Source organism: Ursus maritimus, unplaced genomic scaffold (assembly GCF_017311325.1).
Source record: "Ursus maritimus isolate PB19 unplaced genomic scaffold, ASM1731132v1 scaffold_24, whole genome shotgun sequence".
Taxonomy (NCBI): Eukaryota; Metazoa; Chordata; class Mammalia; order Carnivora; family Ursidae; genus Ursus; species Ursus maritimus.
The window spans coordinates 6,015,862-6,146,512 of NW_024424897.1; the positions used below are offsets into that span (position 1 = coordinate 6,015,862).

A 130,651-nucleotide genomic window follows, 5' to 3' on the forward strand; every position below is an offset into this window, starting at 1 on the left:
ACTGGGACACGCGGCTCCAGTCCTGCTCTGGGTGACTTGGGAGCCTAGCTGGCAGCGCACTAGACACATGGGCATCGTGGCTCCCATTCTCAGCCTCCTTCTTCGGTCCTAGCCACCTCATAATCCGAGCTGCCTCCGGTTCAGCGCCCATCTTCAAGACCGTGGCAACTGCTAAGCCAAAGCCTTGCCCACAAAGCAGAGAACGAGGCGTTCGTAACAGAAATAAAACCAAGTTAGCATACTCACTTTGATGCATTTGCCCTGATGGGGCATCCATAGCTCTGTCTGCTTAAAGAGCATGGGGTAGAGCCCGAGCCACAAGGGGTCAACTACAGAACTTCCAACAGCACCCTCAAGGCGAGAGGAGAAGAGGCAGGAAAAGAGAGAGAGAGAGAAGAGAGAAAAAGAGGGGAGTGGGCCGGGGAGCGTGGGAGCCGGAGCCGGAGCCTGCCGCAGAGGATCCGTGCGGAGCGGAGCTTCAGTCTGCTGATTAATTCAGCCTATTTCCAGTCACGCTGCAGACTGAGGGAGGGAGGAGGAGCAGTGCAGCACCAGCGCTGTGGGAGGGAGGGAGAGGCAGGCAAGAGGAGGGAGGAGCCGGCTTGGGAGGAGAAAGTTTGTAGATGCTCTGCCAGATGCCCAGGAGCTTGGCCCATTCATCAGAGGCCACCGAGGGGTGAGCGGAGGGGTGCCTGCAGCCAACCGGGTGTGCACACGCGGTGGGGTGGGGGGGAGGAGGGGGGAGGCTGTGCGGGATGGAAATGGCTGCGGGAGCCCAAGGGCAACCGTGGCACCCAGGGCTACCTGGACTCTCTCTCCAGACCACCCCTCCTCGGCCCCAAGTCACTGGGCAAGGTAGGCGCCCGCCATCCATGAGAGCTCCCCCAAATCACTCAGAGACTCCCAGCATGGAGCCACGCCAGCAACAGCTCTTCCCACACTTGTAGCTGCAGGAAGGGGGGGGGGCTTGCCCGTTATTAATAGCAGCACATCCAGCGTGGAGGGGGAAGGACTGGCAATTGAGAAGCCTGGAGCAGTGACTTCTAGGAGGCGGGGGAGGGGGGGGCAGAAGCCCTCGGAAGAATCCAGTGGAAGACTCCAGCCGAAGGGGGAAGAGCCCACAGACAGGAAGGGCTTCTGAGGATTCCAATACCTAAGACCAAACACCTACCCACCAGGTTGCTGGGAGGGGGGGACCCCCAACAGCAGAGCTCAGCCAGCAGCTGATAAATACGCAGTTGCATTGAGACACACCTGCCAAAGAGCTTCTGGGACAGGAGACCCTGCAGACACGGGGCCTCAACTCCCACCCAGTGACCTGTGGCTCAGTAAGCAGGGCCTGCACATCACTCCGGGACTCCAAATGTGACACACAGGCGGCCCTGGAAGGAGACTGGAAACTTCTCAGCTTACGTCCAGCCCCTTAGGAAGGGGCTGCAAAACCCCAAGGGAGAGGAAGCAGCCCAACAGATCCAAGAACTAGAGAGTGCAGCCTGGAGCCTAAACACTTTTCTCCAGGGCCCTGTTTCCCAGACAACACCAACAACACCATCGCCACCATAGCCAGCTGTGGGAAGGTGAAGGGAGAGCCTCTGCTGAGTTCAAGCCAGCCTCTCCTCTCCCGCTTCTCTAGCACAGATCCCTGCCGCCTCCCCCCCCCCCAACTCTGCCAAATCCAGATCTGAATGTGAGCAGGAAAGGAGGGGTCAGGCAGTCCAGAGGTTAAGGGGCAGGAGGTCTCCCTGAGGTGCAGACCACGGAGAGGTGGGGTCAGCTTGCAGTGGGAGGCAGACTTTGCAAACCGCCAAGGAGAGACTCGTGGACCCCTGGCCCCTGCTCCCAGGACACACTTCCCCTTAGCTTTCCACCAAGGCCCTGGCACGACAACTAAGCAAACTGTCCCTCCTGCACAACAGACCCTGGAAAGAACAGCTCATAGGATCTAATGCGGGGGCTCTGCAGGACTCCCGTTCTGCCCCCGTCCTACACTGCCCACTTCCGCACGCGAAAAGGGGAGCGCTGCATCCGAGAAACAGAAGCCCAGACGCTCGCTGCTACATCACGTCTACCACAGGGGACCAGGGACAGAGGAGAGGACACAGAGGACTGGTAGGTCACGAAAGGAAGGAGCAGAAAAGCAACCAGCAACAGCCAAGCTGATCCTGGGCTACAGCCAGGGGATGACAGGCCCCTTTCAATCAACTTCCGCCATCCAGCGCTCTTCATTCCCATGCCTCCAAGAAGCCCCGGCTGTGGAGGCCACCGGGGTAATCTTTAGAAGCCCATGTGTACAACTCACAAGCCACTTCCAGAAAACCCTGTCCGGTTCTATTTCTTAGTTGCTTGTACTGTTACTTCCTCAGCTGGACCATAAGCCTCTCCAAGCTGGGGGCGGCCTCCCCAGGGTGCAGAGCTCCAGCAACCCCCAGGAAGTATTCCATGAATACGGCGGATGATATTTCTAGTTCAGGACTCATTCCTCCAGAAAGACAAAGAGGATAAAGAAAAATCCTGGAGGGAAAATGGTCCCTCAGAGCTATCCATCCCAGGCTCTCAAGCATTCTTCCTTAGGCTTGAGAGAGAAGCTGGCCCACTGGCTCACAGGACTTCGTTTCTAACTCGTGAGGAAGTGATGTTTCAGCAACAGGCTGGAACCAGAGGACAATACTGCCCTGTTTTTGAGACATTCAGCCTCACCAGGCAGGCCACCACATCACACAATAGCAAAGCTCCTAGGGGGTACCCCCTGCAAGTGAACAGCTCTTGCAATTGGACACGGCAGCCTTGAGACCCAGGCTAGGGGAGAGGTCAATGTAGCTGCTTCCCTCTGTGCCAATCACTCGTAGGCTGGACACCTGCAGAGCAGCCGGGGCACCTGCTTCAGGCTCAGGCCTCCAAGCCCACTCCACAGCTGGGCCAGAGGCACGGGGAGCCTGGTGCTGAACGAGTTAGCAGGCAGCCAGGCACCCCCAGGGACCCAGCGCGTGGACCCACAGCTCCCTCTCCACACCTTCCAAGATCTCTTTGGCAGGAAGATCACTGTCCATAAGTCCAAACTGATAAATATTTACTGAGCCCTTGCTGCATGCCAGGCTGTATGCTAGGAGCCAGGGACCCAGGGATGAGGTGCGACAGACAGATTATTTCAATACAGAGTGACAGGCAAGGTGGTGGAGATACTATGAATGCTGGAAGGACGGCCATCTGGAGGGGGGAGGAGGGCTTATCAGGAGAAGGTGATGGGTCTTCAAGAAAGAATAGGAGGAGTTTGTCAGGAAAAAAAAATAGGAGCCTACACGTGGACAATGTGCCCAAACTCTGAAGCGTTCAGAATGCCTGGTGCTAAAGGCCAAGGTGGGGAAGGCTAGGGACGCGGGGCTAACGGGCAGCAGCGGGATGACGGCGAGCTTCGCCCGGCACCCTCAACGTTTCAGCAGGTGGCGCGAAGCCACTGGTGACTTTTAAGCAGAGGTGACAAAAGGTCAGCTCTGCATTTTGGATACCTTTCTCTGACAGCAAGTGGAGGAAGGAGATCAGAGACAGAGGGACCTGTAGGAAGCTGTGGCAGAAGTCCAGGCAAGAGACGGAAGGACCTCCTCTGGGGCAGTCTTCGTCATGGGAGGAGGACACTCTGATTGCCAGCAAATCCACTGCCAGGCGAGGGCAGTGTACCTGCAGGCTGGGAGGAGGGGGCCGACCTTGCGGGTGCCTGGGCCTCCTGGCTCCGCACCTCCAGCTGGTCATGCAGCTGTGTTTGGAGTCTGACTGGGGAGCTCTTCCCTAACCACAGAGAGGGTGTCCAGGTGTACTCAACATGGCTCAGCAGGTTGGGGCAGAGCCCTAGCAAAGAGCAAACAAACGAAATTACACACCCCTGGGCAAGAAGTGGAAGACTGGCTTGGAGCCAACCCAAATCAGGAATCCGCTCCCATGCTGCTGTGCTCACCGGTCCCCACCCTTTGTCCTGTGCTCCCAGCTCCCTGAGAGCTTCCCAGCCCAGCAACAGCACCCTCTCAGGGGGGATTGCCATCCTGTACCCCCATTCTCAGAGCCACACCCCCTCTCTCACTTTTGGTTTAAAGCCCCCAAAAGAGGACCTCCCAGGCCAACACAAGTAGACAGAGTCCAACAGAGACACACAGACAATACCGAGCAGGGCAGCGAATGTGGCCTACCGTGTGCTTCTCCTTCAGATCCATGGGCCCAGAGTACTGCAGGCATGCCCCGATGAATGTGGTCACCCCCAAAGGGAAGGCTCCTCCCCAGCATGGACAAGGCCCAGTGACTCTGTCACAGTCGCAGCATCTGGAGAGAAAGAAGGGAGAGACCCCATAAGTCCAGGTTGTAGAGAAACATGACGGTGTTGTCTACACAGTAGAGTGGCACGTGGAAAAGACTGGAGCCCCGGGCACCACAGCCCGGTTGGCCCTGTCCCAGCAGCCCAGCTTCCCTAGGCGCTCAGCCTTGGGCAGATTCCATGCTGAGGCTGGGAGGGAGAGGGCTTCCCGGGGCGCACTGGAGGGCTGAAGCTTCCCTCCTTCAAACCCTCATTTCAGAGGCAAATGGTGTTTTGCTCCGTGTGTACCCTTACTCACTGACTTGCAGCAAGCAGGAAAACCCTTGGTTTCTTTCCCAGCTTTTTTAAAAAATAAAGATTAGGGGACACCTGAGTGGCTTAGTCAGTTAAGCATCTGCCTTCAGCTCAGGTCATGATCCTGAGGTCCTGGGATCGAGCCCTGTGTCAGGCTCCCTGCTCACCCAGGAGTCTGCTTCTCCCTCTCCTTCTGCCCCTCTCCCCTGCCTGTGTGCACTCTCTCTCTCTCTCAAATTAATCAATCAATAAATAAAAAGAACCCCAGCCTTTCAAGTTCCCACTTGAGCTTTAAAAAAAAAAATACTAAAAGAAATAAAATAAAGATGAGGAGTGCCCAGCTGGCTCAGTGTTAAGTTCGAGCCCACTCTGGGTGTAGAAATTACTTAAATAAATAAAAACTTGAAAAAAAAAGAGTAAAGATTAGGAAAACAATTATTTAATTAATTTTAAAAATAACTAAAGGTTAGCATTAAGGTAAACTGGAACCCACACACATGTGCCCACACACGCACACCCAGATACATGCCCACCCCCCACATGCCCACACGCCATAGAGCTGGGCCTCCCGCATGCTTTGCTGACAGGGCAGTGCTCAGCAGGCCCCTGGGCAGATAGCTACCAGGAGAGGTGAGCCAATCTGACAGCAATCTGGAAAAGGAAGACTAGCTCTACCTCCCCACACAACCCCGGACCCTCACCCATCCATCCTGGCAACCAACACACTTTACTAATTTCAGACCAGGGAGTGTTTGGGTAGAGTGCCACTGAGTAATCTGGTTTGGTGCCCGGTGACGACTCGTGGAGAAGGCACTAGCCTGCTGACTAGGGCAGTTCTTTCTGGGGCCTGTAGCAAAGCCTCGTGAAGTGAAGCTGATCAGAAGCCCAGGAGAACTGATCCATAAAAGAGCTGTCTAGAAACAATGAAAAAGCTGTGTCCAGAGACCCCAGCCAGGAGGCCTGGGCTCTGCAGCCACCAACCCCACTCCAAAAGCCCACGTGATGCCCCGCAAGGCGGCACGAGCGCTGCCCTCATGGGCCTGCGCTTCCCCGTCTCTCCCTACCCCTGCCCTGTGCAGCCAAGGCTTTCGGAGCTGCGTGAGCCAGCCCCGGAGGGTCAGACACAGACGGTGGCGCTGGAAGCAGCCTCGCAACGCAGTGACATTTCGTCTTTGGCAGCCAACTGAAATGGGATCCTGAGAGGACGAATCCACATCTCCCCAAGGCCGCCCTGACTCACGCAGCCCAGGCCCTGTTTACGAGTGCAGCTCAAGGTCCCCGTGCACCCCATCCCAGCAGAGGCTGGATGAGGTAGTCGCCACACAGGGCAAGGCACCAGAAGCCAGATGGGGATTGTGCTTGGCTCCTTCTGCCAACACAACAGGAGTGAAATAACTCTGCGGCCAGCTGGAACCACAGTGTTCAGAGAGGGCAGCCAGGAGCAGGACATTTTTCTAAGAGTCTCTGTTTTCCCATCACTCCATACGTGGGATTCTGGGAAAGAGCGGTCCTCGACTGTCTGATCTGAAACCAGCAGCTAGATCCTTAAAGGGCCAGTTCTACCCCTGGTCCGTTGTGAAAGAAAGCATGGGCTTCAAAGCCAAATACCCCTGGTCAAATCCTGGCTCCAACAGGTATCAAATGCCAAGTGACCTTGGCAAATTACTTGTCTCTCTGAGCCTCAGTGTCCTCGTTCACAGAATGATGCCTATTTCACAAAGAAGCAACAAGAATGACAAGAAATATTACATGCAGAGGGTCTAGTACGGTATTTAGCATACAGTAAACCTTAATAAACACTTGCCATTACTATTACCAGGAAACAAGAAATATGAACAAAGAGCCACCTAGGTGAAGAATAAAGACTCAAAAGTAAGGAGAAGAGGGGTGCCTGGCTGGTTCAGTAGGTAGAATATGTGACTCTTGATCTTGGGGTCATGAGTTCAAGCCCACACTGGGCCTAGAGCTTACTTAACAACAACAACAACCACAAAAGTGAGAAGAAGAAAAAAGAAAAGAAAGGCATAAAGATTGCAAAGAAATATGTAAAACTGTCTTGATTTGCAGAACACTAGATCAAGTAGGAAAAATTCTAAGGGGTAGAATAAATAAGTATGCAAGGTTACAAGATACAAGGTTAAAATACAAAATACAAATATAGATTTAATTCCTATATGCTATAGTGAAATATAGCAAATACTTAGGAATAACTTTTATTTTCTTTTAATTTTTTTTTAAAGATTTTATTTATTTATTTGACAGAGAGACAGCCAGCGAGAGAGGGAACACAAGCAGGGGGAGAGGGAGAGGAAGAAGCAGGCTCCCAGCACAGCAGGGAGCCTGATGCAGGACTCGATCCCAGGACCCTGGGATCACACCGAGCCAAAGGCTGACACTTAACGACTGAGCCACCCAGGTGCCCCGGGAATGACTTTTAAAAACATATAGGTAAGGCCTGTAAGCTGTTGAGAGAAATTCAACACCTAAATAAATGGATAGGTCATGTTCATGGGTTGGAAGACTCAATATTAATATTAACATTTAATGTTTAAAAATTAAATGCTAACATTTATATTAATGTATTCATCCCATAACCCTGAGACCATGACCTGAGCCAAAACCAAGAGTTGGATGCTTAACTTACTGAGCCACCCAGTACCCCCAACAGCCATACACACCCATTAGAATGACTACAATGAAAAAGACCGACGATACTTAGTGTGGGTGAGGATACGCACCCCTAAATTGCTGGTGGGAACTTCACGTGGTACACCTGCTCTAGAAGGCATTTTGGCAGTGTCTGATAAAGTCGAGGATCCACTCGCTAGACGTCCCAGTCATGAAAACATACTTCCTCAGGAAGAACGGTATAGCGTTCCTAGCATCTTTATTCAAAATAGCCCAAAGCTGGAAACAATCCAGATGTCCATTCACACGTGAACGAACTGTGGTATATCCATACAGTGGAATTCTGCCCCGCAAGCAAACAGAACGAGGTACTGATGCACCCAACGGAACAATGTGGTGGAATCTCAGAAACATTTGCTGGGTGAAAGGAGCACAAAAGTGCACATAGCATATGATCCCATTTCCATGAAACTTACAACAGGCAAAATTAATCTACAGTGACAACAAGCAGATGAGGGGCTCCCTGGCGTCACAGGGAGGAAAAGACTGCAAAGGGCACAGGGGTCTTTTGTGCAGTATCTTGACTATGGGTGGTGGTTACAAGGGTGTATACATTTGTCAAAACTCTCTGAACTATAGACTTAAGTAGGTGCATTTTATCACGTGGAAATAATGCCTCAGTAGGTAGAGCTGATTTCTAAAAAGTAAGGTGGGATCCAAGATCCAAATAAGTCAGCTCTACCAACCTCTAAAACGCCTAGCACATGTAAGGTTTGGTGGATAGAAAAGAGAAGGGTTGATGAAGGAAACAGACATTTATCCAGTGCCTACTGTGTGTAATAACTGTATGTATTCACTGAGGGTAAGGAAAGGTCCTGTTTTCACAAAAGTATTAAGACATGGTCCCTTCACAACAGGGATTTATAATACAGCCAGGTTTTCAATATTTGGAGAAAATATAACTAGTGTTCAAGTTGGCACTGAAATACTAAATGAGAATTACAAACGGGGGTGGGGGGCGGCCAGGAATCCCTTCCTAGAAGAAACCAAGGCCCAGGGAACCTGGGTGGTGCAGTTGGTTGAGCAGCTGACTCTTGATTTCCGCTCAGGTCACGATCTCAGGGTGGTGGGATGGAGCCATGCTTCAGGCTCCACTCTCAGCATGGAGTCTGCTTGCAATTTCTCTCTTCTTCTGCCCCTCCCCCAGCTCGCGCTAAATAAATAAATAAATAAATAAATAAATAAATAAATTTTTAAAGAAGATTTTATTTATTCATTTGAGAGAGACAGAGAGAAAGAGAGAGTGTGAGCAGGGGGGAGAAATAGAGAGGGAAGCAGACTCCCCACTGAGCTGGAAGCTCAATCCCAGGACCCAGAGATCATGACCTGAGCCAAAGGCAGATGCTTAACCATTTGAGCCACCCAGGTGTCCCTAAACAAATAAAATCTTAGAAAGAAGCAGCAATAGCCACCACAAGGCCCAAGCAGTACACTTAGGAAAGCTTCAGAGAGAGAAGAGGGAGGACAACCCAAGCAAGAACTAGAGAAGTCTCAACAAAGGCACCAACGAAGAAAAGCATGGAGCCTTTTTGAAAGATGGTTTTCTGAGGCGCCTACGTGGCTCGCTTGGTTAAGCGTCCGACTCTTGATCTCAGCTCAGGTCTTGACCTCAGGGTCGTGAGTTCAAGCCCCCATTGGGCTCCACGTTGGGCGTGAAACCTGCTAAAAAAAGAAAAAAAAAAAAAAAAGAAAGATGGTGATCTGATCTGTTCAATCAGAGCAGAAGGCCTGAGGGAGAGAGAAGAAATGAAGGAAAACCTCAAGCAGGGAATAGGGGGCCAAAATGCACAGGTGTATGAAGGCCAAAACAAAGTGACCCCAGGGAGTCACTAAGTTTCCTGAGTGGGTCCCAGTATTTTAAGAGGGTAGAGAATGGATCAGAGGGGGAAGGGAAAGAAATTACAGGCAGAAGAAGTAGAAGAAAATTATAGTAATCTTGGTTTGCCATGACGAGTCTCTAGACAAGGGCAGCATAGTAGCCATGAAAACAAAGGGATGGATGCTTCCTGCTGCCAAGACCAGAACCAGCATCAGAAAGAGCTCAGGGGGTGCCCAAGGTTTGGGTTGAGGGAGAGCTGAGGAGTTGGCTGTCCTTGTAATTCCTTCCAACACAACCGTCACTAGCTGTGCTTTCCACCGAAAACGCAATGGGATGGGCTGGTATTCATATGAGTTGCTGTGCCCAAACGGACTGACGGATTGATGTTCAGCTGGAGGGAGGTTTTTAATAACAAGCCTCAGGGTTCTTTTTTTTTTTTTTTTTTAGATTTTTATTTATTTATTTGACAGAGATAGAGACAGCCAGCGAGAGAGGGAACACAAGCAGGGGGAGCGGGAGACGAAGAAGCAGGCTCATAGCTGAAGAGCCTGATGTGGGGCTCGATCCCATAATGCCGGGATCACGCCCTGAGCTGAAGGCAGACGCTTAATCGCTGTGCCACCCAGGCGCCCAAGCCTCAGGGTTCTATCCTTGGTAGCATCCTAATCAATATTTTTATCAATGACTTACTCCGGGGGGCAGACCAGGACTCAACATGAGCGATACCTTTTACGTAATTAGAGCTGTATAGAGGAAATAGGAGAGGCTGCCCTGAGTGGCAATGAGCTCCCCAGTACTACAGGGATCCAAGCAGAGGCTGGGAAATTATGGAGATAATAAATACATCAGGTAGCAAATACGAGATAACCTTTTGTGACGTCTTCTGACCCTGAGAGACAAGGAGATCAAGAAATCCAGCAGCTTCTACACATGAAAAGATGCTCAGCCCCACTTGTAACAAGCGACATTCACATTAGACTCCCCCAAGAGAACAAAGTTTGGAAGGCCTTCGCCACCCGACTTCAAGGTTTATAAAGCCACGTCATTAAGGCAATGCGGTATTGACCTGGTAACAGGAAATCCAAAAATAGATCCAGATATATATGGTCAATTGATTTTTGAGAAGGCTGCAAAGGGAGCTCGGTGGAGAGAAGGTAGTCTTTTCAACAGACTGCACTGGAAAAATTGAACATTCGGATTAAAAAAAAAAAAGAACTTGGAAATAAAGCTCTCACTCTGTACAAAAATTAACTAAAAATGGGTCCTACACCTAATGTAAAACTGTAAGAAAATATAGGAGAAAACCTTGGTGACTTTGGTTTAGATTTCTTCAATACCAAAAGAACAACTCACGAAAGAAAAAATTAAGTTGGAACTGAGTGGCTGGGGACAAGAGTGGGAGGGGAGAAAGTTGACTGTATGTATTTTTGTACCTTTTGATTTTCAAACCATGTGAATGTATCAAATATATCTTTAGAAAGTTAGCAACCTCTCACTTCTGGATACGTGCCCAAATGAAGTGAAAACAGGGACTCCAACAACTCTTTGTACACTCACGTTCACAGCCGCATTAGTCACAGTAGCCAAAAGCTTGGCAGCAACCCAAGTGCCCACCAGCAGATGAATGGACAAATAAAGTGTGGTCGACCATACAAAGGAATATTACTCAGCCTTAAAAAAGGAAGAATATTCTGCTACATGCTATGACACGGATAAACCTTAATGACCTTACACTAAGGACAAATGTTGTATGATTCCTGTTACTTGAGGTTCCTGGACTAAGCAAGTTCATACAGACAGCAAGTAGAACGGTGGTTGCCAGGGACTGGGGACAGGAGGGGAAATGAGGATGTAGCGCTAATGGGGCAGAGTCCCAGTCTGGGCAGATGAAAAAGTTCTGGAGATGGAAGGGGGGAAGGTTGCACAATGTTATGTACTTCATGCCACTGAACTGGTTAAAATGGTCGGTTTTATGTTATGCGTATTTTACCACAATAACAAAAAAATCACTAACTTCTGATTCTGGTTTTGCAGTTAGCTCTGGCTTACGTTACTAAGCAATATTCTCCCCTTTAAGGATATAGATGCTTTTTCAAACACACCTTTGATTTTTTCTCCAGTATATATCTTTTCCAAGTATCTCCCAATAGTTTTCTGTTCACCTCACTACTAAGTGATATTGCTATCACGAATCTCTTTCTCAAAAGGATCCCGAAATTAAGAAAACTGGGTTCATATAATTACACTGAGATTTCTGGCTGCTGTAAGCCCTAACAGGGTCTCCTTCCCTTGGGCACCCCCGACTCCCCTCCCACTTGGGTCTCTGGGGCTAAGGAAACCCAAAGCAATCAGTGTAAGACGGGCCCAGCTTGAGGCAGGCATCCTGCCGGGGTCTAAATGTGGCTCTTACCCTACTTGCCATGCCACGTGACCAATACTGTTTACTACTGTCTCAGCAGCCACAGGCAAACCTTATTATTACACAAACCCCTGATCACCAAACCACATATTCTGGCTGGCGGGTCAGTTCCGGAAGAAAAACATTCCTGCTACAGCTTTGGCCTACCCTTTAGGTTCACCTGTGCTACTAGAAACAAATCCAGGCTTGGAAATCAGGGTTCAAACAATATTTTTAAAGGAACCTAGCTTTTAGGTAAAGAAAGACACTCTCAAGGAAACACTGACACAATAACAATATAAAAAATATTGACACACATTTACCAGTGGAGAAGTGCCAACCATGACCTAGAACCTTCTCACTTAAACGCCGGGAATGGATTTAGAGGCTTTGTGTCTTTCCAACTTGGACTGCTTTAAGAGTTCATCCTCCACTCACCAGGTAAGGCTCAAGCCTCCAGTATAGGTAATATTTACATTAGCGCTCCTCCCCCTCCAGATAGAAATTGTTTCCCAAGCCCAACATTAGGGAAAGAGCAGTAGGAAAGAACCAAAGGATGGTGACCTTCACTTCTCATTAGTTCGGGGGAGTTAAGCTTTCCAAAAGGCTGATTCTCAACACTTGGAGCTGGCACTCCCTAGCAACTCCTCAAAATAGAAATGTGAAGGGCTTTCTGTTTTCCTCCATCTCACCGCCCAGCCCTGGCTCTCCCAGTCTAATCTTCTGATGTTGGGTCACCACAAAAACAAGGGGCAGGGTAGGGGTGGGGGGAAGTTCAAGGGCAGTTAACTCTCAATTATTTGGCCGCTGATTATCAAGGGGATGGTGTGTACTTCACCTCCCTGGTCAAGGAACTGCTCTGTGGTATCCACCAGTTTCTCCGTTTGAAATTCTAACAAAAAGAACCAATGAACAAGGAAGTGAAAGCTAACACAGCAGCTAAAATAAGACTTCAGAGAATTTGTGGATTTTATTTGAACACGCTGCCCCTGTTCCAGGGTTAATAATAGGCTACATTCTGATGTGTTCTGATCTGCAGAGTGATTTGCAAACTTTTTTATTCCATGGACCATTTTTATTTGACTCTAGATGATGAACCTTACCTGTGCCATTGCATTAAAAAAAAAAATTAAAACTACCTGTTAGAATACTAAGATCAGCCCTTCTTTTGCCAAGATTACCATAAAGACATACCAAAGTGGTATTTCTTCTTCCTTCCATGGTTCTCAAGCTTTTTCTGCCTCCACACTGTTCTTATACAAGACCCATCCCCATTAATAACACTACGACAATACTACAATTGTTCCCGAAAAAACGGAGGAAGAGGCTACCTTGCTCTGACTCCCTGCCTTCCTGCCCTCTCAACTGAGAATCACTGAAATCATTTCACCCCAAAACATATAGAAAGGCCACAATAAATACTAATACAAGAAATCAGCCAGGGAACTCCCTGCTGGTTCCTTACAAATAATGAATGCACAAATGTATTAAGAACCTAGTAAGCGCTAGCCCCCCTGCCATATATACCTAGAGACAGAGATCCTCCCCATACCACCTCCAACGCAAGCACTCACTCCACATGGAGCTCAGAGAAGTTAAGGAACTTGATTTTGCAATCACACCTAGAAAACAACTGATCTGGTGGACCAAGAACTAGACTTCAGAGTTCCAGTCCTGGCTCCAGGTGACCCTGGCCCTGCCCCTCTGCCTCTCCCAAAAGTTACTCTCCACCCTTGTAAAATAAAAACGTGAAAACTCCTCCCTCCCCACTTCCACCGTCTAAGAGGCCCCATGGAAAGACTGAAGTATGTCGCTAAAGCTGAGTGTGTTGGACGAAGCATGAGAAAACTCTCATCTCCTCTGATGCAAAAATCACAGGCTTGAAGGAAAACAGATTCAGTACAAAGCTCCCTCCTTTTTTCCCCTAGAGCCACACAAAAACTCGGAAGTGAGGGTGGGATGTAGCAGCACGTGACCAAATCAACCAACACGCCAAAGTGCAGCCTGTGGTTCCACACCAATGAAAGAAGGGCAGGGTTTTTCCCTGGCATCTGGCGCCGGGCACCCGGCAGCCTCACACTGTGGCATGCGAGGGACTGCGAGACTGCACTTCTGGGGTGTGCGGCAGGGGACGGAGGGCACAGCGCACAGCGCGGCACTCGGTGTGCAGGATGGCAAGTACGTTCCTATAGTTGCTTCTAAGGAGTCTTTAAACGTTTCTGGAAAGACGGAAAGAAAAGAAAAGGGGGGGGGGAGGCAGGGCACGTTCCAACTGCACCGTCGCCGCTCAGGGTTAAGGCCCTTTGGCTCCATCCACCTGGACACGGGACGTGGTCAGCACGAGGGCCCAGGCAGCAGCTGAGCGCGCGCAAGGGGGACAACGGTCTGAACTGGGGCCGGGGGTGCGGGCCCCCAGAGGCCGGTAAATACGCCGGGCGTCGGCGGAGGAAGCCCCCTGAGCCGGGGCCCAAACACCACAACCTTGGGACGGGGATTCATTGTTGGCAGGAGGCTTCGATGTGACGCGGGACCCCCAAGGGGTCAAGCCAGGACCGAGGGCAAGTGTGAGCACCTGAGGAAAGGAAACGGCCACGAGCTGGAGGCAAAGCCCGTCCCTTGACTCCCCCTTCGAAGAGATCCCCCGAGGCCATTTCTTGGGTGCAGACCCCAGACTCCTCTCTCCTTGGCCAAGAATCCAGAGAGCGTGGAAGGCCGAGCCCCACGCCCCCTTGCTTCCCTGCTCCCCTTGCTTCGGGCCACGGGCCTTCTCGTACTTACCAGGGCCCGGGGGACTGTCTTCCTCGCCCGCGTCCTCTTCCCTCCCTGCCCCCTCCTCACTTCGCGTCCCCTCCTTCAGGGGCCGCGGCCATGTCCGTTGCTGGCAACTCTAAGGGGGCTTGCCTCCCTTCTCGGACAACCGAGACGCCGCTAGCAGGCTAAGGTTCTGGACACCGATTGGTGGAAATCCGAGAGGGGTGGAGATTCCTGGCTTCTTACTGGCTGCGGGGCGCACTAGACTGTAGCTGAAGCAGTCCCTCTGGGAGCCTGGCGGAATTAAAGGCCGAGTGATGCCGGCGGGAGAGTAGGGACCCACTGTCCGTCCATGGGTGTGTTGCTCCGGCGCTTTCAGGTGCAGAGGTCCTGATTAGAGGCGAGGGCAACGGTTTCCACCTCAATTACTTTTCCTACGTATATCCTAAAAAGATAGAGCCCCGCCCAAGCCGCCTTTTTTCTTCTTAAAATCAGCCCTTTTGTAGAACGCCAGTATCTCTTCTTCTGAGCTCCCTTCTTGTTGCTGTGAACAAATGCCTAGAGACACGTCGCTCAGAGACCTCGGAGAGAGTCCCTCAGAGACTAGTACTGCAACCAAACCAAAGCTGGAGAACCTAAGGCAAAGCTTCAGTTTTCCCTTCAGCTCAGCTGTACTCTAAAGGGAAAAACAAGTTTAAAAAAAAAATTTTTTTTTTCTAGATAATTAGAGAAATCGCTTGGGAGAGCTCTCTTGGGAAAACAAAGCAAGCCTGTGTCAGTATTTACTTCAGTTTTCCCAGAGATGGAAATCTGGAGACTTGGGTTTTTGTGCTTTGTTTTTCAATCTGTTTATAAAATCTNGGAAGAGGGTCATGGCTGGCCCTGGGAAGTAAGAGCCCCTTTCCCCTATTAATTAATTTAATTATGTAATTAAAATCTCTCTTCTCAGCTGAACAGGAAGATATTTTGGTACCTAATCTTGTATGTTTTAACTGTTCTAGCAGTTGCTGAAAACAGTGATAGAATGATGTTACCTTTCTGCACACAAAAATTTGCAGTTTATCTTTGCAAATAGGTATCTATCTATACAGAGAGATCTCTGGGTCTCTCTGCCTGACATTCAAACATCCTCATAAATCAACTCAGACATATGTTTCCAGGCTCATTCCCCACGGGCCAAACTATTCCTGCAGCCATGTAGCTTGACCATCTCCTAAATGCATCTGGGACCCTCCCACCTCTGCTCTTTGGCCCAAGAGGTTCCTACCCTTTAAAGTTTCTTTCCTCCCAAAGAAGCCAACCTTCAAATACACGCCCATCCTGAAAATTCACCTCCAGGGCTCCCTGCCCCAAAGCCTTGCCTGACTTTTAGTCATTGAAATTCTCTCTCCAGTGCTGTGCCTCTTTGTGTCTCCATCACCACCTTTACAAAAGTAATGCTTTGTACGGTATTGTTTTTGTAAGACCTGAAGCACCCTAAAGGCGGCTGGCTGGCTTATCCTGGCAGTCCCCACAGCACCTTACTCAGGGCCTGTACCTGGTAAACGTTTGCTGAATTGAACTAGCCAATTGCCGGTGCCTCATCTTTCCACTTCATCCCAGAAGGTTCACATGGCTGCATTTGGAAGGTGAACAAATGTAACATAGTCATCCTGCCGTGCTCCACCTTGGACCCCAGTGGCCTCTGGCCACACTTGTTTCTCTGCTCCACTGGGTTTTTTGACTATCACTCAACAACCTCAAACTGTGTGCCTCCCAGTTTCAGGGGCTGTGCTACAATCCTTCACCTCTGACCATCCCCTCTGTCAGCACCCCCAGGCATAAAACTCTGCCGAAGAAGTAAATCAAGCCCAAACAGGCCAGTGCACCCAGTCTAAGTTCACCCTGACAAGACTTTTTTTGCAGCTCTGAGGTCCCCGTGGCCATGTCTTGATGGCTGTCTAGCAATACCAGGCAGCCGTACCAATCCTTCATTTTTCTGGAGCCTCTTCTGTCTCCATACCAAAATAACCTTGAGGTGAGGGGCGCCTGGGTGGCTCAGTCGGTTAAGTAGCCAACTCTTGATTTCGACGCAGATCATGATCTCAGGGTCATGAGATCGATCCTCGCTTTGGGCTCTGCGCTCAAGCGTGGAGTCCGCTTGAGATTCTCTCTCTCCATCTGCCCTTCCCCCTGCGCATGCGCGCGCGCGCTCTCTCTCTCAAATAAATAAATCTTAAAAAAATAATAAACTCAACGGGGAAACCAAGGCCTTCCAGTGGAGATTCCTCATCTACTTCTATTTCTTCCTCAACATTCCCCCCCAAAACACAGATCCCCTCTTCCTTTCCCCATCTGCATCCTCAGTCCCTTCCCCTACCTCAGCCTCACATGCTCTCTCCCATCCCCAGGCCTCAGCTTATTCTGTTCACTGGGCCTGAAATGCCTCTCACCTCCTTTCCTCCTAGCTAACACCCTGTCACCCTTGATGATGATGACCCTCTCTCTTTGCTCCTCATTCCCTCAAATAACTGTATCCCTTCACTTATCACATTATTTTCTGTCTTTGACAGGAAGGTAATATTAATAATGAATTAGTGTCAACTATATATACTTCAGTTGGAGGGGCGCCTGGGAGGTGCAGTTGGTTGAGTGTCTCCCTTCCGTTCAGGTCATGATCTCAGGGTCCTGGGATCGAGCCCTGCATTGGGCTCCCCGCTCAGCAGGGAGTCTGCTTCTCCCTCTCCCCCCGCTCCTCTCCCCACTCATGCTCGTGCTCTCAAATAAATAAATAAATAAATAAATAAATAAGTGCAGGAGCAAGTGAAAAGAGAAGAGCCAGGATGGTATGAATTTGAGAAGAGGTGGAGAAGTTTGGAGCGACAGGAGAGAGAAGCTTTAGGGCAGAGTGAGAAATACCTTGGGTGAATAGGTGAAATACCTTTCCCCTATTATTCTGATGCTGTATGATGATCAGCGATCAGGGAAACCTAATAGGTAAAGACAGAATTCTCCTCAACAGACAGGAGAAGGGAAAGNGAGAAATGAACGATAGGATTTTAAGAAGGTTTCTTATAAATCATTTATGTAATTCCCCCGGTGGCATTTTTCTCGAGAGACTGCAATGAGATTTGAAGTTGCTTTTGCGATTATTTTTGGATGCCAACTAACATTTCTTTGCTATGATTCTGTACAGAGACTGGACATATCCATCGCAAGGCTTCATATAGTTAATAGTAGTATCTATTTCTGTGCCATTTCTCTTCCTGTGAGTCCCTCGAGTCCAAGGACTGTGTCTTATGCATCTTTGTGTCACAGTTGATTAACGAAGTGCCTGGCACACCGCAGATGTCTGACAAATGTTTTTTTGAGTAAATGAACTGATGTCCAATTATCCTCTTTCTCTAGCCTCTTCATTTGCTTCCTTCTATCGGCTCTTTTCCCCCAGTTGTTCTCTCCTTAAAACAAAAGGTGAGGGGCAGGAGAGGGAAAAGGGAAGGAGAAGGGGAGCCCTTCCACACTAAATGGTCTGGTCTGTGTGACACCCCTCTGCCATATAGCTAATGAGTCCGCAGCAAGAAGCTCCCGCTCCTGCAGTGTAATGTCTCTGTTATATTAGCCGGTGTAGTAACACCTAGTGAGTCCACCTTAGCCATTACAGCGGACAGACAAGCACTGCTTCCTTTGTTTTGTGACCCTGTGGAGTATTTAAGAGATACAGCTGAAAATTTCAATGCCATTTGACTTTAAGAGACATGTTGCAGATGTTGTTAAATCAGCCTTTGAAACTGACCAACAGCATCATACTCTTAAGTCGCTGATATTCTAATGAAGGAGACAAGGTGTTAAACAAAGAATTACATCATCAGAAGTGTACAAAGTGCAGCAAACAAGCATCTCTAGTGGGATCCTGGCATCTCGGGTGGCTGGGGCAGGCTTTCCTCAAGAAATAATATTTAAGCTGAAATCTGAAGGACGACTACAAGTTAGTCAGACAAAGGGAATGAAGACGAGCACCACAGAGGGGAGGAGGCACGTGTAAAGGCCCCAAGGAAGGAAGACATGAGACCAAGGAACTGAAGGGGAATTCCTGCATGAGTGGATCAGAGAAGGGGGAGAGCAGAGCCGTGGAGACAAAGCCAGAGGCATCAGGGGTGGGGCGGCAGCTCTTGTGGGGTCTTCTGCAGCACTGCAGATGCTGAGGCTGTATTCTGAGGGCTCTGAAAAGCTCTTGGAAGGTTTTTGTTGTTTTTGTCAGTAATCTCTACACTGGACAAGGGGCTCAAACTCACGACCCCGAAGTCAAGAGTCGCCTACTCTACCCGCGGAGGCACCCAGGCGCTCCTCTCTTAGAGGGTTTTAAACAACAGAGTACCATGGTCTGATTGGCTGCCGAGTGGGGAATGGATTGTAGCGAAGCAAGAGCAGCTTGCAGAAGCCCAGGGAGAAGACTTGGCTGCGATCTGCTCAACGTAGCCCCTGTGCTAAGGTGGTAGCAGCCTGGGTGGCAAGGAGGAGAAGTCTTCAAGGGATATTTAGCAGGTAGACTAGGCAAAAGGTAGCGACTGATGGGACGGAAGGTCTGGGGAGAAAGAGGGAGGGATGACTCCCAGGTTTCTACACGCTGGACCTCATATGGTGTCAGTTCTAATGGCACGGTGCTTCTGTTCAGCTCCAGAAGCCTCAACACGGCCAATTCAGAGCAAAGCACTGAACAAAGCACCATCCAGAAGACATTCTTGACTGTTTATGAGACTTCACTTCTAGACGCAGATCTGAGACGTGAGTCTGAGAACCTAAGTAACTCCGCAGGACCCATGCAGGTTTTGAACACGCTCCTCCCCCTGCACTAGAGTATCCTCCCTCCCAGCGCTAGCCTTCACACCTAATCATTCTTTAAAGGCAGCAGGGGTGCCTGGTGGCTCAGTCGGTGGAGCGGTTGAGTATCTGACTCTTGATTTCGGGACCCCGAGATCAAGACCTGAGCCGAAATCAAGAGAGGCTCAGTCGGTTAAGCGTCTGCCTTCCGCTCAGGTCATGATCCCAGAGTTCTCAGCAGGGAGCCTGCTTCTCCCTCTCCCTCTGCTGTTCCCCCTGCTTGTGCTCTCTCACTCTCTCTCTCAAAAAAATAAAAATTTTAAAAAACTTACACAATGTTATATGCCAATCATATCTCAATATTTTTAAGGAAAAAAATAGAATAGGCTAAATCATGAAATGGGTTATCTATCAGGGTCATGGTAGAACTTCAAGTAGACTCTAAGATGTGAGGTCACAGATTATTGCCAGATGGCTTGAGCCACAAAAAGGAATTTTCATGAGGAAAAAGGGGGAATGGTCTGGAAACAGGCACAAAAGGAAAACTGTGCTCTGCTTCTGAACCCCAACGTACTTGGATTTGGGAAAAGTGCTCCCTCGGCTCAGAGGCTACAGGAGAAGTGGACTTTTCATGGGAAAGCCACTCCTCAAGGCAAGGAAGGAGATAGCGAGAGAGTTCTTTGAAGATCCCGAGGCTGTTGGAGATTTTCCTCCAAAGAAACCAGGGCTTGCAACAGCACAGGAGGAAGCGATGGAGGGTGACAGCAGGGGAAGGAAGAAGCCATGAGCAAAAGGCCCAGAAGAGGGGGATAGGTGACAGGGTCAGACATTTGGGGTGCTGAGAACTGGAAATTGAAGCTCAGGGAAATCACCTGAGCTGCCAATTCTTTGGGGGGTTTTATATTTTTTCAATTATTATTATTATTATTTTTAAGTAGGCTCCAGGGTGCCTGGGTGGCTCAGTCGATTAAGCGTCTGCCTCTGGCTCAGGTCATGATCCCAGGGTCCTGTGATGGAGCCCTGTGTCTGGCTCCCTGCTCAGCAGGGAGCCTGCTTCTGAACCCTCTCCTCCCAGCTCCTGCTCTCTCTCATAAATAAATAAAATCTTTTTTAAAATAAATAAATAAAGTAGGCTCCATGCCCAACATGAGGCTTGAACTCATGACCTTGAGATCAAGAGTCACATGCTCTACTGACTGAGCCAGCCAGGTGCCTCTAAAGTTTTTTTTTGTTTTTTTTTTTTAAGTAATCTCTATGCTCAATGTGGGCCTTGACCCCACAACCCTGAGATCAAGAGTCATGGGCTCCCCTGAGCCAGAGCCAGCCAGGCACCCAGAGCTGTCAGTTCTTTAGCGGGTAGTTCCTACTACCCTCAGCCTCCTCGGCTGGCAAAAGCCTTTTGCCTCTAAGTTGTGAGTGATATTTTTAGGAGAAGCTGCTCCTGTAATGTCTGCAACAAGTCAGAGTGATGTCTCACTGATGAGGGCCTTTTCTCTCTCTTTTTTTTTAAGATTTTATTTATTTATGTGACAGAGAGACAGCCAGCCAGGAAAGAGGGAACACAGCAGGGGAGAGGGAGAGGAAGAAGCAGGCTCCCAGCAGAGGAGCCTGATGTGGGACTCGATCCCGGAACACCGGGATGACGCCCTGAGCCAAAGGCAGATGCTTAACAACTGCGCTACCCAGGCGCCCCAATGTTGAGGGCCTTTTCTTAAGCCCTTTGAGTCACTCCAATGGTCCCAGGGAGAACTGTTATAAATACGGAGAACAAAGCAATTCTGACGTCTGCTTGTCCGGCTAAAGGGTGGTCCTGAAATAGAGCACACAACTTTACGACACAGCAGGAGCCTCTGCTGCATTCCCTTTGAAACACACAAATCTCTGGATGACAAGGAATGTGCACACAAAGACTTTGTTCACAATAGCCCAAACGGGGAAGTAACCATCAGCAGGAGAATGGGTGGACAAATGGTGGTATATCCATACAAGGGAACACCACACGACAACAACCACAAATAAATGAACCACTGAATACCCATCACAATATGAATGAATTCCAGAGATGGGATGTTGAAGGGAGGAAGCCAGACATAAGAGATCACACACAGTGTGACCCCATTTACATGAACTTCTAGGACAGAGATGGGAGGGTGGGTGAGAACTGACTTCAAAGGGGCGTGAAGGATACTTGTAGGGATGAAGGAAATGTTCTATATCTTTTTTTTTTAAGATTTTATTTATTTATTTGACAGAGCACACAAGCAGGGGGAGCCGCAGGCAGAGGGAGAAGCAGGCTCCCCACAGAATAGGGATCCTGATGCAGGGCTCCATCCTAGGACCCTGAGATCATGACCTGGGCTGAAGGCAGACGCTTAACTGACTGAGTCACCCAGGCGCCCCGGAAATGTTCTATATCTTGATCAGAGTAAGTGTTACATAGGTTTATATATTTATCAAAACTCATCAAACTATAGGGTGCCTGGCTGGCTCAGTCAGTAGAGCATGCAACTCTTGATCTCGGGGTTATGAGTTCAAGCCCCATGTTGGGTGTGAGGTTACTAAATAAATAAATAAGTAAACTTTATAAAAACCTCATCAAACTATACACTTAAAATCTGTATGGTTTTATGGTGACTTTAAAGGTAATACAATGGCACTAAATTCATGTCTTTCATTAGTTACTCTAAGTGTAAATGGACTAAATGCCCCAATCAAAAGACACAGGGTATCATTTGAATAAAAAAAAAAAAACAAGACCCAGGGGCTCCTGGGTGACTCAGATAGTTAAGCATCTGCCTTCAGCTCAGGTCATGATCTCTGGGTTTGGGATCGAGCCTCACGTCAGGCTCCTGGCTTAGTGGGGAGTCTGCTTCTCCCTCTCCCCCTCTGCCTGCTGCTCCCCCTGCTCATTCTCTCTCTCTCAAATGAATAAATAAAATCTTTAAAAAAAAAAGGAAGACCTATTGATGTACTGTGTCCAAAAGACTCATTTTAGACCCAAAGACACCTCCAGATTGAAAGTGAGGGGGTGGAAAATCATTTATCATGCTAATGGACATCAAAAGAAAGTTGGGGTAGCAATCCTTATATCAGACTTACTAGATTTTAAACCAAAGACTGTAATAAGAGATGAGGAAGGACACTATATCATAATTAAAGGGTCTATCAAACAAGAAGATCTAACAATTGTAAATATTTATGCCCCTAACATGGGAGCAGCCAATTATACAAACCAATCAATAACACGATTAAAGAAACACACTGATAATAATACAATAATAGTAGGGGACTTTAACACCCTACTCACTGCAATGGACAGATCATCTAGGCAGAAGATCAACAAGGAAACAAGGGCTTTGAATGACACACTGAACCAGATGGACTTCACAGATATATTCAGAGCATTCCATCCTAAAGCAACAGAATACACATTCTTCTCGAGTGCACGTGGAACATTCTCCAGAATAAATCACAAACTGGGTCACTACCCATACCAAAAGATTGGGATCATTCCCTGCATATTTTCAGACCACAATGCTTTGAAATTTGAACTCAATCACAAGAGGAAATTTGGAAAGAACTCAAATAAATGGAGGTTAAAGAACATCCTACTAAAGAATGAATGGGTCAACCAGGAAATTAAAGAAGAATTTTAAAAATTCGTGGAAACGAATGAAAATGAAAACACAACTGTTCAAAACCTTTGGGATGCAGCAAAGGCAGTCCTAAGAGGGAAGTATATAGCAATACAAGCATTTCTCAAGAACAGACAAAAAAAGAAATAAAACATATTGAATCAGCAGAGAAGTCAAACTCTCACTCTTCACAGATGACATGATACTCTATGTGGAAAACCCAAAAGACTCCACCTCGAAATTGCTAGAACTCATACAGGAATTCAGCGCAGAGGCAGGAGGTAAAATCAATGCACAGAAATCAGTTGCATTTCTATACACTAATAATGAGACAGAAGAAAGAGAAATTAAGGAGTCGATCCCATTTACAATTGCACCAAAAACCGTAAGATACCTAGGAATAAACCTAACCAAAGAGGTAAAGGATCTGAAAACTATAGAACACTCATGAAAGATATTGAAGAAGACACAAGGAAATGTAAAACGTTCCATGCTCATGGAGTGGAAGAACAAATACTGTTAAAACGTCTATTCTACCTAGAGCAATCAATACAGTCAATGCAATCCCTATCAAAATACCATCAACTTTTTTCACGGAGCTGGAACAAATAATCCTAAAATTTGTATGGGACCAGAAAAGACCCCAAATAGCCACAGGAATGTTGAAAAAGAAAACCAAATCTGGTGGCCTCACAATTCTGAACTTCAAGCTCTATTACATAGCTGTAATCATCAAGACAGCCTGGTATTGGCACAGAAACAGACACATAGATCAGTGGAACAGAATAGAGAACCCAGAAATGGACCCTCAGGTCTATGGTCAACTAATCTTCGACAAAGCAAGAAAGAATACCCAGTGGAAAAAAGACAGTCTCTTCAACAAATGGTGTTGGGAAAATTGGACAGCCACATGCAGAAGAATGAAACTGGACCATTTTCTTACACCAAACACAAAAATAGACTCAAAATGGATGAAAGACCTAAATGTGAGACAGGAATCCACCCTAGAGGAGAACACAGGCAGGAACCTCTCTGACCTCAGCCACAGCAACTTCTGGCTAGACACATCTCCAAAGGCAAGGGAAACGAAAGCAAAAATGAACTAATGGGACTTCATCAAGATAAAAAGCTTTTGCACAGCAAAGGAAACAGTCAACAAAATCAAAAGACAACCGACAGAACGGGAGAAGGTCTTTGCAAATGTCTTATCAGATAAAGGGCTAGTATCCAAAATCTCTTAAGAACGTATCAAACTCAACACCCAAAGAACAAATAATCCAGTCAAGAAATGGGCAGAAGACATGAACAGACCTTTCTCCAAGGAAGACTTCCAAATGGCCACAGACACATGAGAAAATGTTCCATATCTCTCGGCATCAGGGAAATACAGATCCAAACCACACTGAGATACCGCCTCACACCAATTAGAATGGCTAAAATTAACAAGTTAGGAAACGACGGATGTTGGTGAGGATGAGGAGAAAGGAGAACCCTCGTACACTGTTGTGGGAATGCGAGCTGGTACAGCCACTCTGGAAAACAGTATGGAGGTTCCTCAAAAAGTTGAGAATAGGAGCGCCTGGGTGGCTCAGTCAGTGAAGTGTCTGCCTTTGGCTCATGTCATGATCCCAGGGTCCCTGATCATGACCTACGTCAGGCTCACTGCTCAGTGGAGACTCTCCCTCTCCCTCTGCTGCTCCCCCTGTTTGTGCTGCTATCTCTCTGTCAAATAAATAAAATAAAATAAAATAAAATAAAATAAAATAAAATAAAATAAAATAAAATAAAAATTGAAAAAAAGAAAGCTATATTAATGGAAAATGAACTAGAAAGAGGAGCCCATGGAGATAGAAAGCCAGCGGCGAGGGTCCAGGTGCCAGCTGGTGAGGCAGCCAGCCATTCTCACCTCCCACTCCAACCCCAGGAACCTTCTCTAGCACTTCATTCCCCAAACACTAACTCCAGACTTCTCTGTCTGGCATTCTGGACTCATTTTTTTTAAGTATTTTTTAAAAGATTTTATTTATTTATGTGACAGAGAGCGAGAGCACAAGCAGGGGGAGCAGCAGGCAGAGGGAAAAGCAGACTCCCCACTGAGCAGGGAGCCTGATGTGGGACTCGATCCCAGGACCCTGGCATCATGACCTGAGCCAAAGGCAGGTGCTTCACCTAGGGAGCCACCCAGGCACTCCATTCCAGATTCGTTTTTGCCCTGCTTCTTAGCACTTTGGGTGTAAATACCATTTCACTAACTACATTTACGCTTTCTGGGAGCACAGACAATGCCCTCCTGCTTTTGAGTTCCTCTGAGATGATCAGACTGGTTGTTTATGCATTTGTGTCCTAACAGTGGCATAAAAAATGATAGGGAGGACACTGTCTTTGTTTAGGAAAAGACTTGATAAGTGTTTTAGAGAAAGACAAGGGGCGCCTGGGTGGGTCCATAGGGGAAGCGTCTGCCTTCGCTCAGGTCATGATCCCAGGGTCCTGGGATCAAGTCCCACATGAGGCTCCCTGCTCAGTGGGGAGCCTGCTTCTCCCTCTGCCTGGCACTTCCCCTGTTTGTGCTCTATTTCTCTCTCTCTCTCTCTCTGACAAATAAAAAAAATTAAACAAAGACGAGACCCCCAAATGCCTAGGCCTGCGAGTGCCAAAGTGGTGAGAGAACGCACTCGAAAGCTCTACACTGAAAATTGAACCAAAAATTTGGAGCTGGGGGGGCGCCTGGGTGGCTCAGTCGGCTAAGTGTCTGACTCTTGGTTTTGGCTTAGGTCATGGTCTCTGGGTCCTGGGATTGAGGCCCGTGTCAGCCTCCACGCTTGGTGTGTGGGGTGGTGTCTGCTTGAGGATTCTCTCCCTCTCCCACTCCCCCTGCTTGTGCTCCCTCGCTCGCTGTCTCTCTCTCTGTCAAATAAATAAATAAAATCTTAAAAAAAAATAAAAATGAAAATGAAAAATTTTGGAGCTTGATAAGAAAGAGCAGAGAGGAAGGCTGAGCAACGTGAGGAGCCTCAGAGCATCTGGAAACAGCAGGGGACCTTCAGGAAAAAAATGTCCCTGATAGGACTTAAAGTTGTTCTGTTCTACAGTGTAAATCCCTGCCCCTCCCCAACCCTTCAGGCACAACTACACACATAGATTCCTGCAGGAGTGGTTGGTTTAGTGAGAATTCAGGGGCGAGGGATGGTTCACATCTCTGTCAGTGCTGTCGGAAGAGGCCCTACTCCAGTGGGGCTGTGGGAGAATCCCCGACTCGAACCAGTCCAGCCGGGGACCAGAAGCGACCATGCGGGGGCTACATCGGGTGGACAGGACGGGGAGCATTAAAGAAATAGTCAAACCTCCTGCAGAGGCGTGCTCTTTTCAGTGAGCAGTCAGGGCCCAGCGTGCGGGGTGACAGACACGCTTCCTGAAACATAAACAAGGCCCACTCCTCACCGTCTTAGAAAGACTTTCCTTCTGTGGGCTTCTGGGTCACCACTCTGTTCTGGTTCCTCTCCCACTCACTGCTTACCCCTTCCCAGTCACCCCCTCCTCCCATACTGGCTCCTCTCCTGATCAGCCCCTGGATATTGGAGGAGGGAGCGCCTCCTCTCTTCTCTGCTACAGACTTTCTCTAGGCCCCTGGTCCTAAATACCAGATACATTCTGACGACTCCCACCTTCGTATCCGTCTAAGTCTCTCCCCTGACCTCCAGATGCACTTAGCCAATTGCTTTCTCGACACCTCCCCTTGGATGTCTGCTAAGCATCCTGAACTTAAAACACCCAAAACGGGCTCACGGCCTCTCCCCTGCAACGACTTCCTTCTCTTCGTCCTCCCCTTTGCGGTAAAGGTCGCAAGCACTCAGCCGCTCCAGCCACAGCTTGTCAGGTGTAATTCCTTCCTGTTCCTCACTTTCCAAATTCAACTCTCAGCAAGTCCCGTGGGCTCTAACTCCAGATCGCAGCCCTGATCTGTCCCCTTCTCTCACTTCCAGCTCTACCACCCCAGTGCAGGCCTCTACCGAACACCTGCTGTCCCCCCGCCATGACTTAGCGCCAAACTAGGCCCCTGCTTCTTCTCCAGCTCCCAGTCTCTGCCCAGCAGCCACTGGGACCTTCTCACGACCTAAGTGAGATCGAGTCACTCCCCTGCTGGAACTCCTTGAAACGGCCTTGTAAACCGGAAATCGTATCTATTTTGATCATTGCTCTCTTCTCAGCACTTAACACAGCACCTGGCCCACATTCATAGGACGTTGACAAAGGAGTGCATGAGGGCTTTCCAAAGTCTGGTGAAGTACTCCACAAGAATAGCCACCTGCTTCTGACTTCATGCTTTCCAAGCATCCTTCTGATTCGGCCTCCTGAGTACCTCACAACCAGCTAGGGGACGTCCTGGGAGACACCTGTGACTGATAATAATGCCAGTCAACGTTAACCTCTATGCGGGGTTTCCTGCGTACTCTGCACTGTTCTAAATGCATAACTCATAATAACCCTCTGAGGAGAGAAATACTATCACTCCCACTTCAGAGGCGAGAAAAACAAGGCCCAGAGGGTCCGACTAACTTGCCACAAGGCACATGGCTAATAATGGGTAAAGCAGGATTCAAGTCAGGCAGTCTGGCTCCAGAGGCTAGGTTCGTTCGTTTTCTTTCTTTCGTGCTTTCTTTTTTTTTTTTTTAAGGTCTTTCCTTTTTTTTTTTTTTTTAAGATTTATTTATTTATTTATTTGACAGAGAGAGAGAGAGAGAGAGAGAGACAGAAAAAAAGGGGGGGGGGGGGGAGAGGAAGAAGCAGGCTCCCAGCGTAGAAGCCCAACGTGGGGCTCGATCCCAGAACGCGGGGATCACACCCTGAGCCGAAGGCAGACGCTTAACGACTGAGCCACCCAGGCGCCCCACGTTCGTCCGTTTTCTTCCTTTCTTTCTTTCTTTCTTTCTTTCTTTCTTTCTTTCTTTCTTTCTTTCTTTCTTTCTTTTTCTTTCACAGCTTTATTGAGATATAATTCACATGCCAAACATTCACCCATTTAAAGTATATCTCAATGGCTTTTAGTATATTCACAGAGTTTTGCAACCCTCATAACAACCAATTATAGAATATTTCTGGGACCTGAAAAAGATACCTTATCCTCCCTAACAGTCATGTGCATTTTTCCCCCATCTCCACCCCTGGCCTCAGGCAACCACTAAACTACTTTCTTTCTTTATCGACTATCTATTCTGGACATTTCATATAAGTGGAATCGTACAATATGGGATCTTTTGTGACTGGCTTAGTTCACTTAGGAGAATATTTTCAAGATCTTCCACGTCGTAACATGTATCAGTACGTCATTCCTTTTATTTTTATTTTATTTTATTTTATTTAAGTAAGCTCCACACCCAGTGTGGAGCCCAATGCAGGGCCTGAACTCACAACCCCGAGATCAAGATCTGAGCTGAGATCACGAGTCAGACGCTCAACCAACTGAGCCCCCCGGCACCCTTTCATTCCTCTTAATTACTAGTAATAGTCTATTATTTGAATAGACTGCATTTTATTTATCCATTCATTTACTGATGGACATTAGAGTTGTTTCCACTTTCTTTGGCTATTACGAATAATGCTGCTATGATCATTTGTGCATAAGTTTTTGCGTGGACGTGTGTTTTCATTTCTCGTGGGTATTACCTAGGAGTGAAACCGCTGAGTCACATGAGAGATACAGAGACAAGTTTCTTTCTTTCTTCCTTTTTTTTTTTTCACATGCAGGGTTTTGTGTGTTTTTTTTTTTAAGATTTTATTTATTTATTTGAGAGAGAGAGAAAGAAATGTAGAGTGCACAAGCAGGGGGAGGGGCAGAGGGGGGAGGGAGAATGGACCCCCCGCTGAGCCTGGAGCTTGATCCCAGGACCCTGAGATCCTGACCTGAGCAGAAATCAAGAGTTGGACGCTTAACCAACTGAGCCACCCAGGCGCACCAGATTCTTTTTTAAATTTTTTATTTAAATTCAATTTAGTTAACAGAGACAAGTTTCTTAAATGCCTCCGTATGTAGCCTCCTGTAGTAAAGAATACCATGAACCAAATGACGGGTTTGGTGTTTACATCAGTCTTGGGATTCTTAGTATAGTTGACATCTGCCTGGCCTTCTGGGTGACCTAAAACCCAAGAAGTGAGGGGTTCCCTCTGAGGATGACAGAGAATGTCCCCAGAGGAGAAACTTGCCAGTTGCGGATTCCTCATGTCAGGTCACCCCCCGACAAGGTTGGTGCCCCTTCCTTTTCTAGAGGGAGAAATGGGTTTGTATCCGTTTACCTGTACCTTTTCACTCACGGTCCTTTCTGATCAAGGGCAGAAACTCGCAAGGGGACAGGTCAGTGACTGTATGTGCTGTCCATACGGAGGAATTAACTATTCCTATTTTTAAAAATCGGTCCTTTTAGGGATCAAGTGTAACAGAAATCCCATCAGTACCTTTCCCAGCCCTTCAGCGCGTGCTCAGCGCTTACCAGCCCTTCAGGAGCGAGGCTGCCTCCACTCAGGGTGATGGGTCTTTCTCCCCCAGGAGCTTGTCTCAGCTTCCAGGATCAGGATGTGCAGATGAATGGAAGTTAGCTGTGGAATCTGCTTGACCAGCAAGCCTCAAACGAGGAGCCAAGGAGCCTAAATGTTTGAGAGGGGATTGCTTTGAGACTTGCCCCCGGGGCAGCACCTGAGACTTCCCCTTCACATTTCTCTGCTCAGCTCCTGACAGTCCCTTCCTGGGTTGGTGATGTCACATGCCTCCGCTGTCACCTCTCCTTCTTCATTGCCATCTTCCCTACCTCGGGGGGCCAGCCTCAGGGGCCCGTTGGTGCCATAATGGCTGGTGTGATCAATGTCACCTAATAAACACGGGAGCCTCCCTGGGAAAACATTCTGCCGGGGCTCAGAAGACAGCCCTGCGGCTGAGCAGCTCGTCTTGGGTGTAAAGGCCAACCAACACAGGTTGTTGCCTTGGTTTTGTTTTGATTTTATCATGGGTGTGGCTAGTGTGTTGTTCAGTGTGCCAAACGAACTTTAGTAGTCCCTGAACGTCTTTACTGGACTGAAGTTCAGAGCTGTTTGCATGTCGCGTAATAAAGCCTTGAATTAACTCACTGCCTTTCCTCTGGGTCCTCGCAGAGCTTCTTCCTGACGACCTCCCTTCTGCCTAGGACATCTCCGTGAGATGGGCTGCCGTCAGTAAGATCAGAGGCATATTCTCGAAGGCAGAAAAGTAGGGCAACCAGGCTAAGTGGTTTTGCTCAGGATCACACAATAAGTGGGCTGTGGGTTGAAGCTGAAAATAAGCCCTAAGCTTGTCAGTCATCACACCCTTCCCTCAGCGGGAAACCTTAAGCTCCCTCTCCACTGAAGGCTGAATTTTCCAGGGAGGGGGGCATGTCATGTAGGGAGCGGGTGCCTGCCACACACACCCCCGGGGACCCCAGCCGACTGGAACGTGCCCTTCCAGCTTCTAGACCAGAGGGGAAATCTGAGCTTAACCTGAAGGTAGAGTATACAGCTTTATTTTCTTTATGCTTGATAAAGGGCCTGGCTATTCCCGGCTATTCCAGGCTATTCCAAGGGCGGAGAGTTGCAATTTGGCCAAAGTTGTCCATCTGTAGGCTGCAGATTAGAGAACTGAAAAAGTGATTAAGATCAAATTTACCTGATGGGGAAAAGAAAGAGAAGGGGGGAAGGAAGGAAGGAAGGAAGGAAGGAAGGAAGGAAGGAAGGAAGGAAGGAGGGAAGTTAATTAGTTCAAACAAAAAATACACAACGGAATTTATTTTCTATTCGGGATTGTAATACTAGTTGCTTGAAATAGCTCATGATCTTCTAGATACGAGTAATGCATAAGTGGCCATCTAGGAAGAAAAATATGTTCCTAAAAGATAAACATTTGAATTTCCCCTTTGCAATGCACTCTCGATGGGGGTAATATTACCCCTAAAGGGGAAAAGAGGAAATTGGTTCTTGGAAGATGAAAAAATCTCAGATATTATAACTGTTTGTGGGCCTCTAAAGCTCAGCTCTGCCCAACAAAATCTTATTTCTTGATTTTTAATTTTCATCATCAAGAAGAATTTGAATTCAATTTACCTTTTCTCTTTTGGGGAAAATAATGAAATTTTGAAAACATTTAAAAGGCCATTTTATGGAGAGGTTTGCTTTCTCCTACAAAGTCTCCGTCCACCACCGCCTACCGTTAGCTCTTATCTTTTCTAGAAGCCTTAACCATTAATTGCGAGTCGGACTCCCAGGGTCATGTCATTGGAATCACGGCAGTCCGTCTTGCATAATCTGGAGGTCGGCATCCTGCTGGGATTTGTCCAGCAGAGATACGTGAGCCCTGGGGAAAAACATGTCTCGTGGCTCAGGCTGTGTCTATCCCCAGTGCTTCTCAGCCACGTGGCTCTCTCAGGTGATGGTTTATGCTTGCAAGTGGTTTAATCTCAAGAATGTCATAAATGCAAACTTTGAAAAGGGAGGTGGGAGAAATCTCTTAAAGTTTTTTTTTTTTTTAAGATTTTATTTATTCATTTGAGAGAGAGAGACTGAAAGAGAGAGAACATGAGCTGGGGGGGGCAGAGGGAGAGGGAGAAGGAGGCTCCCCACTGAGCAGGGAGCCGGCCATGAGGCTCAATCCCAGGACCCTCAGATCATGACCTGAGCTCAAAGCAGATGCTTAACCAACTGAGCCACCCAGGGGCCCCCTCTCTAAAATTTTGTTCCAGTGCCAACACTGAATCATGAGCCTCACTGTTTAAAAGCAAGTGTATGTCCCCAAATACTGGACCTTAGAATCTGCAGACCTAGAACCTTGCTTGCTGCAGCTCCCCGGGGTCTACTAGGCAAAGGCAGCATGCCCGGGTCCCTCGGGTGGTGGCTTGTTGGGGGTAGGTATGGAGACAGAGGTTGGTGGACTCCAAGACTGGAGGAGGATGAGGACCCTTGCCTGATCACGTGAGATAATGTATGTAAAGACGCTTTTGAACTGCAAAGTGTATCACCACGTAAACCCTCCTTCTAACTGTGTGAGTAAGTTACAGGAGGGAAGGCAGGCTTATTTAAGGACGATGACCAGATCCCTGCCTTGATTTTTACCACAAAAAGTTGAAATAATTGATGGCTGTTTGTAAAACCCTTTTTCTATCTTTGGGCGACAGAGCCTTCTTGAGAGCGTGTGATCTGTTATCAGCTGTCGTCCCACCTGGCCTTCCGCAGCCTGGTCTCGCATTGCTGGCTGCTTACTTATTTTTCATTGCCATCCTGTCCTTTCTTCTTGTGTCCATAGAAACTGCGAGTAATGCAGGGGCTTGTCCTTTCATGGGGCCTCTAAGATTCTCACAGCTTTGCTCTGAGCCCCAGAGCTTTCCCCCTTAAGCCAGAAATAGAGCTGGCCTATCTACTGGCCGTGTCTGCTAACTCAAACCCAAAGTGTCCCCTCTTCCATCTGAATGCCGCTTACAGCACGTCCCGCAGAGAGGGCCCTCGCTCAGGGTTTGGCTGTGGGCAACCAGAGGCCTGACGCTTTGATAAGCCAGCTACTACGGTCATTGTGCAGAAAGCTCTGTGCCCCAGGTGAAAAGGCACACGTACTGAAAAACCCAGCCTTGCTCTCAGGCCAAGGAGGTGCATTAAATGTTTTTCTTCACGTTTGTGCCTTTTACGGGTTTGGCTGACAGAGGAATTTGTGAGAAGGTTCTTAATACGTTGGGTGCAGTCAGCAGTTCAGTGTTCTGCTCCTGAGGGAGAAGGTTTGGGGGTTTTGTGGGGCAGAGTGAGATACACCCAAGTTTGAATTACAGATCTGACACGTACTGATTATGGGACTCATCTAAGCCCCGGTTTCCTCAACCGAAAAAGTTGGAAAACCGTGGAACCTTCTCATTGGCTTGCTAATTGAGACCATGAGGTAGTGGGTGGGAGATACTAGGCACAGCACCCAGCATATAGTAAGTGCTCAGTACCCAGTACGTGTGGCTGTTGTGAGTCTCGGTGAAATGGGGAGCTGAATAAGAAAGGGGAAAAGCCTGCTTTGGAAGAGAAGGAGCTAAATTAAATGCCACACAGAATTTTACAAACCTAACTTTAAAAAAAAAAGATACAGGGGCACCTGGGTGGCACAGCGGTTGAGCGTCCGCCTTCGGCTCAGGGCGTGATCCCAGCGTTATGGGATCGAGCCCCACATCAGGCTCCTCCGCTATGAGCCTGCTTCTTCCTCTCCCACTGCCCCTGCTTATGTTCCCTGTCTCGCTGGCTGTCTCTCTCTGTCAAATAAATTTAAGAAAAAAAAGATGTATGGTATATGGTGAGAAATAGGTCGCTTCCCAGCCCCATCCCCTTCCTCCCAGGCGCCCTCCCCAGGGGCAACTAATACCCAATTTTCCTGAGTATCCTCCCAGAAATTTTCATTATTGAAAAAAGCTACTTGTGAGGGAAATTCAGGGCTTTTTTGTTTGCTTTTAAGATTTTTTTTTTAAGGTAGGCATGCTCCAGGCTGTGGAGCCCAGCGTGGGGCTCGAACTCACAACCCCGAGATCAAGAGTTGCAGGCTCCACCAAGTGAGCCAGCCAGGCAGGCGCCCCAGGTGAGGGAAATTCGTTTGGATGAGCCCGGTGATGGGATGACTTGCTTAACATCAGGCCGAACAGCTTGCTAATAAAGACAGCTGTCTGTATGGTCTTGTTGGATCCCGAGTTTAGGGACTATTTTGACAGCATAGCTAGTTCTCAGCAGCCTGGGCTAGACAGGATAAAGTCTTTCCAGCTATAATAAGACGCATGGGCTCAGAAAAGCGATATGATTCAGAAGCAGGACTCACAGCTCCCAGAGCAGAGAGCCCCTCATCTGTGATGGAGGATGTCAGGGTAGGGCAAAGCCACGCCGTGAGATCTGAACTCTGGACTGCGGACTCATTCCCGACATTCCCCATTTGCCAAGCCCACATTGCCGACATTCCCGCGGGGCTTAGCTTCTCTGCTTTCCTCCTGGGCAGAGATACTTGAGGTCGCATAGCTTCGCCCTCAGCTGCTGGAGGGTCCGAAGGACAGGTCCGAGACGACAGTGAGCAGAGGCCATGTGAGAGAAGCAGGGATCCGCATTCTGTCCCTGGGCTGCTGGAGTCCAGCGTCTATTCCGTAAAATCCACAGATCTTATATTTATCCACGATCCACTTGGTAAATTTAAACCTGCCGGAGGCCTAAGATGCACCTGTTTATTGGATAAACAGGGCTATTTGCTGCCACACTGTTAGCAGGGTAACCGTGTGTATATATATAGAGCTAAGAGAGCTCGCTCACTTGCATTCAATCTTCTGTCAAGCAAATGGGTATTTAATCACCCCAATTGAAAGAGGTTCTGTGACCTCGGTAACACATTCCAGTACTTAACCCTATGTCAGAAAGTTCCTCCTTCGGGGTGCCTGGGTAGCGCAGTCATTAAGCGTCTTCGGATCCTGGCGTTCCGGAATCGAGTCCCACATCCAGCTCCTCCGCTGGGAGCCTGCTTCTTCCTCTCCCACTCCCCTGCTGTGTTCCCTCTCTCGCTGTGTCTCTCTCTGTCAAATAAATAAATAAAATCTTTGAAAGAAAGAAAGAAAGAAAGAAAGAAAGAAAGAAAGAAAGAAAGAAAGAAAGAAAGAAAGTTCCTCCTTGGATCTAACCCGAATTCACTGAGCTGGAATTTGTCTGTTGTCCAGTAATTAAGGAAAATGGTGGTGATCATCTTCCACGTGCTTGAAGACACTTAAGAGCTTTTGTCCCTTTAACACTAAATGAAAGCCCATCGGAGTTCTTTCATCTTCCACTTACACTCCGTTTCTAACCCCGCAAGTACTCCTGTGGTTCAGGTCTGCTTGGTCTCCTTTTCATGACCTCGGAGCCAGGCCAGAGGCTCGTGAAGAGCTTTCCCTGCACACCATCAGGAAGGACCCCTGATATGGCATCTTTTACTCTTCTTTTTCACTTCTCACATGCATCCTACAAGCCTTGGGAGCCAGGCGCCTGCCTGCTTCATCTCCGGCCTGTGTGTATATCTAAGCACACTTTAATAAAAGCAAAAAGATTTTCCCCGTCTGACATCCCTAAATATCAGAGTGAGTGAATAAAAACGCTCCCTTCTGGTCTCCAGGCAATTCTGGTATTTATTGATCTGAGCTCATGATGATACTTTTAGAGATTTCATTTTCCTAAAGCTCAAACGCTCTTGTTAACTTGGGAGTGGATTCTTGAGCAGAGCCCAAGACTCAGGAGCTCGGGAGTTGATTCCTAGCCCCAGAAAGTCTGCCAGCAAGACTTTGAAGCAAGTCGCTTTATTTCTTTGGCGCTCAGAGCAGGAGAACAGAGATGGCATCAGTAAACCTCCCTGCGTTTTATGACAGGTTAAAGTCTCATAAAACACTCAGCTACACAAAGGAGGAGGAGGAGGAGGAGGAGGAGGGAGGTGGGGGGAGGAGGAGAAACTGGAAAAACAAAAAGCATTCGAATTAATTTACCAGCAATCCTATCTTATTTTTCAGAGAAAACGAGCCTAAAGAAAGCAAGAAAATGTACATTGCTAACGAGTCCTCACAACCCCCTACCGTCATCATGACTGGGGGCTCTGAAGCCTAGTTGGATGAGATCGTTGGGCCAAGTGCCTAGCACAGGGTTGGTACTCAATTCAACATAGTTGGTACTAAAACATAGTTGGTACTCAATTCAAGCTGGTTCTTTTCCTGATTATATTGCTCATAACAAGAAGCGTGGAAGGAGCAATGGAGTCGACATTATTCTGGTTGCCAATTAAAACCCTTAGTTGTATCGTCATAGAAAACACAGCCAGTAAAGGGCATCTGTGGTCACACTGCTCAGGGAAAGTTGTTCCCGGTGACAGTCTGGTTTAGGTTGTCTGGCCACCTTGGGAGAGGCTTTGGGGGTGACCATGAATTCCCACAACCAGTCTGGTTCCTCTCGGTCCTGACCGACAATCATCTTAATACCATGGTCCAGATGCCATAATAACAGTAATAATAATAACGCTGGACATTTCTTAAGAGTTTTACTGAGGGCCAGGCTCTGACTTAAACACACTGAGTGCATTATTACGTTTAGGCCCCTAAGACAAAATGTTCAGACGCTGACGATCCCCGCCAGAGGGAGGACACCACAACGCTTGCCGCTGAACCACCTAAATCTGAAAAAGTTTGAGAAGAGAGAATAAATTCCATAGCGTTCTACCCTTAGGCCATAAAACCAGAAGAATAGTCTAGCAGAGACGGAAGACGTGTTTCACACAAGAAGGCGGGGAAAGTGCGACTCTGGGGTTTATTAAATGGAAAAATATTACTTCTGGTCTTCGGTAACCACGAGGAATTGAAACTTGTGGTTAAAGATTTGGGGGTTTGGGGCCCCTGGCTGGCTCCGTTGGTTAAGTGTCGGCCTTGAGCTCAGGTGATGATCCCAGGGTCCTGGGATTGAGCCCCACACTGAGCCCCACATCAGGCTCCCTGCTCAGCGGGAAACCTGCTGCTCCCTCTGCCTGCTGCTCCCCCTACTTGTTCTCTCTCTCTCTCTGTGTCAAATAATACATAAAATCTTAAAAAAAAGAAAAAAAAGATTTGTGGATTAGGAAGAGTGAGAGGGGAGTCTTGTTCATTCCTGATTTCTGTTTTGGTTCCAGGGAAATAGGGCTTCCATTGCACCCGGTGCAACTGGATATTTCCTCCACGCTCCATCGCTGGGACCTGGCAAGCGACATTTCCTGGCACTCAAGAGCAGCCAGTCCCGGCAGCCGTGAGGTCAAATCCATTTTTGGAGCCAAACACCAGCATTCCTTCACAGTTAGCGTTACAACCTCACGGGAAACTCTTGCCTGTTTAGATGGACCTCTACTGGCAGCCAAAGGGAGTTGCCCAATATTCTCGCCTATGTAAGATAGCACCCCAACATGTTGGACTCCTTGTCACCATAGAAGCCTCTCGCTTCTTTTGCTAATTGCCTTGTGGTTGATGATGACAGGCAGGGTTGACAGCACGAGCAAGTCGAAGTTATTCCACTTGCTAATTAAAGCTGCGAAGTACACTTTTATGTAAAACACGAAGCCGCCGGATGTTTGGATGAGCCCAACCTCCTGGCCTTGGCAGCGACGGCCTTGAATTGGAAATGAGACACTTGCCTATCAAGGGTATAACCTGCCCAGCTACAGGGTGCCAGTGGGATGTTTCCTCTCTCGAGGAGCCTTGAGGCTTTGTGGGAGAAGCTGCACACTGGTGCTCACTTTTAAGAGGATGTCCTGTCAAACGGTGTAGTGCTTGACGCCATGATGTCGCATTGTACTAATAAAACTGTTTTTTTTTTTTTAGAAAAAAAGAAAAGATGACTTTATAGGAGAAATAATGGTGATAATCTAGGAACCATTTCGAGATCATTGGAAAATTGAGAACATAGGTGCATCTGTTCAAGAGGCAAGCACTGAAAGACACAGCCTGATGATTTTTTAGTAAGTATGGAAATGGATCCATATGGGGTTAGATGAAGAAAGGGAACGCTGAGATGTGAATGTTAAAAAGTTTATGACTAAGAAACATCTTGCAGGGGCGCCTGGGGGCTCAGTCGGTGAAGCGTCTGCCTTCGGCTCAGGTCATGATCTCGGGGTCCTGGGATCGAGCCCCTTGTTGGGCACCCTGCTCAGTGGGGAGTCTGTTTCTCCTTCTCCCTCTGCCCCTACTCGTGTGCCCACTCTCTCTCTTTCTCTCAAAAAAATACAAAATCTTAAAAAAAAAAAAAAAAAGAAATATTTTGCAGCACTTTTATGCTGCATTACCTAATTTTGCTTCATTTTCATGTCAGCTCTGTTTTGGGTTGTATCATTATCCTCATTTTTCCAGACGGGAAAACTAAGTCACAAACAAGTCATATCTCCTGTCAGGGATCACACAGTCACTTAGCAGAAAGGCTACCACTAGAATCACTCTTTTTTTTTTTTTTTTAGATTTTATTTATTTATTAGAGAGAGCGGAAGAAAGCACTAGGAGGGGGAGGGGCAGAGAGAGAAGGAGAGGCAGGCTCCCCTCTGTGCAGGGAGCCCAACACAGGGCTCAATCCCAGGACCCCAAGATCATGACCCAAGTCGGAGGCAGACGCCCAACCGACTGAGCCACCCAGGTGCCCCTAGAACCGCTTCTCCTGCCCAGAAATCCTGCTTTTGCTTCCCTGTGTCTCCTAGGTCGGTCCTCCTGTCCTCAAGCTGGAAGCCCGGGAGTCATCTTTTCCTTCTTGCTGTCACTCACCTCTCCCTTCTGAGGCAGCAACATGCAACCACACGTCTCCACGCTCCCTCGCTGCAACCTGCGGTTTCTCCCGGCAGTAAAGATCTCAAGCCCGCCCGTCCCACAGCCCCTCCGGCCATCTCTGACTCACCAGCCTAGTCCAGACTCACTTAAATGGTTGCAACAAGCTTCTGAAATTGTGGTTAAATATTTATTTGTTTACTGATTTGTCCTCCACACCCCCGCCCCTTGCAGGATTGTAGGCTGCTAGGCCAGAGCAGGAACCTGGTCCTTTTAAATTCACCAGTGCCTAGCTCATAATGCACCTTCAATACGTGTTTGTGGAGCGAATGAGGAAAAACATGCTAATTTAGCAAGTCCACGGTCTAGTAAAAGCGTGTCTGGGCCCCAACTGCAGGGATTCTACTTTATCTGGGACAGCGCCAGGAATCAATATGTTCTTTAATATTCAACGTATCTTAAAAACTTCCTATTGTGGTAGCATATACGTAATCCTTACCATTTTAACCATTAAAAGTGCACAGTTCAGCCACATTAAGTACAGTCACGCGGTTGTGCAACCATCGCTACCACCCATCTGCCGAGCTTCTTCATCTTTCCAAACAGAAACTCTGTCCCTGGCACACACTGCCCCCTCCCCCCTCCACTGCCTCTCTCTTCCTCCTGGCTTAGATCCCATGCTCCAAAGGGACACCTGTCCTACGCGCACGCTCTACACCCCAGCCCTTCTCCTTTGGCAGTATCAGCCTGGCAAAATCCCATCCTGGCTAAACCAGGCCCTTCACCTGCACTGTGCCTGCAACTAGGCAACTGGATTTAACTGGTTAAAACCAGGCAGCCAGGCTGAGTGGCCTCTTTTGAATTTACAATCACAAAACCCAGTGGGGGTGCCTGGTGGCTCAGTTGGTTAAGCTTTTTGCCTTCAGCTCCAGTCATGGTCTTGGATCCTGGGATGGAGCCCCACATCAGGCTCCTTGCTTGGGAGGGGGGAGTCTGCTTCTGCCCCTCCCCACCATTCATGCTCTCTCTCACTCTCTCGCTCAAATAAATCAATAAAATGTTTTTTAAAAAATCTTAAAAAAAACAACAACACAAAAACCAGTGGGACCTCAGCAGCACCTGCAATGTTTCCTGAATCGATTTCATCCCCCATAGTCCAAAAGTTCAGTTTCATGCCTTCTGACCAAAACAAACTTTCTGCACTCTTCTCCCCTCCCCCACCTCAGGGGTCCACCGCACTCCTTTAACTGAGAGGCCAGAAGTCGCCAGTGCAGAGAGGTTGCAATTTCCCACAACCACTGCCACACACTCACCTGTACCCGTTCTCACCTGTGCTGCTCATTGTCTGAAAATGCCTGAGCTGCCGGGACTTTGCTCCCCAATTCCCTCTTCTCTCCTGCATCCCAGAGTTTCCCTCTCTACTTGATAATTCCCTTGAACATACAAAGCAAGCCCTAACAGGTCCTATATTTAGAATCCCTTCCTTGGGGCCCCCCGGGTGGCTCAAATGGTTAAGTGTCTGTCTGCCTTCTGCTCAGGTCATGATCCCGGAGTCCTGGGATCAGGCCCTGCATTGGGCTCCTGGCTTGGCGGGGAGTCTGCTTCTCCCTCTCCCTCTGCCTGTCCACCTGCTCATGCTTTCTCTCTCTGTATCTCTCTGTCTCAAATAAATAAATAAAGCCCTTAAAAAAAAAAAAGACAACTTTCCTTTAAAAAATAAAATAAAATCCCTTCCTTGGGGGCACATGGGTGGCTTAGTTGGTCAAGTATCTGCCTTCAGCTCAGGTCATGATCTCCAGGTCCTGGGATCCCGACTCAGCGGGAAGTCTGCTTGTCCCTCTCCCAGTGCCCCTTCCTTCCTTTCCCCACTCACGCTCTCTGTCTCAAATGAACAAATAAAATCTTTTTAAAAATAAATAAAATAAAATCCCTTCCTTGGCCTTTAAATCCCATTCTTTGCTTGGCTTTATAGAAAAGCTTTTTTTTTTTTTTTTAAAGATTTAATTTTTTTTTTCTAAAGATTTTATTTATTTATTTAACAGAGAGAGACAGCCAGCGAGAGAGGGAACACAAGCAGGGGGAGTGGGTCATAACGGAGGAGCCTGAGGTGGGACTCGATCCCAGAACGCCGGGATCACGCCCCGAGCCAAAGGCAGACGCTTAACGACTGAGCCACCCAGGCGCCCCTAAAGATTTAATTTTTTTAAGTAATCTCTACACCCAATGTGGGGCTCGAACCCACAACCCTGAGATCAAGAGCCACACGCTCCACCAACTGAGCCGGCCAGAGGCCCCTATAGCAAAACTCTTCTATAAGAGCTGCCCTTCCTTGCTGCCTGCACTTCCTTACTTACATTGTCTCTCCCCCCAGTTCTTTATCTCCCCCCAATAAGACTCTCACCCCACCGTGCTACCTAGACTCTTCTTGTCCATTTCACCAACAATCTCCAAATTCTTTGGTTGCCTCTGTCTTCATCTTACCCGTCCTCCCTGGTGACATTGGACATGGCTGACTACCCCCTCCTTACGGAAACACTTAATTTCCCCCATCGATAAAAGAGGCATAGTCACAATATCTATTCCGTGTGATTATTGTGGGAACTACATGAGATAAAGTGCATAAAACCCTTAGACTTTCCCTGGTGCTCAATACCTCCAGCTCGTCTTTAATATTTTCATCATTCATGAGATAAGGGGTTCATGTAATATTTGTCCAACGAAAACTCAGTTTGTAAAAAAAAATAAAAATAAAAAGCTAAAGGACATCAGAGGCTCAAATAAATTTTTAAAAATGAAAAATGTTAAGGGAGAAGAAAAGGGAGAGTCTCATACGTAGAATGCTTTAAAGGAATATAAAAACCAATATTGGAGAAACTTCCTTGTATTAAAATTGCTAATGCTTCTTTCTCGGAGGCTTAGGAACAGTGGGGAAATTTCCACCCTTTGGATGCATCAATTCCATTGGAGCTCACAGCCAAAATTGAACTGACTTCATCTCCTTAATGAACAGGATGTGTTCTAATGAAAGAGTGATGTGAAAACTGAAACAGAAGGCATAGAGGAGCGCCAGCCTCCTCTGAACTTGACTCTGGTGTCCCTACAGAGAGCAGTCAAGACCAGAGTCCATTTGCTTATCTGCACTTTTATTTTTTTATTTATTTGTACTGTGGCGCTAAGTGCCACCCACCCAGATAATGGCCACACCAATGGCCTTTACTGGTATTTCTCAGCCGCAGGCAGCTGAGGATCCCAAGGGAGTACACAGGGGCGTGAGTCCCCAATTTCTCTGGGCCCATAGCAATTCACATTCTGATTCCTGTAATCTAGGACATATTGGGAAGGTCCCAGAATCCCCATGACTCAGGTATTCAGTAAACGTTGTCTCTCAGAGTCTGGTCCAAAGAAGAACAGCCTAAGAATTATTGCAGCTGCTTCCTGAAAATGCACATTTCTGGGGTGTCCAGCTGTTCAGTTGGTAGAGCATGAGACCCCTTAAAGAAATATTCCTGGGCCCTTCCCAGACCTAATGAGCTGAATATTTCTGGGATACTGGAATTTGCATTTTAAACAGATCCCCGGGTGATTCTCTTGTGTAATAAAATGTGAGAACATTAGAAAAGAACTTTTGGCCCTTTTCACCATCTTAAAAACTTGCTCTTTTGTCTAGAGGGGCCTTCATTGGTTCTACTTAATGGAATGGGGGCTATACTTCAAGACAACTCAGTTACCACCTCCTCCATGAAGGCTTCTGGACTCTCTATCCCCACTTTCTCTCTCTCTCGCCTGGACTCCCTTAACAGAGAGTCCCGTGTGGACACTTGTCATGCTGGATCATATTATTTAGAGTCAGGCTTTATTTGGGGAGTCAAGAAAAACAAGACATGGCACCTGTTCTTGAGGAACTCATAGTCTAAAGGGGAGAAGGACAAGTAAGTTGATGGCCAACATAAGGTCTTAAGCATATGGTGATGATGCAGCATGCTGAGGATGCTCTGAGTGGGACCAGAACATCATGGGAGGCTTCCTGGTGGAGGTGGCACCTGAGCTGAGTATTAAAGGACAGACAGGAGCCAGGTGATGATGGGGAAGGCAGAGAGAGGGGGCTGTGGAGGTAAGAGAACTATAGAGTTATTCAGGACACTGCATGTCATTCAGAAGCATGGGGACAAAAGGCCAGCCACAGAGGGCCATATGGGGCATGCTAAGGACTTTGGACCTTCTCCATGATCCTGATTCAATTTGTAGTTTAGAAAGCCCACTCTGGCTGCAGTGTAGATAATGGTTTCGAAGGTGGGCAGGATCATCCATGAGCAGGCCGGGGCAGCCTCCCAGAGACTGGTGATGTGGATAAAATGAAGTCAGGATGTAGAGGAAGGGAAGTCACAGGACTAAGTGTCCCCCTGGTCGGCTCAGCATCAGGAGGCCACCTTCGAAGCTTGAGAAGCAGACGAAGCCTCGGCTCACAACTTAACCAAAGGAAATTCTAAGATGAGAACTTCCAAGATCAATTGAGCAGGTGGGAGTAGAATTTCAATGACCAAGTTTAGGTTGTCACTGGTTGTCTGACTCTTTCCAACTACAGAGAAGCTCAGAAATGTGGGCTCAGAGAACGAGCCTGAGACGGGCTGCAGGCAGCTCCCAAGGGGGGGTGGTCAACTGCTTGGGCCAGTGTCCTATGGGCTCTGAAGGCTCACTAAATGCCAGGGTAATGTCCAGTTCTTACCGGCAGGCGGCAGCACCGCAATTCACAGAAAGCAAAGCGAGAAACCCTTTCCGACGACTAAAAAATAACCGCAAACCCCAACCGAAATGAGAGGCTTCGGGGTGATTAATTTGTGCATTCTGAAGTGACTGATGTGGCCAGTTTGTTATCAGTAAGTTTTGCTACTGGTACAACAGGTTTTCATGCCAGGATGTGACTTTGACTTTGCAAATTGCCTCTTACTCCAGTACCTTTTTGTGACTTAGCCACACACGTTCAAAATATTGCCTCTAGTGTGGTTTTTTTTTGCTGTTGTTTTTCGCTACATGGAATGATCTTGGGCAACGTTCTCTCAAGTTTCTGAATCTGTCTGCAGAAAAGAATTTTTTGTAGAAAAGACAATGTAACAAATGTTGAAGGTTTGGGCGTTTTGTTGGCTTTTTTTTTTTTTTTTTTTTAATACATCACCCACCATTGCTTCATTTCAAGACAATTGTTTTTACTTTTAAATGTTCCCTTCCAAATCTGGTCCATATGCATATATTTTTGCATAGACATACTCAGAGTCTGTTTTATCAATGCTGCATTTTAAAAGGAAGTGCTTTTTTTCCCCTGTTCTCTTGGGCATCTATACTCTTCTGAGATCTCACCCACTTCCTCAGCTTCAAATATCACATGGCACAGAAAAGCAACCACATCTTTATCTCGAGTCAACTTCTGTTATTTATTCTCGAGGCATCCATTTATCCGCTCTATGCACTGTGCTGGGGGCTGGGAATATAAATGTGTAAAGGTATGGTCCTGTTTCTCTGAGAGCTTGTAGAGCATTAGAAGGAAGGTTGAACAAATAAGGCTGCAACGAGATTGAGGTATAGTGGGAATTTTGAGGAAGAAACCCTAAAACTGGCTTGGGTGCCTAAAGAGGGGGGGCAGGAGGCCAACTGAGCAGAGGAAACTGCATATACCAAGATATGTTTGCTCAAAAGATTACAGCACCTTCTGGAAACCACAGCGGTTTAGTTTTGGTGGAGCGTGTGTTGGCTAGAGACAGAGAGTGGGGCTGGCAGGCAGGGGCCAGATCCATAAAGGTCTTGCAAAGGACTTGAGGTAGTGTCTCGTGGATGCTAAATATCTTAGTTCCCATTGATTTCTCTCTGCAGCCAGAGTGATAAAGTGCTTTGAAGATAAAAATCTGACTGTGCCCCGCCCCCCTCCCCCAGCCCTGGTATCCTATAGTATCAACTGCCTAGTTTTTAGCAGCTCTGAAAAGGCTCTGCATGAGCCTCTCCAAATGTTTTATCTACGCACTGCATTCTTCATCCCAGGTATAAACGGCCTCCTTGAGTCCTTTCTTACTCTCTGGCCTTGTACATGCTGTGCCCTCTCCTAGAACACTCTTTTCCTCTTGGGCTAACTAGAGTCTCAAACCTTCCTCCTCAGCCTTCCCTGATCCTGGGCTACGTCAGGTCCCCTGCCGTATGCTCCCAAAGCTGCCAATACCTCAGATGTCATACTCTCAGTGGTATGTTCCCTTTTAGGCTGCAAGCTCTATGACAGGTCATCCTATTATCTACAAAGTAGATGTTCAGTTGATGTTGTGGGGAGAATGAATGAATGCATTGAGCTTTTCTACAGCATACTGATATTTCCACCTGCATGTCTCCTAGAATGATGAACTCTACATGGCCAAAACTGGACATCATCATCTCCTTCCCTGCCTCCTTCCTGCATCACCCCACCCCTGCCCAGTTAGCTACTCCTCTTGGCTGGCAAACTTCTCTGTTGTTCTCCCCACTCAGAACAAAGAAATGCAACTCTTCCCTCACTTCCTCCTCCTCTTTGCTCAGGAGCTAAGTCCTTCCTTTCCCTTTCTATTTTTTTCTGGCCACCATCCTAGAATTACAAAGTAATTATAAAGTATCATAGTGGGAAAAATATGGATTTTAGAACAAGCTAGACCTGGGTTCAAGTCTTGGGTCTAGTATAGTTGGGTTTCCTTGGGTCAGGTCAGTAAGCTCTCTAAGCCTCAGTTTCTGAGTCTGTAAATGGGGATATTTATTATCCACCCTCTAGAAATACTATGCACTTCAGGTGGTAAATGGATAGCCTCATATTATTTTCACTACATATCAGACATGTCCTGCTCAAAAACCTTCAGAAGTTGCTAATCACTTGACCATGAACCCTAAGCCATACATCTTGGCCTTGTCTATCATTACTTCGCCCCAACCCCAAATCCTAAAATCTGGGCAATCTAAAGTATTGGCTAATTCCATCACTCTTTCCTCCCTGCTTCCAGGTTGCAGTTCAAACACCAAGTCCTGGGGTGCCTGGGTGGCTCAGTAGTTAAGCGTCTGCCTTCAGCTCAGGGCCTGATTCCAGCGTCCTGGGACTGAGACCCGCATCGAGCTCCCTGCTCTGCTGGAGCCTGCTCCTTCCTCTCCCTCTCCCCCTGCTTGTGTTCCCTCTCTCACTGGCTGTCTCTCTCTCTGTCAAATAAATAAAATCTTAAAAAAACAAAACAAAACAAAACACCAAGTCCTCCCTGATTACCAGAGCACCAGGTAACTGGCTCCCTCCGCTGCAGTCCTGTATGTGGTTCAGTGGGACTTATGTCCAGCTCTTTTGCCTTGCAGAATAGGCGACTCTCCTCTGGATTACAAACTGCTGAAAGCAGAGGCTTTGGTGGGTTCATCTATTACCTTGCATAGTGCCTTGAATGCAGTTGGTGCTCAATAAATGCTTGGTGAAAGAACTCATTTTCCTTATATCAACGGCTGCTTTTCTCTATAGTATCAGATGTTCGGTTATTCTCATCTCAGCACTATTTTGTTGGCTTCCAGGGAGCGCATTACCATTAGATACGTTCTGTTCTCTTTAATTGGAAAGAGCTTTTGGAACTGAAAAATAGGAGTTACTTCTTCAAGCCTCATCTGCCGCTCCCCGGTACTCACCCGCCTCGTACAGGAATTGAACTACTTAGCATTGCACAGAACACGACTCTCTCTCACGCCTCCGTTCCTTTGTACATGCGTGCGGTTCCCTTCGCCTGGAGCGCCCTTATCCCGGCTTCTCTGTCTAGTGAACTCCTACTCGTCCTCCAAGACTCAGCTCAGACGTCATCATCACCTTCTCTAGGAAGGCTATTCAGAGATGGGCAGAGTAGCGGTCCTTCCTCCCATCTTTTTAGCTTCCTCAGCGTTCCCCCAAATAATTCTTAACATTGCATATAGCGGTTTTTGTTTGTTTGTTTACTTTTCTTCCGCTCCTCTAGACCGTAAATTCCCCGAAGGCCAGGATATCTGTTCATCATTGTACCTTCTATACCCAACACCTATACCTATACCTACGATTAGCACATATTAGGCACTTGATTAGATCAATAAGTGAATGTGTTAATTCCTCTAACAGGGCAGTTTGGACCGTACTCTCAAGTTTTTCAAAAGCTGGTCCTCTATTTGGAGTGTTCCAGGATGGAGGGAGATTCCCGCACCCCCACCCCCAACCCCCCGCAACTGCCTCGGTTTGGAGAAAGGAAGTGATTACGGTGTGGTGAAGAGTTACTCCTTCAGGGTTAAACTGTCATTTACCCGCCTTGGCACAGAGAGGGTTACAGGGACCCGGGGGCGGAGCCATGTCGGTGCCACCTGCTCCGGGGCGGTCTGGCGCACGCGCCTTGGCATCTAGATGGTGGCTACCTGCGGGGCCCGGGCGGAGGAGGAGCGCTTGCGCTCTGGGCCTTTTCCGCCGGGGGAAGTCTCGCGGGGGCGGGGCGGGGCGGGGCGGGGCCGCGCGGGGAAGTTCTCGCGGGACCCCGACGAGGAGCGGAAGCCAGGCGGCTGTGCTGCTTCGGCGAGCGGGCGGCGGCGGCAGCGGCGACGAAGACTGAGACGGTGACGGCGGCGGGAAAAGGCGCTGCCCTCGGGGAGCAGCAGCGCGGTCGGCGGCCGCTCGCACCGCTGCAGAGGGGCCGGCCGGGCGCGGAGCGGAGCAGCTGCGCCACGGTGAGTGCGGCCGGCGGCGGCGGCGCTGCTCTGGTGCCTCTTCCCACTCGCTCGGCAGCGGGAGTCGGCAGTCAGGGACCGGGCCCAGCCTGCCGAGGGCTGCCGGGGTTCGGGTTCGGGGCGGCGAGGCCTGGGGCGGGGGACGGAGTCCCCGAGGCTCCCGGGCTCCGCGTTTCCCGTTTTGGGGCGCTTCCTTCCTGGGGACCGTCCTCTCCAGGCCCTTAGCTCGGTGCAGAGCCCCGGACCCCTGGGCAGGAGTCCGGGTGCTCCTTAAGTTTCACGCTTTTCCCGGAGGGTTTGCGCAGAGGGGTCGGGAGAAGCCCGGGAGCCCTTGGTACTCGTTCTGTGAGTCAGTCTGACTTGGCCCGGGAGGCGGGGGATTTGCCGCGGCTGCAAATGTGGTGATTGATGTTCTTGCGACCTGCACGGCCACCACGTCACCATCTCCTGGTGTCATTGGGCCGAATTTGGGGAGGAAACCCACCGACCCTATGAATATCATGAGGTAGAACCTTTGCTGCCGGAGCCAGTCGAGATGTCTTTTTTTTTTTTTTTTTTTGAAGCTACTCTGAAAAATACTTGTAAAGAAAATAAGCAGCAGTTGGTTGGAATGCTCCGAGGAAAGATTTCAGTGCGAGAGGATAGAAAAGCAGTGGAATTTTTCGTTTGCAACACTGTACATATAAGCCACATGAGTTATAGCTTGTTTAGGGAGTCATTACAAAAGTAAGATTTGCAGAGGAGCCGAAGTGCACTCGACGTCTATCTTTTGGTGCTGTTAACTCAGAAAAGAGTCTAAAAGACATATGAAAGAAGTTAGCATATCTCTTTGGCTTTGCTGTCTCTCTTTGACTTTATATTTCTCCAGTAGTTGCCTTCCTTTTCTATCTACTTCTATTTTCACTGCGGACACTAAATGCTTACTTGTGTAATGCAAGTCATTTGCACATCCCCCCCCCCTTTTTTCTAATCTACTTCCCCTTCCTCCTTTTTGTCCCCTCTTTGGCATAATTTTTCTGCCCTTTGGTGCAATTCGTCTTCTCCCTCATTTAAAGATTCCGTTTTCTCTCCGGGGAAGATACCCTCTTTCCTGCTTTATCCTTCACTTTGAAGCGTCCACTGTGTTCCTTCAGTCAGCCAGAAGAGTTGCCAGAGAGCCATGCGAGACTTTAAGTTCTCCCCCTGGGAACTGGGAGGCTCAAAGGATTGAATTCATCCGTAAGTAATCAGTACTGCCACTGGGTCACAAGTGTAGCTTGCTTGTGTTATTTGTGTTTTAGTTGTTTTCTTCATTGTTGTGCTTTTGTGCCTGCTTACGCTTTTCTTCCTGTGTCTCTCTTACATTGGTTAAGGAAGATTGGGTCGATTTGAGGCTTGTATGACTTATTTTTTGGCTTTTAGTGGGAGTGGTTCATGTTAAAAAAACAAAAACCAACCATACACCTATATTACAATAGAATTGAGGTAACATGAAATATTTGAGGGAATAGAATTTATTTAAACCACTGATGAATTTAAACTTGCCCATTGTGACAGTACGGATTTATTCTTTACCACGGTTCTTTTAATCAGGCATCTTTGTTGTTGGGGTTTTTTCGATAGAAATAACTTTCTGTGTTCCATTGCTCCTTCCCTTGTTCAAAATTTTCTGAATTCCCAAAATAAAAAACGAAGTTAATTCTTATAATCGGCTTTCTTTGATACTAAAAGCAAGCATTTAAATGCTTGAGGCAGTTTACTTCCTTAGCAAGTGTATTCAGATTTGAGGGATTGCTAGGTTTTAAATACTACTAGTTGAAGGTACTTAGCAGTTTTTCTGAGAAAAATCCTGTTATGTTGCCTGTTGTGCAGCAGCAGTTCTGATTGTTACCTAGAACAGAAGAGTAATAGAGTTTGGAGAAATTAAGTAATACAGAATAGAGACCCAGCATGCTCTCCTGAGAGAAATTAATAGTTACTTGCTTAATTCAAAAGAACTTTCTGGCACTACTGAAAGACTAATGAGAGCCTTTGGTTTTGTCAAAGTTGGCTTTTTCCTAGTTGAGCCATGTGAATATGCATTATTTTCATTTTATGCAAAGCCGTGCATTATCTGGAATGCAAAATTTAAAACCTGGTTAAGGCATCCTTCTAGTACAGCAGTGATTCTTAAAAGTTCAGCATGCATAAGAATTACCTGTGATTCTTATTTTAAATTAGGCTCTGGGCCTAAGGCCACTACATTGCAGAACTCCAGAAGGCACCCCACAGTGAATCAGTCTGAATGGGACGATTTTGATGCAGCTGGTCCAAGTACCAAAACTGTTGTTACAGAATGCAGCTGTAAAATAATGAGGCTGGAATGTGGCTTTTAATTAGTCAACCTAAGTTACACTTTCTGTATGTACAGAGTAAATATTTAAAAGCCTAATAGAATAAGTGACGATAGATGTGATTAGTCTTTATATGTGTAAATATTTGAGTATTGTTAGGACTCTGATGTGGAGCAATTTAATTTTAAAGTTTGTATTTAATAGGGCTGTTAATTTGCCTACCAGAAAGTTCTTCTGAGTTTGTATGTAGATGGAAGAAGATGGACGATGTAGGAATGTATGGACTGGTACTTGAAAAGGTACTGGTGATGCCGGCCAGTTAACACGTCTTAGCACTTTGTGCCAGAGACTCCACGAAGGCCTTTACATGTGCTATCTCTTTTAATCATCAAAATGTCCTATCAGGTAGATGCGTTATTATCCCCATTTTCCAGCTGAAGGAAACTAGGATTTAGGGAATACAGGTTATTTCTCCAGTGTCACCCATCTAGTGGTAATGGGACAATTGAATTCAGGTCTAACTCCAGAGCTCCAGTAAGATTTTTTAGTGTTTGTTTTTTCTAACTACAGAAGTAGTAATGAAAATACAATTGAGGTGTGTAGTGCAGAAAGTAAAGATATTGGGGTGCCTGGGTGGCTCGGTCGGTTAAGCATCTGCCTTTGGCTCAGGTCATGATCCCAGGGTGCTGGGACCAGGTCCTGGCATTGGGCTCCCTGCTCAGTGGGGCGTCTGCTTCTCCCCCCCCCCGCCCCCCCCCAGCCGGCTTGTGTGAGAGCGCGCGTGCACGCTCTCTCTCTCTCAGATAAATTAAATCGTAAAAAAAAAGTAAGAATATTTTGTGATCTTGCTCCCGGAGATAACCATTGCTAACCTTTTGATTGTTGTTGTTGTTTTTTTTTTTTCTTTAGCCCACACTAATAAATATTTTGCTTTATGGAAAAGGGATAAACTAATTTTTCTGTATTTTTGTTTTTAACTTGATAGTATCTCTTGGTATTTACATAGAAAGATATTTCATAGATATTCTCATGGTTATTGACCAGATATATATATATTTGGCACATGGTATTTGTCATTATTTCAGTGAGATAAAGCTAGGAATTGGGATTGCTTGTTCAAGGATATGTATTTTAAAATTGTCAACATAAAATTACTGTATTATAGTATACTACTGTAAAACTACTTTCCAGAAAAATTGAACTGATTAATTCCCTGCTTCAGTGTGGGCTCTGTGATGGTTTTATTATTATAATACAGTACCAAGCACATTGTCAGGCATATAGTAGCTGCTCAAAATGTTAAATGGACGAACATTGGCTAAAGAATCAGTGTGTTCACCCAGAGTCTTGCAGAGACTAAGTATTATAAACCTTTAAAAATTTTGCCAATTAGTAGGTGAAGGAAATCTCATTGCTTTAATTTGCAGTTTTTAACAGTGAAATTGAACATCCTATGTTTTAAGTAGAATCACATTTTAACTTATTTTGAGTAACTTAATGTCGGGCCCTGTTCAAAGCACTTCACGTATATTATCTGTATTACCTAGTAATGAGTGAATATTATAAAGTAGGTGATACTATCCCCATTTTACAGATGAGAAATGGGGCTTGTTTAAAAGGCTTGCCCAAGGGACAAAAAGGGTGGCTCAGTTGGTTAAGCATCTGCCTTCAGCTCAGGTCATGATCCCAGGGGCCTGGGATCAGTCCCACATCAAGGCTCCTTGCTCAGCGGGGAGTTTGCTTCTCCCTCTGCCTGTGCTCTCTCTCTCTCTCCCCCTTTCTCTGACAATAAAGAAATAAAATGTTTAAAAAAAAAAAAAAGTCTTGCCTGAAATTATAGCTGGTAAGCATCCAGGTCAATACTTGAACCCTGGTCAGCCTGCTTTTAGAGACCATGCAGACACTAAGCTATATTGCCCAGTGAGTGTTGTGTATTTTATTTTCTGTGAATTTTGGGAAGAAAAGAGTTAAATGGAAGAAAGAAAATGAAGTCCTACAAATACCTTTAGGGGACTGCATTTTAGGATTCAGCGCACATTGCTTGAAATGAACAATTCAGGCTGCGCTTGTGTTCGTTTTGTGTGTGTGTGTGTGTGTGTGTGTGTGTGTGTTTTAAGATTTTATTTATTCACTTGGACAGAGAGAGCACAAGCAGGGGGAGCAGCAGGGAGAGGGAGAAGCAGGCCCCCTGAGGAGCAGGGAGCCTGATGTGGGGCTTGATCCCAGGACCTGGAGATCAGGACCTGAGCCGAAGGCAGATGCTCAACCCACTGAGCCACCCAGGTGCCCCTGCACTTGTGTTCTTAAAATTTGCTACTTGTGATAGACTGCAGGGTGTACGCTGGAACAGCTTAACCGTTCTCATTAGAGTTCAGTGTTAAACGTACTCTCATTCCATTTTCTCTGTTAAAATCATTATACATTACGTCCAGTTTCAGTTTTCTTCTTTTAGTAATTAGTGTTGTGTATAAGGTAGGTTTTTTTTGTAGGTTTGTTGTTGATTGTTTTTGTTTTTGTTTTTGGGTTTTTTGCCTTTAATGAAACATACCCTTTTGAATTCCTTTAGCCTGTGTGCTCTTTTCTGTGGCTAGCCTGATAAGCTGAGCCCTTCAGGTTTTCTCCATGAGCTGCTCGTTTTTATTTGGCACAGCCACGGAAGTATTGATTGTGCCTGGTTTTCATTTCTCTCGTGTATCTCACAAAGCAGTAGTTACTTGAAACATGATTTTCAAGAGTGTGAGTCTTATGCTTTCTCTAGGAATCCTGTGGTAGATGAGTTGGGTCACAGGAAAACCCAGTGTTGAAAACTGTCTTGGTTTTTATGCTATGGCCGTTCAGTTACACTGCAGTTGTCTGAAATCCCGAATGACATAGATGTTTATGCCCTGTTACAACATACTACCTTGACGGTGACCATGCTCTGAGTTTCTGATTTTCTGATTTCTGTTTTTCAAAAATGAAACTCCGTATCTTTGTTAGATCTGCTCAATTCTTCGGCTTCCCATCATTGATATATAGTCCCAACCGTCAGCCCTGGAGACCAATTAAAATGAATGACCTGGTCAGGTAGGAAATATTGAAAGTATTGACAGGCATGTAGCAGAGATCTTGGAGCATTTATAACAAAATAAAAATAGGTACGCACATTGGAAAATAGGCAAAAAAGGAAAGGGAGTTATTAATGCCAGGAAAAAGTAAAGGATTGTACTAGAAAGGAAGGTTGCTTGTAATATATTTAAATCAGCGGTGAAGAATATGTTGTAATGTGAAACTGCTTAAACCGGAATACATGGTTTTACTGGATGGGGGCAAGGGGAAGCTGTCAGGGTAAACGTCTTCCAAGTGATAGGTCATGGCTGGAATAAACTAAGAAACAGCAGTAAAAGTATATTATTTAGAAATACTGTAAGTAAATACAAAGAGAAAGTTAGAAACAAAATTGACGGTGATTGCTGGTAGGTGTTGGGGTGGGGAACTGCCCTTTTTTATAAGCCTTTTAAAAGCGGTGACATTCAAAATTATATACTTGGATTAGTTTGATTAAAAAAAAAACAACAACTACAGAGAGAATAAGTAAAGGGTGTTTAAGGACACACAACAATAAGTACTCTGAAGGCTGCCTGGCTGGCTCAGTTGGTAGAGCATGCGACTTGATCTTGGGGTTGTGAGTTTGAGCCCCATATTGGGTGTAGAGATCACTTAAAATTTTAAATGAATACTCTGAGACTAATCTTCATATGTATTTTTAAATATTTGCTAGAGCTCTGTCTTCCCTCTTTAGAGCCAGCCGCACATGGGATATCATAGGTATGACCTGATAGAATAAACATTGGTTTGGTTGATTAGTTTACCTGCAGTAGAATGTTTGGCTTTCAGAATTTGACTGAAGGACTTTTTATTACCAGGTTATTTCTTCCCTCCTTGGTAACACTCATTTCCTTCTAATCTTAATATTCCCAGCTGGTTTACTGCTTAGTCCATTTGCAGCTATGCTTGATTAATGCCCCAATTGTTAACTTTAGAACAAAAGAGTAATAATCACCGTGCCCCTCAGATGAGCTTTCTGCTAGGTGGTAATTATCCAAGAAGGGTGTCACTATAAAAATCTGTCCCCATTCTGCCACTGTCAGTCTTGTTTTCTGCTTTTATTTAGCCTGTATGAAAAACACTAACTGAAAACAAGAATGGGGCTTTATTTTCCTTTCGGCAGGCAAAGGTCTAGATTATGTCCATGGCTGGAGACTATATGCCCACAGTTCACCTAGTACACTGCCTAAGGGTTATTACAGTTTTTACCTGCAAAATGCAGTTTGGTTCATTTTAGAACCCCTTTGGCTCTGAGAAAGGCAGCTGTTGTCAGGGTAACTGTGAGAGGCTTCTGTTTGATTCACTGGCACCATCTCCCTGCACTTTCTTTCCCCAGATAAGGCATCTGGCAGCTCAGATTCTGAAAAAGGGATTCCTTTCAAGTGTAGTGAGGACTTCAGCTTTGCTCCCTAGGGTAGCTGGAAATAATGTAGAGGCTACTTCTGATAATGCTGAACCTTGGACATCTATTTCAAGGGCTTTTGGGACTCCAGAGCCTTGGGTGTCTTCAGGGAAGAGGGTGCCGTAGGCAAGAGCAGGTCTTCACCAACAAAAGGCTCTGACACTGGATCTCCTTTTTCTGGTTACCTGAGCTTGCGGGTCACAGTTTGGAAGTGATAGAGGGAGAGCTGCCTTGCTCAGAATAGCAAATTGAAATTTAAAAAGGAGTTCCGGGGTTCACTTTCTCCTGGTTTCCTAGGAGCAGACCAAGGGTTGGTGGCTGAGAACAGTTCAAGCAGCTCAGGACCAAAGCCGGAATTGCTTGCTTTTGACTGGAGAGGAGACCCAGCGTTTTCAAAAGACTAGAAAGCTTGGCAGGGAGAAAGGAAGGAGTTGGGCCCGTGGCACTGAGAAAAGCGGGGTGCCATCCCCAGGGCGAGGCCGTTCTTTTAGTGGACTGCATTTCGGGCCGGAGGAGCGAGCGTAAGGGACGAGGGAGGAAAGGCGGAGACGGAGCGGGTCTCCAGCCGGTTCCTGCACACCGCGCACACCCAGCGGGAAGGAAGAGGAAGTGTGTTCTGGACTAGCTCGAACGGCGGCTGCCATTGGCCGGCGGGCCTGTCAGTCGCCTGGGGGCTGAGGCTGCGAGGAGGAAGGAGGCGATCCGGGCTCCTGCCTGCGAGCCAGGGAGGCGGGCCGAGCCAGGCCGAGCCAGGGGGCGTGGGGGCTGGGGCGGCAGGCCGATCGGCAGGGCGGGGCTGCCTTCGGTGCTGGCCACTTCTCTCACCCATCCCTCTTGTGATTCAGGGTGGCATTGTGTGTCCCGGAGTGCACGAGCGAGTCCCGGGAGAGCGGCGAGGCCGAGCCCAGAGCGCTGGGTGGCTTCGGCAGGGAAGACTCCCTTCCCCCGGCTTCAGGCTGCTGAGCCCTGAGCAGCGCTCAGGATGGAAGCCATCGCCAAATATGACTTCAAAGCTACTGCTGACGACGAGCTGAGCTTCAAAAGGGGGGACATCCTCAAGGTAAGTGTGGTGCCACGCAAATGCTGAGATGGCCTCCTCTTGTACTCACCTACCTTCGTTTGCCCTGATAACACAAAGAAGCCGAGCTCGTCCTTTCTCATTGCCCACTTTTCCCATTTACTGTGGGGCGGGCTCTGGGTAGCTGACATAGATGCCGAGTGGAATATTAAATGTGACTTAAGAGGGTTAGTGTGATGTATGGTCTTTAACTGCCTTTGTGTGACTGCCTCGAGTATTTCTATTTGCTTGTTGGTTGGAAATTCAAGGAAAGTCAAAGCAGCATGATTGTAACTAGGAGAAGTGTATGTATGAGTAGACTGATTAATCTCGTAGGGTCTTATTAAGCTTTGGGGGATTTTTTTTTTAAAGACTTAAACTTGAATTATTTATGTAAAAGCACTGAATTAGTTTTATTTTACCAACTCAAACGATATTTGCAATCCAGAACCTGATGCAAGTTGGTTAAAAATGAATTTCCTCTAGTTTAGAGAGGTGGTGGTTAGAAGGACATGCCAAAATTCATTAAAGAACCTCAGTGTCTTTTAATACTTCGTGAAAAAACTAGTGGAGTTCTAAATCTGAAGGTTCATCTTGCTGTTGTACGAGTCAGATGGCGATTTTCTTAAAAGAAACTTGAGCAATTACCCCGTATTACACTCTAATTGCACAAAAGAAACCTGCTGACAGTTTAAAAATAAGCTGCTTTCCAGTTTGCAGCTCATTCTGAGCCCAAACTATTTACATGAGGATTCGCTTTCCACCTGGCACATGGTAATTATGTTGTTTACCCAATTGATGGCAGCAGCTTGCCCTTTTGGATATGTAATTTATCTTTACAGGGGTGGGTGTTATCGAATAATGTGTCAGCTCTACAGGAGGAGAACCTGAAGTTTAGCGTTCGCATATTCCATGTTCACTGCCTCTCAGGTTCTGACATTTTTTCCCCAGAGCCATAGTCTGGTGGTTGGGAGTTTGCCACCCATTTGTTTACTACCCCTGAGTGAAATTATTGAAATTTTACAAAGAGGAAGAAAGTGGAAATGTACAAGTGTGGTCCCCTATAAAAAGACTGCTGATTTTTTTTTTCCTTTTTGAGTCCTGCCGACCTGTGGGTAGTTACTATTTTGCTCTCCTTGCTCGAGGCGTAGAGTTCCACTCTGAAGTGTCTTGATGTTAGAAATGTAGGTTGTGCTTCATAGAAGGCAGTATTGAAGAGCCCTTTAAGGAGAAGGGAAGTGTTTTTTTCAGAGCTGTTTTTGTGAAGCCAAGCTTCCCGAGGATATTCTCAAAGTCAGCACTGAAGTGTCAGAAAGCAGACAGAACCAGCTGTAGGTTTTAGAATAACATACGTTTTCTGTTTCTATTTTCTTAGCTAGAAGTCAGAGCAAAGGAGCAAACTTAGACTGTTAAATTACTCTGTGTCATTGGTGTACAGGGAGTAATTTGATGTTTCCATAGGTGATTACTGTTTTCAGCAGATAACCAGTCATGGTGTAAGATTGGCTACTCAAATATTGTACACCTGAAACTAATACAACACTGTATATTAACTGTAATGAAATTTTAAAAAAGATTGGCTGCTCAGGTACTCACATCTGTACCCTGTACAGAAACCCTGTGGGAACATTTTTCCCCCCAGTGCAAACTTAGGTTTCTCCATTAAGCTTACCCAAGAAGCTTGAACCTGGAAGCCTGGTAGTTCATATTTTTCTCTAAGTTTATCCCATTATGTATTTAGCACTAAAGCAACAAAATGAAACTAGAAATTTGAGGTCTATTTTTAATAATTTTTAGGCAAGAACCTTTCCTGTTAACCACGGAAGTTTATCCTAGACCTAGACCATAAGCATTTCATACGTTCTCCAACTTAAATTAGTAAACTCGTGAATAGGTGTGAAACCCTTCTCTCCCATCCTATAATTAGAGAAGATGATACTGTTTAACATTCCCCCAGAAATTGTTATGATGGGAGAGAAAGTGAGTCAGAGTGCTCACATTTACTTCCAGATTTGCTTTGGGGAGAGAAAAATGCATATATTTGGTTCTTTCCAATTTGGTAGATAACTGGCATATGAAGTCATAATGTCATTATTACTTTTGAATGGTGACCGTTAGCTGTTTATTAGTAATCTTGTGGCTTTACTCCAAAAAAAAAAAAAAAAGTGACGATACAGTAGTTACCCTTTGTCTCGAAATTCTGTGAAACAGCTGAGTGAAAAGGAGGGACATTGCTTTGTCTTAAGAGCTGTTATTTTAAAAAGCGTGTTTCCTTCATTTGATTATTCAAGGAGTAACTGGTTTCATTTGAGTGGCTTTGATTTGATTTGATAGCTTTTCAGGATGTTAGCTGTGAGCCAAAAGATGTTTAGAAGTGGCTGGAATAGCATTGACCAGTTCGGCTTGATTGAAATAGGGCTATATTTGCTCTCTCTCCATGAGGGGGGCATGTACACATGGGTACTGAATACATTTTATTTGAAGATAATGCAGTAGCAAGGGGCTTAGTCCTCTACCTCTGACTAGAGTTCAGAGGGATTCACTCCTCTCACTGTCTTGGAGCTTCTGGTTAAATTTGGTTAATGGGGCCCCATCCTCCAGCAGACCACTTGCTTACTTCCATCTACACATTGACTTGTGCTGCCCTGAGAAAAGAGAAAAAAATAAAAACATTTTCCTGGAAGCCTAAAATAGAACCGAATGCTTTAATATATCTGCCTTTGTTACTGTTCCTCTTACAAAAGTGTGCTTTTTTTGGAGGGGAGGAGGAGAAGGGCATTGGGGCAGAGAAATGGAAGAAATTGCTCTTCTCTTGGAGGTTTCAGCTTTGTATGGCCAAAATGAACCTAAATTTCCCTGCCATTGTATCATAGGCTTCACATAGTCCCAGGGTTTCTCCACGAAACACGGCCTCTGAATTCTGTACCTTAGAGCACAGAATACAGCTCAGCTTACCTAAAAGTCGCATCTGTTGGTTAGGGGCATATGAACCCATATTTCAGACAGTGCTGTGTATAAATTAAGAGACCATTTTGAGCTCTCAAACCTGTGTTCGTTGCATTCAGGAGCCGACAACCCGTTTTCTATCAAGGCAGACCTTTAATTCTAGAAAAGAACCAACTGGGATCATCTCGGTGCCTTCTCCTTGTCTGGCACCAACTACCTTTATCAGTTTTCAATACTGCTTTAGAAATAGGTCTTGAGGGATGCCTGGCTGGCTTATTCAGTGGAGCATGCAACTCTTGATCTCGGGGTTGTGAGTTCGGGCCCATGTTTGGTGTAGAGATTACTTAAAAATCTTAAAAAAAAAGAAAGAGAGAGAGGAAGGAAAGAAAAGAAAAGAAAAGAAAAAGAAAGAAAGAAAGAAAGAAAGAAAGAAAGAAAGAAAGAAAGAAAGAAAGAAAGAGGTCTTGGGTCCACACTCGGCTCTTTGAAGCTTTCTGTCTTGGTGCCGATGACCTGTTTTAATGTCACATTTACTGAGCGTCTCCTTGAGCCACGTCCTGGGATAAGTCGCTTTGAGAGTTGGGGAAGAAATACTTTCTCCCTTGAGGAACTCTAAAATCAAATAAGAGAAGTGAAATTAATATGTGAAACAGGATATGGCAGTATACAAAATTAGAGGATTTTTAGAACAGGAGAAGACCTTTTAAATTTTCCATTTTTATTATTTTTTTAGATGAGGAAATGGCCCGTAGAGGTTAAATGATCCATCCAAGATCACGACTATTAGTACTTAGTAAGGAACTGGTATTTCACTGGATGCTGAGTTGTGTCACACACTGTAACTGCCAGAGTAACATAGGAAGGGCAGCGACTGGTAAGAGCTGACGTCCGAGAGTGCTGTGCAGAGGGAGTGCTTGCGACTTGAACTGGACCTCGCCAGAGGGGTGGGATGCTTGTGTTTGAGATAGGAATGCTAGAATGGGGTAGTAGACTGTGAAAAGAAGGTAGAATTCGAGTGAGATAAGAAAAACCAGTAAAAATGCAATCTTGTCCTTAAGAAGCCTTTGCAGGCTTTTAGCTGATGATGGAAGTGTTCTGGGATAGGAGGGAAGCCTGGAGGGAAGCCTGGGAGGTCACAGACTAGTGCCTGCATAGGTGCTGGAGACTAGGAATGAAGGATGGGGGTGGAAGGTGTTGAGAGATGCTAAGTGGAAAAATAAGGGGATTTCTGCAGCTGGGACATTGTAATAAATCTGTGTAACTGAGAAACGAATGCCCACTGAGTATTTTCCCGAGAGCCAGGAGTAGGAACTGGGTTTGATTGGTAATAGTTTCCATAGCAGCCAGAAGTCCTGAATTTGGGTACAGGAGTCTCCTTTCAGGTGTTTGGATGATTAAATCTAAAAATGGGATTGGGTTGTCTTTGTTGCTGCTGGTTTTTTTCATGATTTCAAATTCAGTGTACTTCGTTAGGAGCATTTCTCTGCTTATCGATAAGAATTCTTGGAGCACCTGGGTGGCTTAGTCGTTAAGCATCACCTTCGGCTCAGGTTGTGATCCCGGGGTCCTGGGATCAAGCCCCACATGGGGCTCCTTGCTAAGTGGGGAGCCTGCTTCTCCCTCCACGCCCCCTCCTGCCAACTTGTGCCCTCTCTCGCCATCTCTCTCTCAAATAAATAAAGAAAATCTTTAAAAAAAAAAATTCTTACTGATCTTGACTAAACCCAGAATTTTGCATTTAATCTTTATGAATGAGGATGGTTTGAGTTCTCTTAGAACAAATAATTTGTTTGCCTTTCAGTGTATTCATTTCCCCCCCATCATCTGAATGGACTGTTTCCAAATAGGTGCTAAGAATGAGCTTTTATTTCCTATACAAGACTCCTTTTGGGGGCCTGGCTAAAGACCAGTCATCCCTGTTGGGGAAAGAAGCTAGTAAGGAAATGCAGTGTTCCTTTGGGGAGCTTTCAATTTTCACCTCTGTAAGCCATTATGGTTGAAGTCATCCTTGAGTAGCTACCATTTATGGAACGTTTATTATGCCACAAATTTCTGCATTATTTCTGATTTGCTTCGTGAAAGGTTGGCCTTCCTTAGCCTCATCCTATGGCTGCAGGAACAGACACAAATTAAGAAGTTTGCTCAGGTTGACACATGCAGTTAGCGGCAAAGCTGGGGCTTGATCTTAGGTCTGGCTACGATGCTCCCTCTGCAGTACTTTACTGCTCCTCTTGACTGTCAGGTGTGAGGAAACCAGAAATGTGAGGTATCAGCGATCCTGCTTTGCTCACCTGCCAGGCATGGGCAGCCAGTTTGTGGTATTCCATCTCCTTAGTGACTTACTGGACATCGTATCAGAAGCAAATTGAGTTCAGCAGTGAAAGAAATGGGTAAAATGAGATCATTTTGCCTGTCAGGTTAGCAAGAATGATAAAGATTGACCCCACCCTGTGTTGGCCAGGATGTGGAGAAATGGATTCTTGTCAACTTTCTGCCAGTGGGGGTTGTACCAATAACACGGTCTTTCCACTTGGTGGCTTGGTGACATGTAGCAGAACATAAAACGGCCCAGCAATTCTACTTTTTAAAATTTATTCCTTTTTTTTTTTTTTGAAGATTTTAGTTATTTATTTGAGAGACAGAGCTAGAGAGCACAAGTTGGGGAGAAGGAGAAGCAGGCTCCCCTCTGAGCGGGGAGCCCGACGCAGGGTTCTATCCCAGCACCCCGGGATCATGACCCGAGCTGAAGGCAGCCATTTAACAATTGAGCCACCCAGGCGCCCCTAAAAATTTATTCTAAGAAAATTCTCGAACAAGTTTTTAAAAATGTAGGCATAAGATATGTACTTCCATTAATATATGTACCACCTAGAAATTCCTGCCGTTAAATTCTGAAATATCATTTGTAAGATGCATTTCAGAGATGTTAAAATGTGTAAAAAGAGGCATCTTTGAATTGATGGAATTACTGTATTACCAAAACCCCACCAAAAACCTAAGTAGCCCATAAGTAGGGAGCTACATAAGCAGGTTATGGTGCTTGTAAACTGGAATGCTGTGAAGGTGTTAATGTTGGTGTAAATCTATGTCAATACAGAATAATGTCTACCCTTGGCACAGAGAAGTGTTTAAATGAAACCTCTTTTAAAAAGTAATAACGGAACGCATTGAATGTTCAGGATGTCCTTTGCACTAAGCTAAATATTTTACTTCCATTCCCTTTTAATCTCCGCAAGAATCCTAACAAAGATGCTGTTATCCCCATTTTACTGATCAGGAATGTGAGGCTTAGGTTAAGTAACTGGCCCAAGTTTACAAGTTAGCATTGGAATCCAGGTGGGTTTGAGTCCACAGTCTGTGTTCTTAATCACTACCCTACAGGGCCTTTTTGTACCCAAATGAGGTCAATAGAGAGGGAGCTCCCATTTAGGGCTATTTCTGTTTGCTTATTAAATACATGGACTTCTTTCTGAATGGTCCTCTAAAAATTAACAGATGCCTCCAAGAAGCTTGATTCCAGGTGATTTTTACTCCTTTTTTGTCCTCATTTCTCTTTAATCAATTTATAGTCTTACTAAAACAATAAAGTTATAGTCAAATAGTAGTTGACATTTTGCATCTATTTTACCTGACCGGATATTCCAAGAAGTTGAAGGGCTCTGGTCAGGGTTGGCTGGTTTGTTTTCTAATGGCTGAGGTTTAACCTGCTTTTACATCTCTAGGCTGAAATTCACTGTGACTCAGTGTCCTAAAACTTAGAGATCCTTTAAAAAGCGATTCAGAATGACTTCAAGGAAAATCATGGTCCTTTTGGCAGATACTCCCTCAGTTGCACCTCATGGATGTGGAATGAGAGACATCTGTAGTATTGCAGTAACGAACAGGTGCTCCAGCACTCCAGGCTAGACCCACCTACTTTGAATCCCAGCTCCGCCAGTGGCAGATCTGACATTGTGGTTTTGTGTGATTTACTTGGTGCTTTGGTTCTCCCATGTGTGAAATGGGACCAAGAGCGCCTATCTTCCTGGAGTCACAATGCAGATTAGAAAAGCCTAATATAGGGGCGGGCGCCTGGGTGGCTCAGTCAGTTAAGTGTCTGCTTTCACCTCAGGTCACCATCCCTGGGTCCTGGGAGCCCTGCGTCATCATCAGACTCCCTGCTCAGTGGGGAGTCTGCTTCTTCCTCTGCCCCGCCCCCGTATCTCCCACACTCACTCACTCTCTGTCTCAAATAAAATCTTTAAAAAAAAAAAAAAAGAAAGAAAAAGCCTAATATATTCATGTGCTTAAAGCAGTGACTGGCCTAAAGTAGACAATGCTAGCTGCCATTAGGGTTTTTTTTTTTTTAATTTCTTTTAAAGATTTATTGATTTAAGTAATCTCTACACCCAACGTGGAGCTTTAACTCAATGACCCCAAGATCAAGAGTCGCACGCTTCACTGACTGAGCCAGCCAGGCGCCCCTGCCATTGGTTTTATTAATGTTATTTAGGTGCTCAGCTTTGATAAGAAGATGTCAGCGCAAACCCTGGCTCAGGTAACTGTTAAGTCACATGACTCTACCCGTAAAACCAGCCAGGTGCTTGTCTGATACTACCTCAAACTCAAAATTGTTGAAACCTTGTCCCAGAGCTCAGCACGGCATTGTTGGAGGGTTGCGTGGAAGACAGGTTGTTTCTCCATTCTTAGAGTCTTTGGTTTCTGTCAGGATTAAACCCAAAAGCAGGGAGATGGGCACCTGCACAGGATCCTGCTGGCGGCTTTTCTTCTGTAGACTTCTTTGGCGGCTGAAGCTTTGGGGTTGTGCTGTTGGCTAACATTGAGACATGTTAGTAGCAGCAGCCTTGGGAAAGCTCATTATTTTATTTACTGTAGGGGTATTAAGGAGTCTTTCACAGTCTCTAAGTGTCCTGAGTGAGAGAATATTCTCTCTGGTCTAAATGCCAAGAATAGGCAGATTTTCTCCCAAACAACTGTCTAAAATCTTAAGGAAGCTTACATACTGCTTTAGTATGTTTCTTTCTTTACCTTGTAGGAAAGCTTAGAGCCTACTTGGGTGTCCCATTTCTAGCAGTAGTTCTTACGTTTTTTTGTCATATTTTTACCCAAACAGGTGCTAATGTTTTGCAGTAAAATATTGGAAGTAGTTCCTCACTCGAACAAATGGCTTTTTTTTTTAGTTTTAATACTTCTTTAATGTCCATTGTTTTTTATGTTAATTTTAACTATTCTTTAGTTTAATAGTGGACTTTTAAAATCTAAGTTTGGCAAAATGGCAGAAGCCCTCTGTAGATTTTTTTTTTTTTTTTTTTAATATTTATTCATTCTTGAGAGACAGAGAAAGGGGCAGAGGCAGAGGGAGAAACATTCTGCCTGTTTTGGCCTGACGCGGGACTCAGTCCCAGGACCTCGGGATCACAGCTTGAGCCGAAGGCAGACACTTAACCAACTGAGCCACCCAGGTGTCCCTCAAAATAAATAAATCTTTTTAAAAAAAATAAAGTTCAGGTGCCTGGGTGGCTCAGTTGGTTGGGTGTCTGCCTTCAGCTCAGGTCGTGATCCCAGGGTCCTGGGATCAAGCCCCTTGTCAGGCCCCTGCTTGTCAGGAAGCCTACTTCTCCCCTTCCTCTGCTGCTCCCTCTATTTGTGCGCACCCTCTCTCCCTGTCAGATAAAAATCTTAAAAAAAAAATAATAAACATAATAAAAAATAATAAAATAAAGTTAATCTATAATAGACTTAACTGTTTCCCTGTTGCTGGATGTTTCGCTTGTTTCTAATAATAATTCATAATCTCAAAGGATGCTCTTGGTGTATATGTTCCTCTACTGTCCGAAAGGGCTAAACAGATCACCTGCTTGAGATCAGGTTAAATGAGAATGGCCCGTAATCCATAGCCAGAATATATAATAATAGCACAGCAAATGTCGGCTTCATGCACCAATCTCCTTTAACACAGAATATTATTTCACAGTTTGACAAGTGTTTTATAGGACTGTGGAACCAGATGTGTGAAATGAGGAAATGTCTACTCAGCATCTAAGATGCTTGATTTGACAACAGCACATAGTTTTTCTGAGGCACATTTTATTTTTTGCTAGTCCTTCCGCTGATTAATTTGCTTTTAAAGCTGTGTCAGGTTAATAAGTCATTTTGATAGCTGAGAAATTTGATGTGTATTCATAGGTGTGGATTTTGTTTTGTTGTTTAAGTCATCTCTACACCCAATGTGGGACTTGAACTCAAGGCCCTGAGATGAAGAGTCACATGCTCTTCGTCTCAGAGGTGTAGTTTTAATTCCATTTTACTTTCTTTGGCTAACTGAAATCCTTCTAGAGGGAAATCATCCATGCTAACTTACGTTTGGAAAAACAAACCAGGTTTTGTTAGTTGATGCTGCAAATGTTGAGCTTTGGAGCCAAGACCCTCTGCTGAGAGCTTTGACAGCAAGGTAGAGTGGCTTGCTGAGGCATCCTCACATGCACTACAATATAAAGAGAAAGAACCATTCTGTTGGTAGCGGTCGGTCTTCTCTGGATGTTGAGATTCTGGTGAATTTTCACTCTCTGAGCATGCATTTCTATCATGGATGTTTTTATAAGCATATTCGTTTCATAATCAGAAAAGCAGTAAAAAACAAAAACACTACAATAATTTTCTCGATTGGACACCTGGGTGGCTCAGTTGGTTAAGGGTCTGCCTTTGGCTCTGGTCGTGATCCCGGTGTCCTGGAATTCAGTCCCACATCAGGCTCCTTGCTCTGCAGGGAGTCTGCTTCTCTCCCTGACCCTCCCTGGCTCGTTCTCTTAATCTCGCTCTCTCTCGCTCTCCCAAATAAATAAATAAAATCTTAAATTTTTTTCCAGATGTCAGTTTACAAATCAACGAACATTTTAAGACCTGTCTTGCTTTTGTACAAGGGAAAACAAATCACTGGGTACACCCTCATGGAGCAGATTGTTGGATATTAAGACTCTTCTTGGTTCAGGAAGCGCAAGTCCTCCACATCATTTAGGGCTACCACACAGACTTTGTGTAGAATGCATGACGGGAAACTGGAAGCATGCTCAGCCCTCTTCTTTATGAACAGATTGGCCCGAAAAATTGTCTTGCTGCCCAGATCTAGTTATTTCTCGCTTATCTTTTCCCTACACCTGATACGAAAGTAATATTATGTGCTTTCTTATATATTTAATGTTGACTTAGGTCATTCTTCCAACTGGATTAAAGTTACTAATGCCAAATGCCAGTTTTTCAGAGGTTTAATTATTCATTTCTCCTTCATTTTGTGCATATTTAGCTGTGGTTAAGATGATATTATTTATCAACTTCACTAAAATGTTTAACTTAGAAAAATAAAATTAAGAGACAAAAAGATTTGAAGTTATCAGTGGTTTCTAGTTATCTACTGTGCACTGAAAGTATCAGGTGTCTTCATTTTATTCCTTTAAAACGTGTTAGAATTATTTAATAGAAAAGTGTAAGGGTGCCTGAGTGACTCTGTCAGTCAAGCATCTGCCTTCAGCTCAAGTCATGATCCCAGGGTCCTGGGATTGAGTCCCACATCTGGCTCCCTGCTCAGCAGGGAGTCTGCTTCTCCTGCTCCCTCTGCCTCTCCTCCTGCTGGTTTTCTCTCTTTCTCCCCGCCCAAATTGCTTACTGTCCCTCTCTCTCTCTCTCATAAATAAATGAAATTGTTAAAAAAAAGTGTAAAAGGCCATACTCCCTCCTGTCACCCAGATACCTTTTTTGAAATTAAATGCTGCATTTATTGTTAGAAAATGTAAAAAAGGAACTCTTCTCAGAGAAAATCATTGTTCAGTATTTCTGTAACCTTTCAGGAAAAAAAATTAATAAATATAGCCACAGTTACGTTTCTAATGCTTTCCAGATATAGTGAGAAACACCGTGAAACCGTATTCAAAATTTTAATAATGAAAGTAAGCAGATACTTCGGCTTACTGAAGGGAGGATGCGGTTTCTGTTTAAGTGTACTGTACCTCTTTAAAAAACAGCAGTAGCTCGCAGGATTTCTGTGCCAGCTATTAGCGAAGATCACAATGATTAAGACTTTCTCAAAGTCACATGTCAGAGCTGAGTCAGTAGATCTTGAACCTGAAATTGGTGTCAGTTTTCTAAAACTGTGCTAATATTGTCCGTGTGAGATACCCAGGTGAATTTGTAACTAATGGCCATCTAGTGCTAGAAGTGGAAACTAGTAGCCCTACAGGTCTTTTCTTGAGATTGATTACATTATTGGCCTTCCAAATTTAGGTTACTGGTGCAGTAGAAAGAACAAATACTTTGCTTTCATTAACTTGGAAAGTCATACTCTATGTATTCAGAAGCCCTTTATCTGCCTTCTTGGAGCACTGAATATAACTACACCCGCTTGAACAGTTGCTGTCTTTAAAGGCTGTAGAATATTCAGATTTAGGTGTTTGTTGGTATTGTGTATTGAAGTGTGACATTTCTGCCTGTTCTTTCTCTCATTCTCCTCCTTTCCAAATAGGTAGTAAAGACCTAGCAAAAAGAGCATGCTTCTCATCTATGTATTCTCAAGTAACCTGATGAAAAATTACCTGCTTTTGGGTTTGGGTTTTATATAAAAATTGTAGCAACCTCAATTTGGAATGAACTATAGTCCATTTTTTAATGTACATATTTACAGCTATAAATTTTCCTCTGAATTCTGCTTTAGCTGCATCCCATAAATTTGGGTGTGCAGTTATTTTTGTTTTCATTCATCTCAAAGTATTCTCTAACTTTCCTTGTTATTTTTTCTTTGACCTATTGATAGATATATCTAAGAGTGTTGTTTAATTTCCAGATATTTGTGAATTTTCCACAATTTCTTCTGGTGTTGAATTCTTTTTTAATTTCATTGTGCATGCAGAACATACTTAGAATTATTTCAGTCCTTTTAAGTTTATTGGTGCTTGTTCTGTTGCTTCTCAAATGATCCTGAAGAATGTTCCACTGTGCACTTGAGATGAATGTTTATTCTGCTGTTGTTGGGTGGAGTTCTGTAGATGCCTGTTAGGTGGGGCGCCCGGCTGGCAGATTGTGACTCTGGATCTCAGGGTTGCGAGTTCAAGCCCCAAGCCCCATGTCGGGCATAGAGATTACTTACTAACTAAACATGTCTTTTAGGTTTAGTTAATTATTTTTCCCTTGAGTATGTCATGATAGTTGTAGAATTTTGGTGAATTCTTAATGATTGTTTATCCAGTATCTTGGTAAATTTTAGGGTACTATGCTTCATGCAAAAGGGTTCAGGATATACCTAATATTTAGTAATATGTTATTTTAAGAGCTGTGCCAGAGGTATGCACTGGATGTTTTGAATGAAACAGACTTAGTAAGACATGAGTATTGAAAAAATTTTTTGAGATAATTTAAAAACGCTCAGGACCACTTTGTCCATCCAGATACGCCTGACTGACTGAGGACTGTTTCTAACATTAGCAAAGCTTACTGTCAGTTCTGAAGAGTTGTTGGAGCTGTCCTAGAACACTTCACCTAGGAAGGTTAATGGCCTTTCATTGTATTTGGCAGTTACAAGAGGAGACATGAGAGCCTTGTTGATAACAGCATGGCACATGCAAGAGCTTCAAAGTAATTATGACCCTTCTTTCACATTTTGTTAAAGATTTCTTTTGTGTGTCTCTGACACTACCACCCCCTTGAGGGAAATGTTTATGGAAACAGATTTCTACTTACATGTTTGTATGTAGAAAATATTGAATAACATTTTTAAATGGGATTTTTTTTTAAGATTTTATTTTTAAGTAATCTCTATACCCAATGTGGGGCTTGAACTCACAACCTGAGATCAAGAGTTGCATGCTTCACTGACTCAGCCAGCCAGGCGCCTAAGTGGAACTACTTTTAACTAGAACTTTCCATGTATTGAAAATAGCATGAATTTAACACCAGTGTTTTAGTAATTTAAGAATTGGAAAGGATTAAGCCTTTTATTTCCTCCATCACCAGCATATGAATTATATTTAACAACTGTGTGTGTAGTCTGGAGTTGGTGTATACCTGAAACCTGATATCTACATGTTTCTAAAGTTTAAAGAGTCAGTAGTCAGGGGGAAAATGGAAAACCTTTTTGGGAAGCCTTTGTAAAGAAAATTGGTCAAGTAAATAAAGAACCTCAAGATCCCCCTTCATAGACCTGAAAACATTTACCCAATTAATATTGTTGTTTTTTTTTAAACTGCTCATTTTTTTTTTCTTTTTTAAATTTTAAAAAACTTTAAGCTGTATGCCCAACATGGGGCTTGAACTCACCAACTTCAGGAGTCACATGCTCTACCAACTGAGTCAGCTAGGCACCCTCCAATTAATATTGTTTATCAAAAATAAGTTTGGGAATGCCAAAATTCAGTGTTCTGTTTACAGGGAAGGTAGACCAAGATAATCCATGCCATTTGTGCTCTCAGTCAGGATCCCCTCAATAGGATCCTCTCCTTTATTTTGTATTTATTATTATTATTTTTTTTGTACATTTAAGTTTTTTTTTTTTTTTAATTCATTTGAAAGAGAGCAAGAGCACGAGCAGGGGGAGGGACAGGGGAGAGGCAGAGAGAGACACAGACTCCCCGCTGAGCAGGGAGTCTGATGTGGGACTCGATCCCAGGACTCTGGAATCATGACCTGAGCTGAAGGCAGATGCTTGACTGACTGAGCCACTGAGGAGCCCCAGATCCTCTCCTTTGAAAGTAAAAGTGTTACAGCATCTTTACTGAACATAGTTTTTTTTTTGTTTTTGTTTTTGTTTTTGTTTTTAACCTCAGTTTTCAAAAAGTAACTATTTTAGAACATTTTTAAATTAGGGGCACCTGGGTGGTTCAGTCGGCTAAGTGTCTGACTCTTGATCTCAGCTCAGGTCTTTTTTTCTTTCTTTCTTTTTTTTTTTTTTTTTTGCCTCCAGTTCAGGTCTTGATCTCAGGGTCATGAGTTCAAGCCCAGCATGGAGCCTACTTACGACTCTATGTCAGGTGGTGCAGTCAATTGGGCATCCGACTCTTGATTTTGGTTCAGGTCATGATCTCAGGGTCCTGGGATTGAGCCCTGCATTGGGCTCCCTGCTCAGGAGGGGAGTCAGCTTCTCCCTCTGCCCCTCCCCATGCTCGTGCTCGCGTGCTCCCCTTTCTTTCTCTCTCTCTCTTTCTCTCTCGGTCTCTCTCAAATAAATAAGATCTTTTTTAAAAAATTCAGTTCTTCACTTGCATTGGCCATATTTCAAGGTCTCAGCAGCTACATGTGGCTAGTGGCCACTGTATTGGATGGTGCAGATTCAGGACATTTACATCGTTGCCGAAAGTGTGTTTGGACAGTTCTGCTGTAGATTGTCACTACCCAAACAACATTGTTAGTGTTCAAAGTATTTTGGGTTTCACCTTGAAATGCCAGGAATCCTGTCTTCTCCTCTCCTTGCAAAGCATCTGTGGTTACTCTCTTCCTTGGAAGCGAGAAGCAAGGCCCTTGGGCAGAATTGGGATGGGAGAGGGAAGGCAGAGTGCTGCTGTAGACTGGGGGGTAGAACTGGGGTGGTCTTTGTCTTTCTCAGGAGTTCTTCCGTGCCTGTACTCCTCCCTTTCCTTGTGAACCTTTGATTTCCCAAACCCCCCTTCTTCACGTGCAGCACCCTCCCCACTTCCAGCCTATGCAGAAGCAGATACTGGGAACCCGTTGCCTACATGGTATTGTGTCTTTTCCATTAAAAACTGAAGGACCAGAAGAAGAGTGCTCATAGACCAGCTTTGCTGGTGTGACCTATGAGGTTCCCCGGTCTAGTGGTGCCTTTTCTAATTTGGGTTCCTTGTGTCACTGGATGTGTAATGTGGTCTTGAGCTAAATGTGCAGACAGCAGCATCTGAGGCACATCCAGAGAGCAGAGGCAGCATTTCTTTGAATTCAGCAAAACCATAATTACTGTGTTTTCTTTTCAGAACTGTTTTACGTAAATAATCTTTGAGAAAGTCTTAGTCTTATTGTAGAGTGATTTTGATTCTTTGTGTTAACTTGCACTAAAATTTTGCAGAATTTAATATCCTCACCCGAAAAACTCTGCAGTGTTTTGTTGATGAACATTTTTGCCAGTACTGTCAAATAATGGGCCAATTAATCTTTGTGGCTATCTTTGTTTTGTTTTGTGTTGTCTTTTTTTTTTTTTAAGATTTTATTTATTTATTCGACAGAGATAGAGACAGCCAGCGAGAGAGGGAACACAAGCAGGGGGAGTGGGAGAGGAAGAAGCAGGCTCATAGCAGAAGAGCCTGATGTGGGGCTCGATCCCAGATCGCCGGGATCACGCCCTGAGCCGAAGGCAGACGCTTAACCGCTGTGCCACCCAGGCGCCCCTGTTTTGTTTTTAACTTTATTTATATGAGAGAGAGGGAGCATGAGCAGGGGGAAAGGCAGAGGGAGAGGGAGAAGCAGAGTCCCTGCTGAGCTGAGTACGGGGCTCCATACAGGGCTTCATCCCAGGACTCTGAGATCCGGAGTTGAGTCCGTGTCAGATGCTTAACTGACTGAGCCACCCAGGCGCTCCCATGGCTATCTTTAAATAAAATTTGGTCACTTTTCAGTTAGTTGCATAGTTTCCCTGAACACTTTGCTATTTGACATCTTCTGGTCTTCGGTCATGTTGTTCTTTTTATCTGGTGTAATCTTGGCCATCTCCCTTTCTTCCCTCATTACCTAGAGCAAGCCGCAAGCTCCACAAGTCTTTCCTGAGCCTTTTCTCTCCCCTAGGTGCCCTTCCACTGCCTCTTTCTTAGCTCTGTTGTATACATCTGGCCACAGCGTGTTTCTGTTTCCCCATATCTCAGTAGGGTCCTGTGTCTCAGTGTCTTGCACGGTGCCTAGCAACATGGTAGTTTAGTGGGTGGAATGGAGGAAGCTTTGAAACCCATACCAAGTTTGTCCTTCTCGATATAAATCAAGCCCAAGTCTTTGTTACCAGCAATGCACTGTCAGAGGTCAGGCTTGGTTCTTGTGTTGCCTCAGCTGTTTTTGCATTAATTTAGGTGACGTAGATCAGAAATAGGAGTTCTTGAATTTCTATTGTGTTTTCTATTATTTTTTGCCACCATCTTAGTTAGGTTTCTTAGCTACTTTCCCATTGAGTCTTTGTAAAGTATAATTACACTTTTGTGCATGTAATCTAAAGAATACTCAATCAGTTTTATTTTTAAGCTACTGTTCAAGAAACATTCCACAGTTTCCACCAGTTTTTGTTTTTGGACATTTATTCCAGCAGATAGTCTATACGTATATAAAACATATCACTATAGGAGATTCTGAACACTTAGGTGTGCTCTCCTGAGTTTGTTCTTTATTCTTTTTTTTTTTTTTAAGATTTATTTTATTTATTTGACAGAGAGACAGCCAGCGAGAGAGGGAACACAAGCAGGGGGAATGGGAGAGGAAGAAGCAGGCTCCCAGCAGAAGAGCCTGACGTGGGGCTCGATCCCAGAACGCCGGGATCACGCCCTGAGCCGAAGGCAGACGCTTAACGACTGAGCCACCCAGGCGCCCATGTTCTTTATTCTTAAGTGTGTAAGAAAAACGAGAAAATTTTCCAAGAAATAGTTTGAAGTAATCCTGATGATTTGTTCAAATTTACATAGTTTACACAACTCATAACCTTGGAGAAAGTACCAGCAAACAGCTTTGCAGAGCACTGGATTGCGGAAAGAGGAGTTTTTTCTTATCAGATGTTCTCCTAAGTTTACTGCTAAAAAGTGAGGTGGGTTGAAGGGAAGAGGGAAGAATTTCTTGTTTTTCAAGCTTTGCCAGAACACTTTGCTTACAAACAGTTGTTTGAACTCTTGCTTGTGTCCCTGTACTTCTAGGGATGCTTTCTGACCTCTTATTAGCAGCACAGCTAGGAGTGGAGGCATGCTTTGTGATGTCAGACATAGCTGTAGCCAACCTGGAATAGGTCCAAACCGAACAAGATACTGAAGTCAGAACGAACAAGTGGTGCAAATACTCTCTTAGTCAGAGTCTGGAAAGTCTTCATGGGAGAGCAGTGCCGGCAGATCTGACAAGCTCCTGAAGATTTGTCATAGACTGACATTTCAGTTTTTCTGGGCCCTGAGTAGTGGTTTCAGTCAACAAGGCCAGAGTATCTCCTTTTAAATTTGCCCATAGAGGGGCGCCTGGGTGACTCAGTCGGTTAAAAAACTTCTGCCTTTGGCTCAGGTCATGAGCTCGGTGCTGGGATCACACCCTGCGTCAGGCTTCCTGCTCGGTGGGGAGTCTGCTCCCTCTCTCTTTCTGCCTCTCCCCCTGCTTGTGCTCTATCTCTGTCTTTCTCTCAAATAAATAAAATCTTTAAAAAAAGATGTAGGGGTGTTTGGGTGGCTCAGTCGGTTAAGCATCTGCCTTCAGCTCAGGCCGTGATCTCAGGGTCCCGGGATCGAATGCCGCTTGGGGCTCCCTGCTCAGCGGGGAGTCTCCTTCTCCCTCTCCCTCCGCTGCTCCTGTGCATGCTCACTCTCTCAAGTAATAAAAAATAAATAAAATTAAAAAAGAATTTAAAAAAGTAATAAATTTGCCCATAGTAGCCGGCTGTTGGAAATGTCCATGTACTGATGATAAACTTGGAGCTCCAACAGTGACTGACCTGTGTTGACATTCTATCCATGTGCTATTCACAGAATAATGAATTTGCATCTGTAGTGGGATATGACTTTAGCCATTGAATGCAGGAGTTGATCTAATTAAGCATTCATTAATTTTAACAGGGTGCCTGACTGGCTCAGTGGGTAGAACATGTGACTCTTGATCCCTAGGGTCGTGAGTTCAAGCGCGTTGGGCGTGGAGCATAACTTCAACAACAACGACAACAAAAAGTTAAAAAAAATTTTAAACGACTGTGCCTCTTCATTGGTAATATGATGGTTTATGTTTTGAGTAATTAATGCCCTCCTTAAAGCAAAGGACTACGTATATTGAGTTGTTTTTCTAGTAGTGGTAGGTGTATTACAGAGTCAGAGAAGTTCTTAAATGCCGTCTCTGTCATGACTGGTGCCATTCTGCAGCAGGCTGGTTGACTAGAGTCGGAAAGTCCATCTTTGACCAGCCCAACCCCTATCGGCCCACAGTCCTCGTCTCAGGAGCCTTGTAAAGTGACTAAGCAGCTGAGCCCAGAAGCAGCAAAGGAATAAATTGGAGTTTTTCTCAGTAGAAGGTTGATCAGAGTCTTTTAAACTTGAGTACAGCAGCATACGGTTTGTCTTTGTCTTCTTAAATTTTTTGTCTTTGGGTTATGACATTTTAGTTTTGCTGCCACTTTAAGCTGCTACTCCTTGTCCTAGCATAAAATCATTGAAATGAGTTAAATAGTTTTGATATATCCCCTTTTGAACTCAGGAATATCTAGCGATAAGTTGATGTAAAATGAAGAAAATCATAATACATTTCTAAGATTCTCTTTGCACATTACTGTGTTCAGGTCAGTCAGCAAGCTTTTGCATGTGTGCCAAGGAGACCATTTCAGTGTACTTGGGTCATCAGGTTGGGCTGGTGAGGCTTTGTGTCCCTGCGACCAGTGTGTAAAGAAGACCGTTCTTTGAAGTGCATCCTCTGATTAAATGCTGATTTAGAGGACTTACAGTAAGACAGATGTAGTGATTGTGGACTGTCACTGAATTTTGGACTCTGAGAAGTACTGCATGATACGGTAGCTACCATCTGAGTAATCAGCCTTCTGGGTGGGAGGAAACAGGAGTATAGAGATGGACGTGAATACGGAGATGCCTTACTGAAGTAAAACTTTCATGGGGCAAGAAAACGAGTCTTGGGAGTCAGGCAGGCTTTGTACCAGGTACTTGTCTGCTCCTTAATCTTCTCAGCAGCTCAGTGAGAGAGCATCTTCAAATGCCTTAACAGACAGAGAGGTTGAGTAATTTGTGTGAAATTGCACAGCTAATGTGTGGGAGGGTAGACGTTTGAGCATACCTTGATCAGGTTCCGATTTAAAACTGTGGGCTGATTAGAAGGCAGGCATTTATGGTGATGTAACAGCAGCATTTTCTAATAGGTCCTGGAACAGTGAGTTCACCAAAGCTGTGTTTTGGAAAGATGACTTTGACTAGTGCAGATGGAAATAGGGAGAGGTTAGAGACAAGATACAGCGTAGGGGTGAAGAGCCAGGGCTGGAGCCAGACAGTCTGGGTTTAGACTTCAGCTGTGCTGTTTGCCATGAGTGTGATGTTGGGCAAGGTTTTAACTTCTTTGTGCCAAATTTCCTCACTGTAAAAATGGGGATGGTAATAATAGTACTTACCCGATTTTTGTGAGGATTAAATGATTTGAAATATGTAAGTATTTAAAACTACAACTGTAGAGTTTAGTTGTTATCAAATAGGAAGTAGTTTTGTTGCAGGCTGCTGACAGAATAAGTTGTCAGGAACCGAGAAGAATCCCTATCGAGAGGGTGTGACACCAGGGTTGGGCAAGAGATGCAGGCAAGTGGGAGAACTGGGAGTCTTTGAGGCTGGGACACCCTGCTACCACTGACCGAGGTGGGGAAGGCAGGAATTAGCTAGTTGGGGAAAAAATAGAGCTTGAATGCTGAACTGTAGGAAGAGGTTTGACTAAAAATATTGCGGATTGTTAGAATCTCCCCAGAGATGAATAAACAGTAACAGGAGCCACCTCATTGCTCCCAAGGTAACTTCCTGCTGTATCTTCCATGGCAAGAAGCAGCCTTAACCTGGAGGAGCATGAGTCACCCCTGTGACTTACCGCTCTAGGCAATTCCTGTTTCACTATCTGTCTTAAAATAGCGTGATGGATGGGGTGATGGATGGGATCGTGACCCTTTGTGGCAAATGCTAGAATCCATTGGAGTCAATTTTCTAAATTGGTTACAGTGGAATGTAATTTTTTAAAAGATTTTATTTATTCATTTGAGAGAGTGAGTGAGCACGAGTGGGGGGGAGAGGGAGAAGCAGACTGTTCTGCTGAGCAGGGAGCCTGACGCAGGACTCGATCCCAGGACCCCAGGATTATGACCTGAGCTGAAAGCAGATGCTTAACTGACTGAGCCACCCAGCACCCTGAATATAATTTTTAAGAAAGATTTATTTATTTATTTGAGAGAGAGAAAGCGCACATGAGCATGGGAGGGAAAAGGGAGAGAGAATCCCAAGCTGACTCTGTGCTGAACGCAGAGCCCAACTCGGGGCTCAGTCCCATGACCCATGTGATCACGACCTGAGCCGAAACCAAGAGTTGGATGCTCCACCAGCCGGGCCACCCAGGCGCCCCTGGAATGTGATTTTTATTTTTATTTATAGCTAATAGTAAGAATAGCATAGCCCTATAAATGAATGATTCTAGTGAGAATTCCCACATCTCAGTGATAAGACCCTCAAGTACTGAAGTCTCGTGTTAGTTTTGTATTCCTCACTAGCCCCATTATGCTACTGTGCTTTTTATGGTAGGCCCAGGAAAAGCTTCCTGGCTCAGCTAGAATTATTTCAGGCCAAACAGAACTAATTCATATGGACAGAAGGTTGAGAACACAGGTACTTCTCCATAAGTCCAGTGGAGAGGGACCATTAACAGAGCTGTCAGCTGTCAGGGGGTGGTTGTGTTTGCCTCCATGTCATTAGAAATCTTTGTGATTTAAAACCTTATAGCCTTAAAGCCTTATAATATACTCAGAATGGGACTAGAGATCGGTCCCTTTCCTTGTGCTGGCGGGTGTGCATCACAGGCCATTTTCCCTGGGAGTCTTCGGCTTCCTGGTGGTCTGTTTAGTTACTGATGGAAGAATTGTTTTTGCATCTCTACTGCTGTACTTAACCTGTTTTGGAGGTTACACCTTTGAAACTCTATTAAAAACTATTTCCTGGGGCACCTGAGTGGCACAGTTGGTTAAGCATCAAGACTCTTGGTTTCCACTCAGGTCATGATCTCAGTGTCGTGGGATTGAGCCCCATGTCGGGCTCAATGCTCAGTGGGAAGTCTCCTGGAGATTCTCTCTCTGCCTCGCCACCCCCACTCATGCCAATAAATAAATAAAATCTCTAAAATGACTAATACAGAAACAGTTATGTTTAAATGTAATAACATGAAGTGCCAGGGATGTAGCTGGTGTTACAGCAGGTGTTCAGTAAATGAGGTGGGTATTATAAAAGTTGCTGCTGTTAACTGTTGAAGGCATCAAGCATTCAGAGAAAGTAGCTATTGGGGATTCAAGGTCGGAAGGAAGAGAAGCACTGATCCTAAGTGGCTAAGATTTGGGTAGGTACAGAAAGGTGGTAGTATTCACAGAGGCTTGGCATGTACGTGGAATACGAGTTTCAAAGTGATGATGAGTTTCTTTGTAATTAAAAAATATGTGATTGTTCCTGATCACTGCCCAAATCTAGCCCCATCTTCTGCCCAGAAATAATCACCGTTTATATTTTATTTTCTTTCCTAATAATCATTTTTCTAGACATTTTTTAAGAGATCACACCATATGTGGAATTGACTTTTAAAAAAATATTTTTCCATTGCGTTAAATGGCTGTTGTTTGCAAATAGCAGAATATGCTACTACTGCTGGTCTAAATGTAGGCTTATGTTATCAGAAAGGTCCGTGTCTCCATGACTTTTTGGTAGCTGTGCCCTGTTACATGTGTTAGCTTTGTTCTGAGGCTGGTTTCCTTTGTGACTAGTGTGCCTGTCACAGAATACCCTTGGCTAGAAGACACCGTACTAACATTAGCAGGGGAGAGAAGTGTGCCCTTCCCATCTCCAGCCAAAGTCCTGAAATTTGGGTTGGTTGGTTCAAGTAACCAAGGATTAGGCCAGTCACTGGGGCTTAGATGAGAGTTGATTGGGGGTCCAACCCCACCCAAGCCTCATGGGTGCTACATAGAGGCAGACTAGAGGTTGAGGAGACCACCCAGTGTCTACTCCACCCATGTTATTATAAACACTTAGAAGTAACATTTGTAACAGCTGCAGACTGTCTCATTATATGAAGGAACCATAATTTTTAACCGTTTCACTACAGTTGGACATTTTAGAATGTTTCCCCTCCCCCCACCCCGCTATGTTAAATAATGCTTAGGTGAACATCCTTATTGTATTTAGAGGTGTTTAAAAGGAAAAATAAGACTGGATACCCGAGTAGATGTGAATATGAGAGAAAGGGAAAAGTCATTGTGAAAGTGGTTTGACCGTAGACAGTTACAAGTGGATAGTAGGAGGCTTGGGGGATGGTTGGTTTTGATTTCCACATGTTGAGTGAGATCCGTTCCTCTGACGGTTCTGGTCATCTTTTTTGGTGTTCCTGAGCAGCCTCTGGGTACATGTTGGTTATTCATTGTTTCCAGTTACTTTCACCTATTCAACTTGTAAAGACAGTCATTATACTACTGGTGGTACTTTTTTTCTTCTTCTTTTCTTTGTCCCCCACAGTCCCGTTACACGTTGATGTGAACCTTTCACGTTAATAGAGATGATACCAGATGTTCCTTTTCAAGTCAGACCAGTCAGTCAGTACTACTACAGTTGTAAAGGCAGCTTCTGGCCTTAATAGCCTGTCCCTGCCGTCCCCTTCTAGTTTTCCTGTTTCACTTCTATTAAAAATGCATAACTGATTTATTCTGAGTAAAAAGGCAGCTTAATTTTCTATACCATTTACAACAAAATAGAATTCATTAAAGGAGGGTTGAGAATTTCTTTGATATAAGGTTCTATCTGGAAAGCTTTAAATGATTCTAATTTAGAGGGGTTTTTTATTTTCTTTTGTTCTGAGACAAAAGTAGGAGATCTGGTATAAGATGAGCCATTAGCTTCTACTCCCTTCATGGACTTTTTCCCAGTTTAAATGTAAGCATCTGGGCGAGCAGCAGATGGAGCTGCTGTAGGATTGGTATCAGACACCTGCCAGCTTACATATTCTCAGTATAGCAATCATTTGATACTAGAACTGCCAGAGAATGTCCTAAAAATAAAGATGGCCAGGAGCTGAGGAAAGGCTTACAAGATAACTTTGGTCTTACTTTGTCTTTATGGTCTGCCATCAAAAGTTTGGTTATTAGGCTCAAAACCACCAAATAAAAAGAATTTTTATATTTTCAGACTGCCCTGCCTTCCAGAAATTAAGAGGAGTTACTCCTTTTGAAGATTAACCTAAGTAAATAAATAGTTGATAGATTTTTTTTTTCCTATGTGGACCTCAAAAAGCTACCTTTTCTGGTTGGCTGGATTTTTGTTTGGTTTAAATGGAAAGATTAAGTTGGGTACCAGATGCTTATACGCAAGGCAGTTCACAGTAATTCTGTTATTCTGAGCTCATTGTCCATGGCATTCTTAATCTGAAATAACTCTATTTCCTCAGCTGCAGAAAATATAAAGCCCTAATAGAAACACAGCTAGATAATTTTGTGAAGTATATCAGTCAAAAATGCCATGGACAGCACTCTGGGAGGTCTGATAAGGGCAGTCTAAAACAGCACGTGGTGGGAAGTATACATAATGGTTACAAGCGTGAACCCTGTAATCGGTCAGACCCAACTTCCAGTCCTCCCTTTTCCATTTACAAGCTATGTCTCCTTGGGCAAGTTATCTGGCCTCTTTGGACCTTAGATTCCTCATTCGTAAAATAGAATAATACCTACCCACCTTACGGACTTGTCATGAGAATGAAATGGCCCAGTAGGTCATGAATCCTGGCACATGATAAATGCTTAATAAAGGTAAGCTGTGTTATTCATTAAAGGAGGGATTAACTCATTCCTCAAACTGCTGTTTCATGTCTCCTGTATATAGGTGTGTGACGAAACCAAAGACTGGCCTCTGCAGGTTGTAGGAATATACGCTTTATGGCAGTATAGTTAGTTGCGTTTCCTTAGTGGAGATGTGTTACAGGGTACAGACCTAGAGAGGAGAGTGGTGATGATAGTTTTCACAGATGATGGCCATTCAGCTACATTTGAAGAGTGAGATTAGACTAGGAGAATACGGAGGTAAGGGCATCGCAGGCAGAGAGCAGAGACATGAAATCACATGTGAGGTTGGGGAACTGCAGGGGATTCTGCTGTAGTCACAGTGCAGGGTCTTTACGGGGAAATGGCAGAGGTAGTTAGGTAGGCAGAAACTGTAGAATTCGGGAGTTCATGTTGAACTTGATTCTTTTAAGAATAGAAGTAATTGGAGGATGTTAAGCATGGAAATAACCTCAGAGTTGCATTTTAAGAAAGAAATCGTTGGGGCGCCTGGGTGGTACAGTTGGTTAAGTGCCCAGCTCTTGGTTTCGGCTCAGGTCGTGATCTCAGGGTTGTGAGAGTGAGCCGTGTGTCGAGCTCCGCAGGGTCTGGGATTCCCTCTCTGTCCCCCTGCCCCCCCCCCACTCGTGTGTGTGCGCATGCATGTGCACTCTCTCTCTCTCTCCACGATAAATAAATAAATCTTTGAAAAAGAAAGAAAGAAATTGTTGTAGTGGAGTGGTGAAGAAGGAACTCAGGACGTTGCACTCTGTAAAGATGGTGGCTGTTTCGATTAAAGAGGACATCTGAAATGACAGGAGAGCTGGACTTAGGGGCAGGCGGGTCAGGAAGAAGTCTGATTAAAGGCAGTTGGTGATTGGGTGCTATTCACCGGGACAGGTAATATGGGAGATAGCATATTTTTTGGAACTTCCTGAGCTCCACGTGGTTATGATTAAGCTTGAGACGCTGGTGAGACATGCAAGAAAAGAGATTTATTAGTTAAACAGGTTGTTTTGGACTAGAGAGATTTCACATATCCAAGTAGAATGGCAGCACCAGTGGGAGTTTGTGCAGAGGTGAGGTTTTACTAGAATGAAACTGGAAGGTTAGAACAGTATCACGAAGAGAACCTGGAGGAATGTCAGACATCTGAAGAGCTGGCAGGAGGGGCCCCGGGGAAGCACTCCTGCTGCCTGAACCCGAAAGAGGCCCTTGTGAAAATGTAGTGGCAGGATCTTCAGTCATAATGTTGACTTTCTGGTACACGCACAACGTTAGCTGTGTCTTCATGTCCATTAGCTGATTTGCTCCTAGGACAAGCTTAACAAAAATTCAGTGTTGTGATTTCTTAAGAATGAGACTCAGTGTAAAGCATTTTGAAGATACAGCATTCTTTGCATTCTTTATACTTTTGGATTCCTGAGATAAATGATCAAATAAAATATCTATCACTGTCTTCTGACCAACCCACATAGTTTTCCCTAAGTGGACGAGATGTTCGAAAGAGAAAGTTTGGAAACAGAAGATGCTAGCTACTCTGAGGGGAAATGGTAGTAGCCTACTCCCTGGAGCTGATTTTAGAGGTCAAGTGTAAGACCTGGCAGTTACTTATCAGTGGGTGTGTCGTGGGACGCAAGTTGACCAAAGAAGGTAATTTAGGTGTTCAAAACCTTTAAGAGAGTGTGTCTTGATTCTCGAGATCTATGTGATGGAGAAGAACCCCCCCCCCCAAACAAATAAGACACACATACTTTGTGACAGGCATCGATTATGAAGTGTGGTGTCCAGGACAAACCCTCAGCTGGACACCTTTATTTTCATTTGTTTCCTCCTTCAGTTACCTAACTGGAACAAACAGTTCTAACTGTGTTTTTCTGTCTGTCCTCTAGACTGCTATTCTTCCTTCCTGTACTCCCAAGATGAGAAAGCCTTTAGCTTTCAAGTGTAGTACTTTATTTAGCTGTCTGTGGCTGTCATATTAGTAATTGGGTGATCTTGGCTGGAGGTGGGGGGCCGTTCTGCCCTTTTGAAGATTGGCCCACACACCACTGTACTTAGGTACCCACACAGGAGCAGAGACAGGCTGGCTGGATTTTGAATGCGAAAGCATGATGCTGGAGGTGGGAGTATGTAGAATTCTTAAAGGCAAGGCAAAGCCCATGCACCTAATAGGGACAAAGGATAAAGTTTACAACAGATGGAGCTTTTATTTCTGTTTTTCTTACTCTACATGCAGCAATTTAAAATATTAAGAGTAGAGATAGAATAAAAAGTATTCAATACCTGTATGTATTGCTTATTGGTTTAAAAAAATGAACACATTAAAAAATGTCTGCTGACACCCATATTGTTAATACTGGCTGACATGTGTGCATTCTGAGTAATGTATGGAGGAAATGAGCTGGATCTTGCATTCTCAACAGGGATGATTTCTCCCCTGTGGGGGTGAAATTTGGTGGTTGAAGGGTAAAAAGAAACCTTACTCTTTTTATGCATATTGTGCGTAAATAGATATACAGTGTATCTGTAGTATCAAAATTTCATTGGGGGAGGTGGTGATATTTTTTATTTAAGGCTGAGGAATGCTGGGCTACCTCATTTGAGTGCTTATCTTGTTCTGAGTCTGTGTGTCTGAGGGTGTTAGTGTACCTTTTTTTTTTTTTTTAGGATTTTATTTATTAGAGCGTGGGGTGGGGGGAGGGCAGAGTCGGGGGGGGGAGAGAACCCTCAAGCCGACTCAAAACTGAGCCTGACAGGGGCTCAATCCCATGACCCTGAGGTCATGACCTGAGCTGAAATCAAGTCAGACATTTAACCAACTGAGCCACCCAAGCATCCCCAGTACACCATCTTCATTTTTCTCATCTCTAAAGCTGGTCCAAGGGTGATAAAGTCTCAGTAATCTGAAGTGTTCCAGAATGCATATGGGTACTTTCAGGATTTATGTGATTCTAACACTGTATATGTAATGATTCAAAAAATACATTTATATAGTTTCCTCTACATCAGGAAACTTTGAGGTTGGTTTAAACATGAGAAAATAAGCTGAAAAAAATACCAGGGTGGGAAGACATGAATCCTAAAATATTTACAACATTATAACTTAACGATATTAATGATCTGTAGGAGTGGAATTGGCTCAGTTAGCAGACATTTAATGAGCATAATATATTTTGCTCTTGAAATCATGTTGTTTTCAGGGATGTTCAAAACTACTAAATCGAGCAAATTTTTTTGTCCTAATTTGGTGGGGAGTTTATTGTCCTGCATGCCCACCCTGCCCTCCTCTCAACCACGATACTGAGGACGGCTCCTCACACTGTTGGGAGTATCAGCCTCATACCTTCATTCAGGATGGCCTGGTATTTTGCAAGTAGATCAGTGAGATTAGTACGATGGTATTTCCTGATAAATTAAGCAATTGATAAAAAAATTATAAAATTTATAATGACATTTTATTTTTTTATATATTTTTTGAGATCTTATATATTTGCAGAGAGAGAGAACGAGCGGGGGTGTGGCAGAGGGAGAGATTGAGAGGGAGAGGAGAAACAGGCTCCCTGCTCAGCAGGGAGCCTGCCGTGGGGCTCAATCCCAGGATCCTGGGATCATGACCTGAGCCAAAGGCAGACACTTAACCGACTGAGCCACCCAGGCGCCCCTATAATGACATTTTAAAAGAGCCAAGTGTTTGGACCCATTTTTCTTAGGATTTCACTATCCCTTTCTGTGGCATAATAGACCATCTTGACCTATTTTTCTGTCCTTACACTGCCTGCAGGAAAAACACTTATTTGTATCTTTGCCACTCTGTAGTTTTGGGGGTTTTTTCCCCCTTTTACAGGAGGCAGATTAGCAAAATGTCTTTTAGAACAAGAGAGACTGTGGTTTCATTTTGTATTAACTGTGTTCGTGGTCAAGGTGTTTAATGAATGTCTTTGAGCCCTACTTTGTTCATCTGCAAAATAAAAATATCCTCTCTGGGAAGGGTTGTTTTTAATATACATATAAAAGTTATACAACAGACACACAATATACTGTAAAAAAGCTAAAAAAAAAAAAAAAAAAAAAAAAAAAAAGGCAGCACCTACAGCTAGTACTGTAGAGGTCCAGCCCAGGACTCTTACTGTGTGAGGGATTCGTGTGAGGCCTAGATAAGCCCAGGGACTGAAGCAAGGTTAGAGGGAGTGACAGCGTGGATGCCACTAGCTCTGTTTTTTTCATTCCGCTACCTTTCTTTGGTATCCCATCATTCCTTACGGTGCAGACACACGTGGTAATGGTGGTGGTTGTGTGTGAGCTAATGCTGAGTGAGACCTACATTGCATTGGCAGTGATTACACTTGTGTGGATGCCGAAGGATAGTTCTGAGGAAGCCTTCTAAAGTAGGATAATTACTTTGTCCATATTTGTGACTTCATTTACTAGGCTTTATAATAGGAAAATGGATTGGAAAATGTCCTAAAAGCCCATCTGGTCCTTTGATTTTTATGTGTGAAGGGCTTACAATTACCAGGAATTATTCCAAACACATAAAAAACCAGTCCCTGTTGTCCAGAATTATCTTTTAAGATGTGGGTGGGGGATGGAGAGAGACATACTCTAAATGGCTGCAATCTGTTGAAACCATATTTTTGAGAGTTAAGCTATTGAAGCATTTGCTTATTATGAGTAAAAAGAAAACCAGCCATAAAGATTCATTATGTAATAATCACATTTCCTCATTTAAGAGAGAGAACTAGAATATTTCCGTAGCACACTGTTTCTCTTTGCAAGACAAATCAAACTGTCAAACCCTTACCAAATGCCATTGAGGATACCAAGATTCATAGATGAGACTCTTGCCCACAAGTAGCTCAATCTCATAGAGAAGACAAATCATTAAAATCTATTGAGACAAGTATGATGGTAGAACTGAGATAACACAAAGGCCAGTGGTAGCAAAGAGGAAGTGATTCTTTTTTTTTTTTTTTTTAAAGATTTTATTTATTCATTTGACAGAGAGACAGCCAGCGAGAGAGGGAACACAAGCAGGGGGAGTGGGAGAGGAAGAAGCAGGCTCCCAGTGGAAGAGCCTGACGTGGGGCTCGATCCCAGAACTCCAGGACCACGCCCTGAGCCGAAGGCAGACGCTTAACGACTGAGCCACCCAGGCGCCCCAAAGAGGAAGTGATTCTTAAGTTGAGTCTTGAGTTTGCCATTTTAAGTAGAGGAGACAGCATATGCCAAGTCTGAAAATCCTAAAACATCTTGGCAGTTGGGAAGCCACTTGCAGTAACTTCTGTATTGTTGGAACTTGGAGCTCAAGGCAGGAAGTAACCACCATGAAGGCTGGAGAGTCAGTTGGGGGCCTGATGTGGAAGAGCTGTGCCACTGCACACCAGTCTGGTAGTGTTTGCTGTGCTACTTACAGGTGAGCTCTCTGGAACTGATCTTCTCCAGCCTTTCACTGGAGTTAGTTATTAGATTCACTGCCCACACAGATAAGTATAGAGCGAAAAAATTGCTTTTATAAGTAAGTAGATATTTAAACTAAAAATTTGGCCATAAAAAAGGGGGGGGGCACCTGGTTGGTTCAGTCAGTTAAGCATCTGCCTTTGGTTCAGGTCATGATCTCAGGGTTCTGGGATCAAGGCCCCGGTGGTGCATGGGCTCCCTGCTCAGTGGGGAGTCTGCTTCTCCCTCTGCCCCTCCCCCCACTCCTTATCTCACACACACGCACACGCGCGCTCTCTCTCTCTCTCTCAAAATCTTCAAAAATAATAAAAATAAAAATTTGGTCATAAGGCCTGTTAATTGTATTTACATTGTATTCCAAATTGTATTTACCTACATTGTTACAAAAGAAGTTCTTAAATGTAACCTGTTGATTAGAATTTTAAAGCTCTTACACACTTGACCAAGTGTCTCCTACATCATGGGTGGTTTATTGCTGTTTTTTTTTTTTTTTTTTAAAGATTTTATTTTTATTTATTTGAAGAGATAGAGACAGCCAGCGAGAGAGGGAACACAGGCAGGGGGAGTGGGAGAGGAAGAAGCAGGCTCATAGCGGAGGAGCCTGATGTGGGGCTCGATCCCATCACGCCGGGATCACGCCCTGAGCCGGAGGCAGACGCTTAACGACTGCGCCACCCAGGCGCCCCTATTGCTGTTTTTTAATCCCAGTTTAAGCTTCATGATACCAAATGCCATTGAGGCATTTCCTTTCTCCTTTGTTCGTCTATGGACACACTCATTCCCTGTTCCCTTTCAATGTTTGTTGAGTGTTCAGTACAACATGCAAAGGACAGTAAACAGGATCTGTAATTTAAAGGGAGGTCACAGTATGAGAGGATTTATCAACAGGTAGAATTGTGGGGAATGATAGACAATACCACTTTTGCTAAGGTGTCTCAAAAAATCTTGCGGCATTGGAAATGGTATTTGGCTCTTCTTTCTGAAGACACCTGCGGCTCAGCCCTGCTCACTCACTCTAGAGCAGAGTCCTTCTGTTGCCGGGCCTCAGCAGCTTCCGGTTGAGACTTTTGTATTGCCTCAGTTTAAAATGTGAACACACAACCAAGGAGTACCAGACCTTAGAGGAATGGGAAACCCCTGAAGGATTTTAACCAGAATGGCAGTCTAGCTTTAAAAAAAAAAAGTATTTTTAGAACAGTTTAAGATTTACAGAAAAGTTGTACAAAAAGTTTGAGTATACCTTACATCAAGTTTCCTCTATAATTAATATCTTATGTTAGTATGGTGGGTTTGGGTTTTTTTTTTTTTTTTAAATAAGTGAACCATTATTGATACATTATTAACTAAAGTCCATATTTTATTCAGATTTCCTTAGTTTTTCCCTAATGTCCTTTTTCTGTTCCTGGGTCCCGTTCAGGATACCACATTACCTTTAGTTGTCTTACTTGCTTGGATTCCTCCATTGTGACTGAGCTGGTTTACATTTTAACGATGTTATTCTGGTTTGCAGAATTGAGAACATTCTGAAAGGGGGCAAAATGAAAGGCATGGGACCGGTTAGAAAGTCGCTTTAATAACCAAGCAGACATAATGGCAGCTTGGACTATAGAGTGTCAGCAGTAGAAGTGGAGTGAATGTTCTGATTTGGGATATGTAAAAGCCATGAGACTGGATGAGAAGATTAAGGTAGTGTGAGAGCAGATAGAGAAGAAAATAGGTTCAGAGATGGAGCCCTTGGGGCACTTTAACATTTATTTATTAGGGAGAATCCCAAGCAGTCTCTGCACTGAGCGAGGAGCCCAAAGCCTAACATGGGGCTTGATCTCATGACCCTGAGATCATGACCTGAGCCGAAATCAAGAGTTGGACGTTTAGCCAGCTGAGTCACCCAGGTGCCCCAATGGCATTTTAACATTTAAAAGTTAATGAGGGACGCCTGAGTGGCACAGTCAGTTAAGCGGCCGCCTTCAGCTCAGGTCATGATCTCAGGGTCCTGGGATCAAGCCCCGCGTAGTCGGGCTCAGTGGGGGCCTGCTTCTCCCTTTCCCTCTACCTGCCACTCCCCAAGCTTGTGCTGTCTCTCGCCCTCTGTCAAATAAATTAATCTAGAAATCTTAAAAAAAAAAAAAAAAAGTCGGGGGTGCCTGGGTGACTCAGTCATTAAGCGTCTGCCTTCCTCTCAGGTTATGACCCCAGGGTCCTGGGATCGAGCCCCAGGTCAGGCTCCCTGCTCAGTGGGAAGCCTGCTTCTCCTTCTCCCACTCCCCTTGATTGTGTTCCCTCTCTCGCTCGCACGTTCTGTCAAATAAATAGTATCTTTAAAAAAAAAAAGTTAATGGGGGAAAAATACTAGCAAAAGAGATTGAATGAGAGTGACCAAGTTAGACAGGAAGAAAACCTAGGAAGTGGTGTTGTGTCCTGGCGGCCAAGGAAGTGTCTTGAGGTGAAGGACACGATCACCTTTGTGATGTGCTGGTCATAAACCAAGTCAGGACAGGGAACTGACCTTTGGATTCAGCAGTAGGAGATCATTAGTGACCTCTAGGGTAGTTCTAGTGCAGTGGCAAGAGCAAACGCGTGCTTGGGAGTGGGTTCCGAGAGAAGGGTGGGCCCAGGGAAAGGGGCATGAGGAAACCTGCTGGGGGGTGGAAGTGGTTCTGTAAATTTTACACCAAAAGCGCTGCAAACCGTACTTAAATGCAGTTAGTAATTGTATGCTGGGGTATTCAGGAGGAAGTGCACTGATGTCTTCAGCTTTGAGATGCAGCAGAAAACAAAATCATGGAACGATGTATTTGATGGATCCATATGTGATAAAGCACATGCTGTAAATCATTTAGGTGGTGGGTAAATGAGTGTTCATTGTAAAATTATTTTAACTTCCTCCTGCATTTGAAAACTTTCATAATCTAATGTTGAGGGTGGAAGAGGGAACAGGAGAAAAGAAATTGGGAATATAGACACCTATTCCGAGGAGTCATGTAAAGGGAAGGAAAGATAGGAAGCAGTAGAATCAAAAGAACTCTCTTTCTACCCCAGCCCCAAAGATGGGAGAAATAACAGCATTTTTAGTTATGGATAGCAAAGATTCAGTAGAGACAGAAAAAACTCGTGGTGCAGAAGAAAGAAAGGAATTATTACTGGATGAATGTCCTGGAGTGGGCAAGAAGAGATGGAGCACAGTAGCAGATTTTTCCTTGTTACCAGCATGGGCAAGAGGAATAGGACGCAGAAGGTAAGGATATGGGTACAAGTAGTTGTATAGACGTGGCAGGAGTTTTTTAAGATGTCTTCCGATTGCTTCTGTTTCCTCAGTGAGGGAGGAAGTAAGCTCATCTGGGAAAGGTGGTGGAGGAGCTGTGGAGACTTAAGGAGATGGGAAGAGGTGTGAGAGTCAGCTGGGAGAGTAAATACGGTGAGATCCCACCCACTTGTGGACTTTCATTAGGACTAATAACTGACAAACATTTAAAGTTTCGGAAAGAGAACGGTGTAAATGGAAGGAAAGACGATCACCTTTTTAAAAAAGAAAGAACTTCTAATAGCTGACGGATGTGCGTTTTTGGGTGGGAAGGGCCCACCCAGCATAATGAGTAAAAACACATCCATGCTCAGATGTATTATTGTGAAATTTCAAAATGGCAATAAAAAAGAAAAGGTTCTAAAAGCATCTAGAAAAAAAGAAGTCTCTGTAAAGAACTGATAATCAGACTGCCAATAAACTTTGCATGAACAGCTCCAAATACCAGAAAACAATGTCATCCACATTCTGAAGGGAATTGCTGTTCAGCGTAGAATTCTGTGGAGTTCTGTACCTAGTTGGACTAGTATTCAGGTATAAGCATGGAATCAAGGCATTTTTCAGACCTGCCAGGATTCAAAACGTTTGTTTCCAAGCATCCTTTCTTGTGAGAGTACTTAAGAGTGCACTACAGTAAAAACCGAGAATGAGGAAGGCATGATATCTAGGAATCAGGATTCCTACACTTCCTCCAGCTGAGGAAGCTATCGGAGGAAAACCTCAGAATGATAGACCTGTTGAAGAGGGGAGTGGGTAGTCCAGATATTTTATATCATCCTTGAAAACTTGTAATAACTTAAAAGTGAAATGAAGCCAGAAAAAAAAATTGTTTAAGGCCATCGGAACTCAAGGAAAAGCAGAAGGCCATTCAATAAAGGAACTGTAATTTTTTAAACTAGCTTAACTTTTTCTCTCAGAGGTGCAAACTGTGACCTTGACCATGAAAATACAACTGTAGAGAACAACATTTTGGTTCTAGTCCATTCAGATTTGATAGCTTCGTCTTTACAGGTCTATTGCGCTCAGCCATTCATGACATTAAAACCCTTTTAGTGCATGGAGGGGGTTTATAAAGGCCTACCAATAGCGTCCTGTAGCTGCAAAGAGCAGTCATACATACCTCAGCTGATGCGCGGTATGTCTGATGTTTTGGGGAAACTACTTGTTATTACAGGCAAGAGAGGGAATCCCATATGCCTGCTTCCCTCTTGCATTTCCAGGCAGCACGGATTAGTTCTGTACTCATTTGGTTCTGTGGCTACCCCAGAATCGGGGGTGGGGTGGGGGTGGCACCCAAATTTCCCACTTTAAATGCCACGTGCAACCAAGAAGTTGTTCTTGTAGTCTGGAATTGAGGGTCTGACAAACCTATCATTCGCGTTAATATATCCTGTTATTTAGTCCTCCAAGTCCCTCTGCTCTGCAGGTTGTGACATTTCCGTGGGCCGAAAGTGCTGATTTTCCACATGGAATAGTGTGTAGGTGCTTAGAGAAAACGAACAGGCGAGCAAGGCTGGGCTTGTCATTTCTGACGGTCCCGAGCAGCCGCGTGGCTGTTCCCCGGCAGCCCCACTCCCAGCCCTCCGTCGAACCTGCTCTTTCTGGCTGTGCAGCTGCCTGAGGAGGCCCCAGAGCTGGGTAATCACTAGAGAGGGAGGCCTGCGCTCCACCGGGAAAGGGAGGGGTACTCAGTTGAGCCTGCCTGTCAGCGGCGGCTGTATTCCTCTCCGCTTCCGCTAGAGGTGCTGCGAAAAAGTTGTCCTATCCTGGGCTCTTGTGTCCATTTTCCTCATGGCACTTTTGGAAGTAGAGAAGGTGTAATAAGTGAGTAAGCATGTATCAGGGTATACTAGTTAAAATTGAATATTTTCATGGATTCTAAGTTTGCACATTATATCTGTTCGAATTGGTTGTCTGAAAAAGTAACGCCAGTTTTGTCTAGCTATTTTTAATTGTATAGCAATTAAAATATCACCTGTGTTCTCAAAGAACTGAGGGATTATCCCTTTTCCTCTTTTATAGATTTTTTTTTTTATGGTGGAAAATACTTAAACTTTATTCAGCTTTTTTCATTATGTCACCGTGAGAAGCCCAGAATATGGCACAGAGTTTTTGGTCTCACCCTATACTGTACTTTGTTCCCTGTTCCTGCAAACAGGGGGATTTTGCAAGGTGGAGAAGTAAATTTAGATTCTTAAAATAATGTGTATGGGTTTTTAAATGTTTATTTTAGAGCTTTTCAAGCCCGTCAAAATCCCCCTACCCTAGTCTGAATTTCCATCTCCTCCTGCCTGACTTGCTACAGTAGCTTCTTAACCAACTGGTCTTCCTGCTGCCGCTCAGTCCCCACGAAAGCCAGAGTCGTCATCTCAAAGAGCAGATTCAGCGCATGTTCTCCCAGAATCCTCATTCTGCTCTCCTTGGCCTCTAGCACCTCCGCTTTGGGACATCCTCCCTGGGATTCAGAGGTTCATCAGGGACCTATACTCATGCTCTTCCCTCTGCTTAGAATCTCTCTCCTCACTCTTATTTGTGTCTTCATACTTATGTTTTGGTTGAAGTGTCAGTGCCAGGTGCATTTTCCTTGACACCTATCTCCTCTCAGGGTTAGATTAGGTCTCCTTAAGACGTGCTCTCCTATAAAGCGCCCTGAACTTTTCATCATATAATTTATCCTACCTGAAGTTATAATTCCCTTGCCTCCCCCACTGTCAGCTCCTTGAAAGTAAGGATCTGTTCTTTATTTTATCCCTGGCCAGTGTCTAACTCAAAATGGGCACTCGCTGCATTCCTGTCTCCTCCCTGAACCTTCGTATATATCTTTGAGTTTTTGTCAGGATAGAGCCTTAAGAATGGCCTTACTAGATTAATAGGTATGAAAATCCAGGTCTTGAATATGTATGGCCAAATTCCTTGTCATAAAACCATGTACCCTTTTCTACTCCCACCGGTACCGTCCCACCACTATCACTGAGTATTAACTTTTCATCTTTGCCAACATAATCATCTGAAAGGAGGGAAGAGGTGAAGGGCAGTCTGTCAAATATGTGAGTGATAGAAACAGAAGACTTGGAATGGGACCCTTGATCTGGTTATTCCAGGCATGCCTACGTGAAGTCCTGTCCCTGAAGATTCCTGGGCTTTAGGACTGTTCAGCCTTCTGGCGGCGCTTTCACCAAGTGGAGAAGGCCGCGGAGAGAGTAGCTGCTCTGAGCTGTTGGGCAGTAGTTTCCCTGCAGTGCAAGAGCATCACCGGAGTGGTAACTCGGCTTGCTGGAGCCACATCCAGCTGTCCAGTGTCTGTAGTTACCACTTGTCATTTAAACACATGACCGTTTCATCACAGGAGGGCATCTTGTAGGCTGGCAGTGGATCGCAGGTGAAGTGTGGTAAAACAGCGGTGGCTCCCTCTTTTATTGAACCCGTTAAAATATAAAAGGGAAGCTTCGTTTGCTTGCCATATCCTCTAACATACTGAGTTGCTCTACCTTTAGGTTCTTGCTCTATTCCTGGACTCTTTGAGGTTGCCTCTTTTATAGTTCCCAGACAGGAACTGAATTTTCTACATCAGCCGTGCAGCTGATTTGGAAATGAATAGCTGTGGATTCCATATTGAGCTCACAATCAGCAGTTTCTCTTGTTCCACGTGTTACTTAGTCCCTCATGATTTACATAGACAGCTCCCTTAGTTCATAAATGATTCTGAGGGCAGGGACGGTGCCTTTTTTTTTTTTAATTCCCAATGTAGCTTCCCAGCATCACATTTTCAGTGTAATGGACATGTAAACACTCTAAAGTGCGAGGCAAAGAGGAGAGCTACTATCAGTTATTATGACTGTCTAGTAATGACCAGACGACAGGCTCTAGATTTTCCAGCCTTCACTCCCTTTCTCAGCTCCCTGTAACTGTTTGAATAATAAACAAGACAGAATCATTTGGCTGTTTATGAATGGTAGACCTCATAAAGCAAGGCCCTTTTATAATTTTCTTCTCCCAAGTAGTTGGTAGAATTCAGATGCTTCTTGCATTCTCCTTGCCCCATAACAAATGTCACTTTACACATGAAATGTCTCCTTACTGAGTTCCAAAGGATAGATGCAGCTGATTTTGAGGGTCATTTCAGTCAGGGCCCTGGTAGGAAATACATGACACACTTAAATCAGCTTTTTTTTTTTTTAAGATTTTATTTATTTATTTGACAGACAGCCAGCGAGAGAGGGACACAGCAGGGGAGTGGGAGAGGAAGAAGCAGGCTCCCAGTGGAGGAGCCTGACGTGGGACTCGATCCCGGAACGCCGGGATCATACCCTGAGCCGAAGGCAGACGCTTAACGACTGCGCTACCCAGGCGCCCCCTTAAATCAGCTAATTTGAGGAGACGTTAATACTGAGACTCTTTACAAGGTGTAGGCAGGACTTCTCTGAAAAACCACAGGGGATGCTGCAGTGCCCAGAGCTAGGAACCAGGTTTCCATCTTGAGGCCTGAAGAAGAGTGGGGCAAATGAAGTAGGGGAAGTTACCAGAACCCCGGGTAGAAAAGGACTGTGTCAAGAGGGCTGAGACCAACAGTTAAGGGTCCAGATTGTCTCCTCCATACTGGAGGAGAACACCCAGAGCAAGAAATCCTATAAGGAGCCTGTTGATGGGGTCCACACAGGACAGAGTAGGGTGTCAGCCAGATCTGGAGAGGCAGATGAAAGATAACAGCACAGGGGTACCATCTGCCTTTTAAAATTATTCCTTTTATTCATGATGGCCTTAAAAAGAGAGAAGTTTGCCCAGTAGCTCTATACAGGTATTTTTCTAAAATGCTTTTCCAAAAAAATCAGTGGCCAAGAGAGACACCACTGAGCCACATCTAATTACCAGGCCCTTTTGATTCTACCTCCAAAAAATGTCTTGAATGTGAATCCTTCCCTCCCTGGGCAAACACTGTCGTCTGTGCCCGCAGCTGTAGCGTGTGTTCCCTGCACTTGCACAGTGCAGCCCGCAGAACTGGTGAAAAATGTATGTCTGGGTGTCACTCTTCAGTGCCTTCTAATTGTCATTCCCTTGTTTGCACACGATAACCTTCTGCCCACAGCGTCCACAAGAGACCCTCTAGCTCTCCCCTCAAATGTCACTCTCTGACCTGCCTCCCTAACCCCAGACGAGATTAGGTCCTGTGTTTTGTGCTCCATCACACTGTACCTAACGATAATCCACATTGTAGCTTAGTATTGTGATTACCTGCCTGACTGCCTGCGCTCCCCTCCGCTGTGGGCTAGGAAGTGGGGCTTAACCACTCCCCCCAGTACCTCTCTCATGATTGCACACTGTCCTAACTTGGAGCTAGATTCACTGCGTGGGAAGTGGAAATGCATTTGCAGCTCGCTTTTTTAGTGCTCAGAATGTTAACAGTCTAGCTGTAAGGACCTCTGGTCTTGAGTTTTTCAGAGGCCTAGATGCTTACGCAGCTGTCAGTGATTAGCTCAGTGACTGACATTGGTGTTTTGGTGCGGTGGGGTGTTTTTGTTTTTGTTTTTCAGTTACGTTTTCTGAGGTGGCTCTGGGGTCACAGAACGACTGTAAATCAATAGACTCCAGTTCACATCTTGAGTCAGTAAGGCCTTAAGCGAGATTTATTTTGTCATTAATTTTTTGTCATTAATTCTTTGGACTGGGGGCGTTGTTGAGAGTGCCTGTCTCCTGTTGTATTTATTATGGTGAAGCAGCGGAAAGTAAGTAGGTCTCAGAGGGTGGGATTGGTAAATGGGAACAGGGTTGCCCATCCTTAGAAAACAGTAACTCCTATGTTCTGGCCTCTCCTTGTTTGTTTTTTATTTTGTTTGGTTCTTGGAGAAGAGGGTTGTAGAAATTGACTCAAGATTGAAAGCCTTCTGTTGTCAGTAAACAATATGGCAAAGACAGTATCTTTTATAAATATGTATTGTTAAAGCTAGAGATTATTTTAGTCACTTCCAGTTGGGAAATTCTGATACTATTAGTAAAGGTTTTCCTTTTCAACTTAAAGAAGCTTAACCAGTCATTTAGTTAATGGCAGCCAAGTATGGCCAAGAGAATAACCCATCCCCCATTTGTTTGATAGCAAGTTGGGAAGTGTGCCATGCTCCTTCCCCTCACAGCTCTGCATGGGCTGAGCAGAGCTAAAGATGCAGACAAAGAGTGAAACCTCCTTCATGCTTCATCCAGGAAGTTTTCCTGTGTCCCCTCTGTGTCCTGGACTCAGGTATTTTTCTCGTCAGCATTTGGAACCCAGATATTTTCTGTTGAATTGGTACTTACCATAGTCCCCATTATTACCTCCTGTCTCGGCATCCATCTCCCTGTGTTGCATCTAGCAATTACTAAACTCTAAGCGCCTTGGGAGGTGTAGCCTTTGTACCCTCAGCTCACCTAGCTCATGCCTTAGCACTCCTGTGACATAGTACTTGCCTGGTGCAGGCCATCGTATGAGTGCTGAATTTTGCAAATGCACAGAATTTTCTCTCTTGAAACTCCCTGCTGTCTGTCGCTGTCTCTCCCCTCCCTCATCCCTCCCAGTCCCCTGCAGTTGAAATTCTGACATTCTGAGAGCATTTTACGCTTCTGTTGAACAATCAGCTACACCAATGTGATATGTCTTCCATTGAGTCACAAAACACAAAAGACAGTTATTTTGAATGGAAACTCTTGGTACCCCTTTGGTAGAAAGAGTTTATTTTGGGGTATTGCCTGTGCCTTTAGGTCTCACTGCCTCCAGATTTATCTGGGTGGAGTAATATCACGTAAGTGTGAACTACCTTCCTGTTTTGTTAAAATGTCATGAGCAGCTTTTCTTAATGACAACTGAGCCTTTAGAGGTTGATGAAAGTATCTGATTCGGTTTTTGAGTACTTAACGGTTTCTCAGAGAAAGAGAAATATCCTATAATTTGGTCTTCTTAATTCATCTTTTTACATGTATAAATATTATAAAGGAAGGCTTACATTTTTAAAAAAATGCACTAGTGGTCCTGAGCTTTTAATATTATCATTTCGTGTGTGTGTGAGTGTTTGTCTAATCATTTTTCTGTCTACATCAACCTAGCTGCCATTCAGTGGAAGATAGGAAAGTCCAAGATCTAGGGGTGCCTGGGTGGCTCAGTTGGTTGAATGTCCCACTCCTGGTTTCAGCTCAGGTCATGACTTCAAGATCGAGCCCCGCATCAGCTTCTGCATGGGCTCCCCACTGAGTGCAGAGTCTGCTTGTCCTTCTCTCTCCCTCTCTGCTCCTCCTACCCACCACCACTCATGCTCTCTCTCTCAAATAAATAAAATCTTTTTAAAAAAATCATTTAAAAGAAAAAAGAAAAAGTCAAGTCCAAAGTCTTCCAGGCTGTCTTTTTTTTTTTTTTTTTTTTTAATTTTATTTATTTACCTGAGAGAGAGAGAAGCTGGGGGGAAGGGCAGTGGGAGAGGGAGAAACAGTCTTCCCACTGAATGTGAAGCTTGATGCAAGGGCTCAATTCTAGGACCCCGAGATATGACCTGAGCCAAAGTCAGGCACCCTTTCCAGGCTGTCTTTTGTAAAAATTTTGCTGAAGGAGTTTTAGCAAACTTGCAGACTGAACCAAGCATCTCCACATTCCAGGAATGCTCCCCTGCTGGGAGGCATGAGTACAGACGGGGTGGCTACCACTCGTCTCTCCCTCATCCACCTGCTTTTATCCATTTCATACTGAAATTTCCCTTACCTACCTCTCCATCCCCTTTTCCCCACCTTGTATCTTTTTATCTTGGGGAAAGTAAAAGCAGATTGTCTTGTGGAAAGGATTTAGTACACCCCCTTTTGAGATCCTCCACATGGAAGTCTTTGGGCAGTGGTGCTCACGGTACAGTAAGACTGCCTAATTCTGTTACTTCCTTTACTTTGCCTCTCCTTCCTTTGGGAAACAAACTCATGACAGTCAGTCTTCTTTCGCTGAGGTCTCAGAGGCTATTGTTTTTCAAGGAGTCTGATGGTGGTGGGTGATCTGTGCTGCTCCTGCCATTGCTCTTGGACACAGCTAGCTCTGGGATACAGTGGGCATTACTTGGAACACACTCCCCATATTAAGTCAGTTCCTCAAAATATGCTGGATACCATTCTAAGAACTGTGGGGACCACAGATGAGAACTGGGCACGGAGCCCGCTTCAGCGTGTTTGCAGTTTAGTGGAGGAGAGGACCATACCACACCAGTAGTGCCCAGTACAGGGTGTAGTGGTAGACAAGCTGTCATAAGGGCTTCGTTACTCTTGAGCAGGATCCTCCGTAAAAGTGAGACAGAAAAGTTGACCAAGGTGGTTGTAAGCTCTGCACTGAATCTTGAGAGCTTATCAGATAGATAAGGAAAAGGACAATGCAACCAGAGGGAAAACTTGGAAGTCTAGTGTATTTAGAAGTCGGTGAGTTGACTTGCTTGACTGAACGGAAGGGTTCATTTGGAGAACTAGCGGGTGAGAAGGCAGAGAAGTAGGTGTTGGCCGAACTATAAAAACTGGAACGCCAGACTAAGGACAGTTTGGGTCTGTAGGAGGCTGCTTAGTACCGTCTAAAGAGAAAACCAGTGCTATTTGAACTGATTTGGGGCATTAAGGAGAGCGAGGTCAAACCAGTGCAGCCTTAATGCTTGGGCATTTGGTGCCCCTCAGCTACTGATCGCTGCCGTTCCCTTTCAGACTGATCCCCGTTGATAGCAGCTGCTCAGAGTACAGAAATGTAGCTTGAAACAGGGAAGAAAATATTGTTTCTGGGGTACAAACGGTTCATATTCAGATGGCAGTATAAAAGTGATAAGTGATTTTTACCAGTGAAAAATTGGAGTTTGAATGGTTTTTTTCCTCCTTCCCTTGCCCACTCTGTTTCTTTCTTTTCCTTTTTTTTTTTTTTTTAAAGATTTTATTTATTTGACAGAGATAGAGACAGCCAGCGAGAGAGGGAACAAGCAGGGGGAGTGGGAGAGGAAGAAGCAGGCTCATAGCAGAGGAGCCTGACGTGGGGCTCGATCCCAGATCGCCGGGATCACGCCCTGAGCCGAAGGCAGACGCTTAACCGCTGTGCCACCCAGGCGCCCCTCTTTCTTTTCCTTTTAAAATTGTTTACGGTGGGAAGGGAGGTGCCTGGCAGGCTCAGTTGGTGCAGCAGGTGACTCTTGATCTTGGGGTCTTCAGTTCGAGCCCCATATTGGGTGTGGAGCCTGCTTTAAATAAATAAATATTTTTTTAAAAAATAAAATTGTCAAAAGGACAAAATCTAGCCTCTTTCACCATGTGTCACTAGTGGTCCGAAGGTTGACTTAACTAACAGCGCCTGTTGGATTTCTTTACTTTGATAAAATGAAATCCTCTCTTAAAATAACATAAGTCAAGGATTTCAGACTCTTCGATCCCCAAAGAAATGAATCTTCTGGAAAGACCCATTTCAAAGGGGGACTAAAAAAATCATTTCATGGCACAAATGTTAGACTTTTACTGAGAGAGGTCATCACCATAAGGTAAAGTACCGCCTTGTTTTGATAGTTACATGAATACATTTTTTAATGAAGACTTTCTTTAAACCATTTATTATTATTTTAAGTAAGCTGTACACCGAACGTGGGGCTTGAATTCCCACCCCAAGAGTCGCATGCTTTACCAGCTGAGCCAACCAGGCGTTTCTCTTTAAACCATTTCATGAAACAGTATAATTTGATGTTCACACACAAATTCATAAATCTGCTAAAATTGGGAGAGTTTTAAAACCTCATAAATGCATTTCATTTCTTCTCAGTGTTCTGGTGGCTAAGGGCTGACTGCCTGTCAAGTGTCTTGACTCAGCTGTAGTCCTTCAGCCTGGAGACGGCCAGGCGGGGTGAACTTTGAGAATTGTTGCCCTCTGTGTGCTTGGGTAAACAATTGAAGGTTTCTGTGGGACCAGGAACCTTCATTATTAAACTGCCTTTAAGTTGGGCGTCTCGTCGTTAACATCAGAATAGCTTATCTACAGTGTGGGTGTTTTTCATGATTTGGCACACAGTAGAGCCGCACAACCGAGATGTTTTTCACTTTGAGCAAAACCTGTTAACAGACGGAGGTGGTGATTGTAAAGCACTTATCTAAAGTGTTAGCAGTGAATCAGTACAGTCTGAGACCCAAGTCAGTAAGCCACGCTAAGGGAGTCTAAAGTTGAAGAGCGTTCTCATAGTTTCCAATAAAATATGTAACAGGCAGCTGAAGACAACGGGGTTTTTAAATGGCTGTCCCAGTGCAATTACCCTAGCCAGGGCCCTGTCACATGTTTTTAGGGGTTCAAGTCTTTAAAAAGTGTGTGTTCTCCCTTTTTTAAGAACTTGCAAATAATATGGTAGGATCACCAGATTCTTAATCTGTCTTCAGGTCATGGCAGTATTTCAGTATTGTTCTTGTGGGATTGATTGACCTTGAAGAGCAGGAGAAACTCACTGGCTTATGTTGAATTTCTTTAATGGAGGGACCATATATAAGGAGCATTTGAGGGGGACGGTTTGTATAAGAGCCTAAATATGTGATTGTTCCTATCTTTCATGTGTGAATGCCCTTATACAAGTTGCTTTACAAATTGATAATATTTTGGATTGGCCCACTGCTCCATAACTGTATTGCATACTTATTTTTATTTTTATTTATTTTTTTATGCCAACATCCCCATTGACATTTCTTATTTTCTTTTTTAAGATTGTATTTATCTGTTTGAGAGAGTGAGAGAGAGAGTGTGAGCAAGGGGAGGGTCAAAGGGAGAGGGAGAAGCAGACTCCCTGCTGAATGGGGAGCCCCATGTGGGGCTCAATACCAGGACCCTGGAATCATGACCTGAGCTGAAGGCAGATGCTTAACTGACCGAGCCACCCGGGTGCCCCTCTTGTTTTGTTTTGTTTTGTTTTTTGTTTTGTTTGAGAGAGAGCACAAGCAGGGGCAGAGGGAGAAACAGACTCCCCACTGAGCGTTGGAATCCACGACCGCAAGACCATGACCCGAGCTGAAGTTAGATGTTTAACAGACTGAGCCACACAGTGCCCCAATACTTCTTTTTTAAAAACCATGATTTCTGGGGCACCTGGGTGGTTCAGTGGGTTAAGTGACCAACTCTTGATTTTGGTTCAGATCATGATCTCAGGGTTGTGAGATGAAGCCCCATGTCAGGTCCTGCACTGGGTGCAGAGCCTGCTTGGGAGTCTTGCTCTCCCTCTCCCTCTGTTCCTCCCCCCCACACCCCCACTCTTAAAAAAAAAATCATGATTTCTTTTGTTTGTTTATTTACAGATAACTAAATATGTTCATGCAAGAGAATAGCCCCATAATTCAAATTACAATCTAAACAAACTAGCATTTTATAAACAAAATATTTACCTACCATTTTCCTGAAAGATACCTTTTTCCAGTAATTCATGTAGAAAATTAAGTACAGTTCTTATCTCCCAGTATCTGTATAGAAGAGACAGGGAGAGGAATTAGCTATTATAATCCTTGAACTCTGCATTTAAAATCTTTTTTGAAGTGAGCCCAGAGTCTCCTACGGGTGTGTTTTCAGAATAAAACAAGACTCCCAGACCTCTTCATATGTATGCTGCTGGTGCCCATGAACAGCATTACATTGAAGATACCAGATTTAGTGAAGGTAAAATTTAGTCTTCCCAGGATTACCACGTTTTGTTTGATCTAATACTGCTCATGTGTAAGGCAGAGTAACTGTTGTGAAGTAAATTTGTCCACTAAGGCAGCTGGACTGTAGCTTTGTACTGATTGCTGCACTGCTTATCACATTTTCTTAATCACCTCAGTAACCCTGGGAGGTGTAGGTATGACCACCACTTTCTAGGTGCAGAAACCAAAATTTAGATAACGGTTATTTGCCCAAGGTCACATAGTTCACTGGTGAGATTGGAATTTGAACTCGTGTGCTGCCCCTTGAATCCAGATCAGGTGGATCCTAAGGGGCCTGAGACCTAAATCTTTGACCTTTTTATTTATTTATTTTTAACCATTTGGAAAGCTTTGACTTCATATTGGTATAAATGGAAATTTGCATTGCTTTAAGAATGGTCTCAGATTGGGGGTGAGGGCAGCAGTGAATAATGTTATCAAAATCACATAAGTAGAATCACATGGTAAAGAAAGTTTTATTTCTGGAAATTTTTTTTCATAAGATACTTACAGTAAGCTATCATTGTGGGGGTTTCTGGAGTCTGTGTTGTTTTCTGCTTTCCTATGTATTTTTGGGGTGTGAAGTTTGTACCCAAGGTGTATGAAGAGACGCTGGTATGATTTTCTTATGTGTGAACTGGACCAGAATATTACTATGTTCACTTGACTGAAATATTTCTAACTTTTTTTTTTTTTTTTAAGATTTTATTTTTAAGTAATCTCTGCAACCAATATGGGGCTCGAACTCACAACCTAAGATCAAGAGTTGCACGCTCCCGGGGCGCCTGGGTGGCACAGCGGTTAAGCGTCTGCCTTCAGCTCAGGGCGTGATCCCAGAGTCCTGGGATCGAGCCCCGCATCGGGCTCCTCTGCTGGGAGCCTGCTTCTTCCTCTCCCACTCCCCCTGCTTGTGTTCCCTCTCTCGCTGGCCGTCTCTCTCTCTCAAATAAATAAATAAAATCTTAAAAAAAAAAAAAAAAGTTGCACGCTCCACTGACTGAGCCAGCCAAGCGCCCCGAAAAAAAAAATTTTTTTTTTAATTTAGGTAAACTCTACCCACAACATGGGGCTCAAACTCACAACCTGAGATCAGGAGTCACGTGCTCCATCGCCTGAGCCAGCCAGGCGCCCCTATAATATATTTAACTTTTAGTTGAAGTGTGATATACATATAGAAAAGTTCACAGATCGTTACCTTTGTACCCAGTTCAGTGAATTCTCACAGACTGAACACACCCAGGTAGCCAGCATGCGGTCAAGAAATACAACATTAGTGACACCCTGAAAGCCCCCATTGTGTCCCCCTCCATTGACTGGAACAGTTTTAAGTGTCCTGTATAACCTTCACATCATTCCTCATTTTTAGGTCTCTTCCTGATTTAGGCTCTGACATTATTTTCAGTCTTTTCGCAAGAAGAGAAGATAGTCATTGAAACTTGTCACTTCCTCCTTTCATAATCTCATCTCTTGATCAGTTTGCTTCCGTTAAACTAGAGTGTGTTGGGTGGCTACAGAGTCCTCATTTGAGGGAATATGAAGGTTGGACAAGAACCTGCAGCTGTGGGGTAAAACCTAAAATAAAAACATTATTTGAGATTTTCAAGATTGAACAAAAATTTGGTTGTTGAACGCCACCACCTGTTCATTCAGAGGGAATGAGTGAGTGAATGAGTGGGCCTTCCATCATGGGCAATGGAGGTGGGAGTGCTTCCTCATTCTCAGAACTCTGACGAGGCTTTTTAAATACGTGTGAAGGACGTGAATGTTCGCGTCAATCCATAGGAAATTGAACACAGCCTCTGTAGGTGCAGATTCATCCACGCATGGTTGTGGTCCCCTGCTCTGCTCCACTTTGGACTTAGGTTAATTCGTGTCCTTTGCTGTTTTAAGCATTTTTTTTTTTTTAAGATATTATTTATTTATTTGACAGCAAGAGCGGGGAGAGAGAGAGCACACAAGTAGGGGGAGCAGAGGGAGAGGTAGAAGCAGGCTCCCTGGTGAGCAAGGAGCCTGACATGGGGCTTGGTCCCAGGACCCTGAGATCATGACCTGAGCCAAAGGCAGGTGCTTAACCAACTGAGCCACCCAGGTGCCTCTGTTTTAAGCATTGAGACGTTTGAATAAAACTTAATTTGTAAATATCTGTTAGGTCATCTGAGCTGCAGGGCTTGTGTGTCATGCTATGTGCCAGTGGAGCCACTGGGTCGGAAGACCTGGTCCCTGACTCCAAGGGTGGTCCAGGCTGGCAGGGACACTCTCCTATGCTTTGCTCCAGCAGAACCAGTCTTCTTAAGTTCTAGAGTAAAGAAGTTTAGAGGCACGCACAGCAAATTTTGACTTTCTGGTAAAGTGATATTCTAGATACTAGAATGTTCCAGAGAACAACATTTTAATTATTCACATACATTAAAAATAAGCTAAATGCATTAATTCCATATTTTCCTGTCTTCCTGGGGAGAAAAGCATACTGAACACCAAGTAATACTTTTGTTTTGCAGAAAACCATAGTTCTAAATTGGTGCCAAATCTGCAGGTTGTCCCATAAATTAGGGGGAGCATTTTTAGGGGGCTGGCTTCTGTCTTAGTAAAGGTGATAAGAATGTGCAGCTGCATGAACTAGCATGCAGTAACACAGTTCTCCTTTTCTGCAAAGTTATTGGTCACAAATTAAAACTGGTCTTTTCCAAGTGGTTACCTTACTCTGTCTTGATGCCTAAATGGGCCTGAGTCACTTCCCTGTCAGCCTGACTCTACTCTGTCTTCCAAGAAATTACTTTAGAGTACAATATACAACACACCATTTCAGGAATTTTAAAGACATTTTGAAAAACTCTTCTTTGTAAGCCCCTACAGGTTCATTATTGTTGTTGTTGTTATAGGATAATGCTTTAGGAGGGGATTAGTAGGCCACATTTTTCTTTAAGCCCTTCTTTTTGGTAGATATTTTGTTATTACAAAATACCGTCCTTACGCAACTTTTAAAATCTCTCCTTTGCTCTCATGCTGTTGCGTCTTCTGTGACGCCTGCACAGCGATGGGCTCCCTTCTGAGGCCACTGCATCTCAGGTGATACTGGTGGAGTGACCCTACTGCTCAGGGATGCCAATGCCATTATGGCAGGGAGCACCTCACGAGCATTCGTCCTCAGTCCTCGGTGTGGGCTTTATGATTGTCTAGCAACAGAGTAACTGCTGGCTACAGCCACAGTTATTTGTTTTTAAAACGCAGATTTCAAAGTTACAAATGCATTTTATGTATATTGGTTGTATCATTGCAGTAGTTAATAAAATATAATGATTTTTTCAAAAGGGAAAAACTAATGGAAAGTTTTCATTACTGAGGCTGCTGGGATTTACCTATAGCTGGTTTTTTGGGGTTTTCTTTTGTTTTTTTTGTCCAGAGCTCTCTGTTCACATTTATTAGCTCTTGCAGGATTTGTCACTTTAGCCAGTGCGAACCATTTTCAGCTTACGACCATCACAAGTCGAAAGTGCATTTAAGAGCGCCTGGGTGGCTCAGTCAGTTGAGTGTCCAACTCTTGGTTTCCGCTCAGGCCATGATCTTGGAGTTGTGCGATCAGGCTCCACATCAGGCTGCTTGGGATTCTCTGCCTCTCCCTTTTCTCTCTCTCTCTCTCTCTCTCTCTCTCTCAAATAAGTAGGTAAATAAAATACTTTAAAAAAAAAAAGGAAATGCATTTAATAAACCCCTAACCTATGAAGCACCATAGCTTAACCTAATCTATCTTAAATGTGCTCAGAACACTTAGGCAGAATCATCTAACACAAAGCCTGTTTCATAAATAAGGTGTAAACTGTCTCACATAATTGATTGCATACTGTATTCTGAAAACCAGAGTGGCCGTGTGGGGATAGGATGGCGGACAGTGCCTTAGTTATCAGCCCTCATGATTGCATGGCTGCCTGGGAGCTTCAGCTGCCCGGCATCATGAGAGAATAGGACAGTGTATTGCCAGTCCAGTAAACTACCAAAATTCAGAATTGAAGTACAGTTTCTACTGAATGCCTATCACTTTTACACCATCATAAAGTTGAAAAATCATAAGTTGAACCATTGCAAGTCAGGGACCGTCCTTACCTACACGTCATGCACTGTGACGAAACAGTCCGAGTTCTGACTTGGTCATGAGTACAGCTTATTCAGTGTCTGAATAAATCACTTTGTAAAGAATTTTGCCAGTGTTCTTGGCTGGCTGAGTCAGAAGAACATGTGACTCTTGATCTTGCAGTCATCAGTTCAAGCCCCATGTTGGGTGCAAGAGATTACTAAAAAAATAAATACACTTTAAAAAAAGAGGAGGGGAATTTTACCAGCTTCCTTATAGAACTTTGTTGCATAGCGTAGATTAACTGCCACTGTACTGGTCCGTCTTCAGTTTCTTGTGTTCAGCATTTTGGAGTTGGGCTCATACTTCTGTGTTCTCTCTTAAGTCACCAACTCCTTAAAATGCCTCTGCCCAGCGCACCTGGTGGCTCAGTTGGTTGAGCATCCCAGCTCTTGATTTCAGCTCAGGTCATGATCTCAGGGTCATGAGATGGAGCCCCACCTTGGGCTCTGCACTGGACATGGAGCCTGCTTAAGATTCTCTCCCTCTCCCTCTCCCTCTCCCTCTGCCCTTCCCCCCCAGAAATAATAAAAGATAAAAATAATAAAATGTCTTCTGTCCTTTTCCTTTTGTTAGAAATCTAGAATTCAGATGGTTTTTCTACTGTACCCATTCTGCTTGTACTACTGTGCGACGTCCTGGCCTAGCCCATCCGTGTAACTCATGAGGAGCAGTCTGGGGTCTGCAGATCTGTGTGTCATTCGCTAGCTCATAACCTTGGGTAGTCATGTCACATTTGTAGAGAATGTTTTCATTCTGGAGAATGCAGTGTTACAGTTTTATGGTCTCTGGATCTTCCCCCCTGAATTGGGCTAGTGGTTGTGCTTCCAGCATTCCCTAACTCAAACACATCGTGGCTTTGAGGGTGAGTGGAGTAGGACTTGCTGTGCTTTTTCATTAAAATACGTTTTGTGCATGAGGACACGTGGACAGATGGTGCATGCGAGCAGCAGCCTGACACACCTGTTCAGTGGCTGATCCCTGTGATCCTGAAGATGGGCCAGAGGAGCTCTAGAGAAGTCTTGAAGCTCTCTCTGCTGCTGCTACCTGCCTCTTCCCCAGAGAGCAGGCTTATTTAGTCCCCGTGGGGCTCCCTTCATTCTCCAGCAGCAGTGCTTGCTGTTTTCCCGAATCTCCTCTCCCAGACTATTCATTTCACCTGTCATGCTCCTGTCTCCTTTCCTACTTAGGGGTTAGTGCTACATGTTCGGGGGTCAGACGCTCACTTTCAGAGACCATTTCTTTTACTTTTTAACTGTAAGAGTTGATGTAGTGCTGGTTGTTTGAAGTCACATGAAGTCTTGCATCCATGTAACTGGTCATACTTCAGATAACACCTTTTGTAAACAAACCTAAATGGCAACATAATTGTCTTAGTGGCTACCTTTTTAAGAGTATGAAAAGGAAATGATTTGATTTTTCCCCCTTATTTCTTTTCAGGTTTTGAATGAAGAATGTGATCAGAACTGGTACAAGGCAGAACTCAATGGGAAAGATGGCTTCATTCCCAAGAATTATATAGAAATGAAACCACATCCGTAAGTTGGACTCTACTGGTCTTCCAAGAGTCAGACCCATCTGCTTATTTCAAATAATGTTTTTATTTTATTTTATAATGTTTTTGAAATTGAGACTCTTGGGATAGTTGTCATAGCTTTTACTCTGTCTTCCCAGAGAATTAACAAAGCGTGTTGATTTTGCATGTTAATAGTAGGATATAGTAATACTCCACACCCAGCACAGAGCCCGCTGCAAGGCTTAGTCTCACGACCCTGTGACCATGACCTGAGCCGAAATCAAGAGTTGAATGCTTAATCCACTGAGCCACCCAGGAGCCCCAGTAGTACATGTTTTAGATTGATAGTGGTTGCTGCTGATCTTTAATGAACCAGTTGTTTCGTTCAAAACAATAGTTTATATACTATTACATAATAATAGTACGTGTTTTGGATTGATAATAGCTGTCAGTGCTCTTCAGATAATAAAACTATAGAAATGCTGTTCCGTGATTCTTTTTCATAAAACCCCTGAGGCCAGATCTGTTTCATAATTCTCCATTTTTTGAGTCTTAGAAAGTGTACTTATCACATGGTTTTGTTGATATGTTTGATTGCCCTATAGGACTATATCTTAACAATCTTTGTATCCCCAGAGCACAGTGCTTGGCAATATAATAGGTTCTCAGTAACTGCTTATTATAATCACTGTCCTTGCCTACCACTCAATGTTCCCACTTCAGAGAATTCAAAATAATCTCCTACCCCAGGCTGTTCAGAGCAGTGAACTTTCTTTCTTTTTTTTTTTTTTTCTTTCCTCCCTTGGAACATCCCCTCTGCCCCCCGGTTCGATATTGCTTTGTGACATGGTGGGACCATGAGAGCCCTTACAGACCACTGTCCTCCCACCCTCACCCACCACGTCCTTCACTGGCCTTGCTCCTCCTTCAGAAGCAGTCCCTTCGATCCCTTGTACATCAGGGGGAACTGAGGCTTGGTGCTCAGGCTAGAATGCTGTTGAGACACGGAGGAGCAGCAGTTTCTGTCTACTTAATTTAACATAAATGATAAATAAGACCTTTAGATGACTTGACCCACCTTGAGTGGCAGCATTTGTCCCTCTCCTTGTCACTGCTCTAATGTGTGCCTGTCATTTCCCTTCCCCCCGAACCACCAGAACAAAGATCTTAACCACATCTTATCATACACAGAGCTCAGTGTCACAGAGTTCAAAGGGGCCTTCGATCATCTAGTTCATTCCTCTTTATCTTAAAAATTAGGGAAGCTCCTGGTCTTTTTATTTCAATGCCAGTGATTTATGAATTTGGTTCTCATTATAAAGACAGCGTAGAAAACCATAGAGCAATATAGGAGTTTCTCCCCACATACATACCCTTTTTGGAGGTAACCACCACTGGCAATTAAATGTAAGCTAAATGCTATCTTTTTTTTTTTTTTTTTATGCCTACTTAAAAAAAAAAAGTCTTCAAAGGTGTATGTGGCAGGGATTCCTGGACCCCTTGTCAGTGGATTGATAATGCCCTTCATTTGAAGTCCCTGTAACATTAGATTAGGGGTTTACACACAGCCATGCCCAGGTTACTAAAATGTAGGCACGCATGGTAATAACCAAGAAACTCCGAAAGAGGGGCACCTGGGTGGCACAGCGGTTGAGCGTCTGCCTTCGGCTCAGGGCATGATCCTGGTGTTATGGGATTGAGCCCCACATCAGGCTCCTCTGCTGTGAGCCTGCTTCTTCCTCTCCCACTCCCCCTGCTTGTGTTTCCTCTCTCGCTGGCTGTCTCTCTCTCTGTTAAATCAATAAATAAAATCTTTTTAAAAAATAAATAAACAAACAAACAAATAAATAAATAAAATGGAGGAAAGGAAGGGAAAAAATAACTGCTTGGTGGGAAGATCTTGGGGGCTTGGGAGGAAGAGAGAGTGGCTGTTGAGTGACTTTGCCCCACCCCAGACCGATGCACATCACAAACTTGAAAGCACTAGAGATTAAAATAGAAAATATTTCAATGGTCTTAGTATAGTCAGCTGTCCTTTCATAGTTGAAGATGATTCTGTTGTATTAATATGTAATTTCTCTTGTGTGGCCTGACTTCCAGGCACTAGAGGGCTTACCCTTGGGTTATTTCTAGAAGCTAGATCCTAGCAGCTACTCAGCAGCCTGGCATTGTAGTTACTCAAAGTGAGAAAGACACAAGAAAGTAGATTTAAGAATGTTTAAAGATTAGTCCAATTAATGGCAGCTTCTAATCAGATCTTCCTAGCAGTTCACATCTTTCTGTTTGAGGGTTTTGTTTTGTTTTGTTTTTTAAGATTGATTGATTGATTGATTGATTGATTGATTCAGAAAGAGAATGCGAGGGGGCAGGGGAAGCAGACTCCCTGCTGAGCACAGAACCAGATGCAGGACTCAAGGGGCTCGATCTCACAACCCTGAAATCATGATCACAACCTGAGCCGAAACCAAGAGTCAGACACTTAACTACCTAAGCCACCCAGGCGCCCCATGTTTGAATTTTAGTATAGTCTATTATTTTAGAGATTTCTTGCAATGCAGTTACTTGTAAGATGGACATGTAAGTTAAATTTATTACTTTAATGGACTGTTTGGTACCTTTGTCATTACGGTTTGCATATATAATGAATGTTAGTTACCATGTAGAGTGTCTGATGAAGCACATAGGCCTTTTTTTTTTTTTAAGATTTTATTTATTTGAGACAGAACGCATGACAGAGAGAACACGAGTGAGGGGTAGAGGGAGAGGGAGAAGCAGACTCTTCTTCTGAGCAGGGAGTCCAATGTAGGGCTTGATCCCAGGACCCTGGGATCATGACCTGAGCTGAAGGCAGACGCTTAACCGACTGAGCCACCCAGGCGCCCCAGATAGGTCTTTATTAGCTATAAGTAATATCATTGCTTTTTAAAATGATCACACCTAAAGACAGATTTGAAAAGAGAATATTGTTTTCACAGTTCACGCATCCTAATTAGTAATGGTTTTCATGTGATATAGGCAACTGTGACTTTTTAAGCTTTTTTCATCCCTCCTGCTCCTCCTGTCCCCCCCTTCTCCCCTTCCGCCTGCACAGGCCAGTGGCACCCATAGTTTTGCGTGAATTCACCCACTTTTTCTTGTGGCCAGGGTGAATTAGCATTGGGAACAGAAGAATCTATAACCTATTCCAAATGAAAAACTGAGTCTTGCAACTAGCTGCCTCTGCATAGGATAAATCGTGATGTTCCTGCTGGTCCCTGGAAGCTGACTCTGAGCAGTGATGGCAGAGAGAGGCCTCGAGAGGAATGCCTGCCTTTGTGATAGTAGAGGCTGCTGTCCCAGAGCCTGAACCTCTTCACCTTGGGCTGTTACAAGAAGCAGCCCTGTCTGCAGTTTCTGGGCCTTCCAGTTTCCTACCTCCATTTCCCTTAATCCCACTGTAGCAAAGTTTCAACCTTGTCAAATGGCTACGAGAAGAGGCCTGTCTCTCCTCACAGGGTTCTTCCGGTGCTTCATATTGATAGACCTGGGCTTTCCCCAGTGCCCTGAGTTGGTAGGCAGCCTGGTGGGCTTTGGCCCAGGAGGCCCATCTTTAATTGTCTTCCTCTTTAGGAAGAGTGGCCCATGATCATGCCTTATGAGTCATTTTCTGGGGAGTAGGGTAGGGTAAAGTCGTTTGAAGGGAGATGTCCGTGTCTCAAGGGAGAAGCTGACTGAACGGCTTTGTGGGGCATGTTGACACTGGAGGGTAAAGAGGGAGGCCCCTTCCTTTGGCAAGGAGTGTTCTGTTACTCACATTTCGGAGGCTGGATATCCCGTCTCTTTGTGGGGAAGCAGATGTTGACTGGTTTGTCTTCCTTCCTTAGGTGGTTTTTTGGCAAAATCCCCAGAGCCAAGGCAGAAGAAATGCTTAGCAAACAGCGGCATGACGGGGCCTTTCTTATCCGAGAGAGTGAGAGTGCCCCGGGGGACTTCTCCCTCTCTGTCAAGTAAGTACTTCCCGCTCTGGTTCCCTGGAGTCCACTCCCTGCTGATCTGAATTGTGAAGCCACAGGCCGTGTCTGGCTACACACACCAAAGGTTGCCAACCGGTAGAGCTTTAGCCTAAACAATGTTTACCAAAGCAGAATATTTTACATCAAAACAGTAATTTCTGGCTCCTCTTAAAAATTAGTTCTACCAGAACTGAGTTTAGATTTCCCTGTGGAAACGGTCTTCAGTTGGTGAGTAGCAGCACGTCTTCCCTATTCCCCACCCCTCCGCTGAGCCCTGCACGCACACAGCTCTTTCCTCGTTTGCCCTCTGGGGGATCCCTGCTGCCCTGTCAGCGTGACTGGTCACCCTTTTAGCTGGTTTTGTGCACCTTCACCAGATGTCTACCTTGAATCCTCCAACACCATCCTGGGCCTCTCAGTTTAACTCTAAAAGGTTACCACAAGGGTGTTGGGGGTGTTTTGCTTTCCCCAGTGGTAAAATGTGAAGAGGGGCTGGTAAGCAGGGAATGGGGAAGGCAGGGAGTTTTACCACCCTAGGAATCGTGGAGAGCCTAAGTTGGAACTTTGAGGATTTCAAGCAAATCCCTTTTCGTCTGTGAAATAAGGATTTTTTTTTTTAAAGATTTATTTATTTATTTGACAGAGAGACAGCCAGCGAGAGAGGGAACACAAGCAGGGGGAGTGGGAGAGGAAGAAGCAGGCTCCCAGCAGAGGAGTCTGATGTGGGTCTCGGTCCCAGAACGCCGGGATCATGCCCTGAGCCGAAGGCAGATGCTTAACGACTGAGCCACCCAGGCGCCCCTGAAATAAGGATTTTTAATCAAATTGTCATTTCCATATGTGTTTTGACTCAGTCCTTTCTAGTTACTATATTATCACAGGAACCCCTCCCCTGAGAATCCTACAAATAAATCACTCCATCATTTGTGTGACAGCATGATTAGGTTAAAAACTCAGATCACTCTGAGTGTTATATGTAAGTGATGAATCACTAAATTCTACTCCTGAAACTATTATGCTATATGTTAATTAATTAGAATTTAAATAAAAACTGAAGGGGGGAGCTCAGATCACTTATTATAGATTACATTGGTTATTTTAAATGAAGACCATAAGATAGTTTATTTGCCATTTACATACAACGTAAAGGTTTTTCAGTTTTCAAAATTAATTGAATATCTTCATTTTAGGACCAGTATAGGGTGTTTTGTTTTTTTTTTTTAAAGATTTTATTTATGTGACAGAGAGACAGCCAGCGAGAGAGGGAACACAGCAGGGGAGCTGGAGAGGAAGAAGCAGGCTCCCAGCGGAAGAGCCCAATGTGGGACTCGATCCCGGAACGCCAGGATCACGCCCTGAGCCGAAGGCAGACGCTTAACGACTGCGCTACCCAGGCGCCCCCCAGTATAGGTTTTTTGAAATGTAGATACAAAGTTAATTTTTGTGTTCTTTTTCTCAGTGAAGGTATGGCAGGTGGTTTCAGGCCATATTCACAACACCGCACAGATATGTGTCTGGTATTAAGTGACTTTTTTAGTCCCAGCATGAAAAAGTCAAACTGGATCTAATTCTTATCAGAGTTTTCCTCTTATAACAATGACTTTTTTTTAATAGACTTCATTTTTCACAGTAGTTGTAGGCTCACAGCAAAACTGTGTGGCAGGTACAGAGGCTTCCCTCCCTCCCCCATGCCCCAGCAGCACGCACAGCAGCAGCAGCTTTCTGATGCGCTCAATTCAACACGTGTGAGTGAGGATCTGGGGAAGAGCATCTTGAGGTGGAATTACTGTCTTAATGCTTCTTGCTAACTTGTGTTTCATCATCTGTTTTCCTTTTTATATTGAACTGAGTAGAAGACAGTCTATAACAAGGAGTACAGTTATTCACGGGTTAACTGAGTGATGGCCAAAGCCACCGTGGCGGGTAGCGTGCAGGGGAGGCCTTGATTACCACCAATCACTGCGCATGCTCACGTGGCAGCTGCTGGCGAGCTCCCAAACCATTCCGTTTTATCAAATAAAAACTTTAAAGAGTCCATGCATTTATTGTATCAGAAATAAAATTTGAAACAGATGTCATTACCGCCTTTAACAACACAAGCACCTTCTCAAAGGAGGTTCAAGATTCCATAGTCTCTAGAAGGTTTCTCTAGTTTCAAGATGTGAGTCAGTGATGGAAAACACCGTGGTAGTTAACAAGTCACTGTCTGGGACACTGTACCCCTTATAGAAACCGTCTGCACTGCACCCGTGGGAGTGGGGTTCTGTGGAGCCAGCAGTGTGGCTTGAATGTGTCTTCCTTCCTCACCGCACACTCGGGTTCTCAGGAAAAAGCAACACTGATTCTGAAAGCTTGGGCTCTCCTACTTGAAGCCCAGTGCTGCCACCTACTGGGTTGTTTTTAAGAAGTTTTTTATTTCCTTCTTTGAGACTGAAGGGGGGGCGAGACGGTATCCTTCATTTACAGATCTTCATAGAGTGCCGTTCGGGCTGGCACTGGTGTCCATGCTGAGGACCCAGCAGTAAGCAGGACAGGCAGAGCCTCGCTGGGCGGGTGTAGTAGCCACAGAGTACTGTGGTTTGGGGTGGTCAGCACCCAGTTGCACGCTCGCTTCAGTGGGCCAGTGTAAGGAGAGGCATGTTACCCGGTGATCGAGAAACCTCTCTGGGCACCGGGTGGCTTGGCCTCTTGTATTTATTGGCCCACGACGTTCTGTTCTGAGACCTTTTGCCCATGAGTAGAACTAAAATCCCTAAACGATCTATACTCCCAATTACAGGAGAGCTGTTGAAGGTATGTCCAGTCCCTCCTCTCTCACCCTCCTATCCCACCTCTTGTAGCCTTTAAATATCACGTAAGGTTTTAACGGGTTGTTTGTTTTGCTTGGAAAGTTTATGAAGTCACACTCTTTGAATAAGGCTCTGTTTGATTTAGTACAGTGCAGGGCACGTGGAGACATGCCGTAGGTTAGGACATTCTCTCTTTATTTTACAAACATCTTCAGAATTAACCTGATGGACAGGGTTTCCCTCTCTGGCAAAATCATTAGTCCGCTGGAGGGATCTCGGGCACTCAGTGTCCTAACTCCAACCAGGGAGTCATGTCGTGCTGCAGTGTGGGGCCCCTCAGGCTGTGAGAAGTGTTGCCAGAATACTAATCCTCACAAGACGCCTCCTTGATTTGATGGGCCCGTGGCCCCCAGGTAGCCAGGACAGAGCCCTCTGACCTGTTCTCGTGTGTGCTCTCTGCCCTCCCCAGGTTTGGAAATGATGTACAGCACTTCAAGGTGCTCCGAGATGGAGCTGGGAAGTATTTCCTCTGGGTGGTGAAATTCAATTCTCTGAACGAGCTGGTAGATTATCACAGATCTACATCCGTCTCCAGAAACCAGCAGATATTCCTCCGGGACATAGAACAGGTGCCACAGGTAAGCCTCGTAAGAGAGATTGGGATCATTTTTAGCAATTAAGAATAGCTCCTCAGGCAGGCAGGTACCTTTTCAAAGGATTCCTTCTGGGGCCTCTGTGCTCATTATTCAAAATAATGCCTGTAGTTTCTGTTAAAGATGTGTAGTTTGAAACAAAATGGTTTTGCCTTTTCCAGAGGCTGCCTTTCTGAGGCGGTGTATTGTCAGTTGCCACCTATGTCTGTGTAGGAAAACGGTCTTTATCACTCTCCGATATTGTATCCCTGCAAGCAAGTGAGGAGGAAAACCTTGCTTGTGAGGGAGTGGAGTCCACACTCATTGCTTTCTTCCTGTGCCTAAAGCCCCCAGTCCTGTGGAAGGGGGAACTCCACCTCATTTTAGTCAAGCTCTTGACCTTTTGATTCTGTAAAACCTTAAGGACTTTATAAGCAATAAACCAATGGGAACTGAAGCCTTTTCAAAGCCTGGGATTGTAAACCAGAGCCTGACTGCTGTTTCCCAAGTTCCTTCCCTGATAAGCAGCACTTGCTTCCATGGTGTGGTGCACTGGCCGCCATGGCGGGATGTGCCCTAGCACGTTCTAGCATGTTGTGAGCCGTGGTGAACATACCCTGCTCCCACATAGAACCTGAAAGGATAAACGGAGTGGGGGGGGGGATGGGAGGTTGTCTCGGGAGACATGGAGGAGTCGGCACTCTTCTGTTGCGCCCTTGTAACCAGTCCCACCCGGCGGGGGGCTGGCCATGAGCAAAGACCCAGCGGGTGTTCTTTCCCTGCCCCTCTTCTGCAGCAACCGACGTACGTCCAGGCCCTCTTTGACTTTGATCCCCAGGAGGATGGAGAGCTGGGATTCCGTCGGGGAGACTTTATCCACGTCATGGATAACTCAGACCCCAACTGGTGGAAAGGGGCCTGCCACGGGCAGACCGGCATGTTTCCCCGCAATTACGTCACCCCCGTGAACCGGAACGTCTAAGAATCAAGAAGAGATTATTTAAAGAAAGTGAAAAATTTAAAACACGTACAAAAGAAACCCACGAGCTGCCTTAACGCAGCCCGTGAAGGAGCTCAGAACACCTGGCTGGGTCACCTGGTGACCCTCTCACTTTGGTTGGAACTTTGGGAGGGGTGGGAGGGGGCGTTGGATATAAAAATGCCAAAACTTACCTATAAATTAAGAAAAGAGTTTTTATTACAAATTTTCACCGCTGCTCCTATTTCTCCTTTGTCCTCTTTTTCATCCTTTTCCTCTTCTGTCCATCAGTGCATGACGTCTAATACCACATATAGTCCTAGCTGATGCCAATAATAAAAGAAAAGAAACCAAGCGGGCTGGTATTTTCTCTATGCAAAATGTCTGTTGTAGTTGGAGTGACTGAAGGAAGGACAGCCGTGGCTGTGTTCCTCGTGCACACACACAGGAGAGGGCGAGCGGCCAGCAGCCCTTGCTGGTCAGCTTCTGCCAGAGAGGGGGCAGCCCCCAGCCGCCAGCATCTTGTGACAAAGTTGGAAATGGAGTGGGGGCAAAAGGAAGGACTGTTACCCCTCATGGCTTCCTGAGGAAAGTCAGACTAAAAACCTTTGTCTCTTTTCTACATTGTTTTCCCTTCCAAATGGTATTATTGAGCATGTTGATTTTTCATAGTGCCTTTTTCCTTATTTCAAGAGTTGCTTATGAGTGGTGTTTTTTTATTTGTTTTAAAATAAGTTAAAGGCAGTCCAGAGCTTTTTCAGCCAATTTGTCGTCTCCTCTGTGTAAATAGTCCTCCCTGGGGGGAGGGGAGAGCGGGGTAGAGGAGCGGAGACAAGTGCAGGTGGAGGGTGTGGGCGCTCTGCCTGTTCGCAGCCACGAGTCTTTAAGGTTCAGCTTTAATATTTGCCAGCCCTCTGGAGTCGGCCGTGGCTGCCCCAGGGGTGCACTGCCGCCAGCTGCCGGGGAAGGAGGAGACCTTCCAGCTCTTCCCACCTCGGACTGGATCTGGCAACAGGGAAGGGGGGTGGTCGGAGTCCTTGACCTTGCAGTCCTGGCAGTTGTCTGCCCCTCCTCAGCTCCAGAGCCCCCCAGAGAAAAAACCCTGGAGCCAGCAAATTTCAAACACAGGAAAGCCCAAGGAACTTAAACCGTCGCTCTGTGACCGTATCAGGTTATATACTGTGTTCCCGCACTGGGGTGGAAAATGGGAGCTTTCGTTTTTCTTGCTCTGAAATCAGAGGTTATCTGTTCATGGCTTTCATCTTCTGTGTCCCCTGCCTGACCTGCCCAGGTGAGCACGGGGGCAGTGTTCGAGAAGCAGCTGGGCGTTCGCATCTCCGTTCCCAGTGGGCTGTGTCTATAGCTCCTCACCCTTCCCCCCAAGGAAAAGTCTCCGTGAAGCAGGGACAGTTGGGGAAGGACGAGTGGGAAATGTAGGAAGGCCGAGGCCATTGCAGAGCTCTCTCTGTCTGCCTTGTCAGCTGCTTGTCCCTTGTAGTGATGTGCCTGTGAACTTCCCACCTGATCCCCTGCCCGCAACAGAAACGGGGCTGCCCAGGAGTTGGTGACGGCCTTTGGGTTCTGAAGTGGTCGTTTGGAGTCTTCCCCTGGACTCTGGTCGTGGAGCCGGACTCAGCCTGGAGTACTCAGAGGCCCTGGAGGCAGCTGCTCTTCTGGAGAGAGCACCCGCCCCCTCGCTCCCTTTCTGGTAGCTTCTTTCCTCGGTGATGATAAAAGGAATCTCTGGCATTCTACACCTGGACCATTTGATTGTTTTATTTTGGAATTGGTGTATATCATGAAGCCTTGCTAAACTAAGTTTTGTGTGTATATATTTAAAAAAAAATCAGTGTTTAAATAAAAAGACCTATGTACTTAATCCTTTAACTCTGCGGATAGCATTTGGTAGATAGTGATTAACTGTGAATAATAAACATACAGTGAATTCTTCACTCTGTATCTTTTCTCTTTATTTCCCCCCTGCCCCGCCTTACTTAAAATAAAAACCTAAAAGCTATGTCAGGTGTTAGGCAGGCCTCCTGTGTCCTATTTTCCAACTCGCCTTGCTCCTTGGGGGTGCACGTGGAGCTTGCTGGGCCCCGAAGTTGCGGTGCCCCCACCCTCAGGTGCTGGGAGATGGTGGTTGAGGACAGACAGGCATGCCTGGTGCTTCTGACCATAGGCCACACTTTGGAAACTTTGGTCTAGACCCAGAGCTTTGTGAGGACAAAGAGCATGGCTTGCTTGGTTCTCATCCCCTCCCTCCCCATCGCCACCCCCCCCCCCCGAAGTAAAGAACAGAAGCACAGAGTGGTCTGTGTGGAAGCGGTGTCCATGTGCCAAGGAGCTAACGCTCGCTCGCCTGCTCAGCTGGCTGCTGTGGGGTGAGCCGAGGCCTCGCCACACCACACTGGTGTCATAGACCAGACAAGTGTTCAGGGAGAGCGTGAACAGAAACTGAACCCAAGGAATGTCCACTTATATTCTTGGTCCAGTTCGTAAATAGAGTTCAGCATAGTACCTCATTTGCGGCCGCCCTACTTGGGCAGTAGTTTCCACTTCTCCGCTTTTCTGCAATGACCTCGGTGAGAAGGAACTTGACCCGGCACTGTCCTGCTGGATGCTTGCTGGTCTCACAGACCACCTGTGAGCTACTCTGAGGCTGAGCAGATGCTTCCAGAATAGGGCCATTTAAGTGAAAACTTGCTCTGTTTGACTCATGGCCTCAGAATAGCATCGTAATTAGTGGGAAGGTTGATGCTTTTGCAGAGTTTGGTCACAGGCTTCCTGGTGATTGTCTCCTTCCACCATGGATCTGTAATTCCTGGGAAGGCATGTGGGTGGGAGCACCTTGGGGTAAGACTCCATCGTGGAAAGCTCATCTGTGATTGATGACTAAGAGTTGTAGGTGGTCAGGTGGCCTTGAGGCTCCCTCTTCCTGTGCTCACCTCAGTGGCCCTGCAGCAGCTGGAGCTCAGGTGCACAGGCTCGCGGACCTGGGAGTTTGTAACAGACTCATCTTCAAACATAATTGTAGAGGGGACGGTGGTGACCACTCCTACCAAGTGCTTCAAGGCCATCTGCAGCCCCAGACCCCACCTTCAGGTACTCCGGGGTGGTGGTTGAGGGCACAAACAGGGATGGCATGTTGGAAAGAGGTTAAGGCAAGGGGCACAAGTGGTCTTGACCTGCTGACAGCAGGGGATCTTCAGGCTGGATAACTAGGAAAAATGGAAGTGGAACACTGTATCTGGGCACCTTGGAAATACTTGCATTCCTAAGACACTGTATTTCCATGAAATGCAAATTCTCCAGGTGTGAGCTCTATTTTACATTGAAGCACAAGGAGATACTGTGTATGTTCTTGGAGAGTGTGTTTACTGGGGGATGCTTAGTCCCAGGGACCATAGGCCCTTCCCTCCAGCCAGAGCCCTGAGGCAAATGAGTTGTGTGCTTACTACCAAGATGGCTGGCATCAAAATCCTGAATTACCATCAGATCTTGGGCTATTCGTCACTGTTAAGGAAGGAAGAACAATTCTATGTGCCACAGCATGGATCTGTAAGAACTAGATGGTAGTGCTGTTGACTAACCCACTTGCTACTCAGAGCCTTCCAAACACTTTTAAAACACTTAAAACTGATGTTGTGAGGTGGGTTTTTTTTTATAATGAGACGTGGGGATTTTTTTTTTAAGTCTTTTTTTCCTTAGAGTGAGTGGGAACGCATGTGTGGGCGGTGCTTGGGGGGCAGAGGGAGAGGGAATCTTAAGCAGGCTCCATGCTCAGCATGGAGCAAAGCCCAGTGTGGGGCTCAATCCCACCACCCGAGATCATGACCTGAGCTCAAATCAAAAGTCAGTTACTTATAAACCAACTGAGCTACCCACGTGCCCCTAAAGATTTTTTTAAAAGATTTTATTTGTTTTAGAGCACAGAGGAGTAGAGGAGGAAAGAGAGAATCTGAACCCGACTCCCCGCTCAGCATGGAGTCCAGTCGAAGGGCTCAATCCCAGGACCTTGAGAACATGATCTGAGCTGAAATCAAGAGCCAGGCACTTAACCAACTGAGCCGCCCAGGTACTCCACCCCTAATGATTTTATTTTTAAGTACTCTCTACACCCAATGTGGGGCTTGAACTCACGATCCCGAGATCAAGGCTCGTGTGCTCCCCTGACTGAGCCAGCCAGGTGTCCCCAGATATGTGGGGACTTCTATTAACATTAGACCAGATTACTGATTAGAACAAAATAGTTCCCTGCCTGGGCAGATTCTGTCATATGTTACTTTTTGCTATGTTGTAGCTCTTTGGTTTATTTTTTTTTCTATGACTGCACAATACTATTTTCTATTACTATTGACATCATTAACTTATTTTTTTTTAGGATTTTATTTAGAGAGAGAGCATGAGTGGAGGTGGGTGGGAGAAAGAGCAGAGGGAAAGAGAAAATCCCAAGCAGATTCTGCACTGAGCACTGAGCCAGACGCGGGGTGCGGAGCCCAAGGCGAGGCTCGATCCCACAACCTTGAGAGCATGACCTGAGCCCAAGTCAAGAGTCGGATGCCCAACTGACTGAGCCACCCGGACGCCCTGACGTTGTTAGTTTAAAAGGCATACTATATCCTGTCTGAAAATAATTACTTGAAACTAATATAACCTGTATGTTAACTGGAATTAAAAATTTATGCTATTACTAAGACAGCCTTTCAAGACTTGATTCTGGCACATCCGATCAGCAACACTGGTCTCAGGTCTCCAAGGATAGTCTTATTTTTAAATACCGCATCTCCTTGTCAGATGTATCCAGAACTCCCGTTTTTTTTTTTGTTTTTGTTTTAAGATTTTATTTATTAATTTGACAGAGAGAGAAGGAACATAAGCAGGGGGAGTGGGAGAGGAAGAAGCGGGCTCCCAGCTGAGGAGCCCAATGCGGGGTTCGATCCCAGAATGCCGGGATCACGCCCTGAGCTGAAGGCAGACACTTAACAACTGAGCCACCCAGGCACCCCCAGAACTCTGGTTTAGAAGGCAGGGTCGCTGCAGCTATCCTGAGTCTGATAGGCCTCCAACATGACAACTGGTGTGTTTGCTCTGGACTTGGGTAAGTGCCCTGAAGCATAAGGGGGCCCTGCTCCCGCTCCTCACCTGGTCCTGTCCTGTGCTAGAGAATCAAAGGACACCAGGTGCCCCCTTTGCTGTTTACTCCCTTTTGAGCCTGTTGAGCACTCCTGGGAGCAGACTCCATAGTCGGCTTGGTTCCTGGGGTGTGTGGTGTTCTCTTCTGACTCTCGAACTGGTGGCACGCACCTGCCCCTGCAGCTAGAGGCTGAGGGGAGCCCATTTCCTTTCCACTACCGCTCTCAGTCAGCCTGAAACTGGAAATTACCCCCCTTGAGGCTTCTATGCCATGATATCAATGCTATCTCCGAAGGGACTCCCCTATTGGTGTGCAAGCCAATGCATGAGAGAATTTCAAAGTTGCTGCGGGGTGTGGAGGACGGGGCAGATAGGACTTGAGCCAGGTCCTGGGGGAGGCTGTCTTGGGGGGGACAAGAAGGCTGCGCCCACACACAGGAGGTGCAGTGTTCGGAGAGGTGTGGGCTGGTGTCTGGATGCTGGTGTAAAGGAACCTGAGCAGGGAACACGTGGGGGGCTCAGTCGATTAAGCGTCTGCCTTCAGCTCAGGTCATGATCGAGCCCCGTGTCAAGCCTCCTGTCGGGCTCTCTGCTAAGCAGGGAGTGTGCTTCTTGCTCTCCCTCTGCCTGCTGCTCCCCCTGCTTGTGCTTTCTGTCTGTCTCCCTCTCTGGCGAATAAAATCTATTAAAAAATAAATAAAGGCACCTGAGCAGCCTCCTGCAAGGAGGAGGGACTCCAGGGGGGTTTGCTGGGCTTCCAGCATAGACCGAGCAACACCCATCTCTCTGCAGACACGAAGTTCCATTGGTCTTGTAGATGAGTGGCCGGCCGATGAGGAAGCATGAGTCTGAGGAAGACCTGACGGGCACGTGTGCCCAGAACAAGTCAGGATCGCCTGGATGAGGTGGATGAGGCCGTGGTCTTTCAAGGGCATAGAGCGACAGCAGAGCCCAGCCTGGTTCTTGCATCTTCCAGTCAGTCGGCTGGACTATATGCCAACCTCCTTGCAGTTCCATGTGGCTGTGCGACGTCCTAGAATGTGACACGTGCCACTTCAAGGCGTGGCTGGCCCATATGACCCCCCTCGTTCTCTCTTCCCGCTGCTGGCTGGATGCACCTGCTGACTTTGACCTTGACCGTGCCACGCTGCTGACGACAGGGGCTCTTTGTTACAGTGGTCACCCTGGCCTGACTTTTCCGGAGCCATGCTGGGGAGAAGTGAGCGAGGGAGAAACTTGAGAGGGCTGAAATGTTAAGTCTGGAGGAGGAAGCAGAATTGCTCATCTGGGGGCTCCTGGGTGGCTCAGTCGTTAAGCGTCTGCCTTTGGCTCAGGGTGTGATCCTGGCATTCTGGGATCGAGCCCCGCATCAGGCTCCTCCGCTGGGAGCCTGCTTCTTCCTTCCCACTCCCCCTGCTTGTGTTCCCTCTCACGCTGGCTGTCTCTCTCTGTCTCTGTCAAATAAATAAATAAAATCTTAAAAAAAAAAAAAAGAATTGCTCATCTGGAGCTAAATGTAAGCAGCAGTGACGGCCACGTTGCCGCCGCCCCGAGACCAGCAGACTCTGCCGGTACCCTGCAGCCACGCTCCTCTCCCTGGGCTCCCAGCTCAGGAGGGCGCAGCCTGCCCCTTTCCCTCTTACGATTCTGACCCTCCATCTGGTGTCCTTGTTCGGTCACTGGGTGCATGTTTGTTAAGATTGTCATGTGGTTCATTCAGGCCTCTGCTCAAATACGAGTCCTCGGCTCAGAGAGGCCCTCTCGAAATATAATTAGTAATCACCTCGCCTCCAGCACTTTCTGTTCCTTACAGTGCTGTTTTTCTTTACAGCCCTTCTGGCTACCTCCTGGGTTTCTTATAGGGTGCAGACTGCCTTCTGCCCCTCTCCCCCACCAGACTGTACAGTCGGCGGGGCAGGAGCTCAGGCACTGCTGCCTCCCTCACACTTAGAAGGGCGCCTAAAACATCCTGAGTGTCCGTGGTCTTCATGATCCGATTTTAAAATACTGTGTCCGAGACGCGGCTCATGAACAAGGCCAGTGATACCAGCATTCCCAACTCCCCGTCTGCGGGGGAAGGCAGCCAAATAGTGACTCAGTGGGAGGAGCGGCATGATTAAGGAGAGTGTAGGAGTTTGGGGGACATTCAGCAGTGGCTCCCACCTGTCTAGAACTCGGGGAAGACCAGACAGGCAGACACAGCCAAAAGCTGGGCAGGATGACTGCTCTGTGGAGAGGGGAAGGGAGGTATTCCAGGGAGGAAGCCTTGGACAAGTCAAGTTCCAGAAAGAGCTGAGTGTGGGGAGGGAGGGAGATGGGCCCAAGGGAGAAGTTGGCGCAGGGGGCAGAGGCCTGGTAAAGCAGGGCTGTGTAAGCCACGGGCAGGAGCCGGGAGTAGAGAGCCCTAGCGGCTTGGGCGATTGGGGGTTTTTCTAAGGATGGTTTTATTGAGATACAACTCATTTCCCACCCATTTAAGTATCCCATTCAGGGCACCTGGTGGCTCAGTCGGTTAAGCATCTGCCTTCGGCTTAGGTCATGATCCTGGAGTCCCAGCATCGAGCCCCACAACAGGCTCCCCGCTCGGGGGGAGTCTGCTTCTCCCTCTGACCCTCCCCTGTCTTGTGCTTTCTCTCTCTCATTCTCTCTCTCAAATAAATGAATAAAATCTTTTTTAAAAAAATTAAGCATCCCGGGGCGCCTGGGTGGCTCAGTCGTTAAGTATCTTCCTTTGGCTCAGGTCATCATCCCAGCGTTCTCGGATTGAGCCCTGCATCGGGCTCCCTGCTCAGCGGGAAGCCTGCTTCTTCCTCTCCCACTCCCCCTGCTTGTGTTCCCTCTCTCGCTGCCTCTCCCTCTGTCAAACAAATAAATAAAATCTTTTTTAAAAAATTAAAAAAATAAAGCATCCCATTCAATAGTGTTTAGTGTTATTCACGGAATTAGGCAATCAATTTTAGGACATTTTCATCATCCCAAGAAGAAAGTATGTATCCCTTACCAGGCACTTCCCACTTCCCCCCACCCGTACGTGCCCCTGGCGACCACCAATAAGTAGACTTACTTTCTGTCTCCATGGATTGGCCTGTTCTGGACATTTCGTGCACATGGGGTCAGTTGACATGCGGCCTTGTGTGTGTGGCTGCTGTCGCCCGGCATTGTGTTTGGAAGGTTCAGCCTTGTGGGGGCACGTGTCAGTTTTTCACTCCTTGTGGTGGCCGGATACCATTCTGTGGCATGGACACACGTCTTGTCTATCTGTGCGTACCCGTGGACCTTTGGGGTTGTCTCCACTCTGGCGAATGATGTTTCTGTGAACGTTCGTGTGCAAGGTTCTTTGAGGACATACCCTGAGGGATTTTAAGCAAAGGAGTAGCCGTGGTCCTGCTTGGCTTGGACAGTGGTGAAAGGGGACAACGTAAGAGACGCTTGCAGTTACCCTGGTGACAGAGTGCGCTGGCAGGGAGAGCAAAGAGGACCTGGTTGACGGTAGCCATATTGAGGAGAACAGATTGCCAAGACTTGGAGGTGAAAGGGAAGGAGGGTGTCGTGTGTGGGTCTCAGCCCATCAGTAACCAGTGTTGTGGCTGGACAGGCCTCGTGGCTCTTACTATGATTCCAAGGCATCCTTCAGCAATAACCATCAGGAAACTTTGAAAAAATATTTGCCACATACAGGACCTGGAAACGCCACACCTGGGGCCACATGGTGAGGTCACAGAGAGAGAGAGGAGGCAGGGGCCTGGGGTTTTGCTTTAATTAGGGTCAAAGGTAGAGGCCTAGGATCTCAAAGAGTGGGAATTTAAAGCTCAGAAGAGAAAAAAACAAGGGACTGGAATCATCATGGAAATCAACCAGGATCGTTCAAACAAAGGAGCCTCAGTGCTGGGAGGCGGCAGGCTCTTTACTTCTCTATCTGGTTGTGGGGCTGGCAATGTGCGTATTCCAGAGAACCCTCTGAAGTGGGTCAGCGATCAAAGCTTAAACCAGCCACTTGATTTTAAGAGAGGAAACCGGGGCGCCCAGGTGGCACCGTGGCTTAATCGAGCCCGGGGTTGGGCTTCGTGCTAGGCCTTAGAGCCCGCTTAAAATTCTCTCTTTCTCCCCCCGCCCCTCCCCGCTTGCTCGCACTCGCTCAAAAAACAAAAACAAAACAAGAGCGGAAACCTGTTGGAGCTTACGCTACAGAGGGTTGGCAATGACCTTTAGGATCCTTGTTTGAGCAGTGGGGGCAGCGGCTGCTATGGGTTGAGACAGGGAGCCCTGGAGTAGGGGGAGCAGGGGTGGTGTGGGGAAAACGGTTGGACAAATAGAATTGGAGGTGCCAGCAGACAGATGTCTTGGGGCAACAGGATGTCTTCACCTGTGGCTCAGGGACACAAATCTGAGCAGGGGACCAGGGATGAGAGGTTGTGGGCATAGAGGTGGCCCTGAAACCACGGCCCTGGCTGAGACCCCACACTTGCCACTCGGCGAGGGAACAGGGCAGAATGCAGCAGAGCCCGAGGAAGGCCAGGCCCTGAGGGCTGAACAAGGGGAGAGGAAGAAGCAGCAGAGGAGCGGTGGAAGAGGCAGGAGGCAGCCCGTGGGTGCAAGGACACGAGGCCATCCTTTGCCGGCCCCTCAGCCTCCACCCCACCCCAACTGTGGCTGCCCTGCCACTTCTTCCCTCCTCTGCTGAGAAACCTTCCCCAGCTTCCAGGACACAGGGCAGACTCCTGACCCTCAGGAATGGTGTGATGTAGGGGAAAGTGCAAGACAGGAGGCCCAGGGCTTTAATCCAGTCATTAAGTGTCTGCCTTCGGCTCAGGTCATGATCCCAAGGTCCTGAGATCAAGTCCCACATCGGGCTCCCTGCTTCTCCCTCTCCCTCTGCCGCTCCGCCTGCTCATGCTCTCTCACTATCTCTCCCTCTCTCTCAAATAAATAAAATCTTAAAAAAAAAAAAAAATAAGTGCCAATGTCACCAGGCGGGCCTGAAGTTCCAACGTGATTGTGTGTAGTGTTTTGAAACTAATAGGTGCTGTGGGACCAATACTGATTATGATCTTGGCATTCAAGGCCTTTTATAGTCTGAATCTGGTTCTCTGGGCCAATTCTCCAATTCTTTGGCCCCTTACGTCCCTTCTGAGTGTCCCTGGCTTTAGCCAGCATCTCTGATCCAAGGCCAAGGGCTCTCTCCCTCTCTGCCGTCTACTTAGGCTCAGCCTGATGCGGGAACTGACTCCACACGCCCCACACCCTCTGAGAAGCCTTTCCTGACCAGCTTCCAGTGAGCTCTTGCTCCACCACAACCGTAAAACCCCAAATGCCTACCCTTGCTCCACCTGATGCGTCACTGGGCTCTTGTCCAACTGAGGAGCTTCTCCCTGAAGGCAGGACCCTCCCTGACCCGCCTTTGGCACCGCCCTCCCGCCACCCCCAAGCCCCGTGCCTCGCTTTGGGAACCACCTGGTGGCCAGTCTTATCTGCGGTCAGGAGCCACAGAGGCACAGTTAGGACCCAGACTCCGGGTGGCCTTGGACATGTTGCCTCCTATGCTTTGGGAGCAACCAGGAGGTGACCTTACACAAGCTACCTCCCTAAGCCTCAAGAAACTTCGTTCGCAGGGCGCCTGGGTGGCACAGTCGTTAAGCATGTGCCTTCGGCTCGGGGCGTGATCCCAGCGTTCTGGGATCGAGCTCCACATCAGGCTCTTCCGCTGGGAGCCTGCTTCTTCCTCTCCCACTCCCCCTGCTTGTGTTCCCTCTCTCGCTGGCTGTCTCTGTCAAATAAATAAAATCTTTAAAAAAGAAAAAAAAAGAAACTTTGTTCGCTAAGCTATGTGAGGATTGCCCAGGTACTGTGGGCTCCTTGCCGCCAGCTCCCACGCCTGGTAATCCCCGCGTGCATGCCAGCCCTGTCCTGGTCCGCCCTGTGCCCACCCACTGCTCCTGTTCTTGTTGAGGGCGAAGGAGTTCATCCACATTCTCGCTCTTTTATGTTTCAACCTTTGACCCATTTGAAGGCTACCCTGGTGATCAGTGTGAAGTTAGACCCAGCTCTCTTTTTCCAGAAAGCTACCCAGCCATCCAGATAGTATTTATCAAAACGTCCATTGTCAGGGGCGCCTGGGTGGCTCAGTCGGTTAAGCATCCAACTCTTGATTTTGGCTCAGGCCATGATCTCAGGGTCATGATCTCAGGGTCCTGAGATTCAGCCCCTGTTGGGCTCCGCACTCAGCAGGGAATCTACTGGAGATTCTCTTTGTCCGTCCCTCCCCTGCCCCCTGAGCTCACTCTCTCTCTCTAAAACAAATAAATAAAACTTAAAAAAAAAAAAAAAGCCCATTGTCAGCTTTCAGATTTGAGAGGATGCATTTTACACACTGAGTTTCCATGAAGGTGTGGTTCTGTTGCTGGGCACACCCACCACGCTCATTCCTGAGGCTTCCCAGAAGGTTTGGGTGTCCGACGGGCCACTCCTCCCGACCTCTCTCCCTCCGAGAGTTCTGCCGGCTCCTCTGCTTCTTCATGCTTTCAGTGTAAACTTCAGATTTTCTAGTTCTAGAAAAAAAGCCTTTGGATGTTTTTATTTGGATCATGTTCAATTTATAAACTACCTTTGGGAGAATTGACATCTTTATGATGTTTGGTTTTCCTTTCCAAGAACACGGAGCATTCTTTTCAGTTTCATGTCCTTTGGGAATGTTTCAGAGTTTTCCTGGTGCAGGGGGGATTTGCACGTTTCCTGTGATGTTTATTCCCAGATATTTTATCTGTTTTGTTGACATTGGAAATCAGACCTCTTCCATCATGCCGTCTCACTGCTGGGTGTTTGTATATGGGAAGGTATGGATTTCTTGATACAGGTTTTGATCTCACTTTCCTACTGAATTCCCGGACCATTTGAAGTGATTTGGCAGGTGGTCTCATAGGGACAAAATTGTTTTTAAATCTCAAGTTTAAACCCCATAACTAGGCCAGCCCTGAGAAGGGTCTTCCAACTGCTTCTAGATCTCCCTGCACTGGGACTGGCCCCACAGAATTATTTTATTTTATTTTTATTTTTATTTTATTTTTTATTTACTTATTTATTTTTAAGATTTTATTTATTTATTTGACAGAGAGGCAGCAAGAGAGGGAACACAAGCGGGGGAGTGGGAGAGGGAGAAGCAGGCCTCCCGCTGAGCAGGGAGTCCGATGCGGGGCTCAATCCTAGAACGCTGGGATCATGACCTGGGCCGATGGCAGATGCTTAATGACTGAGCCTCCCAGGTGCCCCTTATTTTTATTTTATATTAGAGAGGGAGTACAAGCGGGGGGCTGGGTGGAGTTAGGGACAGAGGGAGAGAGAGAATCTTAAGCAGACTCCACGCCCAGCATGGAACCCGATGCGGGGCTCAATCTCATGACCCTGAGATCATGACCTGAGCCGAAATCAAGAGTCAGAGGCTTAACTGACTGAGCCACCCAGGTGCCCCCCACAGAATTAATTTAATAAGCAAATGACTGAGTCTAAGAGATGAAGGCCTAAATGAGATGCTCGATGACTCCAGTCATGAAATCTGCCTGTCTCTGTGCCAAAACCTGATTTGCACAAAATTCCAAACATTTTTTTTTAGTTCAAAACATTTTGTTCTGAGTAAGGGATACAAGTTATTTTACAAATGCTTTTTGACCATAAAATTACAGACACTTTTGTAGCCTGAGAAAAGTAACCTGTGAGGAGAGCTTGCCTTTTCCAGAACAAAATGTCAGATGTGTCAGGATGGCTGTTATCAAGAGAAAAAAAAAGGCAAAAGCAACAAGCATTGTGAGGATGTGGAGAAATCATGTACTGTTGGTGGGAATACAAATTGGGGGGGCACCTGGGTGGCTCAGGTGGTCAAGCATCTGCCTTCAGCTTGGGTCATGATCCTGAGTCCCAGGATTGAGCCCCACACTGGGCTCCCTGCTTGGCGGAGAGTCTGGTTCTCCCTCTGACCCTTCCCCTTCCTGTGCTTTCTCTCTCTCACTCTTTCTCTCTCAAATAAATAAATAAAATCTTAAAAAGAAAAAGAGTCCAACTCTTGATCTCAACTCAGGTCTTAATCTCAGGGTCGTGAGTTCAGGCCCTGAGTTGGGCTCCATGCTAGGTGTAGAGCCTACTTAAAAAAAAAAAAAAAAATAGAACTGCCTTCTGATCCAGTAATCCTATTTCTGGGTGTTTATCCAAAATAACTGAAATCAGGATCTTGAAGAGATTTTAGCACTCCCATGTTCACTGTAGTCACAATAGCCAAGATATAGAAACAACCTAAACACCCATCGAGAGATGAATGGATAAAGGACGTCACACACACACACACACACACACACACACACACTCTGGAATACTATTCATCCTTTAAAAAAGAAGGAAATTCTGCAATATGGGGACAACATGGATGAACACTGAGGACATTGTGCTTAGTGAAACAAGCCAGTCACGGGAGAACAAATACTGCCAGATTCCACTCATGTGAGTCTAAAGCAGTCAAATTCACAGAATCAAAGACTAAAATGGTGGTTAATCAGCAGGCATTAGGTTTCAATTAAGCAGGATGAAGAAGTTCTAGAGATCGGCTGTGCAACATGGGACCTACAGTCAACAATAACGTACTGTACACATGAAAACTTAAGAGGGTAGATCTCATGCTAAGTGTTCTTCCCACAATAAAATAAAAAAAGAAATGAACAGGGGCACCTGGCTGGCTCAGTCGGTAGAGCACATGACTCTTGATCTCAGGGTCATGAGTTCAAGCCCCATATTGGGAGTGGAGCCTACTTAATTTTTTAAAAAAAGGAAAAAAAAAGAAACATTGTTGGCTATAATAGCTGGTTCTGGAACCTCACAAAAAGGGAAAATAGAAAATAGACATGTAAGAAAAAAAAAATTCTTTGCAAAGCTCCCCAAGGATTCTACCGCAGGACGAGCCCTGCTCTAGCCCACCCTCCATCTTTGATAGGATGGCTGAGGGATTGGACGCCCAGAGTCAGTACTGAGGGACTTGTCCAAGTGCTCAGAGCCTTACTTCTTCCTTGTACAGTCGTCCTGTTTTCAGTGCCGTGAGGACCAGACCAGTGACAACATTGTCCTCCTGCTCTCCAGCTGCACCTCTTACCCTAAGAGGTGAAAACAAGGGGCAAATGCATTTTAAAAATATGACTGTATTTCCCCCAAACGCTTGCTGCCTTTCCTGGCCTGGCGAGCTGGTGTGAACTTCAGAAAAGGACGGCTAAACTTCTCTCCCAACCTTCCATCCTCTATGACTCCCAAGGTAGCTGGATGTGGTGGGAAGAGCTTTGACATCTGTCTCAGTCCGCTCAGGGCTGCTGTAACAAAGCACCAGAGACTGGCGAGTCCACGATCACAATGCCGGCAGGTCCGGTTCTTGGTGACGCTGCCGCCCTGCTTCCCTGTTGCAAGGTGGAAAGAGAGAGCTCTGGTTAGAAGGGCACTAAGCCATCGTGAGGACCCCAGTCCCATAACTTCATCTAGATCTAATTCTCTCCCAAAGGGCCCACCTCCTCATACCATCACACTGGGGGTCAGGGCTTCAACATCTGGATTTGGCAGGGTTGGGGGGGACACCCACATTCAGCCGATGGTGAAGTTTGTCGTCCTAGCTCTGGACAGTTGTGTAACCTTGGGTGACTTACCCAACGCCTCTGACCTTGTTTCCTCATCAATATGATGGAATACGGTGTCTGACTCCTAGGGTTTCGGGAGAAGTGAGTAATATATAAAACGTCAAGCACGATGCTGGAAATATGGTATTTGCTCAATACATCTTTTTCTGTGTCCGTCTGCGGTGGAGGCTGGCTATCTGCCATTTTTTCCTCTTCTCTTCCTTGATAGTAGCGGGATGCTCAATTTGTGTCTTGTACACGACTAGCCAGAATAAAGACCATTTGTCTCAGCCATTCTAGATTTTAGGTGTGGCCCGGCTGACTAAGTTCTTGCCAATGGGATTCAAGTGAAAGTCTCGTGTGGCAACTCCAGGTAACCTCCCACAATCCCTTTCTCCTTCAGTCCTTCCTCGATCCTGCTGCTGGAATTCCGGCTGCTGCCTGGGGTCAGACAGTGAGGGCCACACCTAGGATGTTGGCGTGGTGAACTAGGAGTCTGCACCCCTGGGAAGTTTGTGAGGACAGCTGCCAAACCAGCCCTGGACAGCCTACCCTGGACTTTGATGAATTTAACCACCGTTACTGTAGGGCTCTGTCACTTTCCTTGCGGCTGAATCTAATCCTGATACCCTGCCATTCATGCCTGCCTACCAAGGGCTCATTCCCCACATTTCCTGACATCTCTTTTTCTGCAGAGTTCAAGGGGGTGGGGGGAGACACACCAAAGGTGAGAAAAAAAAAAAAAGACATCCAAAGATGCCCCACAGTCTCTCCCCATTCAACTCTCCTACGTGTATAATTCTCCTCCACACCCACATTCCCCTGTCTATAAATACTTTCTGAGGGCTGCAGGCAGATGTGGAAGAGGGAAATCATTTCATTCTGACCCAGAGCGGGGTACTATTTCTTCCATCCCTGCACTCCACAGTATCAACTAGTGAGCATTTCGTTTTCTTTTAAAGTTGGTTTTGTTTTGTTTTTAGTAATCTCTACACCCAACATAGGGCTCGAACTCTGATGACCCCGAGATCAAGGGTCACATACTCTACTGACTGAGCCAGCCAGGCGCCCCAACTACTGAGCATTTGAACATGGGTCTGTGCCAAGTACTGGAGACAGAATGGGAAGGTCACCAAACACCAACCCTCAGGGAGCTCAAAACATGTGGAGGAAGCCGATCCATGATCTATCTCAGGACAGGGGTGGGAGCAAGGGCGGGGGGGAAGGGGAAACAGGCTCCGGAGAGACGCTGAGAGAAAGAAGAGAAAATAGTATACGCAAAAGCACATGACATCTGGGGCGCCTGGATGGCTCAGTTGGTTGAATGTTTGACTCTTGATTTCGCCTCAGGTCATGATCTCGGGGTCCTGGGATCAAGCCCCGCAAAGGGCTCCAAGCTCAGCAGGGAGTCTGCTTGAGAATTCTTTCTCCTTCTTGCTCTGTGCCTCTCCCCACTTGCATTCTCTCTCTCAAATAAATACACAAATCTTGTTAAAAAATAGCACCAAAAAAAAAAGAAAAGAAATATTAATAAGCATGTGGAGACATTGGAACCCTCATACATGGCTGGTGCGTATGTGGAATTGCTGTGGAAACCAATTTGGTGATTCCTAAAAAACAATTAAACATAGAATTACTGTATAACCCAACAATTCTACTTCTAGGCATGTACCTGAAAGAGTTGGAAGTAAGGATTCAAACAGATACGTGTAAGCCAATATTTGTTGCAGCATATTCACAATAGCCAAAAAGTGGAAACAATTCAAATGTCCATCAAAAGATGAATGCATAGGGGCGCCTGGGTGGCACAGCGGTTAAGCGTCTGCCTTTGGCTCAGGGCGTGATCCCGGCGTTCTGGGATCGAGTCCCACATCAGGCTCCTCTGCTATGAGCCTGCTTCTTCCTCTCCCACTCCCCCTGCTTGTGTTCCCTCCCTTGCTGACTGTCTCTATCTCTGTCGAATAAATAAATAAAATCTTAAAAAAAAAAAAGATGAACGCATAAACCAAATGTGGTATATACATGCAAATGGAGTATTATTCAGCCATATAAAAGAATGATGTTGTGATTCATGCTACAATTGAGATGAACCTTTATTTTTTTTTTAAGATTTTTTATTTATTTATTAGACAGAGATAGAGACAGCCAGTGAGAGAGGGAACACAAGCAGGGGGAGTGGGAGAGGAAGAAGCAGGCTCACAGCGGAGGAGCCTGACGTGGGGCTCGATCCCATAACGCCGGGATCACGCCCTGAGCCAAAGGCAGACGCCTAACCGCTGTGCCACCCAGGCGCCCCGAACCTTTATTTTTTTAAGATCTATTTATTGGGCGCCTGGTTGGCTCAGTTGGTTGGGCATCTGACTGTTGATTTCGGCTTGGGTGGTGATCTCGGGGTCAGGAGATTGGGCCCCGTGTCAGCTCTGTGCTCAGTGGGGAGCCTGCTTCTCTCCCTCTCATTCTCCCTCTCCCTCTGCCCCTACCCCTGCTCATTCTCTCTCTCAAATAAATAAATCTTTCTTTTTAAAAGACACAGACTGAGCCACCCAGGAGCCCCCGTTGTCAACCATTTTTAAATGTAGAATTCAGTGGCATTCATTCCATTTGCAATGTTGTACAATCATCACTATTTCTAAAATATTTTCATCACTCCAAACAGAAACTCTGTATGCATCACACAGTAAGTCCTCAGCCCCTCCTCCTGCTGGCCATGGGCACCTCGAACCTATTTTCTACGTCTATGGATTTACCTACTCAGATATTTCATAGAGGTAGAACCATTCAATATTTGTCCTTTTGTGTCTGGTTTCTTCCACTCAGCAGAATGTTTGCAAGGTTCATCTGCCTTGTAGGGGTGTCTGGGTGGCTCAGTCGGTTAAGTCTCTGACTCTCGATTTTGGCTCAGGTCATGAGGTGGTGAGATCAAGCCCCACATCGGTCTCCACGCTCAGCAGGGAGTCTGATTCTCCCGCTCCTTTTGCCCCTTCCCCTGCTCATCCTCTCTCTCAAATACATAAATAAAATCTTTTTTTTTTTAATGGTTGAAAATGGGGAGACTGCCTGGCTTAGTCGGTAGAGCTTGTGAGTCTTGATCTCAGGGTTGTGAGTTCGAGTTCCACATTAGGTGTAGAGATCACTTAAAAACAAAATCTTTACAAAAATGGTTGAAATGGCAAATTACACACACACACACACACACACACACACACACACACACACACACACACACACACAC

At 45.7% G+C, this 130,651-nt stretch overlaps 2 protein-coding genes and 1 long non-coding RNA gene across 7 annotated transcripts in view; 2 read left to right on the forward strand and 1 right to left on the reverse strand.

Moving 5' to 3' along the window:
- Positions 1–14,925, reverse strand: part of TMEM94 (transmembrane protein 94) — a 33,935-nt gene extending 19,010 nt beyond the window's left edge. Inside the window, exons 1-2 of the mRNA XM_040640234.1 lie at positions 14,275–14,925; positions 4,176–4,305 (exon numbers count right to left, since the gene is read on the reverse strand). Coding sequence (XP_040496168.1) covers positions 4,176–4,199 — 24 coding nt within the window. The 5' untranslated portion in view covers positions 4,200–4,305; positions 14,275–14,925. The remainder of the gene's footprint in view (positions 1–4,175; positions 4,306–14,274) is intronic.
- Positions 13,494–38,127, forward strand: LOC103665737. Of its 5 annotated transcripts, none has more exons than XR_005837327.1 (5): positions 13,494–13,674; positions 35,201–35,330; positions 36,343–36,591; positions 37,025–37,161; positions 37,888–38,127. It is a non-coding gene; the product is annotated as an uncharacterized LOC103665737 (long non-coding RNA). The 5 variants fall into 5 exon arrangements; XR_005837328.1 differs by lacking the exon at positions 36,343–36,591 and adding an exon at positions 29,817–29,910 and having other exon boundaries at positions 13,499–13,674; XR_005837326.1 differs by lacking the exon at positions 36,343–36,591 and having other exon boundaries at positions 13,503–13,674.
- An 8,326-nt stretch (positions 38,128–46,453) lies between these two features.
- On the forward strand, positions 46,454–114,603 carry GRB2 (growth factor receptor bound protein 2). Its single transcript, XM_040640236.1, has 6 exons — positions 46,454–46,657; positions 54,304–54,518; positions 104,184–104,281; positions 108,123–108,245; positions 111,510–111,678; positions 112,469–114,603. Exons 2-6 carry the CDS (start codon positions 54,441–54,443, stop codon positions 112,652–112,654), a joined length of 654 nt encoding a protein of 217 aa, XP_040496170.1. The 5' UTR covers positions 46,454–46,657; positions 54,304–54,440; the 3' UTR covers positions 112,655–114,603.
- The last annotated feature ends 16,048 nt before the right edge of the window (positions 114,604–130,651 follow it).

What these genes read in the sequence shown, in the direction of transcription:
- GRB2 (XM_040640236.1), top strand. Translation starts at nt 54,441, where the DNA reads ATGGAAGCCATCGCCAAATATGACTTCAAAGCTACTGCTGACGACGAG. An exon ending in GACTTCTCCCTCTCTGTCAA is followed by an intron (nt 108,246 to 111,509) that starts GTAAGTACTTCC and finishes TGCCCTCCCCAG; the next exon opens with GTTTGGAAATGATGTACAGC. An exon ending in ACATAGAACAGGTGCCACAG is followed by an intron (nt 111,679 to 112,468) that starts GTAAGCCTCGTA and finishes CCTCTTCTGCAG; the next exon opens with CAACCGACGTACGTCCAGGC.